Genomic DNA, 118,511 nt, shown 5'->3' on the forward strand with positions numbered 1-118,511 from the left:
GCCTGTTTTTTAATTGAATTAATTATATTTTTCTTGTTGAATTATATACTGTAAGGTTTTAATGTCTCTTGCCAGAACTTTTTTCTATTACTAGAGTATGTTATTTTTACTATATGTTTTTAAATGGCATCTATGACACATACAATTTTGTAACTTGCTTTTTAAATTTAATATATTGTGATCATCTTTACGTGTCTATGTCTAATTACGTCACTTCCAATGACTGCTTTGTGGTTCATTATATGAATGTTCCATAATCTAAAATCTAATGCTATTTTTTTTAACATCTTTATTGGAGTATAAAATCTAATACTTTAAATTAGATTTAAAGTCCATGGGACTTTCCTGGTGGTCCAGTGGCTAAGATTCTGCACTCCCAATGCAGGGGGCTCGGATTCTATCCCTAGTCAGGGAACTAGATCCCACATGCCGCAACTAAGAGTTAGCATGCCACAACTAAAGATCCCACATGCCACAACTAAAGTTCCCACATGCCACAACGAAGATCGCGCACATAGCAACGAAGATCCCACATGCCACAACTAAGACGCGGCACAGCCAAATAAATAAATAAATAAATATTTGAAAAAAAAAAAGTTTAGGGCTTTCTTGGTGGCACAGTTGTTAAGAATCCACCTGCCAATGCAGGGGACAGGGGTTCGAGTCCTGGTCTGGGAAGATTCCACATGCCGCAGAGCAAAAAAGCCCATGTGCCACAACTACTGAGCCTGTGCTCTAGAGCCCGCAAGCCACAACTACTGAGACCGCGAGCCACAACTACTGAGCCCATGCGCCACAACTACTGAAGCCTACATGCCTAGAGCCCATGCTCTGCAACAAGAGAAGCCACTGCAATGAGAAGCCCACGCACTGCAACGAAGAGTAGCCCCACTCATCGCAACTAGAGAAAGCCCGCACAGCAACAGACCCAGCACAGCCAAAAAAAAAAAAAAAAAAATATTTATTTAAAAGGAAAAGAAAAAAATGCCACACTGCATCTATATCTTTGAACACTTATACAATCACTTCTTTTTTTAATTGAGGTATAATTGACATATAACATTAGTTTCAGGTGTACAACATAATGATTCCATGTTTGTATACATTGAGAAATGATCATCAGGAGTCTAGTTAACATCCATCACCACACAGAGTTACAAAATTTTTTTTTTCTTAGGATGAGAACTTTTAAGATCTACTTACTCAGTAACTGTCAAATCTGCAGTATTGTATTATAAACTATAGTCACCATGCTGTATATTATACCCCCATGACTTATTTACTTTATAACAGGAGGTTTGTACCTTTTGACCCCCTTAACCTGTTTCACCCACCTCACCCCACCCCGCCTCTGGTAGCCACCAATCTGTTCTCTGTACCTATGAGTTTGCTTTGCTTTGGTTTTCTGTTTGTTTGCTTATTTGTTGTTTAGATTCCACATATAATACAGTATTTTTCTCTATCTGACTTTTTTCACTTAGCATAATGCCCTCAAAGTACATCCATTTTGTTACAAATAACAAGATTTCCTTCTTTTATATGGCTGAATAATATTCCTATATCTATATAGAGAGATATAGCAATCACATTTTCTTTTTCTATCCATCCATCAATGGACACAGGTTGTTTCCCTGTCTTGGCTATTGCATACAATGCTGCAATGAACATGGGGTTCATACATCTTTTCAAATTAGGATTTTCATTTTCTTCAGAAAAATATCCAGAAATGGAATTGCTAGAAACATATGTTAGTTCCGTTTTTAAGTTTTTGAGGAATCTCCATACTGTTTTCCATAGTGACTGCACCAATTTACATTCCCATTAACAGTGCATAAGGGTTCCCTTTTCTCCACATCCTCACCAATACTTGTTATTTCTTGTCTTTTTGATAATAGCCATTCTAACACATGTGAGGTGATATCTCATTGAGGTTTTGACTTGCATTTTCCTGATGATCAGTGATGCTGAGCATCTTTTCATGTACCTGGCCATGTATATCTTCTTGGAAAAATGTCTAATCAGATCCTCTGCCCATTTATAATTGGATTGTTTGTTTTATTTGCTATTGAGTTGTATGAATTCTTTATATATTTTGGATATTAACCCCTTATCAAATATATGATTTGAAAATATTTTCTCTCATTTAGTAGGTATCCTTTTCATTTTGTTGTTGGTTTCCTTTGCTGTACAGAGCTTTTTAGTTCAATGTAGTCTCACTCGTTTATCTTTGCTTTTGTTGCCTTTACTTTCAGTGTCGAATTCAAAAAATTACTACCAAGACCAACATTAAGGAGCTTACTGCCTATATTTTCTTCTAGGAGTCTTATGGTTTCAGGAGGTATGCTCAAGTCTAAACCATTCTGAGTTGATTTTTGTGTATGATGTAAGATAATACTCCAGTTTCATTCTTTTGCATGTGGCTGTCCAGTTTTCCCAACACCATTTACTGAAGATTCTGGTTTTTACCATTGTATATCTTCGCTCCTTTGCTGTAAGTTAACTGACCATCTATGCATGAATTTACTTCTGGGTTCTGTATTCTATTCCATTGATCTAGACATTGATGTGCCTGTTCTTATGCTAAGACCATGCTGTTTTGATTACGACAGCTTTGTAACAGTTTGAAATCAGGAAACATGAGGCTTTCAGTTTTGTTCTTCTATCTCAAGATTGCTTTGGCTATTCAGATTTCTTTGTGGTTCCATACAAATTTTAGAATCGTTTGTTCTATTTCTGTGGAAAATGCCATTGGGATTTTGATAGGGATTGCACTGAACCTGTGATTGCTTCGTGTAGTATGGACATTTAAAGAATATTAATCTTTCCAGTCCTGTATTATGAATATTTATGAGTATATTTTACCTCTCCGATTGGTAATCTTGAGAGGGGCATTCGAATCTGATTCATCATCATATCTTCAACAACTCAATGTGGTACCTTAAAATTATGCCCAATAAATATTTAATAGATATAGATACCAGTGATACTAATATAGTAAGTTTTATCATAAAATCAACTTAGACCATTTGGGGGCTCTATCAAGAAGTGTTCCTTCTCTCAACCACTTTCTTACTTCCCACCAAAAAGAGGGAGCATTATCCCAATCAGGCCATTTTAGAAGTGGGTGGGGATACTGGGCATTGAAAAGTCCTACATCTACACAAGGTCCCTCTTCTAGGCCATGAAGCAGTATTAGGAAATGAAGCAGGCTTCCCTCTTTCCCCACAAGCATTCAGGAATTGAGGAGTTTATGGCACTTGGGTTTCATAGCTGGCAGTAAGACGATTAGAACTGGGAGCGTCGTGGCAGCAGCATTGACGTTTATTGAGAATGTAGGGTGTGTCAGGACCTGTGCTAAGTGCTTTATGTATACTTTATCACTTGTTCTTCCCAAGAGCAGCAAGGAGGTATAGAACATGGTGGTGGTGCATAAGCACTGAAGCCGAACTGCATGTGTTTGAATCCCAGCCCTACCACTAAGTAACTGTATATTCTAGGACAAGGTATTGAATTTCCCTCTGCCTCAGTTTCCTAAATTGAAAACAATATTCCCTACCTCACAGAATTATTATGATAATAAATGTGTTGGTAAATAGAAAACACTTAGAAGAGGGTCTGCACATAAATGCGCAACAAATACTGCTTTGAAAAAAAAGAATAATGTAGTTATTGTTATGATCCTCCTTTTACAGATTAGGATACCAAGGCATAAATGCTAAGCCCATTGCCCAAGGACATGCAACAGTAAGTGGTGGAATTGATATTTGAACCCAACCTTCTGGTCTCAGTCAGTGATCTTAATTCTACCATATAGTCTCTTTGAGGCCTTCAGAATCACTGGGCATAACTTGTGAGATTCCTTTCAACCTTGAAATTCTATGATTTACAGATGTTAAAACTTAAAATCAGGTAATGTTCCGAACAATCCAGGGCAGAGGTGACCAGAATGGTCTTTCTGTGATTTAGAACTTCTAGTCTGCAGTTATTCTCTAGGACCTTTCACTAAGACCACATTTTTCTAGGACTCTTTTTTTATACTCCAGAGGTTAAAAATGTATGCTCCAAGGAGAAGATGCAATACTTTAGAGTCAGACAGATGTGAATCTGAATCATTGTTCTACCACTAATTTGCTGCAAGACCTTGGGCAAATTATTCAACCTCCTATCAGACTAACCTCTCCCAGGTTCCTATACCTTGTAACTTTCTGGATACTGTCTCTTCCTCAAGGCTAAGGGCTCCTCCAACAATTTTGTTTATCATTCTGCTATTATCTCCTTTCCCTCAGTGCAACAATTCATTGGTTCAGATGAATTGGCCTAACCCAAACTAGGCCAACCCTAGTAAATGGACTAAGAAATTCTAGGTTTACTGATCTCTTGAATGGAAATAATATAAACTCATGCATTGTGGGGGTAACTTTTTCCCATGGTCTGGGATCAGAAAACACCAACGTATAGCAGAGAAGAGAATAAATGAAGCCGATGTACAGAGAGAAGCAGAGACAAAGGTTAAGAAAAAAAAAATCTCCATGTCCCTGACTGTGCCAGAGGCCTGAGTTCATTTCTGTACCTGGGTTTCATGAGAAATGCCCCTTTTGCTATCATTGGCTTTAGTGGAATTTCTCCTATTTACCATCAAAAGTCCTGTCTAATCCAGCATTCTGAGACCAGATTCCTCATCAGAACAAAAAAATAAATAATATATCCCTATAGGAACATTACTGAAATTAAATGAGATACCACACATAAGTTACTCACTCAGTGACTGACATATTTTAAATCTTAAATAAATAGAAGATGCTGTCCTTTGTTAAATGGTCTTTACTTATCATAATTCGTATTATGCTATTACAAATTATCCAACATCCAAATTATCCAAACAATCCAACATTGTTTCCTTTCATATATTTAAAATATACTTATGATCACATACTATGTGCCAGCACTGTGCTTAGAACTGGCCATACAATGAATAAGACATAATATTTACCATCAACAAGAGAAACCGAGTAGGGAAAAAAGATAATAAACCAGTAATTACAATTGAGAGAAATAAGTGTTAATATTACAAACCAGGTTCATTTTGCGGGATGAACAGCAAGCCAAAATGCTGAGACTCTGAAGTTTGCAGCAAAGAGGGTTTGTTCACAAGGCAGCCAAGCAAGGAGACAGAAAAACAAATCTCAAATCTACCTCCCTCCCAGAAGGCAAGGGGCTTGGGGTATTTATGGGGTAATGAATAATGAAGTGGTAGGCCTGAGGCATGAGGAGCGGAGAAAGGTGATTGGGAAAAGGTGCAACAATGGTTGTTCTGCGCAGGCGTAACTAAGAGCTCTAAGCCTCTGCACGTTCAAAAGATCACTGAGTGGACACTCGCGCATGCCCAGTTGAAGGGTCGGTGGTCTTATCGAGTCTCAAATGGCTCAGCTCAAACTAGACACAGCTGACTCCAAGTCCTAGAAAGCAGCTCAGGCAAACATCTTATTGTTCTGGCTACATGCTGTTTGGAGGACATGCTGCTTGGAGAATCTTAAAATCTTAAAATAACCTTGATTAGTGAAGGCAGGTGAACTGGATTTAACCCATGGGTTCATTTAGACTGCTAGTTTACTGAAGAGAGCAGACCTACCTGCCTAGGGACACTGAGAATAGATAACTTCACAGAATTGGTAACATTCGATCTTATCTTGAAAGAAACAGGGTCATGAGGAAAACATTTCAAGCAAAAACAACAACTTCTGCAAAGGCATGAGGGATAAAACTCCATGGGATGTTTTTAAGGAACTGCAGGCAACTTGGTGCAGCTTCAGTTGGGGAGAAAGAGAGGGAGATGGGATTGGAGAAGTGAGTAACAGCCAAACCAAGGAGGCCATAATAAAGAACATGTGGGACTTCCCTGGTGGCGCAGTGGTTAAGAGTCCACCTGCCAATGCAGGGGACTCGGGTTCGAGCCCTGGTCCAGGAAGATCCCGCATGCCGGGGAGCAACTAAGCCCGTGTGCCACAACTACTGAGCTTGTGCTCTAGAGCCCGCGAGCCACAACTACTGAGCCCATGTGCCACAACTACTGAAGCCTGTGGGCGCCTAGAGCCTGTGCTCCACAGCAAGAGAAGCCACCACAATGAGAAGCCCGTGCACCGCAACGAAGAGTAGCCCCTGCTCTCCACAACTAGAGAAAGCCCACGCGCAGCAACGAAGACCCAACACGGTCAAAAATAAATAATAAATAAATACATTTATAAAGAAAGAAAGAAAGAACATGTATATCATCCTAAGGAGGAAGGCTAAAGACAAACCCTTACCGTATACCAAATACTATCCTAAACGTTTGTTAATTCCTTTCAACCTTACATGATTGTAGGCATTGGTATTACCCATGAAGAAATAAAGTTAAAGAAAGGCAAAGTACCTTGCCTGAAGTAACACCATACTAAGTGCAGAGCCAGATTTTGTATCCAAGCAGTTCGGCCTTCTTATGGATTGAATTATGCCTTAGTTAGTTGAAGTTACTATAACAAAAATACCATAGATTGAGTGGTTTAAACAACAACCATTTACTTCTCAAGTTCTGAAGTCTGGGAAGTCCAAAATCAAGGTGCCAGCCATTTCAGTTCCCGGAAAGAACCCTCTTCCTGGTTTGCAGAGGTACACTTTCCTGCTGTATCCTCACGGGATGAAGACAAAGAGCTCTGGTCCCTTCTTTCCTCATAAGTGCACCAATCCCATGACCTCATCTAAACCTAATTACCTCCCAAAGGCCTCTCCTCAAATACCGTCACATTGGGGGTTAGAGATTCAACATATGGATGGGGGAGAAGCATGAATATTCAGTCAATAGCAAATTGTATGCCCCCCAAATTCACACATTGAAATCCTGACCCCCAATATCTCAGTATATGACCTTATATGGAAATAGAATGACTGCAGAGGTAAGATGAGGTTATACTGGAGTAGAGTGAGCACAAATGTGCACACAGGGAAATGCCATGTGAACATGAAGGCAGAAATTACAAGCCAAGGGAACACCAAATATTGTCAATAAACCACTAGGAGCAAGGACGCAGGCATGGAAGAGATTCTGCCTCACCACCCTCAGAAGCCACCAACTCTGCTGATACCTTCTTGGACTTCTAGCCTCCAGAACTGTGAAACAATAAATTTCTGTTTTTAATCCACCCACTGTGTAGTACTTGTTATGGCAACACTAGTAAACTAATATAGGGCCCAAAGTCAATCCATCTAAGTAGTATGCTACATGACCTTGTTTTTCCAGAGCCATGAGAGCATTTTAAAGAGGAAAGAAACTTGGCCATATTTGCATTCTGTTCTAAAATCAGCCTGCCCTCATTCATCTTTTTACCTGACATCCTCCATTAGTCATAAAGATCATTGGCTTGAGTCCTGTATGTTTCTTTGGCCAAAAAAAAAATAAGTATAATACCCCATATTCTTTGCAACACAGCTCAGTTTACATTCGTATTTGTCCCTTCTCTTTTTGGACAGGGACTACAGTGTAAAATGCCTCAGTTTTACAGATCTTTGAATAAACTGTTCAAAAGACCAGTGTTTTATCATTTCCTATTTATAAACTCATTCTGTTCTGACTTATATGGGCAAAAACAAAACACTGGAGACAATTTTTTCCTCTTCCTTAGTCTGATGGTAAATGTAAAATCATGAAGTTTTAGGCGGGGGCATTCTTTGGTCCCCTTATTACAGCTATTCATCTTTATGGGGGGCGAAGGGGAGAGAGCTGACTCTATTGGATGGAGATGTTTCTCTGGAATCTTTCTCTGGTGACTCGTAATCTAAAGCTGTTGAATTCAAGGAAGGCAGTTTTAACCGCAGTATTTAATCTTATGGAGACGTTTATTGCATAGCTTTTTGTTTTGTCTTGTTTAATATAAACCACTGGAGAGATGTTTCCTGGTTATGTCATTTCATAAAGCAGAGTGTGAAGTAAAAAAAAAAAATCCCAGATAAGAAAAGGCCATTCCTTCTTAAGAATTCTGTCACAGAATCTGCTTCTCTAAGGGACTTAGAGCCTTAAAGCAATGCCAATAAAAACATTAACATTAATAGTAACAATAATAACAACAACAATGGCTAACTAACATCCACAGAGGTGTGGAGTTGTGGTTATAAAGGCTACTTCTAGAGTCAAACACACCTAGATTTTCTTTGCAGCTCTGACTGTAGTTATTGCTTGTCTCTACCTTAAAGATAAAAGAGTTAAATTGTTTGTTCAAGGTCACTTGGTTAGGAAATGGCAAATCAAAGGCTCCGTGGAGTCTGAAAAAATATATCAAATTTCATCTAAATACCTCCAAACTGATAGAACAGCTGCATTATGGAAAGCCTCCCTCCAATGCCATTATGTTTCTAGTTAGCATTTATAAAACCTCTAAGTCAAGATAAGGTCAAAGGATAGTCTTTAGTAGAATATCAGATTTGATCAAGATCAATTTACTCCGTCAAGCTTTATCACAGAATTTATAGTGAAACTTAAAATGTCATTCAATCTTTTAACTGCGTCCCACATATAAACCTTAGCAACATGAAGTTTAAGAGTCTCTGTATTAGTCAGAACTCTCTGGGTAAAGATTAATGAGGCCCATCTCAAAATATCCTAAGTAAAAGGGAAATTTATCTCTCCTCTGTTTGGGAATTCTAGACTCTAGCTTCAGGTATAGCTGGATCTAGGCTCTTTGTCTTGTCACCTTTCACACACTGGCTCTATTTTCGGTTCTGATTTGGCTTCCTCCTCTTCTACTGAAAAAAAGGTAGTATGTGTTGATATCCATCTCTGCCAGCAGCCTCAACACCTTATCCTCACAGGTTACTAAACTGTGGGCAGATAGAAGACTTCTTTATCCTCTGGTATCTGTGTACTAGTCATTGATAAGAACTGTTCAGCCTACTTAAGCCATAGAGTATGATCAGTTCTATAAAGAAGTGGATCCTTCAGTGGCATTGCATTAATTTCTTATGGCTGTTATAATAAATACATTATCAGAAACTTGGTGGTTTGTAACAACACAAACTGGAGGCCAGATGCCCAAAAGCAGTCTCACTAAAGTGAGACTAAAGTCAAGGGATCAGCAGGCTGTGGTCCCTTCTGGAGGCCCTGGAGGAGAATCTGTTTCCTTGCCTTTCCTAGCTTCTGGAGACCACCTGCATTCTTTGGCTCAGGACCTCTTCTTCAAAACACTCTAACCCTTTGCTTTCAAGCTCATATCTCCTACTTCCTCTTCTGTAGTCAAATCTCCTACTGCCTCTCTCTTTTAAGGACATTTGTGATTATATTTGGACCCACTTGGATAATCCAAGATAATCTCCTCATCTCAAGATCCTTAACTTAATCACATCCACAGTCCCTTTTGCCACAGAAGGTAACATTAATAGCTTCCAAGGATTAGGATGTGAACATCTGGGGGGCCATTATTCAGCCTACCACAAGCGTAGTCCTGGAAGGTATGATAACTGATGCAAACAGGCAAAGAAAGACACGTTTTATAAAAGAGAAACCAAATTATACAGAGAATGGAGAAATCCTTTTCAGCTTCTGGGATCTGGTTTGGCTTCTTGACAGATAATTATAATAATGATGAGAGCCAACATTTATATTGCTCCTTGTATGTCAGGCATTGTTCTAAATGCCTTATTTATATAACTCAATTAATCTTTACAAAACATCACCCTCATTTTATAGAAGATGAAACTAAGGTATAAAGAGATTAAGTGACTTGAGTAAGATCACATTGAACTAGTAGAGCCAGGACTTGAACCCAAGGTATCTGATTCTCAGGTACATACTTTTGGCCATTTGAGATGGAACTTAAAGAATGGAGAGCAGGCTGACACAATGAGGAAACAGAAGTGTATTGTAGACAGAGGGAAGAGAGTGAACAAAGGCACAGGGGCAGAGAAATGAAAGGCAGATTCAGGCCAGTGAGTGGACCGGGTTGAATGGAGTTTAGCAAGTCTGGGAGAAGTAGTGGGATAGCGAGTTAGGTCTAGCTTGAGGTCAGGGCATAGAAGACTTTGAAACCATGGACATCCTCCATGGCTGATGGGAGGCCTTTAAGACATTGGACTAGAGGAGGGGGCTTATCAGACTTGTACCTTGGGAGGACTGATACGGTGACAATGTGAAAGCTGGACTGGGGGAGTGAGAAGGGAGCTGCCCCCTCTCCTCTACTCCCCTGGCACTTTGTATATCATAGAATATGCCTGTATGTCTTGCCCACTAGAGAGTGAGCCCTAGAGGGGAGGCCAGTATGTCATCCATCTCTGGCAGCATGTGTCAGTAGATGATACAGTAAAGCACAAAGCACAATACAGCTAGAGGGCAGGAGGCAGGGGGTGTGGATGCTAGGACTGCTGCTGCTGCTGATGGAAATAACACCATTCTGGAGTCAGTTTAAAGTGCCTTTACCCACATTTGCTGAAGACTTTTAGCATAATAAAAAATGCCTAGAAATTTTGGATATATGTAGGTTTATATTCAAATCTTGCCTCTGTCAATTGCCTCTGTATGGTCTTGGGTAATTTCTCAATACCTCAAGCCTTGTATTCTTAATCTTTAAAATCGAAATAAAATCATTTTATTGGCAATTGTTAACTTATAAGGTAATATTTATCTGGCTCAAATGAGGGATGTGGCAGGTGGATATCACTCGAAATTATTTTTTTTAATATTCTTATTTAATTGCATCACCAACTTACCTTTATGTCCCTGTTAGTACTTTTCCTCCATTTTGCAGTTGTGACACTGAACCTCAGGGAAAAGAACGGATTTATCCAAAGCCATACAGTGGAAGAGCCTGGATTTGAAGCGACAAGTGTAAGATTCCCAGCTGCGTTCACACTTCATAAAGGAAAATGAAGCTTAAGGGAAAGAGCGGGACAGGCGTGACCACACAAGTGAGAGAGATGGACTTCAAAAAGGACGCTCACAGATCTTCGAGGAAGTTCCAAAGACCAGGTTTGAAAAAAACATCCAGACTATTCGCCTCTCAGCAGCCACACCCTGGGCACCCGCGGAGAAGGCCCCAGCCTCCCGCAGGTAGGCGATCTGGTCCCCGCCCAGCAACAGCCCTCTGCGTCCTTAGCGACCGGGAGCTGTTGCAGCCTCCGCCCAGGAGCGGGGCCCTGTGATTGGCCCGACTCCTGGGCTCCGGTCTCCCGCCCCACGCCGGTCCCCACAGGCTTCCGTAGGTCGGGATCCTGGGGAGAAGCCCTGACCACAAACCCCTGAGCCGCCCGAGCGCTAAGGCCGCCACCTCTGAGCTCTCCAGGGAGAGGACTGACACGCAGCTGCTGGGTAGAGAGGACCCTCATAATCACAAATTCTGGTCCTTGAAGTTTCCAGATAGCTTCAAAGAAGTTGTAAGGATGGGGCTACCCTCGCAGAGCAGGTCCTATTGCTGACCACACACTAAGTGAAGCTAGGGTTTGGGGAAGAACCTTGGTCTACTTATCAGACCAGGGTACTGGAAACAGGTATGCTCTCACTCGCTGTGTGACCTTGGTCAAATAACACCCTCTCGGGGCCTTGGTTTCCCAATCTGTAGAGGGAGCATTTGGATTAGAATGATTTCTAAAAGCCTTCAATCTCTGAGAGCCTCTGATAGGGAATGGTTAGCCTGGGACCAGGTTTATAGAACTTCTAAGTTTCCCCTGGCATCAGACCTGTTTAAACATGCAATGAATATCTAGTGCTGGATCTCAATTTTAGATACACTGCATTGTTGCAGAAACAGATCAGTGATAACGAGAAAAATCCCCTTTTCTATGCACAGTGCTCCTTCAGAGGCATGATCTCATTGGCTTATCCCTAAATCCAGAGAGCAGAACTGGAATTATTCTGGTTTCATAAATGGGGAAACTGAGCTTCAAAACTGAATTTGAATTCTTCACACGTCCCTCTAAAGCCCTGGTTTCCTCTCTGACCTCACAAGAATCCTGTCACTTGACTTGTAGTACAGGAAGGCAGAGTCACCGAATGGCTGTCAACCAGTTTTGCAGCCCTCTTAGGTGGAATTCCCAACTCTGCTAATTACTGTTATGTGATATTGGATAAGTTACTTAGCTACATTATGCCTGTTTCCTCAACTGTAAGACAAGAATGATAATAGTAATTAAGAGTATCTTTCTCATGATTTTATTAGAAATATTGAAATAATAATATAGGTAAAGCACTTGGTCTTGCTATTATTGTTGTTGTTATTATTGACAAGGATGCTACAGTTGCCTAGTGGAAAATCCAGAGAAAGAGTTTTACTTATTTTCCACCCCCAAGGATTTGAAGAGGTTTTGAGAATTATGTCTTCAGTTTGGAAGACTGCCCGTGGATCAAATGCGATGCCTGAGATGATGGTGAAAATCGTTGGAAGTAAACACTTTTGATACCTTGTGGAGAAGCCAAAGATGTAAGTTTACTGTTTGAAAAGTACATGTTTTGCTTGGATGATAATGAAGTTTTTTTTTTAATCCAGAAATTTACATTTTAAAAATGCTGTCCATGGAAAATTAAGTCATTAAGATGCAACAGTAAAAGCAAAATAGTGTTGATAACTTCTATGCACAGTGTTTTCCTAAAGTTTTCATCTTTGTAATTCCCCATACTCCTTAATTACTTGGGCTGATTTTCCAAATAGATGGGAAATATAAGCATTGAGACATTTATAAATATTAATGGAGTATTGCTGCTTCTCCTCATCAGGTTTGTAATCTACGACATGTAGTAATTTTTGCGGGGTGGGGAGGGAGAGGGGAAGGTTGTTAATCAAATTGTTATGAATTAAAGGAGTGGGATTGGTAATGAGTCATAAATTGTAAGAGTTTCACTTACTTTTCTTCATAATCCATACTCCTCCAATAGGGGCTTCTCAGAACATAACTAAGAGGGCTTTCTTCCTCTAAACTCGTCACAGTCACACTTGAAGGGGGACACTCATATATCGCTAAAATTCTCTAGATGTTTGGCACAGAAAAGTATGACCAGTTCTTCCTTCCAGAGTTTTGGTGGTTTGCATAAGAAAAAGAAGATAAGAGCCCTGCCTTTCATCTAATAGACATTCCATAAATAGCAGCCAGTTAATAATGCCTCTCCCTCCTAAAATGATTTCCTTAGTTCTTTCCTCTATTTCAGAAACCCACAGACCAAAAAAATAGAGAAACAAAAAGATCTAACCTCATTGAACATAGGTTCAGAAAGCAGTGGACACCAAACCTGGCTATCATCAGAATCACCTGGAGAGTCCTTAAAAATAAAGATGTGGGGTTCAACCCAAGACCTATTAAATCAGAATCCCTGAAGATGAGGCCATGAGGACTACTGTTACGGAGTATAGGCTTTAGAAGGGCAAATGGACTTTACCTCCCCACCAATCAGTACGGTTGCCGCAAGAGATTCCAAAGTGAGTACTGTAATCAATTAGTAATGTCTGTCATGGCACAGGAAGTGAGCTTTGCAGCACGTGAGTCATACATTTGAGATCCCTACAGACCTGAGAGGTGTGAGTTTGAATCCTGGCTCTGTGCCTTCCTAGACTTTTGACATTGAGAAAGTGAATTAACATCTCTGGCCTCAGATTCTATCAAGTGGGGATAAAATCCATCTATCTAGTAGGGTTGTTGTGAGGATCAAATGAGAAAAAGTATGCAAAACATCTTTCCAGTGCCTAGAAGTATATTCAACGTGCTTAATAAATGGTTCTGCTATTATTATTGAGGCAAATCTTTCCATGGATACAAGACATTAAGTAAAAAATCAAATCTCTTTCTATGAAACACTTGGCATCCCTTTTATCTTCTATGCCAAGTTATCTCTGTTTTGTAGATGAAGAAACTAAGATACTGTGATAAGTGATTATTTCAAGATCTGCTGATCTTGACAAATCCAAGTCGTTGTCCAGAAAAGTAAATAAGATCAGTTGGAATGCCTTGCTCAATTCTCCTTCTACCTGGAAGACATTGCTCTTCTACTAATTTCCATTCCTCTTTGAGGTTGTTTGTTTAACCCCTTCATCCCCAACCCCTTCCTTTTTCAAGGGGTATCAGAGTCTAATACGTTCCTAATGGGGGTGGGAGGTAGGGGAAGCATCCTTGTCCTTTTAAAGTAGAGAAAAATTTCATCTGTCTTATAAGAAGGTACCTGTATTTATTTCTCTTTATTCTTTAAACTTTAGATTCAGGAAATAAGAGTACATTACATCAACTACATTAATTGGAAATAAAAGACACAGTTCTGTTTCTTCTATGACACAGACAATAAAACAATTGTTATTTTTTTAATATTAAGATAAGTTTTCTGTTTCTGTTTCTATGGACTTGATGTTACTGTTGCTGGAATGACATAGGACAGTTAACAAGCTTTCCTAAAATGTTCTTGTATGGTTCAAAAATAAATAACTCTCAAGAGGCTTCTTGTTGCTGAGTTAAAGACAGACCCACCACTACCATGCCTTTACATGTTCCAAAGTCTGACTCTAAAAAACATTTTAGTCATGCTACATCTACACCTTTCAGCCAGGGCCTCAAGAAGGTGTTTTCTTTGGGGTGAATCAGTTGAGCCCATAAGTAAAAAATGTACATAAGAAACATAAGTAAAAGCCAAAAGAGGAAGAAGTCTCTATAAGGAAAATCTGGATTAAAAAAAAATTACAAATTAATAATGGATGGAAAAATAGAACTATTCTCGTGTAACCACATTTAGTTCAGATTTCTTATAGGATGTGTGGAAAAGATGGATAGTATATCAGACAGAGAAGTGATCTTCAAGGTACAAATCAGTCTATTAGTTTGCTAGGGCTGCTGTATGAAAATGCCATAAACTGGGTAGCTTAGACCAACAGAAATGTATTGTCTCACAGTTCTGGAGACTAGTCAGCCGAAACCAAGGTGTCGGCAGAGCCCTGCTCCTTCTGAGGTGCCCAGGAAGGATCCTTCTGTTCCAGGTCTCTCTCCTTGCCTCTCCCTGTATATGTGTCTGTGTACAGATTTCCTCTTTTCATAAGGGCACCAGTCAGTTGGTTTATAACTCTACTACTCTAGCATGGCCTCATCTTAACTAATTACATCTGCAGTCACCCTATTTCCAAATAAGGTCACATTCTGAGATACTGGGGGTTAGGACTTCAACATATGAATTGGTGGGGGGGGACATATAACCCATAACAACCAGTCTCCCATTTTACAGATGAGGTGAGACAACTGAGGCCTCAGTGAACTTAAAGTCAGGCCACTTATTAAGAATTAAGACTGGAATAGCACTCCCTCCATCTTTTTTTAGCTTAGCCTGGACAGCTACTAACAGGAGATGAACGGAAAATACTCAATGCCTACTTAGAATACATATTTTTCACAAAAAAGATCAAAGTACAGGCTTAAAGAGTTAAGCAGGTGTCCCTCAGTTTGTGCCATCATTGTTTTCCTCATATATCCCTACACCAGCCTTCTAACCCTGCTCCCTGCCTCTAATCTCATTCTCTCATTCACTCTCTGAATCCTTGTTCCTCAAAGGGTAGTCTATGGACCATCAACATCAACCTCACCCGGGAGTTTGTTAGAAATGCAGACTCTCAGGCCCCTCTCCAGACATACTGAGTCAGAATCTGCACTGTTGTCAATTCCCAGGTGAGACCTATGCAACATTAGTGTTTGAGAAGCCCAATTCTCAAGTATAGCTAGCACCATCTTTTTAAAATGCAAATTTAATGGAGTGCCACCATCACCAACCTCAGATTTGCCTGCCTCCCTCCCCCTGTGGGCTCCCATAGCATTCGTAGGGATTATTGCACTCTGACAATTTCCTATGCATTTCTGTGTTCCCCCCATTTACCTGTAAATTCTATGTGCACAGCTGTACCCTCAGCACTGAGTGCAAAGTCTTGTACATATTGAAAGCCTAATAAATGAATTAGAGTACAATAGATGCCAGGAAAAGGAAAGATCTAGAAAGACAATTCTTAGTGCTTTAAATCCAAGTCTAAAGGCCCATGCTAAAATAGCATGAAGATATTACTATGGAACCCTGATGAGTCATCTGATAGCTGATCCAGAAGAACATACGCCAGTTGACTTGAGACAAATACCTCATTTTCTAAAAGGAGATAAAAGTTGGTAATGAAATCACAGAATTTGAGACTTGTGGACAATCCCTGGCAAAATTGCAGGCCAAAGAATTAAATATATTAGATGTGAGAACAAAACACAAAGGTGATGGTCACTAAGGGTTGGTGCATGTTGACTAAAAAACAGAGCATGCTAAACTGACCACATTCTCTTTATTGATGAGGTTATTGCAGTGCAGATGAAGGGAATCATAAAGCACAGTATTGGTTAATTTCAGTGAGTCATTAGGCACATTTTTCTCACAAAGCCTTGAAATAAGGCAGAGAATTCTGGACTGAATAGTATTAAGATAGGCGACATACCAACCTGGTAGTGACTGAACAATGGATGTAAACACAATGTGTTGGAGGTGGAGAGGTTGAGAGGATTTATGTGTGACCCTGTTCTTAGTCAACATTTTTTTAAATCCCCAACTGAAGGAAGATAGACAAATCACTTTAGTAAACAGGTAGGTAGTAGAATGCTGGGAAGACTTGGCAGGAAAATGAGCGAAAACCAGCAAGATAAAATCAAGAGAAATATATGTAAAGTATGTCTTTAGATAAGGGTACATGTAAGTGATTATATAGAATAAATGTTTGGGTTTTACTTGCTGTGAAGTAATAGAATACATACTGGTCTCTGGGAATTCCCTGGCAGTCCACTGGTTAGGACTCTGTGCCTTCACTGCCAAGGGCCCGGGTTCGATTCCTGGTTGGGGAACTAAGATCCCGAAAGCTGTGCGGTGCAGCCGAAAAATTTAAAAATGAAAAAATTTTTAAATTTAAAAAAAGAATACATACTGGTCTCTGCTCCCACCCAGTTCCTGGCATGGAGCTCCTAAAACTCTCACAATTTCCTAAGAGATAAGAGCACTAAGAGTATCATTTGTTCTACTATATAATCTTTGACCCTGGTTCCTGACACAAAGCTCCTAAAGCCCTAAGAATTTCCTGAGTGATAAGGTGTCTTTTGTTCTAATGAGGATACTCTTGGTGGGATCCTGGGTGGCTCCAGGATGGAGGTTGGTCACGAGAAAGACCAAGCCATTATTAAAAGCTTGGAACTTTCAGCCCCTGACACCACCCTATCCTCCTAGAGGGAAGCGAAGCTGGAGACTGAGTGAATGATTGATCATAACTACATGATGAAGCCTCCTAAAAATCCCAAAGGTATGGGGTTCAGAGAGCGTCTAGGCTGCTGAACACATCTATGTGCTGGGAGGGTGTTATGTCTGTAGAATGCATGGAAGTTCCATGCCCTTCCTCACATACTTTGCCCTGTGCATCTCTTCCATCTGGCTGTCCCTAAGTTGTATCCTTTTACAGTAAACCAGTCATCTAGCAAGTAAATGGTTTTCCTGAGCTCTGTGAGGCACTCTAACAAATTCATCAAACCTGAGGAGGGAATTGTGGGAATCCTAATTTATAGCCAGCCTGTCAGAAATATAGGTAACAACCTGGACTTGTGACTGATACCTGAAGGGGACAGGGCAGTCTTGTGTGACTGAGCCCTTAACCTGTGGCATCAGTGCTAACTCCAGGTAGATAGTGTCAGAACGGAATTGAAATGTAGGACCCTCAGCTGATGTCAAAGAACTGCTTGGAGTGGGGAAAACCCACACATATTTGATGACCAGTAGTGTGTGGTAGTAGTAGAGAGTAGAGCCGAGGATAAAATGGAGGGTTTTCCCCTGTACACTTGTGTTTAAGCTCAGCATGAGCCAAAGGTGTCCAGATAGACGAATGGGGGGTGGGGCAGGAGGCAGGCATCATACTCAGAACTAGACCTGTCACCTGGAAGTACTATGCTTCATCCTGGATGCCACATTTTAGGAGGGATCCTGGCACACTAAAGGTGCAAGCACTAACGGAGTGGCATTATGGAAGCTCCAGGGTGTGACATGTGGCCTAGGGGAACATTTATAGAATCTGGGAATTGAGTTGTTAAATAAAAGAGGAATTGGGTCCCTTTCAAGAAACCCCTGTGAGTAGAGATGCTTCTGGTGAATAAAGTTGGACTCTATAGTTCCTTCCCATGCCAAGAATCAATAACCCAAATCATTTTATTCCAGTTACATTGCTATTGGTATAGGATTGATAAGCACAGGGGAAGCTGACTCCGAGTTTTTATGGGAAAGAATAGCAAATATTTGTAATAATGTACATTGATGTTTAGAGCCAATAAATATAAAATTCTTTATTTTTCCACATGACTCTCATGGAGCCCATATTCTGTCATTTTTTTAATCCCTCAAAGCCCTTTGCATTAATACAATATTTTTGAGTTTCTTGAACTCTTTTAAAGTGTTAATGTTAACAGTTTTAGAAATTAATGCATATATGGAATTGACATCCTTTCAGTTAACAAACATTAATTGAATACTTGCTGAGTGTCAAGCCTTAGGGACAGAGCAGGTTACCTAAAATTCTAGTGATGGGAGACATACAACAAATAGGTAAACAATGACCATTCGAGTGAGGATAGTGCAATGAGGAAAAATAGAGGAGGGTCGTAAGGGTATATGGAATCACAAGGGATGTTCCCAGAAGGCCTCTCTAAGCAAATGGCATTTAACTGAGACTGTGTAAAGATGAGTCAGAACTACCCAATGAGACTTATCCATGGTTAGCTAGCAGTGAGCTGGTTAAGACTAGCCCAACTCTATCCCAGTGGGTGTGGCTCACCAGGTTCCGACTTTCCATAAAACTAGTAGTTTCTTCTTCCCTCTCCTGCCCCAGAAGAAGAGGCTGCAACTTCCCACAGACCCCAAGTTCTCCAGATATTGGACATTTGGCTTTCCCCAACAACTGCTACAAATAGCACCTAAGTTGAGCATCTGGAATCTAAGCAGATTTTTTTGGTACTAGGTCACCTTATGCCTGCTTTTTACAAAGTGCCAAAGTGTCACTTCCCAGTAGCACAGCACCCAGAGATCAAGGCAGCTGCGTAGCTGCTGATTTTCCACCCATGAGATTCAGTCTGTACCAAGCGACACCACAGGTGTTCATCACCATCCCCGTGCCTCCACAGTTCTACACAGAGAGTAAACTATGCATATAGCTGAGGAAAGAGCATTCTGGGCAGAGGGAACAGCCAATAGGAAGCCTCTTGGTGTGCTTAAGGAGGAGCAAGGAAGCTAGAGTTGGTGGAGCTAGTGAACAAGGGGAGGGGCGTAGGAAATGAGATCAGGGAGGCCCTCGGGGCTCAGATCATGGGCCATGTGGTCCCTGGTAGGAACTCTGGATTTGTTCTATGTAGAATGGGAAGACACTGGAAAATTGAGAGCAGTGGAGGACACAATCGAATTTATGCTTTCTAAAGGATGGTTCTGGCTGCTGAGTGGAGGATAAACTGGAAGAGGCATGAGTAAAATGAGAGAGACCATTTAGGGAGTCATTATGGTAATCCAGGCAGGAGATGGTAGCAGCAATCAATTATAGTCCCTACATAAAGCCTGGATAAACTTTGTGATTTAAAAATTCAAATACCTACTTATTCTTTTTTTTTTAAAGAAATAACTAATTGTAATACTTTATCTTTGTTTATTGTATTTCTTGCTATATAATCTACATATCACCTTACTATCCATGAACTCAATCTCTCCCTAAAACAGAACGATATCAGAGCACAAACAATTGTTTATGTTTTCACAAGTTCAAAGAAATGAAGTAATATGCTAAAAATCATACTTCTCCTATGCCCTTTCCACTGTTTTTTTTTTTTTTATTAACCTCCTACAATAGGTTTTAAGTTATTATTATTATTCTAGACACTGTGAGAAGTAAAAAGGAGCATGAGATACTGTTTGGGACATATGCCTCCAGCCCAAGACATAAGCGTAGAGCTTTAAATTAGAGTATAGGGCTTTATGTGAGTAAATGTCAAATCAATGGTGTAAAAAATAGGTGGCCATTGATCTTAAATCTTGAGACTGTGAGGCAAAAGTTGTTACTTTACCATTTGAAATCCTACACTTCCAAAAATATAATAAATAGTAAAAGGCAAAAACAAAACACTATTTACAACATATATGACAGGAAAAAATTAATCCTCTTAATGTATAAAGAGCACTTACAAATCAATAGGAAAAAGATGATCAGCCCAGTTTCAAAAACTGGCAAAAGATCTAGACAGGCAATTCACAAAAGAAGAAATAAAAATGAACACTAGATATATATGTATGGTTGGGGGAGTGGGGTGGGGAATTAACCTGAGTGGTAATGAAAGAAGTTTAAACAACAGTGAGATATTATTTTCTACCAATCAAATTGGAAATGTTTTTATGATGGAAATACCCAGGTTGACAAGGGTTTAGGAAAAAGAGTACTCATATGCTATTGGTTTTTAGGTATACTTATAAAAAGCCTTAAAAGTGTATGTGCTTTGGCATCAAATCACCACCTATGAATCAATTCTGTGGAAATAATTATGGGTGGATGTAATGGTTTGGTTTCAAAAATGTACACAAGCATATACAAGTCTGGGTCCAGTAGGAAACAGATTACATAACTCAAATTAGGATGATTCAAGGAGGATTTGTTTACAAGAGTAAAAGAATTGCAAGATATAGTACAGGAATCATGGGCTAGCAGCTGCAAGGTCTGCAGAGATAGGAAAAGGGGAATGTTATTGAGGTGGAAGCATTCTGTAACTCAGGCCACCTGGAGAAAAGTAGTGACCTTTGGGCAAAAGACACAAGTAGCTTGAGGCACTCTTGCAGGGAGAACCAATCTCCTGCCAGGGCCAGAATCAGAAGACATGGGAGCGGACCAGCTGATCAGTCCACAAAGGTCAGCTTCTCAGAGTGGATAAGGACGGAAGGAAGTTGGAGAAAAGGAAAATGTCCAGCAGAGAAGCAATATTTAAACTAGTAAAAATTTGAGAACAGTAAATGTTCCCAAATAATAGAGGACTAGTTAAATAAACTCTTGTATATCTATACAATGAAATACTATCTAGACACTTTAAATGTTCTTGTGGATACATAAACATTGATGCATAAGGTATCCACATTATATTGTCAACTGGAAAAATTTTTAAAGATCACAGAACTGTATAATCCTAGTTTGGTTTAAGAGCAAAACAAAACATAAGTTCTTGTATACGTACAGGGAAACTTTCTATAAAGAGATAACATAATACCTTGCCACATATAGTTTAACCACTTATAATTTTGAGAAAGCACAGATTTATTTTTATGCAGTACACTTTTTTTAGGACTTTATTTTTTACAGCAGTTTTAAGTTCACAGCAAAATTGAAAGGAAGGTATAGAGACATCCCATATACCTCCTGCCTCCACACATGCGTAGTTTTCCCCATTATCAACATCCCTCACCAGAGTGGTGCATTGGTTATAATTGATGAACCTACACTGACACATAATAATCACAGAAAGTCCATGGTTTACCTTAAAGTTCACTCTTGGTGTTGTACATTCTATGGGTTTGGACAAATGTATAATGACATGCATTCATATCATTATAGTATCATACAGAGTATTATTGCCCTAAAAATCCTGTGCTCTGCCTATTCATTCCTCCCCTCCTTTCCTATAGTACACTTTTCAAATCCATGGTCTCTTTACATACCACTGATTTAGTTCAATCTAATTAAACAAAACCCCTATAGCAATCATTATTGTTCCCATAGACCCTGCGGATGTATCCAGAACATGTTACAGAGAGAGAACTGTAGGAGCCGTTCGAGAATCTCAGAGCATGGATGGAAAACCTGGCTCAGAGCTGTGCCTTAAAGCATGGAGATAATTGGTGAAGAGGCCAGGCAGTTGCACAATCATCTTGCTTAGAAACAGGGGAGAATGCAAGTGCAAAGAACATTCAATTTCAAGCCTATAGTTGAAATTGTTGGCTCAAAGATTTAAAAACAGCACAGTCTGCACAGCTCCTGGGTATAATTCACCTGAGGACACTTTGATACAACAATGTTTGGGTTTTTTTTTTTTTTCTGTAAAATTAAGGAATGTGATTCCAAAGAATTGTGCTTTATCAGAGCAGATTTTAAATATGAATTAATCTGTTTGTTTTTTTTTAAAGTGGGTGATTTCTATAACTTGTATTTACTATTATTAGTAAATAACAAGGTGGTGGGAGAGATTACATGAACTCTGTCTTTTTATCTGTTTAAATAGATTTTCCTCAGTTCCTATGAACTGTGAAATGTTGATCCTTCGAACTTTAGTTTTACCTATCAACAAAGAAAGTTTGCGGATGCAAAGGAAAGAGCACCCCTTCTGTACCTGGGTGATGAGAAAGGTGTTGATAAAGGAGATAGCACTTTAACTTAGGACTAAAATAAAATTACCATTTGTCACGGGCTGACTGGGAACCCAGGCTCGGTGCTAAATATTTTATACATCTTATCTTGATAAGTATTATTTTTCTAATCTCACAGATGAGAAACTGAAAATTAGAGATGTGAAATAACTTATCAAAATCACACAAGTTATGTTTGGGGTTAGGACTCAAAACCAGGTCTCTTGAACATATAGCTCACATCCTTAGCCACTGCCTGAAATTATTTGTACATTTTGCACAAATATGGAAAAGACCTTCCTTTTTCATTGTCTATGCCATTGTTTCTCAAACTTCAGTGTACATAGGAATCATCTGAGGTGTTTGATAAGAATATAAATTTTCTTGTCCTGCTTTCAGAAATTCTGATTTAATAAGTTCAGAGTGACCCAAGTTTCTATCTTATTATCCAGCACCCTGCACAATTCTGACCCGCCTCAGGTGGTCTGAAGTTCAATCACTGTCTTTTTCTCCAAGAACAATCCCTTCATTCTATCTGGAATATTTTCCCACCTCTTACTTTCTCTTTCAACTGCTATCTTATAAATCAATTCCTTCATGGAGTCATTTCCACTCCTCTTAAGCAGATTTGGTTTGACAACCCTCTGTGATTCTATATCTCTTTTTTACATACTCTATTTTTTCAATTATCACATTGTATTACAATTTTCTGTTTAAATGTCTGCTTTTCCCACTTGACTGTGAGATCTTTGAAGACAACACAACCTGAAGACAGTGAGTGGATTGGATGCTCACTGCAACCCTGACTAAGAAGGTAATAATGCATAGCTAAAAAACAAGTAAAATAGAAGAAAACATCCATGGTGTAAATATGCCTAATGCTGTAGAATTGGATTTACGTGTAAAAAGAAGGTTTCAGAAGAGTAGGTATGTTGGGATATCATCTTCTGTGAGTTAATTTATCTGAAGAAAATGAAAACACTAATTTGAAAAGATATGTGCATCCCAATGTTCATAGCAGCATTATTTACAGTAACCAAGATATGGAAGCAACCTAAGTGTTCATCAACAGATGAATGGATAAAGAACATTATATATGCAATGGAATATTACTTAGCCATAAAAAAGAATGAAATTTTGCCATTTATGACAACACGGATGGACCTGGATGCTTAGTGAAATAAGTCAGACGGAGAAAAACAAATACTGTATGTTTTCACTTATATGTGGAAGCTAAAGAATAAAACAAATGAATATAACAAGACAGAAAGGGACTCACAGTTACAGAGAACAGACGGGTGGTTGCCAGAGGGGAGAGGGGTTGGGGGAGGAGCAAATGGGTGAAGGGGACTAAGAGGTACAAACAACTAGGTATAAAACATGTATAAAATGTACAGCACAGGGAATATAGCCAACATTTTATAATAACTTTATATGGAGTAAAATCTATAATGATAGTGAATTACTGTGCTGTACACCAGAAACTAATATAACATTGTGAGTCAACTATACTTCAATTAAAAAAGAAAAGAAAAGGGGTGGGGGGAGTAAATCATACCAAAGAACAATTGGGATTGAACTGGTTACTAATTTTGCAGCCAAAATGGCCCCAATTTGAGAAACTATTCTTATTCTGTAAAGTAGTATAGTGCAAAATGCCATGAAAAATACACTTTGGTTATTTTCATTGTTGTCAGAATGTGGCTCAATGCTATGAAGAGAGTTGTGGGATACTTTGGAAATAACTTTGAGAATGTTATGAATCCCTTGTCCCTGGGAAGGTACAAACCAAAGCTGAAGGATGGCCACTTGGGTGTTCTGAGAGGGACTTTATAAGCCTAGGTTGGAAGATGGACTAGGTACTTCTATATACATTATTTTTTATTAACATTTTAAAAGAGAATCAAAATCCTGTTGTTTAACAGTAGCCAGTTTGTTTATTACGAGTATGAAGTTGAGGAGAAATGTGGAGGAAGGAGTACACGCTTTGGAGCCATACAGACCTGGGTCTGAGCCCTAGATCTCTACTTATTATCAGTTTATCAATGAGCAATTTACTTAATCTCTCTGACGATTTGTTTTCTCATCTGTACAATGATGATCATAATACCTACTTTTCAGGATTATTAGAATAACATGAAATAATTTATGTGAACTTATACACAGTGGCTGACACATAGAAATAAGCATTTAGGACGTTAGCTAGCATAATTACAATGACGAAGAAATAATTTGGGCATGGGTTTGGGAATTGATGTACTTTAAAAATCTTTCTGAAGACTAAACATCAATGATAATAGTATATGGATGATGGGCTTCCCTGGTGGTGCAGTGGTTGAGAGTCTGCCTGCCAATGCAGGGGACACGGGTTCGAGCCCTGGTCTGGGAGGATCCCACATGCCGTGGAGCGGCAGGGCCTGTGAGCCACAACTACTGAGCCTGCACGTCTGGAGCCCGTGCTCCGCAACGAGAGGCCACGATAGTGAGAGGCCTGCGCACCGCGATGAAGAGTGGCCCCCGCTTGCCACAGCTGGAGAAGGCCCCAACACAGAAACGAAGACCCAACACAGCCAAAAATAAATACAAAAAATAAATTAAAAAAAAAAAAAAGACTTAAAGAAGAAATACATGGCGAATATCTTTAAAAAAAAAAAATAGTATATGGATGGCTCCAGGGAGTAAAAAAAAAAAAAAAAAAGAAGAGGAAAAAACCCTCACATTTCATCACAACAGCATTTGCTATGTTAGCACAGGCTTTACGTTTCAGCTTCCCCATGGAGTTTGGTGAGATTTTCAGCTGCAGTCCCCTCCCCAGTCTCACTTTATTTTTTATTTTGTTGTTGTCTTTTTAAAAGAGAAAAGTCTGGTTGTGCTGATTATCTGTTATTACTTCCAAACAAGAACATGCTTTCATTTACTGAAATTAGATCCCCATTCACTGTGTTGGCACACTCCGGGCTGTCTTCTCCAGAGGGTTTGAGGCCTATTAGATGGTACGCAGTTGGAAATTGGCAGCACTGAGTCTCTGCCAAGGCTGGCAGACCTTTAAGATGGCATCTGGTGACCTTTTTGCTGAGCCCCCTGGGTCCTCCATTTGCGAGTTGATGTTCTCAGGAGGGGTGTAATCCAAATCAAATGTGAGATCTGGTGAGATGGAGTTGCATGGGAGGTGGGGCCAGTGTGGGATCTGTACATTGCTTTGGGCGGAGGATGCTACTAGACACCCTTGCAATGTTTCTTTCTAATCCTGAGACTCTGAGCTCTACAAAAGGGTGGTACTAAATGGCTGATTTGCAGGAAGAGCCTAGTGTGAGAAAGGGAACAATTGGACAGTTTTCTCCTCATTTATTTATCATCCAGCATTACTGTCATCCTTCCTAATTGCCATAGTTCCCAGATGACACTAAACCCTTCACAGCATCCCTGAGAGCAGCAGCTGAGGTTAGCAGTACATATGAGGAAGCTAGCTGTGTCTTGCTTCCAAGACAGTATTGATGACATTTTTTTCCTTCCTTTGAAATGGCAAATTTCTATTTTCAATACTGCAGGTAGATAGCACACAAGCCTAGAAGAAAGAACTGTGGGTTTGTGAACAACATAACAACAAACGCGTGTTGACAAATTGTGCTAATAGCAGACACATGCCATTTCTCAGCTAGAGAGTCTTTCTCATAATTTTAAAGTGCTATGTATGTTGTTTGTTTAAAAAAAAAGAAAAACAGCTTTTACTTTGAACAGAGTTAACAGGTTATTTTTGATTTTACATCTACTGTGGCTGTTTTAACAGACAAGCAGTTACATTTCACATTTCTCAGGCAATTCTGTCCTGAGACTGCCCACAAAAGGATTTTGAAGGTGATTAAAGCAAAGATGATTCATCCCCCTTGCCTTCATCCGGAAGAGTTAACTGTCTGCCGCATGACCATTTTTGCTTTTTAATCCTGCACTTCCTGCATGCCTCATACTCTAATTTCTGTTCCTCACATATTCCCTAACTTCCATGGATCCTTTCCTGACTCAGAACAATCAAGGTGCAATCAAGAAGACTTAGACCCTGTGGATGTATCTATGTAGAATTGGACAAATCGCGTGAACTGTAGGAACCTTAATTTCTTCATCCTAAAATGAAAATAATACGAGGACCTACCTGTAGGGTTGATCTAAAGATTAAATAAAGGAATGTTTGTAAATGGCTATAATGTGGCTGTCATGTAGCTAAATACTCAGTAATACTATTATTTTTGCAACCATTGCAAACCATAGTTACTTATCTTTCTTAGGAACTTCAAATAGCACTGATTCTTTGTAACATTCACTTGACATTTATTTATATACCAATTAGGTAGATTTCATATTATTTATGTAAATTTTATGCCAATTTCTTTTAATACTTTATAGAAATATACCTATGTAATACATAAAAGTGCACATGTTATAAGTATACCACTCACTGAATTTTCACAAACCTGATTTACCCTTGCAACAGACATCCAGATCCAGAAATAGAATGGTACCAAAATCCTAGAAGGCCCCCTGATGTTCCCTTCTGGACTTTATACCTCCCCCCAAAGATAACCACTATCCTGACTTCTAGAAGCAAGTTTATACCAGTTGTTAACCTTATTATTTCTGTTATTTTTGGACAGCGAAATGAAATGAAATTTCTTGAGGTCAGGGACCGTATGTTAATGTCTTCTCTCATTGCAAGAACTATGTGTTATATATACACTCTTCTTCTAGCATTCCCATCTTGCTGTATTGCCATTTGATTGCACCTGTCTGGCAAAGCCCCAGCCCTGGACGAGCCCCGCTGTCTGCCTTCCTTGCATCTCCACGAGAACTACTGGGCGTGTGCCCTCTCCAACTGGTGCTGCAAAATCCGTGGTCTCCAACCTTCAGTGACTGCTCAGTTGTGCCCAGCCAACCTTCCTTATTTTTCTGATCAGCTATCTTCCACTCTTTATAGAAGCTATGTCAGGCCGTATGTCCTTAATTCAGACTTCGTACCCCAGCATTTCCTTTCTTGAGACCCAACAGGTAACCATACCTTGTATGTCAAAGAGAAAATTCAAGCTGTCAGCAATTTGGTCAGTCTCCTGTCACCAAACGTTAAAATTTGCCTACATCCTCACCCATCTTCCTACTTCCCCACCCTGAAGTTTCATTTCTATCTCTGTTCTCTCAGAGATCTTACTTTGTCAGGGTTCACCTTATTTAATCAATGATATCCTCTCCTTTTCTTTGGTCAGTTGGCTCTTCATTTATTTTTTGTTTGTTTATTTATTTTTTTATTTATTTATGGCTACGTTGGGTCTTCGTTGCTGCACGCGGACTTTCTCTAGTTGTGGTGAGCGGGAGCTGCTCTTCATTGCTATGTGCGGGCTTCTCATTGCCGTGGCTTCTCTTGTCGCGGAGCACGGGGTCTAGGCATGCGGGCTTCAGAGGCTTTGGCTCGCGGGCTCTAGAGCACAGGCTCAGTAGTTGTGGTGCACGGGCTTAGTTGCTCCGCGGCATGTGGGATCTTCCCAGACCAGGGATCGAACCTGTGTCCCCTGCATTGGCAGGCGGGTTCCTAACTACTGTGCCACCAGGAAAGTCCTGGCTCTTCACTTAAATATGTTAAAGTCCCTACTGTCTTTAGTTTCTTTTTTATAATTTTGTTTTTTTAATTGAAGTATAGTTGATTTACAGTGTTCAGCCAATCTCTGCTGTGCAGTAAAGTGACTCAGTGATACACATAGAGACATGCTTTTTTTTATATTCCTTTCCCTTATGGTTTAGCACAGGATATTGAATATAGTTCCCTGTGCTATACAGTAGGACCTTGTTGTTTATTCATTCTATATACAATAGCTTACATCTGCTAATCCCAAACTCCTGGTCCTTCCCTCCTTCACCCTTCTCCCCCTTGGCAACCTCAAGTCTATTCTCTATGTCTGTGAGTCTGTTTCTGTTTTGTAGATATGTTCACTTGTGCCATATTTTAGATTCCACATATAAGTGATATCATATGGTATTTGTCTTTCTGTTTCTGACTTACTTCACTTAGTATAATAATCTCTAGTTGCATTCATGTTGCTGCAAATGGCATTATTTCGTTCTTTTTTAAGAATGAGTAGTATTCCATTGTATATATGTACCACATCTTCTTTATCCATTCTTCTATTGATGGACATTTAGGTTGTTTCCATGTTTTGGCTGTTGTGAATAGTGTTTCTATGAACATAGGGGTGCATGTATCTTGTTGAATTATAGTTTTGTCCAGGTATATACCCAGGAGTGGGGTTGCTGGACCATATGGTAATTCTATTTTTAGTTTTCTGAAGAACCTCCACATGGTTTTCCATAGTGGCTGCACCAACTTACATTCCCACCAACAGTGTAGGAGGGTTCCCTTTTCTCCACACCCTCTCCAGTATTTGTTATTTGTAGACTTTTTAATGATAGCCATTCTGACCAGTGTGAGGTGGTATCTCATTGTAGTTTTGATTTGCATTTCTCTAATAATTAGCGATGTTGAGCATCTTTTCATGTGCCTACTGGCCATCTGTATGTCTTCTTTGGAGGAATGTCTATTAAGGTCTTCTGCCCATTTTTTGATTGGGTTGTTTGTTTTTTTGTTGTTGAGTTGTACAAGCTGTTTGTATATTTTGGAGATAAACATAATAATAACAAAGCCCTATCTGAAATCAACATTGCACTCCAGTCACCACCCCATTGCTCTCCTCTCTTGCAGTCAAAATTCTTCACAGAGTTCTTTATACTTCCTACCTTTAGCTTTTTGTCTCCCCTCTTTCCTCAACCCACTTCACTCTAGTGTCCACCTCTGTTACCTCAGGAAGCTCCCCTTATCAAGATTCCTGATGACGTACTTATGGCTTAACTCAACGGACACTTTTCAGGACTCATCTTTCTCAGCAGCACATGACACTGTTGACTATGCCCTCTCTCTAGAAACATTCTCTTCACTTTGCTGCCAGACCACACTCTCCTGGTTTCCCTTCCACCTTACTTAGAATTTCTTCTAAATCTCCTATTAGGGCTCTTCCCTCTGTAAATGTAGGTGTTCCTCAGAGTTCTTTCTTAAGCCTTCTTTGCTTCTCATGCTGCCATGACTAAGAGAATTAATGTAAAAAATATACATACATCAAATCTTGGCCTTATTCAAATAAACAAGTACTGTAGCAATTGTTTTATGCTCAGATAACATAACATGCTTTAAAATGGGTCCTTTCCACTGTGTCAATAACAATAGCTAAAATTTATACAACCTTCTAGGCATAAGGCATAGCTATGTTTTTTTAATTTTATTTATTTTTTTAACATCTTTATTGGAGTATAATTGCTTTACAATGGTGTGTTAGTTTCTGCTATATAACAAAGTGAATCAGCTATACGTATACATATATCCCCATATCCCCTCCCTCTTGTGTCTCCCTCCCACCTTCCCTATTCCGCCCCTCTAGGTGGACACAAAGCACCGAGCTGATCTCTGTGCTATGCGGCTGCTTCCCACTAGCTATCTATTTTACATTTGGTAGGGTATATATGTCCATGCCACTCTCTCACTTCATCCCAGCTTGCCCTTCCCCCTCCCTGTGTTCTCAAGTCCATTCTCTATGTCTGCGTCTTTATTCCTGTCCTGCCCCTAGGTTCTTCAGAACCTTTTTTTTTTCTTTTTAAGATTCCATATATATGTGTTAGCATAAGGTATTTGTTTTTCTCTTTCTGACTTACTTCACTCTGTATGACAGACTCTATGTCCATCCACCTCACTACAAATAACTCAATTTCGTTTCTTTTTATGGCTGAGTAATATTGCATTGTATATATGTGCCACATCTTCTTAATTCATTCATCTGTCGATGGACACTTAGGTTGCTTCCATGTCCTGGCTATTGTAAATAGAGCTGCAATGAACATTATGGTACATGACTCTTTCTGAATTATGGTTTTCTCAGGGTATATGCCCAGTAGTGGGATTGCTGGGTCGTATGGTAGTTCTATTTTTAGTTTTTTAAGGAACCTCCATACTGTTCTCCATAGTGGCTGTATCAATTTACATTCCCACCAACAGTGCAAGAGGGTTCCCTTTTCTCCACACCCTCTCCAGCATTTATTGTTTGTACATTTTTTGATGCTGGCCTTTCTGACCGGTGTGAGGTGATACCTCATTGTAGTTTTGATTTGCATTTCTCTAATGATTAGTGATGTTGAGCATCCTATCATGTGTTTGTTGGCAATCTGTATATCTTCTTTGGAGTAATGTCTATTTAGGTCTTCTGCCCATTTTTGGATTGGGTTGTTTGTTTTTTTGATATTGAGCTGCATGAGCTGCTTGTAAATTTTGGAGATTAATCCTTTGTCAGTTGCTTCATTTGCAAATATTTTCTCCCATTCTGAGGGTTGTCTTTTTGTCTTGTTTATGGTTTCCTTTGCTGTGCAAAAGCTTTTAAGTTTCATTAGGTCCCATTTGTTTATTTTTGTTTTTATTTCCATTACTCTAGGAGGTGGGTCAAAAAGGATCTTGCTGTGATTTATGTCATAGAGTGTTCTGCCTAAGGCATAGCTATTTTTAAATTTATTTTTCCTGATAATAAAATAACATTTCCTCATGTAGGAAATTTAGAATAATAGTTTTATAAGATATAATATGATATAATATAGCATAATGCAATATCCTAACTTCTATTAGGAGATACTTACTGTTTACTTCTGACATATTTCCTTCTAGATATATTATGTACTCTAACACATGAACACATATATATCTATACATGAATTTATAGTTAAGATAATTATATTTTTTCATTTATTTGTATAACTAGACATTTTCTTTTGTCAGTAAAATTATTCATAACTATTTTAATGGCTCCATACATTCTCTCATATGAACATAGAATGAAATACTCAACACATCCGTCTATTAAAAAATACTTAGAGTTTAAAATTTTTCTTTTTCTGCATTTTTTCCTTAATATACATTCTTAAAAACTGATTTGCTAGGTTAAAAATTTCAAGTTCCTGACTCTTAACATGTTTAGTCTGGTCATCCACTATAAGAATTATATCTATTTATGTGACCATAAACATTTGTTTTTCTTATTTCCAAAGAAGTTTTCTATATTTGAAACAATGCCTTGGGCTTCCCTGGTGGCACAGTGGTTAAGAATCCACCTGCTAATGCAAGGGTCAGGGGACACAGGTTCAAGCCCTGGTCTGGGAAGATCCCACATGCCGCAGAACAACTATGCCCATGTGCCACAACTACTGATCCTGTGCTCTAGAGCCCACAAGCCACAAGTACTGAGCCCGCATGCCACAACTACTGAAGCCTGCGTGCCTAGAGCCCGTGCTCCACAACAAGAGAAGCCACCACAATGAGAAGCCTGTGCACCACAACAAAGAGTAGCCCCCACTCGCTGCAACCAGAAAAAAACCCACGCACAGCAACAAAGACCCAATGCAGCCAAAAATTTAAAAAATAAATAACAATAAAAAAATAGATTAAATTTAAAAAATAAAACAATACCTTGTAATTGTTTTGACTTATGTCTTTAGTTATTAAACAAAGTTGAATAATTTTTAGAGTTTTGTTTTTTATTTAAATTTCTTTGAGTCATTCCTACAGGTTTTTTCCTTTTTTTCCCCCTCTATATTTAATATTAAAATTAAATGGAAGACTACTGAGAGAAAAAGAAGCCTCACAGTGAGGCAATTAAGGAGAGACATAGAGCAGAACTGGAGCTGGCAAACTGCCTTGACTTTCTTCCTTTTCTAGTTGCAAACACTGAAAATACCTGTTAGACTTGTAAGTAAAAAAGATATGTGATAACTTTTAGGGTTCATCTTTGACGCTGCCATTTCTTACAGTAAGGGTTTTGGAGCAGATGGACAGATTATGAGTATATGGAAGATAAAGCCTGAGAAGAGAATAACATGGTCTCTCTATGGTAAATGATCCCTAGACAAATAACCAACGTTTACTTCTTCATTACGCCAGGCTAAGTTACCAATGTTCCCAGCACCATGCTAATACCTTCCTTTTCTTATGCCAGCCTAGTGCAGATGGAGTCTGCCCTGAGTAACAAAGTGCAAAGCTGTTTCTTCCCAGCAAGGAGAATGAGAACTTGAAGGCAGAAACTCAAACAGTACTCCAGAAATCAGTGACTGGTACTGCAAAGCAGATTAGCAGAGACCCCCCCAGCTTCTACTAATCCCACAGATCATCAAATCAATCATGACCCAGATGATGTGGAAAAGAGCAAGCACCCAGAGAAAAACCAGAAACCAGAGGACAACCAGAAACTCCTAATGGGAACACTCAGTTGCAGATTTCTGGATGGCAAAGTGAGTAACAAATACCTGAACTTTTCTTGGTAATTGGCTAGGAAAATTCAGAGTTAGGTCAGAAACATAGACTCACACCAACACACACTTATACTAATGGTAATTAACACATTTTGCATCCGATAGAATTAGAATCATTTTTTTCCATCTGAAAATGAATTTTAAGGTTTTTGTATATTGTATCTTTGCTGACCACTAACTGAATTGGTCAACCTATTCTATCTGTGACTAACTCAGCGATAGTTATACAGTGATGTCACCGTTCATGCAAATTTGGGATGTGCTGGAGGGGGAGGGTTCATCTGCTTTAACATTACAGGAGAAGATCATTTATATTCAAAATCCAATGAAATATGTCTAGATATCAAAAAATTATCAGCCCTAAACTATCTTGATATAAATATATTATCACTGCACTCTGTTAAGGATCAACCAATCCACAACAAACTAACCTGGTAATGATGAATCTAAATGATTATTAATTTGTGATTAAAAAGCAAGAGTAGCAGCAATTGAAAACTAGACCCAAATCAAGACAAACTAATGATTCATTGGTAACAAGTACCATTTCCAAAAATTGCTGAAGTTGCAATTAAACAGACATATAGAGTTTTGCAGTACTGCCAAGCATGAAGTAACAGCCAGATATTTTAGTAGAATACTGAATTAGAGTCTGCAGTAAACGCTAACATAACTATTTTTAGTTTATAATTTTAATAGCCCTTACTAAATCACTCAGATGCTCGCTACTTTCCAGTCATGAGAATATAAAATCCTGCAGATTTGGGATCTTTTGCTCATGAGAACTCTGCAAAGATTAAACTTTGGAATGGTTACCAGTCCACCAATGGACCTCAGACCATGTTCTGCAAGGTCTCAAACACTGAGGACTTCTCTTTTTCCTTCCTAAAATTTTTATTGATCCTTCTAATTATAAAATATTATATACTCATGTAGAAATTTTGTAAAATGGAAGAATATAAATAAGAAGAAATTAAAACTCAATCAAATAGTGGTATATTTCTTTCTCTTTTTCCTTCCATGCATGGACACTGAATATGAACCATTATGTATATACTCTTTGTTATCCTGGTCTATTCACTTCATATCAAGAATTCTCCCCCAGCTTCAAAAAATTCATCCTAAGCATCATGTTTAGTGTCTCTATGAGAGTCATAATCAGAACTAACACTTATATAGCATTTACTATGTGCCAGGCACTATTCTAAGCTCTTTACATATATTAACTAACTTACTACTCCCCAAGCATCCAATGAGGTAGGAACTCTTATTATCTTCAGATCATAGATGAAGGAACTGAAAAACAAAGAGGTCAAGTGCCTTGCCCAGGTCATAAGGCTGAGAAGTGGCAGAGCCACAGTTGAGGCCCAGGTTCTAGGTCCTTAATCCCCAAACTGTATTCATTCTTTTATATGGATATAACATGGCTCATTTAACTAATCCCTTATTGATGGGCATTTAAGTGACTTCTAGTTTTTCTCTTATAAATGAAATTTTGTTTCTTGGCACTCTCCCTATTACATCAAGCTACCCATTTGGGGTAGAGTTTCTGGATTAGCCATTGTAAAAGGCAGAATGTTCATTGGGTAGGCTGTTCTTGGACCTTCACAATCTGGATTCTTTGCTAGCTCTGTAGTGCCAGAGGGAGATGATTTGTCCCTCCTCTCCCAGGATTCAAGGAGGTTTCTGATGGGAGGCTCCGCAGGGCTAACACCCAGCGACCAAACACAGCAATACCTCATAGGAAGTGGGGGCCTAATTGGTTCTGTCTGCCAAGTGTATGGTCCTGGGTGGCCAGGTGGCAGCCACAGTTGCCTGGTACAGAGACCCTCATTACCACCTTGACTAAGTGGTAAAGGGAATCCTGCCACGGTGAAAGAAGTAAACCAATCAGAACTCCTTCTAGATCCTTATTCCTCATACACAGATGAAAATAAGCCTTCCTGCCTGGGATGTAACAGGCAATCTGGACCAGCTGAATTTGCTCTAAAAGAAAAGTAGCTGATAGAGACTTGAGCCAACATGCATGAGGACAGGCAAGTATGAAACTCTGTTCTAAATTACAGATAAATTTGAAGAGTATAGTTAGTAGGAGGTAAGTAAAGCTGAAAATGTTAAGAGAATCCATAGTTTCATGTATCCAAGAACAGTAAGATAGCTTAGAAATCAACAAATACAAACTTTCATTTCACAAATGAAGAATAAGAGGCCCAGAGAGCTTAAATGATGGTTCAAGGTCTCACAGTTAGAGCCTGGCTCTTCTCACTGCCAGCCCTAGGACCTTTTGTCTCTAAATTCTCTCCTTCCATGTCTTTGAAAATACATATATGCTGTTTACACTGTTTCTCAGAAGCATCAGCTCTGCCTTCTCTCAAAAAATAAAAAAAGAATGTATGACTAGAAACAGACTCAGTAGCACAGTTTCAAAAATAAAATTAAAGTGTGCTTTTTGCATCTGGCAGCATGAAAATGAAAGTGTTAGTGCTTTAATTTTAATAATTATCACAGTTAATTGGTAGTATGTTCTTTTCAAAGTCCTTTTGCATGTTTTATCTTGTTTGTTCTCCACAATAGCCGTTGAGGTAGGTAGAGACACATGATGTTATCCTCATTTTATAGATGAATAGACAGATGTCAGGGACATTTCCACTTGACTGTGCATTGGCAGCTGAGATTCAACAAGTTCAAAGCCAAACCTTTGATCCTGCTCTTCTTCCTGTGGTCTGTGTCTCACAGAAAGGTCCCACAACTCTCCCAGTTGCATAAGCAAGAAATCCGGGCATGCTTTCCTCCTCTCCATCCCTAACTCTGATATCCAACTAATCACTGAGCCCTTTAAATTCCATCTTTTTTATGTCTCTCAAAGTGTCCTCTTACTTCTGTTTCCTCTGCCATCATCCTAGTCAGACCACCATTACACATCAGTAGGAAGATTTTAATTATCTTAAAACAGGACTTATTTTTCTATGCTTTCTTCTCTTTATTGGTCAGCTGTGGTAATAATAATGCTGTGGGACAAGCAAGCCCAATACTCAGTGGTTTATAACAATAATCGTTTTTGTTCACATCACATATGTGAGTAAGACAGCTTTTACTTATTCCAGTAGGACTTTCGAGGCTTGGCTCCAGACTGCAGATTTGGTTCAGGTCTGCTCTGTTTTTCTTATTGTTCTGAATCCAATGGACTCCTCAAGGCAAGCCCTTCTCATGGTAATGGAAACATTTCAAGAGGACAAACACAACTGCATTACTCAACCACAAGTATATTTTAAGTCTTTGCTTATGTCATATCCACTAACATCCCACTGGCCAAAGCAAGCCACATGGCAAAGTACAACACCAATGGGGCAGGGATATATATATCCTACCTCTTTTAGGAGGAATTTCAAAACCACTGATCAAGTGTAGCCCCTACTTAAAACACTTGAACACCATTGTTTAATCGTCACTGCCCTAGTAGAAAATTCAAACTCCTTGACTTACTGCACCAACTCAACTCTGTTCACTGCCTACTTCCCTTCTATCCCCACCTTTCACTAAACTGAACTTCTATGTCCCAAATAGAGTTCTGCTTCTTTTTATCTCCTATCCTTTGACCATGCAATTACTTTTATGCGAAATTCTCTTCCCTCCTTCTTTATTTAACTCCTAATTACATTGGGGTCTCAACACAGATATCAGGTCTATCAAGAAACATCATTGTCTCACCACCAAAACTGCCTTTTCTAAGGTACATCTACATCAATCTGTGCATACTCTTATGGCAGATGTTGTTATACTGTTAAAATAGTTTGTTTCCTTGTCTCTCTCCTTCCATGAGTCTGTAAATTCCTTGAGAATATTCATTTTTGTTTCTAAAATGCGTCTCTCTATATATTAACCCAAAGTCAACATATTATTTAATGGAGAAACACTAGAGGCTTTCACATTAGAGTCAGGAGAAGTCAAAGTACCCAATATCCCTGCTTGTTTTTAATATTATGTTGGAGGTAATAGCTAATATAATTAAACAAGAGAAAGCAATCACAGGCATGATAATTAAAAAGGAGGAAAATCTCTTTTCAGATGGTAAGATTATATATATAAACTCTCACAATTTCTAATGAAGAAACTATTAAAACAGTAAGAGGGACTTCCCTGATGGCCCAATAGTTAAGAATCTGCCCGCCAATGCAGGGGACACGGGTTTGATTCCCGGTCCAGGAAGATCCCACATGCCATGGAGCAACTAAGCCTGTGCACCACAACTACTGAGCCTGCGCTCTAGAGCCTGCGAGCCACAACTGCTGAAGCCCACGTGCCTAGAGCTCATGCTCTGCAACAAGAGAAGCCACCGCGATGAGAAGCCCTTGCACCGCAACGAAGAGTAACCCCTGCTCGCTGCAACTAGAGAAAGCCCACACGCAGCAACAAAGACCCAACGCAGCCAAAAATAAATAAATAAATAAATAAATAAATAAATAAATAAATAAATAAATAAATTTATTTTAAAAAAGGACAGTAAGAGAATTTGGCAAAATAGAGTTATAGCGTCAATATCCACAAATCAATGGCTTTTATATATATATATACACACACACACACACACACACGTACGTACAAAAACTAGTTAGAAAATAAAATGGAAAACACCATTTACAATAGCAAATAGATACTTAACTAAATTAACTAATAAATAAATCAAATACATAGGCATAAACTGAACAAGAAATAATGTCCAAACATTTATGAGGAAAAATATAAAATACTCCTGAAAAACATGAGTATATTTGAATGATGGAAAGGCATGCTATTATATTCTTGTACAGAAAAAATTAACATCATCAATTTCTATCAAAATCCCAATGACTGTTTTTGTATAAATATAAAAACTCATCCTAAAATTCATATGGAATCTCAAGGGAGCTTGAATATCCAAAACAATCCTGAAAAAGAACAAAGCTGGAGGACTTATACTTTCTGATTTCAAAACTAACTGCAAAGATACAATAATCAAAATGGTATAGTACTGGCATAAAGACAGACATATGGACCAATGGAATAGAATAGGGAGTCCAAAAATACACCTTCATATATATGCTGAAATGATTTTTTTTTTTTTAGATTTATTTATTTATTTATTTATTTTTGGCTGCGTTGGGTCTTCGTTGCTGTGCGTGGGCTTTCTCTAGCTGCAGGGAGTGGGGGCTACTCTTCATTGTGGTGCACGGGCTTCTCATTGTGGTGGCTTCTCTTGTTGCAGAGCATGGGCCCTAGGGTGTGCGGGCTTTAGTAGTTGCGGCGCACGGATTCAGTAGTTGTGGCTCGCAGGCTCTAGAGCGCAGGCTCAGTAGTTGTGGCTCACGGGCTTAGTTGCTCCGTGGCATGTGGGATCTTCCCGGACCAGGGCTCGAACCCGTGTCTCCTGCATTGGCAGGTGGATTCTTAACCACTGTGCCACCAGGGAAGCCTGAAATGATTTTTTGACAAGGATGCCAAGATGATTCAATTGGAAAAAGACGGTTTTTTCAACAAATGGTACTGGGAAAACTGGATATCTGCATACAAAAGTATGATCACCATATACAAAAATTAACTCAAAATGAATCTATGACTTAAATATAAGATCTAAGCCTATAAAACTCTTAAAAGGAAAAATAGGGAAAAACCTTCACATTAGATCTGGCAATGATTTCTTGGATCTGACCCCAAAGGCACAGGCACCAGAATAAAAAATTGACAAACTGGATTTCATGAAAATTTTTAAATGTTGTGCATCAAAAGACACTTATCAAGAGAGTAGAAAGGCAACCCACAGAATGGGAGAAAATATGTGCAAAACATATATCTGATAAGGGGATTAATGTCCAGAATATATAGAGAACTCCTAAAGCTCAACAACAACAAAAAAAACAATCTGATTCAAAAATGGGTAAAGGCCTTGCATAGACATTTCTCCAAAGAAGATACACAATGACCAATAAGCACATGAAAAGATATTCAACATCACTATCACATTAGCGAAATGCAAATCAAAACTATAATGAGGTACCACCTCATACGCATTAGGATAGCTACTAGTAAAAAAAAAAAGAAAGGAAAAAAAAACAGAAAATAACAAATGTTGGCAAGGATGTAGAGAAATTGGAACCCTTGTGCACTGTTGGTGAGAATGTAATATGGTACAGCCGCTGTACAGCAGCTTCTCAAAAAGTTAAAAATAGAATTACCATTAGGTCCAGCTAGTCCACTTCTGGTAATACACAAAAGAGTTGAAAGGAAGGTCTCAAGGAGATATTTGTACAGCCATGTTCATAGCAGCATTATTCATAATAGCTAAAATGGAGAAGAAACCCAAATGTCCATCAACAGATGAATGGATAAGCAAAATGTGTTGTATGCCTACAATGGAATATTATTCAGCCTTAAAAATGTAGGAAAGTCTGATACAGGCTACAACACTGATAATTTTCACATTTGCTAAGTGAAATAAGCCTGTTACAAAAAGACAAATACTGTATGGTTCTACTTATACAAGATACTCAGAGTAGTCAAATCATAGAGACAGAAAGTAGAATGGTGGTGCCAGGGCCTGAGTGGAGGAGGGAATAGGCAGTTGTTTAATAGGTATAGAGTTTCAGTTTTGTATGATAAAAAGAGTTCTGTGGATGCATGGTGGTGATGGTTGCACAATAATATGAGTAAACTTAATACTACTGAACTGTGCACTTAAAAATGGTGAAGATAATGAATTTTATGTCATGTGTATTTTACCACAATTCTGAAGAATGGGAAAAAACATGAACAAAATCAAGATGTCAATCCTCCCTGAGGTAATTTATAAACTTAATGTGATTCCAGTAAAAATAGTATCAGATTTTTGTTTTGTAAATAGTCAAATTGGTTATAAAGTTAATTTGAAATAATAAACAAGCAAGAATAGTCAGTAAAACCCTGAATAGAAAAGCAGTGGGTACATGGCTAGCATTACCAGATATAAAATGTAAAATCTGTCTCTAAAATAATGTTATTTTGGTACATAAATAGATGAGACTAATAGAATTGAAAAAAAAAGTGAAGAAATAGACCCAATGGCATATTGCAATTTTGTGTATAATAAAGATGACATCACAAATTAGTAGGGAAAAATATACTCTTTAATAAGCAATATAGGATTATCTAGCCACAGAGAAAATTTAAAATCATGTATATTCTTCACATATTATACATGTAACGATGTATACCAGGATGAATTCCAAATGGATCAGGGAATTAATATACAAAATAACTGCAGGGGCTTCCCTGGTGGTGCAGTGGTTGAGAATCTGCCTGCCAATGCAGGGGACACGGGTTTGAGCCCTGGTCTGGGAAGATCCCACATGCCATGGAGCAACTAGGCCCGTGAGCCACAATTACTGAGCCTGCGCGTCTGGAGCCTGTGCTCCACAACGGGAGAGGCCGCGATAGTGAGAGGCCCGCGCACCGTGATGAAGAGTGGCCCCCGCTCGCCGCAACTAGAGAGAAAGCCCTCACACAGAAACGAAGACCCAGCACAGCCATAAATAAATAAATAAATAAATAAATAAATAAATAAAATTTTAAAAAATAATAATAACTGCACAATAGTACAAGAAAATGGGCAATTTCCTCTATAATCTGAGATAAGGGAAAATTTTCTCAACTGTGACTCAACATGCAGATACAATAAGAAAAAACGTGATAATTTTGATTACACATATGTGGACTGAACCACCATCAGCAAAGCACATAGATACTTAACAAACTGGGGAAAATATCTGCAACTTATATCATAGATAAATATATCCCTAACAGATAGAATCGTCTATCTAAAAATTAAGAAGTAAAAAGACAGTAAACTATTAGAAAAATGAACAAAATATAGGAACAGACAGGTCACAGAATGATAAATATAAATGACCCTTAAACATATCAAAAGATATAGCCTTGCTCTTAATAAAAGGAATGTAAGTTAAAACCACCTTGAGAGGGCTTCCCTGGTGGCGCAGTGGTTGAGAATCTGCCTGCCAATGCAGGGGACATGGGTTCAAGCCCTGGTCTGGGAAGATCCCACATGCCATGGAGCAGCTAGGCCCATGAGCCACAACTACTGAGCCTGCGCGTCTGGAGCTTGTGCTCCGCAACAAGAGAGCCCGCGATAGTGAGAGGCCCGCGCACCGCGATGAAAAGTGACCCCCACTTGCCGTAACTAGAGAAAGCCCTCGCACAGAAACGAAGACCCAACACAGCCATAAATAAATAAATAAATAAATAAATAAATAAATAAATAAATAAATGGATCATCACGTTTAAAAAAAAAAAAAACCACCTTGAGATATAATTTCTCACCTATTACACTGGCAAAAGTCCAGAAAATTGACAACATACTTTGTTAGAAGGTAGAGGAAATTTAAAATGGAACAACCACTTTGGAAGGAAATTAGGCAATAATCAGCAAAACTACTTATGTATGAATATTTTGACATGAAAATCTCACTTTCAGAAATCCATCCCAAAGGTATACTGGAAATATGTTTAACAATTTATGTAGAAGGTATTCATTGCAGTATTACTTATTATATCAAAAACTGTAAACAACCTAAATTTCCATCAACAAGGGACAGGTTGAAAATACTAAGGTACATCCATACATGGAGTATTATAAAAACTTTAATAAAATTGTAGAAAGTAATGAAGAATATCACTATATATATGAATCATATATATACACACATATACATATATATAATTGTATGGATATATCCATACTATATATCATTGTATGGAATAATATAGCTAGATATACTATTAATTAAACAAAAGCAAAGTGAAGAAAAGTATGTAGATTATGCGTCTAAATATCTATTATTGCTTATGTTTTTAAAAATGAAGGAATTAATAAAAACTTTTTTTTTTTTAAATGGTTACCTATTGGGACTAGAGAGAATATAATGGAGGGATCGAGACTAGAAACCACAAATGTCTGACTAAATCTTGTTCTGTAGATTTGGCTTTGGAAGTATTTAAATATTTCACATAAATATAAAACTAACTTAAATGTTTAAAAAACTCAAACCCTAAAAATTGAAAACAAAATAAAGTCTGTTTTAGTTATCTATTGCTGCATAACAAATTGTCTGAAAAGGTGACCAGTTAAACCAATAACCATATATTATCTCTCACTGTTTCTGAGGGACAAGAATACAAGAATGGCTTAGATGAGTAGTTCTCGCTCAAGGTCTCCCATGAAATTTCATGCCAAATGTCAGCAGGAATGCAGTCACCTGAAGGCTTACCCAGGGCTAGAAGAGCCACTTCTAGGCCCCTTTGAGTGGCTATTGACAGAGGCCTCAGTTACTTGCTGTCTGTAGCCAGAGATATTGTCTCTTTTCAATTTGGGCCTCTCCATAGGGCTGCTTGTGACATGGTATCTGGCTTCCCCAACATAAGTTATCCCAGAAAGAGAGAGAGAGAGAGAGAGAGAGTATGTGTGCACAACCAAAACTGAAGCCCCAATGTCTTTTTAATAACCTAATCTCAGAAGTGGCATACCATCACTTGTACAGTGTTCTTCCATTGGTTATCCAGACTAATTCTAATTAAGTGTGGAGGGGAAGGCCTGCACAAGAACATGAGTACTAGGAGGCAGGGATCACTGGGGCCGCCTTGGAGACTAGCTACCACGTGAACCTATGTATTAATTGACAGCAAAACCAAAGAGCGTGGAACTATTGTAAATAACTTTAAAACATAATGACTTCACTGTATGTCTCTAGTGGGGTATATACTCTAAGGATAATTTTTTTGAAAAAATACCTTTAAAGGTTTTCAGTAACCATTATGTTGATATTGTTCTTCTGTATGTGTATTGGGGGATAAAGCAAATGAGTCGCTCTCTTGGTGGTTTTGGGACTTGGAATTTCTAGTGTAGGAGAAATGAAATATAGCTATAATATTGATGAGACAATATAAAACTCCTATACTCCTACATCTGATTTGGAAATATCAGTATGAACTCTTTTTTAAAAAAAAATACATTTCCTAGCCTTGTCCATTGGAAAATGTAGAAACAATCCCATATAAATGAGCACCCTACCACCTGCATTGTGTTCAGTAAATTCTAAAGGCTGATTCCAGCTTTGAGCCTGTAACATCTGCTTACACCAAAAACAATGAAGATACCAAAGACCTTCCAAGACTTGTCAAGAAAAGACTCAGGATCTAACTTAAAATGGCTCCCACTAAAGAAAAAAAAAAATTAAAGGCTCCCACTAGTCAAAGTGGGACATTTTGGATATCAATAAAAATAATAATTATAATAGATTTAAAGGCATTCAATATGTTTAAATCCATAAGTTTACAGTGATTTTTAAAAACAAAAACAATTGGTCACCTCTGAAGAAAGCTAGGAGACAAACAATTTTTAAATTAGTGCATTAAAGAATCAAGCATTTATTCAATGTGCCTTTTCTCTACAAACTGTATCTTAGATAATGGTTGATAAAGGACAGTCTCTCTTTAGAGAAATATTACTACCAATAAATGAGAAGTAATAGTAGAGTGAGAATACCACTATTTTCTAAAATCCTAATGAAAAAAAATGAACTAAAGCAATGATTATCAGTGCCTGTGAATATCACAAAAAGGAAGACAACCTGACAGCATTTGCTTCCATGGGAAAATATACCAGCTATGAAACGATTGAACTTGACTGTGATCAAGATTCTAGATCTAACTGCTGTTTTACAGGAAATATATGGGCCAATTTGTTAAACAGCAACAAAATCCAGACGGTGGAAAACTTTACAGGGCAGACAACTCAGCTTCTTCAACAAATAAATTACAGGGGAAAAAACGTGAAAAGAAAGGTGGGGGTGGGTAGGAAGAACTAGAAATTTTTTTTTTTTTTGGCTGCATTGTATCTTTGCTGCTGCATGCGGGCTTTCTCTAGTTGCAGAGAGCAGAGGCTACTCTTCATTGTGGTGCACGGGCTCTACGCTTCAGTAGTTGTGGTGCATGGGCTTAGTTGCTCCGCGGCATGTGGGATCTTCCCAGACCAGGGCTCTAACCCATGTCCCCTGCATTGCCAGGTAGATTCTTAACCACTGCGCCACCAGGGAAGCCCAGGAAGAACTAGAAATTTTTAAAGATGTAAGTGATATTAGCCAGTTGCAATATGTGGATATTATTTGGCTCCTGATTTGAATAAACAAACTAATAATACTATTTATCAGATAATTGGGGGATTTTGAACACTCACTAGGTAGTTGATGATATTAAGGAATTACTGTTAATAAGGAATTTTTTAGTGTAATAATGTCATTGTGGTTATGTTTAAAAAGAATCTTTATCCTTTGGTCAGTGGTTCACAAATTTTATTGTGCATTAGAATTACTGGAGTACTTGTTAAAACACAGATTTCTAGGCTCCCAACCCTAGAAATTCTCATTCAGTGGGTCTAGGGTGGGTCTTGAGAATTCACATTTCTAACAAGTTTCAAGGTGATGCTGAGGCTTGTGACCCAAGGACCACACTGTAAAAATCACTGCTTTATAAATACATGCTCAAACAATGCAGATGAAATAATACACTGTCTGGGGTTCACGTCATCTCTGGTGGGGGGTGATGTGGATATAAAAAAATAGATCTTTTGGAAGGAGATACACAAAAAATAGCAAACAAATTCATAATATAGTTGTACAATATGCAAAATATTTAAAGTACATTATGGCATTCATTCTTCACAGCATTCCTGGGAGCACAATATATTTTCCCCTTTCCATAGGAAAGGCCATAAAATTTAGTCTGTAATGTCTAGGCCAAAAGATCTATGAGGGGCAGTCAGCAATCATACCTGTCTTGTTCACCTGTATCTCTAGTGCCAAAGATAAAGGCACTCAATAAATTTGATGTATAAATGGGAATAAAGGGACTAAAGAACACCTTGACTCGATGAGAATGATAAGTGTTGATAAATGCGTCTTTAGAATACTATAATATAGAAGTGTATCAATTCTCAGAGGCAGAAAATATTTATATGTACCTGAAAATATAAATATTTTATATTACAAGTAATTTATAAAGAAACGTATTGTTCTGAGAACACTATGTCTGAAATACCTAACTAAATACCCTGCAGAATGAAACTGTTCTGTGGACGGACTGTGGAATCGTTCTCATCCCAGAGGAAAGGTGAAAAGCAGTGTCCAAATCTTTTTTTTTTTTTTTTAAAGTATTTGTTTATTTATTTATTTATGGCTGTGTTGGGTCTTCCTTTCTGTGCGAGGGCTTTCTCCAGTTGTGGCAAGCGGGGACCACTCTTCATCGCGGTGCGCGGGCCTCTCACTATCGCGGACTCTCTTGTTGCGGAGCACAGGCTCCAGACGTGCAGGCTCAGTAACTGTGGCTCACGGGCCCAGTTGCTCCGTGGCATGTGGGATCTTCCCTGACCAGGGCTCGAACCCGTGTCCCCTGCACTGGCAGGCAGATTCTCAACCACTGTGCCACCAGGGAAGCCCAGGGTCCAAATCTTATCTGCACAATTTACTAAGGAGTAAATTTTGGGCAAGTCTAGCCTAGTCCTAGATCTACTAAAAACATTACCATGACTCCCCACTGCCCTCAGGATAAAGCACAGATACTAACAAGAGTTAAGGCTATTCACCTCCTTTCTCCTGCCTCCCTCTCCAGCCCTGCCTTTTGTCTTTCCAAAAACTTAAGTGATGCTCTGAGAGCATCCATTACTCTCTTTTAGGCACGTGTGTGCACCTTTGAGGTTTTCTACATCCAGTTTCCTTTTCCTGTACTCTTCCTTCTTCTCTTCTCCTCTTTATTCCCCTTTATTCCCATTCCGTCTATCACAGAAGTCTCCACTCCTTAGCCTATCCAAATCTAGCTCATCTTTCAAGCCTAGACTTAAATGTCATTGCTTCCAGACCTGGACCACCAAGTCCAGGTTAGATGGACCCATGGGCTGTTCTAATAGTGTCCCTTACCATCCCATGGTGTACTGTCACTGTCGCTTGCCATGCCTCTCATCATCTGCAAGCTCTGTGAGAGCAGAGGCCATATCTGTTTTATTCACTGTAGGGCCTATCACAGTGCCTGGCCTAGCCTAGGCAAGCCATAAATATTTCTTAAATGAAGGAATACAGTTACTTAACTTCTGTAAGCCTCAGCATTCCAAATATAAAAAGGTACAAATACTACCTACCTTATAGGGTTGTTGTACGGATTAAATTGAATGATATAAACAAAGTACTCATATGGTACCTTGTAGAGAGTATGTGCCCAATATATGTCTTGTTATTATTATGCCTATTTTAGAACCCTCTGCCACTCCTGCTCACTCTGCCCACTCTAGAGACCCTCTTGATTTTTCTTTAAAATGTTTCATGACTATACAGCATCTGTAGGTTGCTATTCATACTGATAGGTTATTCAATATAACTATCAACTGAGTACAGACACTCAGTTTTCAGTGAATCCTTCTGATAATGTCTCCTTTCAATTACTTGAAATTAAAAATAGCCATGTTATTCAATTTGTACCCAGGATTTTATTTTAATCAGGTATGGCAAGGTGACACATATAGAGGCAACTACCTTTGAAAGAATGTATTATTTACATTCCCCAGTGAAAAGGGGGCATGCCACACCATGCAGGGCCACATGTGGAAGCACCAAAGTCAATCAGGAGGCAGAGGAGTGAGGGGAGAGCACAGGCCACAGCCTTTACTGGGGTTTCCATGGGAAAGGTAATGCAGGGCAGGGTAAATAGATCAGAACTGGCTGGTTTGAACAATTCCAGTGGGCTTTGGGCCCACTGGAGGCCCAAAGAGAGGCTGTCCCCAGTCTGATATCTGGACCTGGGTAGATTTAGGGCAGGGGAAATATTTGCTTGGTGTGGGAGAGTTAGATAAAGGAGGTGGTTGGAGATATGGACTTAGGATTGGTTGGTTCACATATTAAAGATGTATTAGCAGGCAAGCTGCTTACTATCTCTAGCAATTAGTTAGCCCTTGAAGGGGCAGTCTCCTCCAGCCAGCAAGGCCCCCAAGATGTCAAACCATCATAAAATACAGAAAATAAAAAACATTATTAATACATCATACACCATGGCATGAGGGAATGGGATTTTATCATTGACCCTTGTTCCATCATTTATTCTGTTGTAACCTTTAATAACATTGCTCTTGGGGTGTAATATTCTGGGTGTTTTAATCTCTTCTCTTCCATTCTTGACAAAGCTCACAATTGCCTTTGCTGCCCTTCTTGAATCTGCTAATTGAAACAGCCCAAGGATAGCCCTATCTCTAATAATAGCCCTCCATTTGCCTATAAACACCTTATGGTCTACCTATTTTTTCTTTGTCACAGACACCTTCTTTATTGCACAAATGAAAAAGTGTCTAATTGTCCATTTATTTATCAAATTTGTGTTAATTGCATAATGATGAAGTTAATGTTGAGGTAACCTTTCTCTTCTGTGGGAAATCAATGACTCAGTGACCACATGGGCTGAAGTCATTTGGAACTGTGAATGTGTTTTAAGTATTTGTTGACTCGGACTTCCCTGGTGGTGCAGTGGTTAAGAATCCACCTGCCAGTGCAGGGGATATGGGTTCGAGCCCTGGTCCGGGAAGATTCCACATGCTGCAGAGCAACTAAGCCCGTGCGCCACAACTATTGAGCCTGCGCTCTAGAGCCCACGAGCCACAACTACTGAGCCCACGTGCCACAACTACTGAAGCCCGCGCGCCTAGAGCCTGTGATCCACAACAAGAGGAGCCACCGCAATGAGAAGCCCAAGCACTGCAACGAAGAGTAGCCCCCGCTCGACACAACTAGAGAAAAGCCCGCATGCAGCAACAAAGACCCAATGCAGCCAAAAATAAATAAATAAATAAATAAATTTATTTATTTTAAAAAAAAAAGAATTTGTTGACTCACTCATATTCTCCCTTTTTTTCTCTTTCTCTTCACCCACCCCTTCTGATCCTTATTACCATTTGTCTTTGTTTCTTTAAGATTCCCAACCAGGAAAATGTCTACTGCAGCTCTGTACCAACTGGAGACCAGTCCCTGTCCTATATCCATGGCCTCCCCAGGAGAAACCTTAGAGACTGGTCCTTAGAACAGATGGCAAGGGGCAGCTCTGACCAACCCAATGTGTGTATCCTAAGAGTTGTTGGGCTGTTTTCTATTGTGGTTGAAGGGGTATTATTTGTCGACTGTATAGTTTGATGTGAAACAGATAATAAGAAGGTCTGAGCATGGACTGGTGGACATCACACTCCATATGTCCCATCAGCTTTCAAGGAAGCTTCCCTGAGGAGTTCACAGGCAAACCTCAAATGATTCCCCTGAACATTGCATCTTACTTCCCCCTTCCTCCTCCCAGATCCAATGGGTCTCTAAGATTTGTTATTCTAAATTCTCATATAATCAAAAAATTATTTTGTAAAAGACAGATGATACACGTTAAGGAGCCTTCTCACAGAGCACGTACTCTGAAATGATTTGCTTCTTTTCTTCTCCTAAAGAAAAAGGTCCTGAGACATTGTAAACTAATGAATATACCCAGACTGAATACTTACTTTCAAGTGTAAGTGTTCTTTCCTGTTCCTTTTAGGACAAGGCCTAAAAGTGGATGCTTTGATACCAGCCCAACTAGACTTCTTCCTTGCATTAGCGTTTAGTCATTTTGTCTTAGAGCCCTGTTAATTTGTTATTACTGTTGTTGTTTCAGGATATTGGCCAAAGGCCAAGTGGAACAACAAAAGAAGACACTTTTCTTCTTGCTGGTCAGAAGAGAACTCAAGTCATGCTTTTTGAGTTCTGGCTTATTAGACAAGCTTCAGAAAGAGCTGAAGATCCTGTCTCTTCAGGATTTCTTCTCCAATCTCAGCTGAGCCGCCTCTTCTTGAGGCTTGAGGTCCCTCTGCAGTTACCAACAGTCAAGATCCTTTGCCAGAGATTTTCTGGGAGGGGATCTCCTGAAATGGTATGACCATCTTGTTATTTTAAGTGTGGGTTCCTTTTGTTTACTTGACTTGTACCCACCAGAGTAATAGAATTAAAAGGTAAGTTTCTTTCTTGAAAATCACCTTTACTATTGATCCATAAGATACAAAGCATATTTATATTCATATGTGGAAGTATCTAGTCAGATAAGACCCAAATAGAAAACAGATTTAGGTCTCAGCCTTGTTTAATTTCTCTTTAAAGGGTTTCCTGTCCAAACTTTCATTGTCTGCTCTTAACACCACTGGGATACTTACAGAATCAAGATAATGGGCCCACCTGGGTCTATTTACAAGCTGATCAGTCTATAGGCTCTGAGGTTAGAATGGAGAACTTAACAAAGATGTATCATGACAGTTCCTAGAGAGTTAAGAGGTGGCAGGTATCTTTGAAATATAACTCACCACCATCATTTCACTGATTAGGAAACTGAAACCCAGAGGGGTTAAGGAAGTTGCTCAGGGCACCCAGAGAATTAACAGTAGACCCAGGACAGAGATAAAGGCTCCCCAAAGATGAGGCCAGGGTTCTTTCTCTGAGCACTGCACTTCCCAAGCTCACATTGTGAGTGAATACAAAGCATAGTCCAAGTGCAACCAAATTCTGGGAGCTAAAGGAAAATATCCTAAAATAGGAAGAAATAATACCAATGGATAAATCATTTGTGAGCATATGTTGATGGAAAATCAGGCCAAAACCAATCTCATAGGGCTAATCTGAGGATTTAGTAGTATAATAAACGCAAATTACCTGGTCTCATGTTTAGCATTTAGTAGGTACTCAAATAAATGTTAGTTCTATCTCCTGCCCATCCCTAATCTGTGAAAATAGAATCAGTTGTATATTTATGAGAAGTATTTAGCAATACAATATCAACCTATTAGTACAAACTCTCTGAATCTTCAGTTCAAGCCAATTCTCCAGCCTGAGATCTAGTTTCTATCAGGACCTTATCTGGCTTCCCGTCCCCACTGCTACGCCCTCTACTGCCCTGGAGTTGTCTGCCCACCAGACCAGAGTCCCTAGCATGTCATCCAGCCCAGCAATGGAAATGATGACATTCTTTTAGTCCTTTCCTATGTAAAAAAAAAAAAAAGTCTTGAGTTTTTCACCTAGGTAAATAAGGCCTTGCCCCTAAGTAATCTGACTATATCTGTTGAATATATCTATGTAAGAGATGTGTGTGAGAGAGAGAAGCTAGAGGCTAGGTTATGCTGTTGTAACAAATTGCCCCAAAGTTTCAGTGGCTTAAAACAATAAAAGTTTATTTTTCATAATGAGTCCACCCCAGGCTCTTCTCAGTACCATCATCATCTTAGCTCCAAACCCATGCTGATGAAGCATCCACTCTGTAGGATTTTTGGATGTGATGGCAGAGGGGGAAAAGAGACACCTGGAGGGTGTCATGTCAGCAGTTTAATCCTCAGCCCAGAAGTAGTACATGTCACTTCTGTTCACAACTCACTGGCCAGAACTGGTCATCACCCTACTCAACCACAAGACAACCAGGAAGTATCATTTTACCATATGTCCAGAAGGGAAAATAATAGGAATAGTTGGTAAAAAGCACTAATAATTATTATATTTTAAAACCTGTTTTTAACACTTTTAATGCTAAAACTTTTCCAAATACATTTTATCTCAGCAGGCATCTTCTTTCCCCTACATGTAAATTAAATGAGGTTGTTCTGTTTGATGTTTAATTTTTAGGTGAGTTATGAAAAGCTCCTCTGGTTTTTAAAAGTTGCAGCTTCAGATGATCCACAGCAAAACAAAAGAGTTGAGGACAGCAAGGTGAAAGAAACTCAGGGTGGTAGCCATCAGAGGTACTTTTCTCCCTTTTTGTGGGCATAGTGTTTGTAGACTTCAAGAGCTGGCAGGGATTGTGGAGGTCGTACACTCGAAAACTTCACCTAATGCAGAATCACTTTGCTCTTCACCAACAGTTGGCTTCTGCTTATAGTTTTTTTTTCTCTCTTGTACGCAGGCCAGCATAGAAAGTTATTTGCAACAATTACCAGCTTCTTAACGTCAAGCATGTGTCTTTTTTATGAAGTTGCCATGTGAAAATGAAAAACCTCATTATGAAATAAGAAATGAGTGTATACCGGGGGAGAGCTCCAGTTCATACAGTATGATTCCAGAAATATGTTCGGTCAGTGAACTCCTGGGTTACAGACACTGGCAGAGAAAGGTTTGAGGTACAGAAATAAAAAATTCCTTCACATAATCTCAAAGGAAAGAAATGACTCAACGTAAAAATAGGATGTGAGGAATAGCGTTAGAAATGAGGCACAGTAAAGCATGATAGTCTCTGTGTTCTCCACGAAAAATGACAAAGTGCAGTGGTTAGGAGCATAACTTCCATTGACAGCAGCCTGGGCTCAATTCCTGTTTCTGCCCATTAGTGGCTCTGCAACATTTGGCTGGTCACTTACCCTCTCTGTGCTTCCATTCTCCAACTGTAAAATGGGAACAATGATAGATTTCCCTTCACTTCATAGATTTGTAAGAGGAACTGAGTTAGTCAGTGCAAAGTTCTTAAAAATAGTACCTGATAGATAGTAAGTGCTATATAAGTGTTTTTTACTATTTTAAACTATCCTACCAGAAGACACTCTTTCCCATTACAAATAATGTGACATAGTGGTTAAGAGCCATGGCATTGAAGTATATCACTTCACTCTAGGAAAAAGGCACAGTGTCCTATAAAAATATCCCTGGGCCAAGTGATAGACTTGATTCCTTTCTATGATGTGCCCTTTTTGACTGCAGTACTTCATTCAACACACATTCATTGAATGCCAGCTGCTTGCCAGGCACACTTTGCTGAGCACAGTGAATTCAGAGATTGGCAAGGCCCAGTCTCTCCCTCAGGGGCTCACAGTCCAAAGAAAGTGATGCTGCCATGTGGGTACACCAGTCAACTATCACTTGGCGCAATTGCCCTGCTGAGAGCTGTAAAGCCCTGGCAATATTTAATAATCAGCAACCACACTTCATATAGAACAGATAGTGAGATTTGCTCCCTGAAGGTTAGTAGACGATGCACCAGAACATATTGCCACTTATTGGCAGATATGGGTCTTACGAATCCTAGACAGAAAACTTTTCCTGAGCCCTAGACTAGGTTATATCTTTTTGCTATATGACCCCATAGCCCTTTCCCTTTATAACAGTCATTGTGCTTGTAATTACTTCTTTGACATTTGAGGTTAGGAATGGTGTCTTTCCTGGCCAACTCAGTGTCCAGCATACTTCTAGCATAGTTCCTGGCACATGGGAGATGCTCAATAAATATCTGTGGAATGTCATTGGCACTCCAGTTATCCAGAGAGCTTGCATCACTTCACTCGCAGGGACATTCGGATATCTACTGTGTAGAAAAGGTGCATAAAGACATCATTTTGAATTCATCAGAGAAGGTGATGCTCTATATAAACCAGACAGTGTGTTTATGGAAGTGCAGGACTGATGACCTGTAATTAATCCAGGCTCTTTGTTAATTAATGTACAGCTCAGAAAAAGGCCCTCCCCGCTTCCGTCAGGTAGAGCCTTATATGGGGCACTCTGTGATGTTTAAAAAGCCTCCAGCATCACCAGTGGCAGCAGGAGTGGCAACGGCTCTCATCACCTAAGTTGGACCAGATGAAGTAAACTCCTGCAGCAGGTTTTTCTACGAAATCCACCAGCTGCAGTAAATGGGTTCCATATAACACCTGCCCATTCAGTACTCCATGTGCTGAGCCGAAGGCCAAAACCTTACGAATTCCTACCCACAGGAACTGGTGTTGCAAGAAAAGGAAAGAGGAAGGAAAACTTCTGATTCAAATCTGGGACAGATACATCAGATTGGTAAGGCCAATCTGTACAAGATCCACAGGATATAGGAGCAAAACAGACTAAGCCCACGTCTTATGGAGCAGTCTACTAGGGAGGAGGTCAGACAGGAAACAACAGCTAAAAGAATAAGGAAGCAATTGCAACTTGAGGGAGACTTATTAAGGAAAAGAACAAAGAACTATGAAAGAGTCTCTCAAGCAGGGGGTTCTGGAGCAACAGGAGGGCTGCCGGTGAGCCTCAATTTCCAGTTCCTCATTCAGGGACATCGTATTGGCAGCTTGAAATCAGCCATGGTGGGAGTATTGGCACCATGAAAATTAGTAATGCTACAGATTAAGGCTTTATCTTGGAGAGCTAGTCGTTAAAGATTTACCGGCACACCACTGAAAGGAAACTGATTTACATGAGTGGAGGTTGGGGGATGTCATGGAATGTCCCTCTAGGGAAGTGGCACTTAAGTTGAGGGAGTGGAAATAAGGAAAAGCTTCACTGTGGAGAAGATAGTGCAGCTTGGATCTGGGAGGACACATACATTTGAATGTTAAATGATTAAACATCTCAAACTAGTTTCACAAAATAAATGACTATAACATTTCATCACCCTGTTGTTTTTTGCCAATTATTTAAAGTAACAATAGTCAGTAAGATACACTATTTTAATAACTACTTACATTTGCATGCCAGACGGTAAGTAAATAATTGTTCCCAAACATTTTCTGGGTTTTCCAGATACAAAGAGCAGAGTCGAGGATCATGCAGGAAGTTCACCTGGTTCAAGACTTCCTTCTATATACATTCCCTGGTTACAGGGATCTGGTAGGATCTGTTTTGCTTTGCTTTGCTTTGCTTGTGGCGATGGACAGTTTGGAAATTTGATTTGTTATCAATAATTATCTGGGCTTAAGAAAAGTAAGATCAAGCAGGAAAAGTAAACTACTATGGTCACTTCTAAGTTTTTCTAACCTGGATAAAAAGAGTTAGTGGATTACAAGTTTTGGTCTATGTTCTAGTTCAATTGGTTGGTACCTCTGGGAGAACAGACTGTGGGACTCACTAGAGTGGAACAGACTTTAGTTAATCTATGCAATCTCCACATGTAGTCCCATGATGAGGTTTCCCAGATTTAGAAGGCCTTACTAGGTGGGTCCTCTCATTCCACAGTATATATTGGGGTGAGAGGTGTGGTGTGAAAGCACACAGCAGCTTTTTTTTTTTTTATCATCTTTATTGGAGTATAATTGCTTTACAGTGGTGTGTTAGTTTCTGCTGTAGAACAAAGTGAATCAGCTATACATATACATATATCCCCATATCCCCTCCCTCTTGCGTCTCCCTCCCACCCTCCCTATCCCATCCCTCTAGGTGGTCACAAAGCACCGAGCTGATCTCCCTGTGCTATGCGGCTGCTTCCCACTAGCTATCTATTTTACATTTGGTAGTGTATATAATAAGTCCATGCCACTCTCTCACTTCGTCCCAGCTTACCCGTCCCCCCACTCCCTGTGTCCTCAAGTCCATTCTCTACGTCTGCATCTTTATTCCTGTCCTGCCCCTAGGTTCTTCAGAACCATTTTTTTTTCACATCTTTATTGGAGTATAATTGCTTTACAGTGCTGTGTTTGTTGCTGCTGTAGAGCAAAGTGAATCAACCATACAGCTTTGAGTGGATCATCTTTTCACAGCCTTTCTCCTGCCTCTCCAAGCAGTACTGCCCCTTAAGACTCCAACTCCCAGTCAGAAGTGAACCACCACCTGTTGGAGATCTTGAAGATGGCACTAAGGGCAACCAAGGGCAAACTCAACATGGAGAATCTCAACCGGAGTTTTTGAAAAGAAGATCGCTCATTCTCTGGCTACCTGCCCCCACCCAAGGTAACCAAAATTAGATTTCAGATTCAGTCATCTCTAGAAGGCTACCTCGGGGCACTAGGTTTATAGTAAGAAGACACAGTTATATTATTCACTAAGAATAATACATACTGAGATACATAACTGGCTAGCTTTGAAAGTAGGAATGCATATATACTATGTAGGTTCTAGGAGCATTTATATAATGTAAGTTCAATATTTATTGTGTAAGTCTAATAATCATTTCCCAAATTTCAATCAACCAGGAGGAAAGTGATGTGCTAAAGAAAACAAAATGTTTACAGTAAAAGATTTCCTCTTCCTGTTTTTATATCTAATCCCTTATATGATAAATTGGCCATCCCTTTGGAAATCAAGCAATATCTTGTTTAATAGAAATTTAAAAGTGATTAGAAGACACTAAAATAAAAATTCAAATTAAAAAAAAAGAAGGCACAGTTATGATCTGTGTTCTGCCTGTGGATTACATTTCACAATTCTTTGTTTTCTGCGCCCAAGAGGAGAAAAACAAGAGAGAAAAGGAATTGTGAAATGTGCAGAATTGGTCCAGGCATTACGTACACTGGGCTATGTTTTATGCTAACAATAGACAATATGACAATACCAAATAATCTTTCACAATGGAAAACAAATATTTTTCTAAGGCCAAGTGTTCATTTCTCACACCCTCTACCAGCTTCCAGTGAGGTTAGCAGGTGGTACTCTGTTCCTTAGGGACACCAAATTGTAGGGACTGATGTGATTTATTGCTGACAGAGATTAGCATGCTGTTTGGGAGCATTAATTAACAGTGCAGATATGTTTCATGAAAGAGGATCCAGAACCATATTAACTCATGTGTTGTCTTTAGCCAGACAAACTCCAGTCATGAGGTTACCTTGGATAATGACCACTGTTACTGCAATTCCATTCACAACAACTTTCACTGCCAAGCTTTACTGAGTTCTTCCTACAGTGCCAAACACTGCACTAAATGCTCTACTTACATTAACTCATTTAATACTTACAAATAAGTACAAGATCTAGGTAGATGTTATAAAGCCCATTTAATAAATGAAAAACAACAGCAACAACAACGGAGTCTCGGAGAAGCCAACTGAATCTCTCAAGGACCACAGCCAACAAGAGGCAGAGCCAGGATTCAAAATACAGAAGAATACTGGAAATTGAGACACAGAATTGGAACTCCAATAAGCAGAATATATCTGGAAGGATATATTTGGAAGGAGTCCAGGATACAGGAGTTAGAATTCCAGAGGAGTAGAAGGAATTGGAATTTACAGACCCCCCAAAGAAAAAAAATCCTATAGGAAAGATTGGAAAATGCCTTTCATCCAGGTAAACAGGGGTTAAGAATTGAGAGAGTCAGAGAATTCAGAAGAACAAGTGATGTTTACTAAGGAAGCAAGGACACAACATGCTGAAAGTGGATTCTTGTTCTAGGACAGAAGTAGCTTTCTCTGTGCTTTCATTTATACAGTCAACTAACCATGCAAAGGCAAAGCACATGATAGTGTGTACACGTGTGTGTGCATGTATATTGTATACATGAATATTAAACATGCAAGCCTGTTTCACTAGAAGAGGGAGACAACACTACAGGAGATTCCACACATCATAAATGGCCTTTATTATGTTATTGAGAAGATCAGTGGAAATTGACTAAAAAGGAACCATTTCTTGTTAGATTGGAAAATACATAACAGCATCAGTGAAGCTTGAATGTTCTCAGATGCCCTGGTAGAATGGTACATAAATGACTTGAAAATAAAAATAAATTTACTGAAACTCTTTGAGACTCAGATTTTCCATCTGGAAAAACTGGGTTCCAAATATCTTACCTTCTGTGTCTATTGTGAGGATTAAGCAAGATAAGTATGTAAAGGTACTTAGTATACGGTCTGATATATGAGGTACTCAGTAAATAGGTCTCCCTTCCTTATATTAAAAAAAAAAAAAAAAAATCTGTGTTTGGTGAAATTATCACTGCAAAATAGCCTAAGGAAGGAGGACCTTTCCCAGGGTCAAGTGATAGCCACATTGAACGCTGGCCATCAGAGCGGGCCCTGAATGTCCTCCACCCTGAGCTGGCCCTGAAAGTTTAAATTTGTGGTTCATATCCAAGGAAATAGGGCACATTTTCCTTGAAGCTGGTCTGCCTCTCATGAGCCATCTGGCATCTCTTAAGACATCTGGAACTCACTCAAAATATATTACAGTTCTGGGAGGCATGGCAAATAGAATTCTGTTTCCCCAGAACGTGAGACAAATTGAGGCCCAACAGACACTGGACACGGCAAGCAGCAGCGATTGCACCCCAACATACTTGTTCCTGGACACAAGACTTCAGAGGAGACTGGGAAAGGCCATCTGAGTTGGAAGGGTTTCACAGACCTCCTTAAGTTTCTCACGAAATCTATGCACCCCATGCCCAGAGGGGAAAAAGAGCACATCCTCACAGCCAATATTTCAGACAGTTCAGAGATCATCTTCCTCTTCTCAGATAAATAAATGCAGTTTTGAAGGGTGATCTATGGGTCTTGTCACTGGAATCAATGGCATTGTCGCCATTCTCAAAGAAGAGTATAAAAACGTACCTAATATCTGTCATCCTCATTCTGTGGACTCACTCATTCTGTTCCTCTATCACATTTTTGACACAATGATGGCTCAGGAAGAATTCCTGAGGCAACATGGATCCACAGACATTTATTTATTAACTTCCCTGACCATTATTCAAATCAGGTGTAGATTGAATAGTCTGTAGAACCTAAGAAGTTTCCAAGCATGCAGGCTCAGTTTAACACTTTTATACATAATCCATATTCTTTCATCCTCTTTCTGCTCTACATCACAAAGACCTCCCAAACTACTCGCAGACCTTCTTGCCAGGAGGAGCTGCTAGAACACAGGTTGCTCCACCTCTAATTACTCTTGCTTCATTTTCATGCAACTCCCTCATTATCATCAAGAGGGAGTCCCTTTACTTAGGGAACTGGGGCTTGTGAATGTGAGGTTCACTCCCATGGCAAGACTACAGCTATGACACTAGTTTACCAAGTGACCAGAACTGTAAGACATTCTTCTGCAGTTTGCCAGGCTCCTTTTTTGTACTTAGTTGTTTCTATATCAGTACACTCTGCCCTAAAACGATAACTGGTTTCTACTAGCTTCAAATCATTCCCTTCTTCCAAAGCAATAGCCAGATTTCTGAACAATATGGCATGTTTATTCTTACATTCAACATATTAATCACTCAATGTGTTCTGTGTGATAAGACACTAAGGACAACAAACTATTATGATTTCAGTTCCAGAGTTCTCCAGGAGCTCAGGGAAAAGGTAATGTTTTAAACATGATACAATTCTATATGTAAAATGCAGTGATGGCAGTAAATTTGAACATAGAGAAGGAACACCAACCTAGCCTCACCCAAAAACTCCAGAGGAGATGATGCAAATACTGAATCTTAGAGGACGTGTGAATTTGGCAAAGAACTGAGGGAGAGCAGAGGAAGGGACAGGAAAGGTATTCTAGGTAAAAGGTGCAATGTGAAATGTCACTGAAGTAAGAGAGAACATGGCTAATTCAGGGAACTGTAAGCCATTTCATATAGGCAGAACACAGTAAATATATGGTGGCTGGGGACGGTGGGAGATGCTAAGTTGATGTTAGAATGGAAAGGAGGAACCTGTTTTTGAAGGGTCTTTCTAAGAAGTATGAACTTTATCCTAAAGCCCCAGTGGGATCATCGAAGGATATTAAACAAGTGAATGATATGATCAAATGTGAAATTTGAAAAGAGCACTCTAATAGAATGTGGAGAATTAGAGGCAGAGAGAACCTTTAAAAGGCTGTTCCAGTAATTCAAGCAAGAAATTATGAGGGTTTAGACCAGGGTAGTAGCAGGAGGGATGGCGATATTAAGGAGATAGAAAAGTAGGTCTTGGTGACTTAATTAGACGGTCCTGAATTCAGAGGAATCAAAAATGACTCCCAAAGTTCTGGCTTTGGCAACTTGGTAGGTGGTGGTACCGTTCTCTGAGATAGGAAACAGAAAATCAGTAGTGGAGGAGGTAAAGGAAAGGATGATGAGTTCAGTTTTGAACATGTTGATGTAGGTTGAGAGCTTAAAGCTAAATGATTTAAGGGTCTTCAGTATGGAGTTGAAGCCTTGGGAGTAATCAGGATTACTCAAGGACATAATGGAAAGTGAGAAGGGAAGGTTGAGGGGGACACCCATTGTTAAGGAGTAGGTAGATGAAGACAAGCCAAGAAAGGAGACTAAAAATAATCAAAAGAAATATGGCAGTGGTCAAGAAAGCCAAGAGAATAGATTTATGGAAGTATGGCATGATCAGCCATGTCACATGCTGCAAAGAGAGCATCTGTAATCAGGACTGAAAAGTATTCATTAAATTTGAAACTGCGGAGGTTACTAATGACTTGGTAAACACAATTTAAGTAGAGTGATGGGGTAAAATGCAAATGGAACCATAAATGGGAAAGGAGGAAGTTGAGAGAGCATCTGTGCATCACTCTCTCAAGGAGCATTTTGAGGAAATGAATATTTATTTTACATGTCATTTCCTAAATAACATAAATATTTTATTTACATTTGATTTTTAAAATGTCGTTATTGAACAGAAGAAATTATACATAGCCAAACATTTTCTTATTGAACAAGGGACATCCTAATGAATATGGATTTTTTAAATAATCCTAGATAACACTAAATTGCCAGGATTTTCTGGTAGATGTTTCTATTGCTCTTCCACAACTGTCAGCAGTCAGTTCTTAGCAGCTATCAATCAATCTGCTTCTAGGAACCCTGATGTACTATTTCTAATCTGCTGTTCATTTAGCCTGGAGCAAAACTCAATGTTGCCAGAAGTAAATAAACTGTTTTTAGAATACCCTCTTAATATTGATGCTTAAAAATACACTAATATGCTCTAATCATGAGGATGAGTCGATTTTTATTTATTGAGTAAAATGGCATAATGTGACTAATTTCTACCTCTCTCAATTTATTTTTTTCCAAAAAAATGTGTATGCCCATACACATTCCACTCTTCAGGACCTTCAACTCATTCATTCATTCCTAATTCATCCATGTATTCATTTATTCAATAACTATTTTTCAACACTGTGCTAGGAATGGTGATAGGAAAATGAAGGAGACGCAATTCCAGCCCTCAGTAAACCACTGTCTTTTAGAGAAGCTCTCATGAACAGATATTTACTGCCCAGTGAAAAGGGGTATAAAACTATAGTAGGGTGAATTATGCCAAAATACATGCAGTTTATAAAAAGCACCATGCTCTTTCTCACCCATCATTTACACGTGCTTTTCTTCTGCCTGGAATTATACTCAACCCCTTTTCTTCTGGCAAACTATTATTCATTTTTTTCATGTTTTAAATAGATCTTTTTCCTTCCCTGACATGCTCTTCTACAGCTAGTAAGTAACATGTGCAAGTTTCTAACCCAGATTGGCTGTTTTCTTGCATAAAGACAAATGAAGATTAGCTTTTTGTCACTGTATTAAAATCTAGGTTATATTATTCAAGTACGGTCAGACCAACAGATCAGGAGGTGATTGCCATTGCAAAGACAGTTTGTTACTCAGTTCCCAAGAGGAGGGGAATGGCACACTGCACAGGCCACATGGGGAAGCACCAGGAGGTTAGGAGGCAGAGAGGATGAGGGAAAATGTGGGCAAGAGCCTTTATTGTGGGATGGGTGAGACAAGAGTAAGAAGGCTTAGGATTGGCTAGTTTGAATAATTTCAGTGGGCTCTGGGACATAAGGGCCATTCCTAGTTGCCTAGCACTTGGCCCTTGAGTAATTAGGACATGGAAATAGTGGCCCAAGTGTGAGAGCCTCAATAAAAGAAGTAGTTGGTTTGCAGATGAAAGACACACTTGCAAGCCAGTCCTTCACTATCTCTAGGAATTGGCTAGCCCTGGGAGAGAGGCAGTCTCTCCAGGGTCAGCAAGGCCCCATGATGTCAAAGCATCAGAATAAAAAGACATGCTTAATACAGTCAGTGTATGGAAATTCCTCTAAAAATAATAATAGTAGCTACAATTTTTCCAAACCCTGAATTAGACATTTCTTTTCTTTTCTTTGCCCCTTTCTTCCTTCCTTTACTCCTCCCTTCCTTCTTTTTTCTCTCTCTTCCTCTCTCTCTCTTTCTTGTTCTCTTGCTCCCCTTTCTCTCCTTTCCTTCCCTCTCTTCTCTTCTCTCTTTCCTCTATATCCCTTCTTCTTCCTTTCCTTTCCTTTCCTTTTCTTCATTTCAACAAATATTAATCAAATGCCTACTAAAATCCAAGCATTATTCTAACTGCTTATTTTCTCTTGAGGAGTAGAAAATACTGGTCTTACTTAGTAGATGAAGTAATTGGGAATAAAAAGGTTCAGTAAATTCCTGAGATCACACAAATCACAGGCAGCATATCCGGTATTCAAAATTAGTCACGTTTTATTCTTAAGTCTCTATGTTTAAACATTATGCTAAACACAGAACACATACTATCACAACCCTAAAAGTTTGACGTGTTTGAATCTAAGTATCACCCACCCACCAACTTGAGAACTGAACTGGTTTGTCAGCTGGACTCAGAAAATATTAAGTACTTGGGAAACTGCAGTGACCCTTCATTCATCCATCCCACAAACATTAATTGAGCACCTGGTTTCTAGACTAAGTTTCATCATTTATTAACTATGTGACATTGAGAAGGTCACTTAATCTCTCTAAGCCTTGGTTTCCTCATATATGAAATACAGATAGTGATAGTAACCTTACTAATACAACAAGCTTCTTCGGTAAATCAAAGTAGTTGTACAAAAATACTTTGTAATTTACTTATATAATAAGTGTGTATAATTTCTAGGTCTGGACCGCCCATTCCATGGCTGACAAAAATGTAAGATCAGCATTTCAAAGTTCAGTGACTTCTGAGTAATGAACTATACCTTTGTGTCAAGCAACTAAAAATTTGCTGGTGATGCACATTCAGTTGGACATTCTTGTCCTAAATGGTGTCTTAATGGTATAATGCACTCCTGGTTATTAATTCTTTGTCCAAATTATATAAGTTCTAATTATAGGAGGGAAATTCAAATCTTAATTTCATTATATTGAAATTTCAAATCTTTTCTTATTTGCAGGTCAGGGCTATATGTGGGAAACATGGATTATATTTGACTTTGAGCCTTCTGGAAACATTGCTTAACCATCAAGATTTGGGTTACCAGGATGAAATAAAGTAAGTTGATTTTTTATTCACACGGTCCTTTATTAGAATACCAAACACATAGATCTGTCTTTAGGCTAGAAGTTTTATGTATGAAGCAATCAGTTTTATCACCTAAAGAAAGAGTTAAGGAATGTTTGCTTATATTAAGAACAGAGGATCTTCTTGGTCATAGAAAAACAAAAGCAGTAAACTTCCACTTCCAGTTTACTGGTAAATGGTAAATCAGATTTACCATTTCACCCTAAACAACCAAAAAATAGGACAAAATATATGAAGCAATATTTTTCAGACTTTGGACATCAGGCAGCATAGAACAGTGATTCCTGAGAGAAGGAAATGAGGTAAGCTCAGTTTACTGAACAAGAAGAGGGATTCCAAACTGAGCCCAGCATTCTCCTTGAGCTAAAGGGACAGAGTATGAAGTTCAGGAAGGCCAAGAAGGCTAGAATGCCCAGTACAAAGTAGCAGTGAGGAGAGATCCCCTAGGAGTACTTTCTGGAGATTTCCAAAGAGTTGCCCTCATGTCTTCATGTGAAGGCTTGGCTAATGTATGCATTTGAGGAAACTACCCAAGGCCAGAGAAAGAAACACCAAAAGAAAAAGGTGGGGAAATTTTTAGATCTCACACAGAGTTGGGAATAGTTCATTTTTCCACCCATCAGAGAGAAACACATGTGGCATTGATTAGAGTCCCCAGAAGGGTATTGTGCTGTAGTGGAGGCTAATACATGAGAAATTGGAGTCTCAGAAGGAGAGAAGACAAATAGGGGGAAAGAAAAGAATGTTGAAAAAACAATGGCTGTAAGTTTTCCGAATTTGAAGAAAACTATAAAGACATGGACCTAAGAAGTTTAATGAACTTCAAATATTAGAAATTTGAAGTAAGCCATACCAAGGCTCATCATAATCAGATTGCTTAAACTAGCAATAAATTAAAAACCTAAAATGCACAAGAGAAAATGACAAATTACATATAGAGCAGCAAAGATAAGAATTACAACAGATTTATCATTAGAAAAGATGTAAGCAATAAGACAGTGGAAAAACAACCTTAAAGTATTGAAGGAAGAAACTATCAATCTGGAATGCTACATCCAGCAAAACTATCTTTCAAAAACTAATGGGAATTAAGACTTTTTTCATACATATAAAGTTGAGAAAATTCATAACTGTCAGAGCAGCACTACAAGAAATATTAAAAGAAGCCCTCAGGCAGAAGGGAAATAATCATTTTTAATCTACACAAAGAAATGAAAAGTACAGGAAATAATAAATGTCAATGAATAAAAATTCATTTTCCTTATTAAAAAAAACCTCTTTAAATAATAATTGACTGTTTAAGGCAAAAATAATAACAATGTACTGTGGAGTTTATAACATAATAAAGTACAACATTTGACAATAGCATACAAGACTGGGAGGTGGAAATAAAATTTTACTGTAAAAAGCTCCTTATACTATTAGCTATGTAGTATAATTTTGTTTGAAGGAAGAATGTATTGAATTAAAAATACTAATAGAGAAGATTAAATGGAATAATCACATGTAAATACTAAGAATAGATAAAAAAAAAAAGAGGGAAAAGAAAACTAACAGGACAAATAGAAAATAAATACAAATAAAAATAATAGATTTAAATCCAACCATATCAATAATTACAATAAGTATTAATGATTCAAATGCACCAATTAAAAGGAGGCAATTTTCAGGGACTTCCCTGGTGGTACAGTGGTTAAGACTCTGTGCTCCCAATGCAGGGGGCCCGGGTTCGATGCCTGGTCAGGGAACTAGATCCCATATGTATGCCACAACTAAGAGTGTGCATGCCACAACTAAGGAGCCGTCGAGCTGCAACTAAGAAGCCCCCCTGCCGCAACTCAGGAACTCACCTGCTGCAACTAAGACCTGGTGCAACCAAATAAATAAATTAAATTAAATTAAAAGGCAGCAATTTTCAGATTTCATTTAAAAATCAAGACACAACTAAATGCTATCTGAAATGAACCCCTTTAGAATATAAAGACAGACACACTGAAAGTAAAAGGATGGAAAGTGATATACCTTATTAATTCTAATGAAAAGAAAGCTGGGATGGTTACACTAAAGTCAGACAAAGTAGCTTCTAAATCAAGAGGTATTTCCAGAAATTCAATTCATCAAGAGGACATACAAACCTAAATGATCATGCCCTTAATAATATAGCTTCAATTTACATGAAGTAAAAACACAAAACTGGAAGAAGGAATAGATTCACAATTATAGTTGGAGAACTGAACATCTTTCTGTCAGTAATTGATAAAACAAGTAGACATAAAATCAGTAAGAATATAGAAGACTTGGACCATATTATCAACTAACTTGATGTAAGTGGCAATTACTCCACACAACAGCAGAATACGGATTCCTTTTAAGTGTTCATGAAATATTTAAGAGAAAAACCCTATCTACCCTGATCCATAAAACAAGTCTCAGTAAATTTAGAAGTATTAAATCATATAAAATATGTGTTCTGACCCCAAAAAATTAAATTAGAAATCAAAAAACAAAAACAAAATAAAATCCTGGAATTCTCCAAACATTATGAAACTAAACAATACACTTATAAATAACCACTGATCAAAGAAGAAATCACAAGGGAAATTAGACAATATTTTGAACTGAATTAAAATGAAAACACAACACACCAGTAATCTTTGTCTTTTTTTCTTTTTCTATTTTTTTTTTTTTCCCCAAGCCCACTAGATAATACTTTAAAGGGAAGGGCTAAAAAGTGGTATACTTAACAAGAGCCTCAGGTCATTCTTTTTTTTTTTTGAATTTTTGAATTTTATTTTATTTTTTTTTTATACAGCAGATCCTTATTAGTCATCAATTTTATACACATCAGTGTATATAAGTCAATCCCAATCGCCAAATTCATCACACCCCCACCCCCACCCCCCAGCCGCTTTCCCCCTTGGTGTCCATACATTTGTTCTCTACATCTGTGTCTCAATTTCTCCCCTGCAAACCGGTTCCTCTGTACCATTTTTCTAGGTTCCACATATATGTGTTACTATACGATATTTGTTTTTCTCTTTCTGACTTACTTCACTCTGTATGACACTCTCTACATCCATCCAGGTCTCAACAAATGACCCAATTTCGTTCTTTATATGGCTGAGTAATATTCCATTGTATATATGTACCACATCTTCTTTACCAATTCATCTCTTGATGGGCATTTAGGTTGCTTCCATGAACTGGGTATTGTAAATAGTGCTGCAATGAACATTGGGGTGCATGTATCTTTTTGAATTATGGTTTTCTCTGGGTATAGGCCCAGTAGTGGGATTGATGGATCATATGGTAATTCTATTTTTTAGTTTTTTAAGGAACTTCCATACTGTTCTCCATAGTGGCTGTATCAAGTTACATTCCCACCAACAGTGCAAGATGGTTCCCTTTTCTCCACACCCTCTCCAGCATTTGTTGTTTGTAGATTTTCTGATGATGCCCATTCTAACTGGTGTGAGGTGATACCTCATCGTACTTTTGATTTGCATTTATCTAATAATTAGAGATGTTGAGCAGCTTTTCATGTGCTTCTTGGCCATCTCTATGTCTTCTTTGGAGAAATGTCTATTTAGGTCTTCTGCCCATTTTTGGATTGGGTTGTTTGTTTTTTTAATATTGAGCTGCATGAGCTGTTTATATATTTTGGACATTAATCCTTTGTCCGTTGATTCGTTTGCAAATATTTTCTCCCATTCTGAGGGTTGGTTTTTCATCTTGTTTATAGTTTCCTTTGCTGTGCAAAAGCTTTTGAGTTTCATTAGGTCCCATTTGTTTATTTTTGTTTTTATTTCCATTACTCTAGGAGGTGGGTCAAAAAGGATCTTGCTGTGACTTATGTCATAGAGTGTTCTTCCTATGTTTTCCTCTAAGAGTTTTATAGTGTCCGTCTTACATTTAGGTCTCGAATCCATTTTGAGTTTATTTTTGTGTATGGTGTTAGGGAGTGTTCTAATTTCATTCTTTTACATGTAGCTATCCAGTTTTCCCAGCACCACTTATTGAAGAGACTGTCTTTTCTGCATTGTATATCCTTGCCTTCTTTGTCATAGATTAGTTGACCATAGGTGTGTGGGTTTGTCTCTGGGGTTTCTATCCTGTTCCATTGATCTATGTGTCTGTTTTTGTGCCAGTACCATATTGTCTTGATTACTGTAGCTTTGTAGTATAGTCTGAAGTCAGGGAGTCTCATTCCTCCAGCTCCGTATTTTTTCCCTCAAGACTGCTTTGGCTATTCAGGGTCTTTTGTGTCTCCATACAAATTTTAAGATTTTTTTGTTCTAGTTCCGTAAAAAATGCCATTGGTAATTTGATAGGGTTTGCATTGAATCTGTAGATTGCTTTGGGTAGTATAGTCATTTTCACAATGTTGATTCTTCCAATCCAAGAACATGGTATATCTCTCCATCTGTTGGTATCATCTTTAATTTCTTTCATCAGTGTCTTATAGTTTTCTGCATACAGGTCTTTTGTCTCCCTAGGTTGGTTTATTCCTAGGTATTTTATTCTTTTTGTTGCAATGGTAAATGGGAGTGTTTCCTTAATTTCTCTTTCACATTTTTCATCATTAATGTATAGGAATGCAAGAGATTTTTGTGCATTAATTTTGTATCCTGCAACTTTACCAAATTCATTGATTAGCTCTAGTAGTTTTCTGGTGGCATCTTTAGGATTCTCTATGTATAATATCATGTCATCTGCAAACAGTGACAGTTTTACTTCTTTTCCAATTTGTATTCTTTTTATTTATTTTTCTTCTCTGATTGCCGTGGCTAGGACTTCCAAAACTATGTTGAATAATAGTGGTGAGAGTGGAAATCCTTGTCTTGTTCCTGATCTTAGAGGAAATGCTTTCAGTTTTTCACCATTGAGAATGATGTTTGCTGTGGGTTTGTCATATATGGGCTTTATTATGTTGAGGTAGGTTCCCTCTATGCCCACTTTCTGGAGAGTTTTTATCATAAATGGGTGTTGAATTTTGTCAAAAGCTTTTTCTGCATCTATTGAGATGATCATATGGTTTTTATTCTTCAATTTGTTAATATGGTGTATCACATTGATTGATTTGCGTATATTGAAGAATCCTTGCATCCCTGGGATAAATCCCACTTGATCGTGGTGTATGATCCTTTTAATGTGTTGTTGGATTCTGTTTGCTAGTATTTTGTTGAGGATTTTTGCATCTATATTCATCAGTGATATTGGTCTGTAATTTTCTTTTTTTGTGACATCTTTGTCTGGTTTTGGTATCAGGGTGATGGTGGACTCATAGAATGAGTTTGGGAGTGTTCCTCCCTCTGCAATTTTTTGGAAGAGTTTGAGAAGGATGGGTTTTAGCTCTTCTCTAAATGTTTGGTAGAATTCACCTGTGAAGCCATCCGGTCCTGGACTTTTGTTTGTTGGAAGATTTTTAATCACAGTTTCGATTTCGTTACTTGTGATTGGTCTGTTCATATTTACTATTTCTTCCTGGTTCAGTCTTGGAAGGTTATACCTTTCTAAGAATTTGTTAGTTTCTTCCACGTTGTCCATTTTATTGGCACAGAGTTGCTTGTAGTAGTCTCGTAGGATGCTTTGTATTTCTGCAGTGTCTGTTGTAACGTCTCCTTTTTCATTTCTAATTTTATAGATTTGAGTCCTCTCCCTCTTTTTCTTGATGAGTCTGGCTAATGGTTTATCAATTTTGTTTATCTTCTCAAAGAACCAGCTTTTAGTTTTATTGATCTTTGCTATTGTTTTCTTTGCTTCTATTTCATTTATTTCTGCTCTGATCTTTATGATTTCTTTCCTTCTGCTAACTTTGGGTTTTGTTTTTTCTTCTTTCTCTAGTTCCTTTAGGTGTAGGGTTAGATTGTTTATTTGAGATTTTTTTGTTTCTTAAGGTAGGCTTGTATAGCTATAAACTTCCCTCTGAGAACTGCTTTTGCTGCATCCCATAGGTTTTGAATCGTCGTGTTTTCATTGTCATTTGTCTCCAGGCATTTTTTGATTTCCTCTTTGATTTCTTCAGTGATCTCTTGGTTATTTAGTAACGTATTGTTTAGCCTCTATGTTTTTGTGTTTTTTACATTTTTTCCCCTGTAATTCATTTCTAATCTCATAGCGTTGTGGTGAGAAAAGATGCTTGATATGATTTCAATTTTCTTAAATTTACTGTGGCTTGATTTGTGACCCAAGATGTGATCTATCCTGGAGAATGTTCCATGCACACTTGAGAAGAAAGTGTAATCTGCTGTTTTTGGATGGAATGCCCTATAAATATCAATTAAATCTATCTGGTCTATTGTGTCATTTAAAGCTTCTGTTTCCTTATTTATTTTTATTTTGGATGATCTGTCCATTGGTGTAAGTGAGGTGTTAAAGTCCCCACTATTATTGTATTACTGTCAATTTCCTCTTTTATAGCTGTTAGCAGTTGCCTCATGTATTGAGGTGCTCCTATGTTGGGTGCATATATATTTATAATTGTTATATCTTTTTCTTGGATTGATCCCTTGATCATTATGTAGTGTCCTTCCTTGTCTCTTCTAACATTCTTTATTTTAAAGTCTATTTTATCTGATACGAGTATTGCTACCCCAGCTTTCTTTTGATTTCCATTTGCATGGAATATCTTTTTCCATCCCCTCACTTTCAGTCTGGATGTGTCCCTAGATCTGAAGTGGTCTCTTGTACACAGCATATAGATGGGTGTTGTTTTTGTATCCATTCAGCAAGCCTATGTCTTTTGGTTGGAGCATTTAATCCATTCACGTTTAAGGTAATTATCGATATGTATGTTCCTATGACCATTTTCTTAATTGTTTTGGGTTTGTTTTTGTAGGTCCTTTTCTTCTCTTGTGTTTCCCACTTTTAGAGAAGTTCCTGTAGCATTTGTTGTAGAGCTGGTTTGGTGGTGCTGAATTCTCTTAGCTTTTGCTTGTCTGTAAAGCTTTTGATTTCTCCATCAAATCTGAATGAGATCCTTGCTGGGTAGAGTAATCTTGGTTGTAGGTTCTTCCCTTTCATCACTTTAAATATATCATGCCACTCCCTTCTGGCTTGTAGAGTTTCTGCTGAGAAATCCGCTGTTAACCTTATGGGAGTTCCCTTGTATACTATTTGTCGTTTTTCCCTTGCTGCTTTCAATAATTTTTCTTTGTCTTTAATTTTTGCCAATTTTATTACTATGTGTCTTGACATTTTTCTCCTCGGGTTTATCCTGTATGGGACTCTCTGCGCTTCCTGGACTTGGGTGGCTACTTCCTTTCCCATGTTCGGGAGGTTTTCGACTATAATCTCTTCAAATATTTTCTCAGTCCTTTCTCTCTCTCTTCTCCTTCTGGGACCCCTATAATGCGAATAGTGTTGCATTTAATGTTGTCCCAGAGGTCTCTTAGGCTGTCTTCATTTGTTTTCATTCTTTTTTCTTTATTCTGTTCCGCAGCAGTGAATTCCACCATTCTGTCTTCCAGGTCACTTATCCGTTCTTCTGCCTCAGTTATTCTGCTATTGATTCCTTCTAGTGTAGTTTTCATTTTAGTTATTGTATTGTTCATCTCTGTTTGTTTTTTCTTTAATTCTTCTAGGTCTTTGTTAAACATTTCTTGCATCTTCTCGATCTTTGCCTCCATTCTTCTTCCGAGGTCCTGGATCATCTTCACTATCTTATTCTGAATTCTTTTTCTGGAAGGTTGCCTATCTCCACTTCATTTAGTTGTTTTTCTGGGGTTTTATCTTGTTCCTTCATCTGGTACATCTTTTCATCTTGTCTATCTTTCTGTGAAGGTGGTTTTTGTTCCACAGGCTGCAGGATTGTAGTTCTTCTTGCTTCTGCTGTCGGCCCTCTCCTTTTTTTCTTTTTCTTGCATTTCATATTGAATCCATCAGTAATCCATTAGTAAGTCAACCCTATCTTGAGAATATGTCAAGATTCTGGTCCTTTCTCACCACCTCTATTTTTACTTAACTACACCCCATCCAAGCTACCATTATCTTTCTCCTGGATTACTATAATGCCTCCTAACTGAATTCTGCTTCTCCCTTGTCCCTAGTTTATCCTCAATACAGCAGCTACAGTGATCTATTAAAACCTAAAACAGTTAATATCATTGCTCTGCTCATAACACTGCAAGAGCACCTTATTTCACTCAAAGGGAAAAAAAATCAAAGTCCTCATAAAGGGTTCTATGTGACCTGCCCTCCGCCACTTCTCTGACTCCATCTACAACTTCCTTTTCTCATTCTGTTCCAGTCACGCTGTGCTCCTCCTTCCTCAAATATACCAGGCACAGATCCACCTTAACACCTATCTTCTGAATGATTACTCAACCTAGAATGCTTTTCCCCCAAATATCTTCCTGCTAACTCCTTCACCTTAAGTTTTTCCCCAGTTGTCACCTTGTCCACGAAGCCTACACTAAACACTCTATTTAAAGTTGTAGTGGACTTCCCTCATGGTGCAGTGGTTAGGAATCCACCTGCCAACACAGGGGACATGGGTTCGAGCTCTGGTCCAGGAAGATCCTACATGCCCCAGAGCAACTACATGCCCCAGTTGCACCACAACTACTGAGCCTGCACTCTAGAGCCCGTGAGCCACAACTACTGAGCCCTTGTGCCACAACTACTGAAGCCCATGCGCCTAGAGCCCATGCTCCACAACAAGAGAAGCCCCTGCAGTGAGAAGCCCACGCACCGCAGCCAAGAGTAGCCACCCTCACCGCAACTAGAGAAAGCCTGCATGCAGCAATGAAGACCCAACACAGCCAAAAATTAATTAATTAAAAAAATTGTAGTCACCTGATCCTTTCTTCCCCTTAACCTGCTCTCCTTTTGCTTCCCTCAGTACACTTATAAACTTTTAATGTATAAACTTTTAATCAAATTGATGTATGTTGTTTATTGTTGTTATCTGTCAGTCTCTGATAAACTATAGACTATAGTGCCATAGGGTAGCAGAATCTTTGTTTTATTTATTGATGCATCCCATGTGTATAGAGCGCTACCTGGCACATAGTAGGTATTTGATAAATATTTGTGGAATTGAACTGAACTAGAGGAAGAATAAAGTCTCAAAATACTCTGAGGGATACAGATACATGAGTTTTCCCTAATCCTTAGCTTCAAATTGAAGAAGGCCTTCCCTAACCATCTCATCAAAATCATGTTCCTTGTGCTATACACTTTCTTAGCATTCAGTAATGTTCTTTCCTATCACTTATCACTATTTGTAATTGTGTATTTATTTGTGTGATTTGTTAATTTAATGTCTAGGTGGTGATCTCCATGCTGGCAAGGATCGTGACACATTATATTCCAACATCTTGTAGGCCAGTGCTTGGCACATGATAGGTACAGAGTAAATATTTGATTAATCCATTCATTCATTTAACAAATATTTATTGAGTGCCTACGGTATACCAATCACTATTGTAGTCATTGGGAATATAGATATGGATGAAACAAAGTCCCTTCCCTCATGAAGCTTATATTCTAATGGGGAAGAGAAATTATAAATAAAGTAGAATATGTGATATATCACATGGTGATAAAAGGTTATGGGGACATCAAGTGGTGAATAACTGATGAGAGGAGGTTGAGCATAGCCAATGAATTTCCACTAGACCAGGTTTGGACATGGCTGTTTTCTTTCTCTAAAATATTAGAGGTGGTTGGGTGAAGGTGAGGGAGGCGGTTAAGCAGGAAAAGCAAAAAAGTGGGCTTAGAGCCAAGTAGAAAGTCAATAAGCCAAAATTGGGAGTCCCAAAAAGGCACCAGTATAAAAGGAGAAAATGCAAGTGTCAAAGCTCACATTATCCTGAGTATACTTGATTAGAAGTTGGGGTCCAGAACCAAGATTCCAGGAATCAGGGATATGAGAATAAGAGTGAATGGGGAACAAATGAGGTTAGGCTACTTACAATTTTATCAAAATTCTCAATTTCCCACTATTTTATGTGTATATCAGAGAAGCACACCGATTTTTTTTATTCACCTGTCTTTGACCTTTGAATGTTCAAGGACATCAAAACTATGAGACCAATGAAGAATTGCATTTATAAGTGATAAACCTGTTTCATCCTTAGACAGTCATTGGTTAAAGCTTCTTCTGTTGAATTAAATCCATTCAGTTAAGGGCTTTGTATGCAAACCTATATTCTTAAGAGATTAAAGATGCAATTTAGACACGCATTTTAGAAGCTGAATGCATGAATCATTATTTTAGTACATATTGTCCATTAATCTGCTGGTCTATTGGGAACCCATTTGGAATGTGGCTGCTTACTAATTAGCAGGATTCTAGTGCTGAGCTGCTTCCTGATTAAATGTCCTTTGGAATCAATAAAACATCAGGAGGGATTATGGTGATGTGGGATTAGCCCCATCTAACCAAATAAAATGAGTTGTGTTGTTTTCTTAAACTATCACGTTGCAAGAGCTGATGAGAGGAGCAATTTCGAGAATGCTGCTACAAAGTTGTTTTGTGTGTGTGTGTGTGTGTGTGTGTGTTTGTGTGTGTTTTAACATTGAGATTTTGTTTTTTGCCATTTCCCTACCAAGCAGAGACATTAGTGAATGACTGCCAGTATAAGGCGATTTTGAGAAAGACTTGATTACGATTTCAAATCTCTACTCTGAATCACCCTTATGAGTGAGTGAGTTCAGGTTGTGTTGAATGGAAATTATTATCCCGGTTCTTGGCCAGGAACATGTAAGTCAGAATTAGTATTTAATGTTTCTGTGTGACTTTGCAGTAAATGGTAATTAATGAGGGCAGAGAGAGAACAGGAGGCAAACTAATACTCTAAAACTCTATTGGCAAAATTAAATGTTTCAAACCCAGTTTAAAACATAGGCACATGAGCCAAATTGTGTCAGGGGAGGGGATAAATAATGAAGCTGCTATGGAGGCTTCGTAAATAGAGTGGCGCAATTGACATAGCCCCAAGTAGAACTTATCATACACATCTGGTCCATTGTTGGGAGTGCAATTAGGTTGAAAAGGACTGGTTTGATAATCCTAGGAACAACCAGAGGATTTTAGGAGATAAAGGAAACATGAGGTGTCTGATTCAGCAATTACTTTTTAATGGGAATAGTAAAACTGTTAGGCAGTGAGCTATTAGAGACTTGGTATGAATCTGCCCATTGGTTGGGTCCTGGAAACCAGATCTGGCTTTTATGATTCATTAATTCCAATCTTCTCTTCCAGCGCCCATAATTCATATGGGGGTAAGAATTCTAATAATAATATTGCTAATAAAGTTATTATTAATAATAGCCAACATTAATATAGTGTTTACTATATTCCATGCAATGTTCTAAGTGCTTTATAAATATTAACTCTTTTAATCCTTACACATACCTCATGAGATAGGTACTATTATTTTTCAAATGAGGAAGCTGAGGAACAGAAAGGCTTAAACTAGTATGTAACTGATAAATGAATTCATCAGTAAGGCTAAGTCAAACACAGGCTCTCTAGCTTCGGAGTCTTGGCTTTTAATACACTATACCAACTCTCCTACAAGTCCTATGCAACTTAAAGGCTTATAGGATAGTGGCTAGGCACAGGGGCTTTAGGCAAACTGCCTGCATTTCATAGCCAGCTCTACCCTTGGGCTTGGTGCTGAACACAGTTCTGGATTTGAGGAGCTCAGTATCTTATTGCCCTAGGACCCAGGAGAGGTGTAGGATATGAATACAAAGTGAGGAAACTTTTAAGTTCCAGGGGCATGTATAATCCAAGGAAGCCCACGGCTTGCAGGTAGCATCTCCTCACTGGCTTAGCGCCTCCACTACCCCTTCAGCCCCCATCCATGCAGAAAGGCATCATGAGCTCCTGAATCACATAGGCCTAGATGGAAATCCCAACACTGATGTGCACTGGCTTTGAGAACTTGGACAAGTCACTAATTTCTCTGAACCTTAATTTTCCACCTGTCAAATGGAAAAAGAATCCTTTTGTCTGGATTTGAGAGTTTATTGACTATGTATCAAGGAAGGGCTATGCTTCTCACAGGTAACTGGAAGGTGAGAAGAATACAGTTTAGGCTACATGATTAAGAAGGTGAAAGCAAAGAAAGATGGTGCAGTTGGATGAGCTTTCCAGCAGCTGAGTAAAATAACAACCAAAATAACCTCCTGAATCAGAAGGATTGATGCATGTACACCTCACGTGTCCAGGCATGGAGCTACATGCTCTACATGGCTTATCTCGTTTCATACTCCCAACAGCCCCATGAGTTAATGTATTTTTATACCCACTTCACAGATGAATAAAATGCGGTTCAGAGTCCTTAAGTGAATTGTCCCAAAAGTTGGGATTCTTTAAATCTTTGTTCCTATTATGGGTTGAATTTTATCCCCCCTAAACTCATTTGTTGAATCCCTAACCCCCAGCCCTTAGACCATGTATTTGAAGGTAAGGTCTTTAAAGAGGTGATTAAATTAAGATGGGGCCATTAGAGTGAGCCCACATCTGATCTGACTGGTGTCCTTATAAAAAGAGGAAGTTTGGACACACATAGAGACACTAAGGATAGGCTCACCCAGAGAAAAGACCCTGTGAAGACACAGTGAAAAGATGGCCATCTGTAGGGAAGGAGGAGCCTCAGAAGAAGCCAAATCTACAGATGTCTTGATTTTGGACTTCTAGCCTCCAGAACTGTGAGAAAATAAATTTCTGTTGTTTAAGCCACTCAGTCTGTGGTGTTCTGTTATAGAGCCCTAGCAAACTATACAGCCCCTGCAGGCTAACAGCCCCTTGCATAGTCTTTTTTCTATCTGCCTCCTTTTCCTAGCATATTTTGTGCCCCTCAGCTGGAATAGTAGATTACAGGATTCTCAAGGGAATGGCTCTAATGATTTAACTTTTCAAATCATGGGACTTAACTATGATTCTAGCAGTCTGAACAGAGCTGGCTCTTCAGTACTACTTAATACTCAGCTGAGCTTGGTAGGACTTGTAGGAGCTCACCAGATGAGGGACGAGGAAGAGTAACTCAGAGATAAAGGGAGCAGTGTGTGCCAAGACAAAAAAGCAACAAGAACATAGGTTTGGAGAACCAAACTGTCCATTGTGGCCAGAGCATACATTTCACAAGGTGGAGAAAGGCAATGAGCTTGGGAAGGAAGTACTGGCACACCTTTGATTGAAGCCTGTATAAAACTCAGAGAGAAACATGTCACCTGTAAGTAACATCATCAAGATTACAAGGATGTTTCTATGAAATAGCCCCCATTTTGTGTTTTTGGCATCTGCATGACAGATGACATTTTAATTTTATTAAAATTCCAATGAACAAATGAAGAGGCAAAAAAAAAAAAAACCAACAAAAAAGAACAAAAAACACACACCAGAAGCAAAAACTTACAGGCACTCTAGTCTCCGAATCTAGAAGGAAGCTCCACTGACTATAAACACATGGAATCTGGGAAAATCATTGAGTTGGTGCCCCAAGCTTTGTCCTGCCTACCTATAAAAAGTGCAGAAGACAGAAGATATTTCATCCCTTCACCACAGTCTTCCCCTTGATTTGGAGGCCCCAAGTCTTAACCAACCAGAAAATGACATAGATGCTACTTTCTGTATCCACCTGAGTACTGTTCCTTCATCTCCTTCCTTCATCCAAGGTTACACACCAGTACACTTACCCACACACTGCTTTTTTGTGCCTATGCAGAGACCACAACTTCTAGGAATGATAGAGCAGAAAGTTGGGGTGAAGAAGGCAGGAATAGCTAGACCCGGCTGTGGTATTTGCATATGGAAATGTAAAGTCACGTGGGTTGAAGAAGAAAGAGGGGATCCCTGGTAGTTGTATATGTTGAGGAGTGTATAAAAAATTAATATACAGAAACCTCAGTTAAATAGAGTTGGGATACCAGAAGGGAAAGCTCTCATGCCCTGCGACATTAGAGCCCAACAGTAAGGAAAGACTTTCCTGGCAAGGACTTAGCCAATGAGAAGCCATGCACACTCTGTTTATTATAGCCCTCCCAACTCCCTTTTCCTTTCTATAAAAGCATTCTCTTTCCCTTGCTGTCTGGGGGACTTGAGCATGGCTCACCATGATTGCAGACCACAAACTGCAATTCTCTATTGATCCTGAATAAACCCATCTTTGCTGGAGAAATATCTGGCAATCTGTTTGTTTCAGGTCAACAAGTGTACCCATTATGACATACTACACCAATTTAGTGTCTGATATCCAGCAGGTGTGGTGAGAAGATCCCACCTCTGAGGTGGTCCCAACAGAGGGGCACAAGACAAATGCCTGAGAAGCACCAAATATTGGTGGGAGTCTTCACTCACCCCTTGACTGAGGGGCTGAATGAGCAGTGAGTAGGACCAAGGGAAACTTATGAAACTCATCTATTGGGTTGTACAGAATGTGAACAGTTCCTCACTGACACTGAATAAAGAGAAAACCCTAACATATGAGGCCTAATTTTCAAAAATACTGCAGAACAAGGAGGTGTAATTATGATCCCACAGACTCCAAATAACAGCAAATTTTTGGAAATGATTTACTCTAGAAATTAGAAAACATTTAGAAAGCCACTGGTGTTCTCTATAGGATATAAGGAGCCATGTCTCTGTTGAAATGATCTGTAAAGTAGTAAGCATAATGAGATTAAAAATGAAATGTAAAAAGCACTAAAGTGAACAGAAGAAATTAAAATGAACTTGGTGAAATGTGGATAGTTTCAAGGAAACTGAAACTTCTACAGCATAATGAAGAGGTAACCAGGATTGTGACTATGTTTGGTGATGGATGTTAACTAGACTTATTGTGATCATTTTGCAATATATACATATATCGAATCATTATGCTGTACACTTGAAGCTAATATGTTATATGTCAATTATATCTCAATTTAAAAATTATAAGACAATCAAGGAAATCTGAATATTGTTAGATATTTAATGATATTAAGACATTTATGTTAAATGTTTAGGTCAACAAGCCTTTTCTTTGAAGGGTCACATAATAAATGTTAAAGGCTTTGTGGGTCTATAATCTGTTGCAACTATTCAACTATGTCATTGTGGCCTGAAAGCAGCCAAAAACAACACATAACGAATGGCCAGGGTGGTGTTTCAATAAAATATTATTTACAAAAGAAAAAGGGATAACTAGAAATCAATGAACAGCAAAATTAATGCTAGAGAAAATCTAGTGCATAATGTCAAACTTGAGAGGTTTCCACAAAATCTAGAGAAAAAGAACAGAAAAAAATGAAAACAGATAGTAGAGATAGAAGAATAAAAATATAAATTGAACCTAAGATGCCCTGAAATTGTGGAATAAGAAACTAGAAGAATTGGACAAGATATAAAACCAAAAGTCACAGCTGAAGAAATTTTGCAGAGATGGGAAAAAGAAAAACCCTCTGTGTACAGACTGAATGGATTCATTATGATCTAAACTAAATTAAGAAAAAAAGTATCCATGTCCCTCCTGACAAAACTTTTGTGCTACAGAGACAAAGAAAATTATTTAAGGATGCAGCCAAAACAAAATAAAACTAAACCAAAGCAAATCAATGAAAAAAATAATTATAAATGAATCCAAATCATACTGACCTCAAACTTTAGCAATGTGGACAAGTGGAAAGGAGGAATCACTAATATGCAGGACCAACTATAAATTATACATGAATTTCTGACTGGGCAGAGGGTCAGTGCCCCTAACACACCCCAACCTCCAGTGCACTGTTCAAGGGTCAACTGTAGTATGTTTCTTTCAATCTGGCATTTAAACACCATAATAAAGATGTTTAACTTACAGTAAAAAAAAAAAAAAAAAAAAAACAACTTCTGCAATAGTAGATATCAGAAGACACTGAAACCATGTTCATGGAATTCCAAAGGGGGGGGGAAATGTAACTGAAACCAAGTTATATTACATTCATGTGTAAGGCCATAGAGTACAGTGGTTAAGGGTGCAGGATTTGGAGTCAGACATTCAGGGTTTAAATCGTGGCTCCTCCATTGATCAGCGTGTCCATAGGCAAGTCATTTACATGTCTAATAAGATGGTTGTCTCAATTAAATGAGAGAATGCACACAAAGTACTCAGAACGCTAATTAAAGGCTATTTTAAGTTAAGTTTGGATGAAGTTAGAATTAGAACGCAGATCTGCCTGAATCTACAATCAGGCTCACAGAGCTAGTCCTTCAATCCTGACCTCTCTGACTCAACATGAAGAGTTTGGCACCTGGTACTGTGATTAGAATTACACTGCCTTTTATGGCAACAAGAACCCATTCTCACACTTAAATTGTCAATGGCTCTTTGAAGGTCCTAGAGTAATATAAAGAGTATGGAATAAAGAAGGTATTTTATTAGAGGATCTAAAGGATTTCATTGGTCACTTAAGTCCTATATACCACTTAAATCAGGCAGTGTCCCAGTTCAATACTTAGAAACATTTCCTGCAATTTCCCTCCCCTGCTATCAGCAAAAATTCAAGAAGGGGCAGGAGAGTTTCTGGTGCCATCTTCTCCAGAGCCCTTACTGAATATTTGCTAACTCCTAACAGTTCTGAAAAATAAATGTTATGCAATGTGGAAATATAAATGGATTTAGGTTTTTGTTGTGTTGTTGTTCAATGGGTCAGAAGATGCTGTAGGCATAAACCTGGCCCTCCTAAGAGGAGGGAATTGCAGGAAGTGTAGAAGACAGGAGATGCTTCTACTGCAGTTCATTTCCAGATCTGTGCTAATATCAGATCTTTATATGTTTATTAATATTCCTTAAGAGTGCTACTTCTCCAACTTTCTTTTCCCTGCCTAGCCTTTCAGCAGCTGATATAGTCATCAGCTTATCTGGCTTGTGGTTCTGTATACCTATGCCTTACCTATTCTTGTGCCTAAAGTGACATGAAGCTCTGGAGGTCATATTTTCTATACTGACAAAGAACTTTTCTGATTTGTGATACCATGTATAGAAAAAGTTTTATAAGGTATAAGCAAAACAAACTAGTTATGTATCTAATGAATTTAGGGAGGTTCCTTAAAAAACTAAAAATAGAGCTACCATATGATTCAGCAATCCCACTCCTGGGCGTATATCCAGAGAAAACCAGAATTTGAAAAAGGTACATACACCACAATGTTCATTGCAGCATTATTTACAATAGCCAGAAGGCAGAAGCAACCTAAATATCCATCGACAGATGAATGGATAAAGAAGATGTCATGTATATATATATATATACAATGGAATATTACTCAACCATAAAAAAGAATGAAATAATGCCATTTGCAGCAACATGGATAGACATGGAGATTATCATACTAAGTGAAGTAAACCAGACAGAGAAAGAGAAATGTCATATGATATTGCTTATATGTGGAATCTTTAAAAAAATGACACAATTGAACTTACATACAAAACAGAAATAGACCCACAGACATAGAAAAAAAACTTATGGTTACCAAAGAGGAAGAGGTTGGGAGCAATAAATTAGGAGTTTGGGATTAACATGTGCACACTACTATGTATGAAATAGATAACAAACAAGGACCTACTGTATAGCACAGGGAACTATACTTAATATTTTGTAATAACCTATAAGGAAAAAGAATCTGAAAAAGAAAACTGAATAAAATAAAACTGAATAACTTTGCTATACACCTGAAACTAACACAACACTGTAAATCAACTATACTTCTGTTAAAAAATAAATAAAAATAAAAAGAATAAAATCACATGGCATTAAAACTCTCCTAGAAAACACAGGACATATTCTCACAATTGGCTCTTTATATTTGCTTGACTTCTGATGGGCAAAGAGGTGATAAAAATTCTTATCAGTTGTAGTTTGGTTGCTAGAAGCAGAAACTGTTTTTTGCTAACATAAGCAAAAAGAAATATTTTTGAAAGGATATGGAGTTACACACAAAATCAGGGGAAATGAAACTTCAGGAAGCACCAGAAACAAAAATTAATAAGAGACACAGAGACAGAGAGTGGGAGAGAGGGAAGAAGGGAGGGAGGGAGGGATAGGGAAAGTGAAGTGATAGATTGAGATTAATTAGACTGAGTGGGTCACAACATTGTCTAGGGAAGGTTATGGGACATTGATTGTAGCCCATTACCCCAAAGAAACATATTTTTATATAAATGGAGAATGGATGTTGGGCAAGCAAATATAAGTGATTCTCACTACCAAAGTGTTCCTAAAGTACTTGTAAGTTTTAAATGACTCCCTGATTGTCAAATGCTCACACATTCTTCAATGCAATTTCTGCTTGGGGACTTCACTAAATATTATCTATTTACACTTAGCACCCATTTCTATCCCCTTCTATGTTCTTTCCTATGTTGTAATACTTCCCACACTTAGGAAGGCTAAAAAGAACATTTCCAAAGCTCCCTTGACATTGAGGTTCTGGAATTGATTTAAATTCCATCACTGAGATGCAATTGCATGAGATTTGAAAGGCAGGAAGACTGGGGAGAGGGGCAGGGACATTGTACATATTTATTGTTTTTCTGCAGTAGTAGCAACTCCAATAACCCTGGCAGACATCAGTTTTTCTGGTGGCCAGAATGCCCTATATACTGCCTAATCACCAAACTCATGGCCAAGGGCACCTGAGACATCAGCCAGAATTTCCTGCAGTTCTCTGGACTCTGGACTACATCTTCTGAGACCTAACCCTTAGCCCAGCAGCAGACACCAGCCTCCATTCTACTAGCCCCTGCAATAATTTTGTGGATGCCTAATTTCCATTTCTAGTAGAGACACCTAAAGTAGCTTGTGTTTCCTTCACTGCACCCCAAATGATACAGACATCAGAAAACTCCTTTAATATCACTGTCTGTATAAACTTTAAGCTTTATTGCACATTCTTCCAGAGCTTCCCACATTGATCACAGGTATTATGTTTCCTTTTCTTCACAGATGGCAGAATTTTGTTGAGTTGTTGAGCAGAGCTTCATCTTATTTGTCATCTGATTTACTTCCCGGTGAGTTTGGTTATTTTGTTCCTCGAGAGACCTCCTGTTCCCAGAGCTCTAGTTGATGCTGTGACTTAGCCCCAATGGTTTGTTTGTTGGGTTTCATCTCATTGCTCCCAGAAATATAAATGGCTTACCAGTGAAGAAAAAATAAGAGAGAAGTTTGCCTTGATGGCTATCCTTTAGGTCAGTTGGGTTGTAAAAGGCATAATTCTCCAAGCTGTATTATATCATGAAGCAGTCTCTAGTGATAGCCCTTTAAGAAGAATGTAGTACATTTATAAAAGAAGTCGATATTACTTATTAGAATTTCAGTTGTACAGTCCCTTAGATCTGAGAATCCTGTAGCTAGGTACTTATTCTACTAATATCTCACCAAAGAACTCCCCAAGATTTATAAATATATGTTTAGTGAAACAACTTTTTGTACACGTTTTAAAAGAGACTACTACAAGCAACTCTATGCCAATAAAATGGACAACCTGGAAGAAATGGACAAATTCTTAGAAAGGTATAACCTTCCAAGACTGAACCAGGAAGAAATAGAAAATATGAACAGACCAATCACAAGTAATGAAATTGAAAATGTGATTTAAAATCTTCCAACAAACAAAAGTCCAGGACCAGATGGCTTCACAGGTGAATTCTATCAAACATTTAGAGAAGAGCTAAAACCCATCCTTCTCAAACTCTTCCAAAAATTGAAGAGGAAGGAACACTCACAAACTCATTCTATGAGGCCACCATCACCCTGATACCAAAACCAGACAAAGATACTACAAAAAAAGAAAATTACAGACCAATATCACTGATGAATATAGATGCAAAAATCCTCAACAAAATACTGGCAAACAGAATCCAGCAACACATTAAAAGGATCATACACCACGATCAAGTGGGATTTATCCCAGGGATGCAAGGATTCTTCAATATATGCAAATCAATCAATGTGATACACCATATTAACAAATTGAAGAATAAAAACCATATGATCATCTCAATAGATGCAGAAAAAGCTTTTGACAAAATTCAACACCCATTTATGATAAAAACTCTCCAGAAAGTGGGCATAGAGGGAACTTTCCTCAACATAATAAAGGCCATATACAACAAACCCACAGCAAATATCATTCTCAATGGTGAAAAACTGAAAGCATTTCCTCTCAGATAAGGAACAAGACAAAGATGTACACTCTTGCCACTATTATGCAACATAGTTTTGGAAGTCCTAGCCATGGCAATCACAGAAGAAAAAGAAATAAAAGGAATCCAAATTGGAAAAGAAGAAGTAAAATGGCCATTGTTTGCAGATGACATGATACTATACATAGAAAATCCTAAAGATGCCACCAGAAGACTACTAGAGCTAATCAATGAATTTGGTAAAGCTGCAGGATACAAAATTAATGGACAGAAATCTCTTGCATTCCTATCTACTAACAATGAAAGATCAGAAAGAGAAATTAAGGAAACGATCCCATTCACCATTGCAACAAAAAGAATAAAATACCTAGGAATAAACCTACCTAAGGAGGTAAAAGACCTATACTCAGAAAACTATAAGACACTGATGAAAGAAATCAAAGATGACACAAACAGATGGAGAGATATACCATATTCTTGGATTGAAAGAATCAATATTGTGAAAATGACTATGCTACCCAAAGCAATCTACAAATTCAATGCAATCTCTATCAAATTACCAATGGCATTTTTTATAGAACTAGGACAAAAAAATCTTAAAATTTGTATGGAGACACAAAAGACCATGAAAAGCCAGAGCAATCTTGGGGGAAAAAAAACGGAGCTAGAGGAACCAGACTCCCTGACTTCAGACTATACTACAAAGCTACAGTAATCAAGACAATATGGTACTGGCACAAAAACAGAAATACAGATCAATGCAACAGGATAGAAAGCCCAAAGATAAACCCATGCACCTATGGTCAACTAATCTATGACAAAGGACCAAGGATATACAATGGAGGAAAGACAGTCTCTTCAATAAGCGGTGCTTGGAAAACTGGACAGCTACATGTAAAAGAATGAAATTAGAACACTCCCTAGCACTATACACAAAAATAAACTCAAAATGGATTAAAGACCTAAATGTAAGACCAGACACTATAAAACTCTTAGAGGAAAACATAGGAAGAACACTCTTTGACATAAATCACAGCAAGATCCTTTTTGACCCACCTCCTAGAGTAATGGAAATAAAAACAAAAATAAACAAATGGGACCTAATGAATCTTAAAATTATTAATTATTACAGAAATGCAAATCAAAACTACAATGAGGTATCACCTCACACCAGTTAGAATGAGCATCATCAGAAAATCTACAAACAACAAATGCTGGAGAGGGTGTGGAGAAAAGGGAACCGTCTTGCACTGTTGGTGGGAATGTAAATTGATACAGCCAGTGTGGAGAACAGTATGGAGGGTCCTTAAAAAACTAAAAATAGAATTACCATATCACCCAACAATCCCACCACTGGGCATATACCAAGAGAAAAACATAATTCAAAAAGACACATGCACCCCAATGTTCATTGCAGCACTATTTACAATAGCCAGGTCATGGAAGCAACCTAAATGCCCATTGACAGATGAATGGATAAAGAAGATGTGGTACATATATACAATGGAATATTACTCAGCCATAAAAAGGAACGAAATTGGGTCATTTGTAGAGATGTGGATGGACCTAGAGACTGTCATACAGAGTGAAGTAAGTCAGGAAGAGAAAAACAAATACTGTATATTAACGCATATATGTGGAATCTAGAAAACTGGTACAGATGAACCAGTTTGCAAGGCAGAAATAAACACACAGATGTAAGAACAAACATATAGACACCAAGGCAGGAAAGCGGGGTCGGGAGGCGGGGGGTTGAATTGGGAGACTGGGCTTATATACACTAATATGTATAAAATAGATAACTGATAAGAACCTAAAAGAAAAAAACAAGATGGAAACAATGAAAGGATCCTTCAGGCACCATTTAATTAAATTACAGTATATCCAATTGATAAAACTACGCAGCTGTAAAATAACATGGCTGGTCTGATACAGGAAGATTTCCAAGACATATTATTAAGTGAAATGATAAAGATGAATTGGGCAAAATATTTAGCAATTAGCAAGTGTTAAATATGACAAGTGAAAAAATATGCATTGATATTAATCTGTTGTTGCAATTCTCTATTTACTACATCCATCAACTGTTTGCTGATTACCCTTTGGATCAAGATACAAGGTACTGAGAATCTGGGGGGAAGCATAGTATATCAGTTTACATTCCAGTGGAAAAACCAGATACCTCACTAGGTATTTCAAACAGAGGGAATTTATAGCAGGGGATTGAGGGATTGGTTATTATCAATATTATTGATAGAAGACTGAAAGAGCAAAAAGAGGATGGTGAGTGTATTCATTTCCCTAGGGCATTTGTCATTAACAAAATACCACAAACTGGGTGGCTTAAAATAACAGAAATTTCTTCTCTCATGGTTCTGAGACTAGAAGTCTGAAATCAAGGTGTCAGGAGGGCCATGCTACCTCTCAAGGCTCTAGGAAAGAGTCTTTCCTTGCCTCTTCCAGCTTCTGCTGGCCCCAAGCCTTCCTTGGCTTATGGCTGCATAACTGCAATCTCTGCCTCTGTCTTCACATGGCCTTCTTTCCTCTCTGCCTCTTTTTTGTCTCTGCATCTAATCCCCCTCTCTTTCTTTGTACAAAGACACTACTGTTCATTCAACTTCAGGCCCACCCAAATCCATAATGACATCACCTTAACCTGATTACATATAGAAGATGTTGTTTTCAAACAAGGTCATATTAATAGGTTTCAGTGGTACCTACGTTAGGGGACACAATACAACCCATGACCATGAGGTAACCCAGAGATTAGTAACTGTAGGAAGCAGCTGCCATCCTTAGGGCTGAAGAAACATAGAAAAAGACATACTATTAGCAGAACCTAGAATCTCATAGGTGATTATGGGTCTGACAAACAAAAAGTTTAGGCAATATTACACTCTATAGAGTAACAGGAGCATCGTGGTACTGTTGTGGCATTGTTGTGATAGCCTGTTGCTTACTGAGAAACTTAATGTCTTGATCTCTTCCCATTTCAGTATTGCTGGAGCTATGATTATTAAATGCTGTTAGGCACTGAGTGGGCCATTTTGTTTGCATGTTCTCTAGCCCCATATGTAAGTGTCATGAAAGGAAAGAAGTGGCGTTATAAGAAAATAAAGACAGCTACTCATTTAGGGTGTGTAGAATTGTAAGTTTTCTCGTTCCCATTTTCACTCAAAGATTCTATCATAACCTGATTAAACTGACTAATTTTATATATACTGCCTCATATTATAAAATTTATCACATTTGGAATCACAAAAATCCTGTGAACTTGTTTTTACTGTCTGTATGATTATCACATAAAAACTTAATATTGATAAGTTAGACTTAGGAATAGAATGGACCTGTTGGCAGGATCAACTGGAAGACTAGATAAAATACAAAATACCATATGATCATCTCAATAGATGCAGAAAAATCTTTTGACAAAATTCAACACCGATTTATGATAAAAATTCTCCAGAAAGGGGACATAGAGGGAACCTAAGTCAACATAATAAAGCCCATATATGACAAACACACAGCAAACATCATTCTCAATGGTGAAAAACTGAAAGTGTTTCCTCTAAGATCAGGAACAAAACAAGGATGTCCACTCTCGCCACTATTATTCAACATAGTTTTGGAAGTCCTAGCCATGGCAATCAGAGAAGAAAAAGAAATACAAGGAATCCAAATTGGAAAAGAAGAAGTAAAACTGTCACTGTTTGTAGATTACATGATACTATACATAGAAAATCCTAAAGATGCTACAGGAAAACTATTAGATCTCATTAATAAATTTGGTAAAGTTGCAGGATACAAAATTAATACACAGAAATCTCTTGCATTCGTATACACTAACAACAAAAGATCAGAAAGAGAAATTAAGGAAACAATCCCATTCACCATTGCAACAAAAAGAATAAAATACCTAGGAATCAACCTACCTAAGGAGGCAAAAGACCTGTACTCAGAAAACTATCAGATAAGTTTTGATAAGATACTGATGAAAGAAATCAAAGACAACACAAACAGATGGAAAGATATACCATGTTCTCAGATTGGAAGAATCAATATTGTGAAAATGACTATATTACCCAAAGCAATCTACACATTCAATGTAATCCCTATCAAATTACCAATGACATTTTTCACAGAATTAGAACAAAAACTTTTACAACTTATATGGAATCACAAAAGACCTCGAATAGCCAAAGCAATCTTGAGAAAGAAAAATGGAGCTGGAGGAATCAGGCTCGCTGACTTCAGGCTATACTACAAAGCTACAGTCATCAAAACAGTAGGGTACTGGCACAAAAACAAATACATATCAATGGAACAGGACACAAAGCCCAGAGATAAACCCACCCAACTTTGGTCACCTAATCTGTGACAAAGGAGGCAAGAATGTACAATGGAGGAAAGACAGTCTCTTCAATAAGTGGTGCTAGGAAAACTGGACAGCTACATGTAAAAGAATAAAATTAGAACACTCCCTAACATTATAAACAAAAATAAACTCAAGAGAAGCTTCAAGATGGTGGAAGAGTAAGACGTGGCAATCACCTTCCTCCCCACAAATACATCAGAAATACATCTACATGTGGAACAACCCCTACAGAACACCTACTGAACACTGGCAGAAGACCTCAGACCTCCCAAAAGACAAGAAACTCCCCATGTACCTGGGTAGCGCAAAAGAAAAAAGAAACAGAGACAAAAGAATAGGGACAGGACCTGCACCAGTGGGAGGGAGCTGTGAAGGAGGAAAGGTTTCCACACACTAGGAAGCCCCTTCGCGGGCAGAGACTGTGGGTGGCAGAGGGAGGAAGCTTCGGAGCCATGGAGCAGAATGCAAAAACAGGGATGAAGAGGGCAAAATGGAGAGATTCCCACACAGAGGATCGGTGCCGACCAGCAGTCACCAGCCCGTGAGGCTTTTCTGCTCACCTGCCGGGATGGGTGGGGGCTGGGAGCTGAGCTGGCTTCAGTTGGATCCCAGGGAGAGGACTGGGGTTGGCTGCATGAACACAGCCTGAAGGGGCCTAGTGCACCACAGCTAGCTGGGAGGGAGTCCGGGAAAAAGTCTGGAGTTGCCAAAGAGGCAAGAGACTTTTTCTTGCCTCTTTGTTTTCTGGTGCGCGAGGAGAGGTGATTAAGAGCGCCACTTAAAGGAGCTCCAGAGACAGGCGTGAGCCACGGCTATCAGCACGGACCCCAGAGACAGGCATGAGATGCTAAGGCTGCTGCTGCCACCACCAAGAAGCCTGTGTGCAAGCACAGGTCACTATCCACACCTCCCCTCCTGGGAGCCTGTGCAGCCCACCACTGCCAGGGCCCCGTGATCCAGGGACAACTTCCCCGGGAGAATGCACGGCACACCTCAGGCTGTTGCAACGTCATGTTGGCCTCTGCTGCCACAGGCTCGCCCCGCATCTGTACCCCTCCTTCCCCCCGGCCTGAGTGAGCCAGAGCCCCCGAATCAGCTGCTCCTTTAAACCTGTCCTCTCTGAGCGAAGAACAGACACCCTCAGGTGACCTACATGCAGAGGCGGGGCCAAATCCAAAGCTGAACCCCTGGAGCTGTGTGAACAAAGAAGAGAAAGGGAAATCTCTCCCAGCAGCCTCAGGAGCAGCGGATTAAATCTCCACAATCAACTTGATGTACCCTGCATTTGTGGAATACCTGAATAGACAACGAATCATCCCAAATTGGGGAGCTGGACTTTGGGAGCAATGATATATATTTTTTTTTCCCTTTTTCTCTTTTTTTGAGTGTGCATGTTTATGCTTCTGTGTGTGATTTTGTCTGTATAGCTTTGCTTTTACCATTTATCCTAGGGTTCTGTCTGTCCGTTTTTTGTTTTTTTTTCTTTTCTTTTCTTTTTTAGTATAGTTTTTAACACTTGTTATCATTGGTGGATTTGTTTTTCGGTTTGGCTCTCTTCTTTTTCTTTTTTTTACTACTTTTAAATTTTTTTAATAATTTTTTTTATTTTAATAACTTTATTTTATTTCATTTTATTTTATTTTATCTTAATTTATATTTTCCTTTCTTTCTTTCTTTTTTACTCCCTTTTATTCTGAGCCGTGTGGATGACAGGCTCTTGGTGCTCCAGCCAGGGGTCAGGGCTGTGCCTCTGAGGAGGGAGAGCCAAGTTCAGGACATTGGTCCACCAGAGACCTCCCAGCTCCACATAATATCAAACGGCGAAAATCTCCCACAGAACTCCATCTCAATGCCAAGACCCAGCTCCACTCAACAAACAACAAGCTACAGTGCTGGACACCCTATGCCAAACAACTAGCAAGACAGGAACACAACCCCACACAACAACAGAGAGGCTGCGTAAAATCATAATAAGGTCACAGACACCCCGAAACACATCACCAGACGTGGACCTGCCCACAAGAAAGAGAAGATCCAGCCTCATCCACCAGAACACAGGCACTAGTCCCCTCCACCAGGAAGCCTACACAACCCACTGAACCAACCTTAGCCACTGGGGGCAGACACCAAAAACAACAGGAACTATGAACCTGCAGCCTGTGAAAAGGAGAACTCAAACACAGTAAGTTAAGCAAAATGAGAAGACAGAGACACACACAGCAGATGAAGGAGCAAGGTAAAATCCCACCAGACCTAATAAATGAAGAGGAAATAGGCAGTCTACCTGAAAAAGAATTCAGAAAGTGATAGGAAAGATGATCCAAAATCTTAGAAATAGTATGGAAAAAATACAAGAAACGTTTAACAGGGACCTAGAAGAACTAAAGATCAAACAAACAATGATGAACAACACAATAAATGAAATTAAAAATACTCTGGAAGGGCTCAATAGCAGAATAACTGAGGCAGAAGAACGGATAAGTGACCTGGAAGATAAAATAGTGGAAATAACTACTGCAGAGCAGAATAAAGAAAAAAGAATGAAAAGAATTGAGGACAGTCTCAGAGACATCTGGGACAACATTAAACGCACCAATATTCGAATTATAGGGGTCCCAGAAGAAGAAGAGAAAAAGAAAGGGACTGAGAAAATATTTGAAGAGATTATAGTTGAAAACTTCCCTAATATGGGAAAGGAAATAGTTAATCAAGTCCAGGAAAAACAGAGAGTCCCAGGACTTCCCTGGTGGCGCAGTGGTTAAGAATCCACCTGCCACCTGCCAATGCAGGGGACACGGGTTCGAGCCCTGGTCCAGGAAGATCCCACATGCCGTGGAGCAACAAAGCCCGTGTGCCACAGCTACTGAGCCTGCACTCTGGAGCCTGCGAGCCATGACTACTGAGCCCGTGTGCTACAACTACCGAAGCCCACGCGCCTAGAGCCCATACTCCGCAACAAGAGAAGCCCCCGCAACGAGAAGCCCGCACACCGCAATGAAGACCTGATGCAGCCAATGAATAAATAAGTAAATAAAATTTATGAAAAAAAAAAAAAACAGAGAGTCCCATACAGGATAAATCCAAGGAGAAACACGCCAAGACACATATTAATCAAACTATCAAAAATTAAATACAAAGAAAAAATATTAAAAGCAGCAAGGGAAAAACAACAAATAACATACAAGGGAATCCCCATAAGGTTAACAGCTGATTTTCAGCAGAAACTCTGCAAGCCAGAGGGAGTGGCAGGACATATTTGAAGTGATGAAAGGGAAAAACCTACAACCAAGATTACTGTACCCAGCAAGGATCTCACTCAGATTTGATGGAGAAATTAAAACTTTACAGACAACAAAAGCTAAGAGAATTGAGCACCACCAAACCAGCTTTACAACAAATGCTAAAGGAACTTCTCTAGGCAAGAAACACAAGACAAGGAAAACACCTACAATAACAAACCCAAGCAATTAAGAAAATGGTAATAGGAACATACATATCGATAATTACCTTAAATGTAAATGGATTAAATGCTCCAACCAAAATACATAGACTGGCTGAATGGATACAAAAACAAGACCCGTATATATGCTGTCTACAAGAGACCCACTTCAGACATAGGGACACATACAGACTGAAAGTGAGGGGATGGAAAAAGATATTCCATGCAAATGGAAATCAAAAGAAAGCTGGAGTAGCAATTCTCATATAAGACAAAATAGACTTTAAAACAAAGACTATTACAAAAGACAAAGAAGGACACTACATAACGATCAACGGATCAATCCAAGAAGAAGATATAGCCATTGTAAATATTTATGCACCCAACATAGGAGCACCACAATACATAAGGCAAATAGTAACAGCCATAAAAGGGGAAATTGACAGTAACACAATCATAGTGGGGGACTTTAACACCCCACTTTCACCAATGGACAGATCGTCCAAAATGAAAATAAATAAGAAAACACAAGCTTTAAATGATACATTAAACAAGAAGGACTTAATTGATATTTATAGGACATTCCATACAAAAAACAACATTCCATGCAAAAACAACAACTTTCTTCTCAAGTGCTCATGGAACATTCTCCAGGATAGATCATGTCCCAGGTCACAAATCAAGCCTTGGTAAATATAAGAAAATTGAAATCGTATCAAGCATCTTCTCTGACCATAACGCTATGAGACTAGATATCAATTACAGGAAAAGGTCTGTAAAAAGTACAAACACATGGAGGCTAAACAATACACTACTTAATAACCAAGAGATCACTGAAGAAATCAAAGAGGAAATCAAAAAACACCTAGAAACAAATGACAATGAAAACACAACGACCCAAAACCTATGGGATGCAGCAAAAGCAGTTCTAAGATGGAAGTTTATAGCAATAAAATCCTACCTTAAGAAACAAGAAACATCTCAAATAAACAACATAACCTTACACCTAAAGCAATTAGAGAAAGCACAAAAAGAACCCAAAGTTAGCAGAAGGAAAGAAATCAGAAAGATCAGATCAGAAATAAATGAAAGAGAAATGAAGGAATCAATAGCAAAGCTCAATAAACCTAAAAGCTGGTTCTTTGAGAAGATAAAAAAATTGATAAACCATTAGCCAGATTCATCAAGAAATAAAGGGAGAAGACTCAAGTCAATAGAATTAGAAATGAAAAAGGAGAAGTAACAACTGACACTGCAGAAATACAAAGGATCATGAGAGATGACTACAAGCAACTATATGCCAATAAAATGGACAAATTCTTAGAAATGTACAACCTTCTGAGACTGAACCAGCAAGAAATAGAAAATATGAACAGACCAATCACAAGCACTGAAATTGAAACTGTGATTAAAAATCTTCCAACAAACAAAAGCCCAGGACCAGATGGCTTCACAGGCAAATTCTATCAAACATTTAGAGAAGAGCTAACACCTATTCTTCTCAAACTCTTCCAAAATATAGCAGAGGGAGGAACACTCTCAAACTCATTCTACAAGGCCACCATCACCCTGATACCAAAACCAGACAAAGATGTCACAAAGAAAGAAAACTATAGGCCAATAACACTGATGAACATAGATGCAAAATCCTCAACAAAATACTAGCAAACAGAATCCAACAACACATTAAAAGGATCATACACCATGATCAAGTGGGGTTTAACCCAGGAATGCAAGGATTCTTCAATATACGCAAATCAATCAATGTGATACACCATATTAACAAATTGAAGGAGAAAAACCATATGATCATCTCAATAGATGCCGAGAAAGCTTTCGACAAAATTCAACGTCCATTTATGATAAAAACCCTCCAGAAAGTAGGCATAGAGGGAACTTTCCTCAACGTATTAAAGGCTATATGTGACAAACCCACAGCCAGCATCGTCCTCAATGGTGAAAAACTGAAACCAATTCCACTAAGATCAGGAACAAGACAACGTTGGCCACTCTCACCACTATTATTCAACATAATTTTAGAAGTTTTAGCCACAGCAATCAGAGAAGAAAAAGAAATAAAAGGAATCTAAATTGGAAAAGAAGAAGTAAAGCTGTCACTGTTTGCAGATGACATGATACTCTACATAGAGAATCCTAAAGATGCTACCAGAAAACTACTAGAGCTAATCAATGAATTTGGTAAAGTAGCAGGATACAAAATTAATGCACAGAAATCTCTTGCATTCCTATACACTAATGATGAAAAATCTGAAAGTGAAATTAAGAAAACACTCCCATTTACCATTGCAACCAAAAGAATAAAATATCTAGGAATAGACCAACCTAAGGAGACAAAAGACCTTTATGCAGAAAATTATAAGACACTGATGAAAGAAATTAAAGATAATACAAATAGATAGAGAGATATACCATGTTCTTGGATTGGAAGAATCAAAATTGTGAAAATGACTATACTACCCAAAGCAATCTACAGATCAATGCAATCCCTATCAAACTACCAATGGCATTTTTCACAGAACTAGAACAAAACATTTCACAATTTGTATGGAAACACAAAAGACCCCGAATAGCCAAAGCAATCTTGAGAAAGAAAAATGGAGCTGGAGGAATCAGGCTCCCTGACTTCAGACTATACTACAAAGCTACAGTAATCAAGACAGTATGGTACTGGCACACAAAAAGAAATATAGCTCAACGGAACAGGATAGAAAGCCCAGAGATAAACCCATGCACATATGGTCACCTTATCTTTGATAAAGGAGGCAAGAATATACAGTGGAGAAAAGACAGCCTCTTCAATAAGTGGTGCTGGGAAAACTGGACAGCTACATGTAAAAGAATGAAATTAGAACACTCCCTAACACCATACACAAAAATAAACTCAAAATGGATTATAGAGCTAAATGTAAGGCCAGACACTATCAAACTCTTAGAGGAAAACATATGCAGAACACTCTATGATGACCTAAATCACAGCAAGATCCTTTTTGACCCACCTCCTAGAGAAATGGAAATAAAACCAAAAATAAACAAATGGGACCTAATGAAACTTAAAAGCTTTTGCACAGCAAAGGAAACCATAAACAAGACGAAAAGACAACCCTCAGAATGGGAGAATATATTTGCAAATGAAGCAACTGACAAAGGATTAATCTCCAAAATTTACAAGCAGCTCATGCAGCTCAATATCAAAAAAACAAACAACCCCATCCAAAAATGGGCAGAAGACCTAAATAGACATTTCTCCAAAGAAGATATACAGATCGCCAACAAACACATGATAGGATGTTCAACATCACTAATCATTAGAGAAATGCAAATCAAAACTACAATGAGATATCATCTCACATCGCTCAGAAAGGCCAGCATCAAAAAATGTACAAACAAAAATGCTGGAGAGGGTGTGGAGAAAAGGGAACCCTCTTGCACTGTTGGTGGGAATGTAAATTGATACAGCCACTATGGAGAACAGAATGGAGGTTCCTTAAAAAACTAAAAATAGAACTACCATACGACCCAGCAATCCCACTACTGGGCATATACCCTGAGAAAACCATAATTCAAAAACAGTCATGTACCACAATTTTCATTGCAGCTCTACTTACAATAGCCAGGACATGGAAGCAACCTAAGTGTCCATCGACAGATGAATGGATAAAGAAGATGTGGCACATATATACAATGGAATATTACTCAGCCATAAAAAGAAACGAAATTGAGTTATTTGTAGTGAGGTGGATGGACCTAGAGTCTGTCATACAGAGTGAAGTAAGTCAGAAGGAGAAAAACAAATACTGTATGCTAACACATATATATGGAATCTAAAAAAAAAAAAAAATCATCATGAAGGACCTAGGGGCAAGACAGGAATAAAGACGCAGATATACTAGAGAATGGACTTGAGGACACGGGGAGGGGGAAGGGTAAGCTGGGACAAGGTGAGAGAGTGGCATGGACATATGTACACTACCAAATGTAAAATAGATAGCTGGTGGGAAGCAGCTAGCACAGGGAGATCAGCTCAATGCTTTGTGACCACCTAGAGGGGTGGGATAGAGAGGGTGGGAGGGAGGGAGACTCAAGAGGAAAGAGATATGGGGATGTGTATATGTATAGCTGATTCACTTTGTTATAAAGCAGAAACTAACACACCATTCTAAAGCAATTATACTCCAATAAAGATGTTAAAATAAATAAATTAATTAATTAAATAAAATAAAAAATAAAAAAAATAAGCTCAAAATTAATTAAAGACCTAAATATGGGGCCAGACAGTATAAAACTTTTAGAGGAAAACAAAGGCAGAACACTCTTTGACATAAATCCCAGCAAGATCTTTTTTGACCCACCTCCTAGAGTAATGAAAATAAAAACAAAAATAAACAAATGGGATCTAAGTAAACTTAAAAGCTTTTGCACAGCAAGGAAACCATAAACAGCATGAAAAGACTACCCTCAGAATGGGAGAAAATATTTGCAAACGAAGCAACCAACAAGGGATCCATATCCAAAATATACAAACAGCTCATGCAGCTCAATATCAAAATAAATAAATAAAATAACAAATAACAATCAAAAAATGGGCGGAATATCTAAATTGACATTTCTCCAAAGAAGATGTATGGGTGGCCAAAAAGCACATGAAAAGATGCTCAACGTCACTCATTATTAGAGAAATGCAAATCAAAACTACAGTGAGGTATCATCTCACACCAGTCAGAATGGGCATCATCAAAAAATCTACCAAAAATAAATGCTGGAGAGGGTGTGGAGAAAAGGGAACGCTCTTACAGTGTTGATGGGAATGTAAATGGATACAGCCACTATGGAGAACAGTACAGAGGTTCCTTAAAAAACTAAAAAGAGAATTAACATATGACCCAGCTATCCCACTACTGGATATACCCCCAGAAAACCATAATTCAAAAGGATACATGTGGGAGTTCCCTGGTGGCAAGGTGGTTAAGAATCTGCCTGCCAGTGCAGGGGACACGGGTTCGAGCCCTGGTCTGGGAAGATCCCACATGCCATGGAGCAACTAGGCGTATGCACCACAACTACTGAGCCTGTGCTCTACAGCCCACGAGCTACAACTACTGAGCCTGCATGCCACAACTACTGAAGCCTGCATACCTAGAGCCCATGCTCCATGACAAGAGAAGCCACCACAATGAGAAACCCACACACCGCAACAAAGAGTAGCCCCCTCTCACTGCAACTAGAGCAAACCTGCATGCAGCAATGAAGACCCAATGCCGCCAAAAAATAATTAATTAATTAATTAATTAATTTTAAAAAGATACATGCACCCCCAATGTTCATTGCAACACTATTTACAATAGCCAGGATATGGAAGCAACCTAAATGTCTATCAACAGAGGAATGGGGCTTCCCTGGTGGCACAGTGGTTGAGAGTCCGCCTGCCAATGCAGGGGACCTAGGTTCGAGCCCTTGTCTGGGAGGATCCCGCATGCCGCGGAGCGGCTGGGCCCGTGAGCCGCAATTACTGAGCCTGCGCATCTGGAGCCTGTGCTCCGCAGCAGGAGAGGCCGCGATAGTGAGGGGCCCATGCACCACGATGAAGAGTGGCCCCGCTTGCCACAACTGGAGAAAGCCCTCGCACAGAAACGAAGACCCAACACGGCCATAAATAAATAAATTAAATAAATAAATTAATTTTAAAAAAAAACAGAAGAATGGATAAAGGAGATGTGGTACATATACACAATGGAATATTACTCAGCCATAAAAAAATGCAAACTAATGCCATTTGCAACAACATGGACGGACCTAGAGATTGTCATACTGAGTGAAGTAAGTCAGACACAGAAGGACAAATATCATATGATACTGCTTATATGTGGGATCTAAAAAAGGGGTACAAATGAATTTATTTACAAAACAGAAGTAGAGTCATAAATGTGGAAAACAAACTTATGGGGACTTCCCTGGTGGTGCAGCGGTTAAAAATCCGCCTGCCAATGGAGGGGACATGGGTTCAATCCCTGGTCTGGGAAGATCCCACATGCCGCAGAGCAACTAAGCCCATGTGCCTCAACTACTGAGCCTGTGCTCTAGAGCCTGTGAGCCACAACTACTGAGCCTGTGCATCACAACTACAGAAGCCTGCATGCCCTAGGGCCCACACGCCACAACTACTGAGCCCATGTACCACAAATACTGAAGTCTGTGCACCTAGAGCCCTGTGCTCCACAACAAGAGAAGCCATCACAATGAGAAACTCGCACACCACAATGAAGAGTAAGCCCTGCTCACCCCAACTAGAGAAAGCCCATGTGCAGCAACGAAGACCCAAGGCAGCCAAAAAAAAGAAAGAAAGAAAACAAACTTATGGTCATCAGGGGATAAGTGGGGTGAAGGATAAATTGGGAGATTGGGATTGACATATACATACTACTATATATAAAATAGATAACTAATAAGAACCTGCTGTATAGCATAGGGAAGTCTACTCAGTACTCTGCAATGGCCTATACGGGAAAAGAATCTAAAAAAAAAGAGTGGATATATCTATATGTATAACTGATTCACTTTGCTGTACACCTGAAACTAACACAACATTGTAAATCAACTATACTCCAATAAAAATTTTTAAAAATACAAAGCAATATTTCTTTGAAAGCTATTGTTTGAAATTCAAATTGAACAACCAACAGAAAGAAGGAAAAACCCCTCTGTGGAAGACGTTAACATCTCATAAAATCTCTAGAATTATCCATACAAAATGTTCAGTTAGAAATGGTCATGAATGATACAAAACAGGACATGAATTTTCAAATAACTGTAATTAATATGTTTAAGAAAATGAATAAGATGGAGAATTTTCAGCCATTAATTTGAATCTATAAAAGGAATCAAATGGAATATCTAGAACTAAAAAATACAAAAACTAAATTTAAAAACTCAACAGATGGGTTTAATAGAAGATAGCTGAAGAGAGGATTAGTGAACTGGAATATCATTTAATAGGAAATATCCAGATTGAAGCATGAATGAGAAAAGATGATGGGATATACAAAAAAGAATGTATAAGAGACATATAGGAAATGGTGACACTATCCAACATATGTGTAATTAAGTCGCAGAAGGAGAGGAGGAAGAGAATATAGATGAAGCAATATCTGAAGAAATTATGACTGAAAAATTTCCAAAAGTGATAAAAATATCTCAAGCCACAGATCCAAGAAATGATACAAACTCCCATGAAGACAAACACAAAAGAGCTTAGACTCCTCCAAACATGCTATGTTCTAAGATCTAAAGCAGTATTTTACAAAAATGAAATATGACCCCAACTTTGAATCTCTTCACAGTGGAGCCTGTGAAGTGAGGGAAAGAAAGAAGGAGAGCAGAAAGCATGAAGCAGGGCTATAGCATGACTACTGATGGGGGAAAATTAGGAGGGAATGCTGGTAGCCTCAGAGGTTCATTGATCCCCTCAAACATTTTCTGACAGCCCATCACTCAAGATAGCATAGAAAAATGGCTAAGAGCTTAACCTCCCTTTTATTAAGGAAAAAAAAAATCCATAGTAATTCCTAGTTAGAACTACTTATACTGAAGGGACAGAAAAGCCAACTCTGTTTGTTTGGACAATAAAGAGATTTGGTTTATGTAACTCAAAAGTCTTGCAGCAGCAAGAGCTATAGACATGGTTTTATCTAGCCATTCAAGTGTCAGATCAAGGATCTGCTCTCTTTCTGGCTCCCTGCTTGCTTTACCTGGTGTTGGCATCATCTTCAGCCTCTAAATGTTGGTGTCCCAACTGCTCTGGGCACTCCTGTAATAGCAAAATAGCTCTGGCAGCTATGTTCTTCATGTATTCACAGCACTCTCTTTTGGGAGGTCCTGCCAAGAAGGAGAGAACTTTACTAGCTAAGAAACTGTAACAGATATCTCCTCTCATGTCAGAGACTCAGACTGAGTTTCATGTCCGTCTTTGAACCGAGACTGTGATTCAGATACCAAAATAGTCTTCAACGAATCAGAAACCAAGATTGGAGTTGGAACTAAGGATCATTCCCACCAAACCACAGCACTGGGATGAGGGAGGTGTGGCCCCTACAAAGCAAGATATCACTAGAAGGGCATAATGAAGGGTCACATGCATGGCCCATAAGGCCCTTTAGTTCTGCAAATATCTAACCCACTTCTCTTCTCTTTTCATCCCGTGTCAGCTACGCTCTTCTCTCAGCTATTGCTTGAATGCACCAAATACTCCCTCCCTTGAGGCCTTTGCCCTTGTGATAGCTTCTTCCTGGAATGATCTTTCCCCAGACATTTGCATGGCTTTCTCCCTTGTTTCTCCACTCAGGACTCTATTTAAATGTCACTTCATAGAGGCCTTTTGTGAATTCTCTATCTAAAATAGCAACTGCAATTACTTGCTACCCCCATCATTGGCTTTAGTTGTGTTTCTAGCACTTATCACTACTTGACGTTATTTTTCGTACCTATTTATTTGCCCTCACCACTGGAATGTACACTCCATGAGAAGATTCTGCCTTGTTCATTGTTGTATCATAATAAGCATTTAACAAATGTTTGTTGAGTGAGTGAATGGGTTAGAATCCCAACCTAACCCTACCTCTGTCATCTCAAGCAGATAACTGAAACTTTCATTGTTCAGTCTCCTCACCTGTCAAATGGAGATATTTCTACCTCACAGGGTTATTCTTCAGATTAAGTAAGAAAACATGTGGGAAATGTCTGACATTTATAGATATTCAACATATATATGTTTTCTTCTGACAAAAGCTTCATCCAGTAGGTCCAATGAGGCCATATTCTTTCTTTCTTTCTTTCTTTCTTTCTTCCTTCCTTCCTTCCTTCCTTTCTCTTTCTTTCTTCCTTCCTTCTTTCTTTCTTTCTTTTTCTTTCTTCCTCCCTTCCTTTCTTTCTTTCTTTCTTTCTTTCTTTCTTTCTTTCTTCCTTCCTTCCTTCTTTCCTTCTTTCTTTCTTTCTTTCTTAGAAAGTATAGTTGATTTACAATGTTTCAGGTATACAACAAAGTAATTCAGTTATTCATATATATATATAATGTTTTTCAAATTCCTTTACACTATAGGTTGTTACAAGATACTGAATATAGTTCCCTGTGCTATACAGTAGATCCTTGTTTATCTATTTTATATATAGTAGTGTATATCTGTTAATCCCAAATTACCAATTTATTCCTCCCTTTCCCCTTGCCCCTTTCCCCTTTGGTAGCCATAAGTTTGTTTTCTATGTCTGTGAGTCTATTTCTGTTTTATAACTAAGTTCATTTGTATCATTTTTTTAGATTCCACATATAAGTGATATCATATTATATTTGTCTTTCTCTACCTGACTTACTTCGCTTAGTATGATCATCTCTGGGTCCATCCATGTTGCTGCAAATGGCATTATTTCATTTTTTTAAGTCAGTTGTTATCTATTATGGCTTTACTTAATACAACCTGGGAATTTTTTAGAAGTCCCAAAGGGTTCTCACCCATAGAAATTCTGATATAATTGGTCTGGTGTGACACCTAGGCATTGGTAATTTTTAAAGCTCCCCAGGTGGGAGCATTTTAGCAGCCAGTGCTGAAGACCACTGATTTCAAGTCATTAGTTGGGGTGGGGGAGAGATGGTAGGGCTGGCTGTGTAACTCTCAGAATCCACTGGAAGCCCTGTAAAACCTGGTCCTTCCAATACCTGGAAATCTCTAGAAGCCAGCTTGGCCTATTTCCTCCAGCACAAGTCTTCAACTGGCAGTCTAGACAGATGGTTATTATTTATCCTTCCTGCTGTGTTAGAAAGAAAAAAAAATCAGCTCTGCCTCAGGTTTCTCAATTTTCACATGTGCAAACCATTACCTTTTAAAATATGCTTATAGGCATTAGGAGGGAGAAAGGGAAGCTTAAAAGAGACCAGGGAGACGAGCATGCATCTTCTTCTAACAGAACTTTTAGAAGTGCAGACAGTAGAGAAACTGGACCAGGACAAACTCTAGGGTCTAGATCTTATACTAAAAGGGATAATGCATGTGAACAGTGCCCACAAAAATGCCTGGCACATCATAATTAATGTAAAGTCCTCTTTTCTGGAGAAACTAGATTGCTTAAGATCACATAAAATAACACAATAACAAATAATACTACCTTGTATTGGGCATCTTCCCTGTGTTAAGCATTTTATTAGGTAATTTTTTTAAATCTCCACAATATTATTGCAGAAAGCTATTATCATTCCCTTTTCACAACTGACAAAATTAGGATCTGAAAGCTTGCAGCTGGTAAAGGGAAGCAGCCAGATTATAACATTCAGATCTGACACCAAAGTTCATCTATAGCATCTGGGTTAGGTATGGAAGGATAAAGAGAGAAATCCTTCCTCCCATAGGGCCTGAAAAGGAATGGGAGACATAGAACTATATATTCAGTGACTTTATTTTCCAAACCTCAGATTAGGGCACATGATCATCCATTTAGTCAACCAACATGCAATGAGTATTTATTCTAATGCTGGGTGCTGGGACTTCAGAGAAGATTATGAAATCACATTGCCTTCTCCATCAAGAAACTGCGGGAGAAGATTCATAATGAGTTGTAGGTGCAATGTTAAAAGTCTAACAAAAGGCTTTTTAATCCAATATGTGAACTTATTTATATAAACATCCTTACATAGATAACATTATTAGTTAACATTTATTGAGTACTTGCCATGCTCCAAGTATTTGCTTTACATTTTCTAGTTCATTTAATCCTCACAATAACCTATAGATGGCATTATCCCCATTTTACAGAAATGGAAACTGAGACACAAAGAGGACAAGTCCCTTGCCCTAGGTCATGCAGCTAAGAGAGAAATGAGCCAGGACTCAAACCCAAGGCATCTGACTTCAGAGCCTCTATTCTCCACCACTGTGTTATACTGTCACCCTCTACCTTTCGTTTAAACTTCATTGATTGAACCATTTTATTTAAAATAGCAACACCCAACTCAGAAACAATATATATTTGTTAATGGCATATTTGAATTACACATTAAATATTGAAGCTGAAGCTCCCAGAAGTCTATGCTGTGTAGTCGTCATACTGATTTATACAGTAAATGAATGTTGCCAAGTCTGATGGCAGGTGCTGAGTGATGAATGAATGATGCCCACAATAAGCCTTAGAGGATTTAAACTGAAGGTCTTTATGTCTCTTTCCTGCATCCTAAGGAAATTTCTTCTATTCATGAAGGCAGCAGCCTGAGCAGCTAGCACCTGGACAGTAAAATCTCCTGGGTTAGGGATGCCATTCAAACCTCTTCCCATATAGGACTTCTGACCATTGAAAGGAACAAGGAAGGGAGAAGACAAAGGTTTTACCTGATCCTTCAAGTGCAAACTTGGGTGGAAAGGGAGGCAGAAGTGCCTGCTTCTCTAAGAGGCAGGACCACAGGAAGAGGTCCCTTGCCACTTCCCAAACTGTAAAAGCCCTCCTGATTCAGGACAATTCTACAGGCTGATGTCTCTGCTTATCTGGAGCTCTCTGCTCTATGCACACGCCCACCATCACCTTTGCCTGGAAACTCCTTTTCATCCTTCAGGTCCCCACTTTAAGTGTCACTTCCTCCAAGAAACCTTCTCTGATCCTTCACCACTGCTACCCCTAGCCCAAAAGAAATTTATTTTCACATATTCCTGTGTTGGGTTTATGGTAGTTTGTAATTAAATAATAATCTCGAGTGATTATTTAGCATTTACCTCCCCTTTGTGAGCTTCATCAGGGCAGGAACTAGATATTTCTTATCCACCCGTGTAACCCCATCACCATTTACAATGCCAATCGCATAGCAGAGCCTCAACATTTTCTTTGCCTGGGTGTATATGTGTATGTGTTAAAATGAAGAGACCAAACTGAAACCATTTTTTCTTTCTCATCCAGGAAAGAAAGGAAAGGAAACCTCTGCTACTTCAGTGCATCCTGAAATTAATGAGATATCTCAAGGAAAAACTGAACATATGGTATGCAGCTGGGTATACAGACCTCAGGGAAGGGCTTCACCAATCCTTCGCCTTCTATTCACTGATGCTGGGTGAGGCCCTCCCTTCTGAATTTTTGATTTCCACCCAGTGCCTTGATATCAGACTATCTTTGACTTCAAGACTCTACTCCAGCAGAGAAGGAATACAGACAAACTCCTAGAGTGTGGTTGGTTTCTCTCCTAGCTGGTATGCATGCAGAAACCACTTATCACCACTCAGTGATGGGCTTGCCATTGGCCCCTGAAAGTTGAACTTGTAGCATGTGGACAGGTGTCCTTCCAGAGCCTGTGACCAGTCCACCAACTGCCAAAAGGATGGTTGCGAGACCTATTTTAACATCTTAAGTCCAGCTTCCAGAAATTTAGGGTGACCTTTTCCCCAGACATCACATTTTAAAATGTAATGGGCTCTTTGATTTAAAAAAAAGAAAATCTGGCAAGCAGTTAAAATTCATTTTAATATTCCCAGCACTTAACCAGGAGAAGATGCAGACAGAATTGAAAAACAGCCTGAGTTTCTCTGTTGTTGTTGTTTTTAAATGCCCGGATTAGAACATAATTCATCTTCAGATGACGGGAGGCCTCTTCATGCACTTCACACTTTGAAATATTTTAGAAAATAGTATCCATTTTGGCAAGCCTCTTATCATGCAAGAAACAACAGCAAATGCTTTTCTCCTTGAGTGTTAAGTCTGCTGTGAATAAGATTATAAAAAATATATACTTTGCTCTTTTATTTTGCCTCTTGTTTGAGGATTTTACTGCCTCTCTGCAATAACCGATTCTTCTCATATTCCTGTATAAGCAGCATTCGTTGTCCCACTTTTTAGAAAGGGGACTTGAAGCAGAAGTTTGGTAAAGCAACTTTCCTATTGTTCCAGGAAAATCACTCATTTATTCATTCACTTATTCATGCCGTAAACATATCTTGAGAACCAACTATGTGACAGTCACTAACCAGAACTTGAAGATACATAAATGATTATCGCACAGGCACAGGCTCAAGATTTTTAGGGGATGGGAGAGATACTCTAACAGACAATTACGCTATCCCATAATAAGTGCTATGATGGATAAAGGGGCTACAAAGAATTGCCCCTCACCTAGGCTGGCGCTGTCAGGGAAGGCTTCCCCCAAGAAGTGAAATATGAGTTGGGCCTTGGAGGATGAGTAGGAGCCTAACGCATCAAGGCATAGGTAGCAAGAAGGACTTTTACAACAGAGGAAACAGCATATATAAGGCATAAGGGCATCAAACAGCTGTATTTTTTTTTTTCTGGTTTTATGTGGCTGGAGAAAAAGATGTATACATTGAAAGAAGAGAAGCAAGAACAAGAACTTGAATGGTCTTATGGGCCAAGCAAGGAATCTGGACTTCATCCTGACACAGTGGGACCAAAACAGTATAGGGTGTGTTAGTTAGTTATCTACTTACATACTTACTTCCTAGGTTTAGCTTAATTCAGGCCCATACAAATTCCCCCATTCCCTGTCTTTAGTGGTCAAAGAGAGTGTTGAACTATCTGAAGAAATATATAATTATTTAAAGTCAGTTTCTCAGCTCTAAGCACCTCTTTGAACTTTCTAAAATCATCCACCAAACTGTATGCAAATGTGTATTTATCTGGGTAGATTATCTAAAGTTTTCATTGTATTTCTAAAGTGGTCCAAAGCTCTAAAAAGTATAAGAATCACTATTCTATTTACTTTATAAAAACTTTCAGCTTCTCCCAAAATAGACTTTATCAAAGTAGAATTCTTATATATTAATCTCTCAAAATGTACTGGTCACTAGTCATCCGTATGGGTACAGTTTTGTATAGCATTATATTATTTTAAACAAGACAATTCTTCACATTCCCCAGTAGCAGCTGAATCCATGTTTGTTAACTTGGCCTCTTATTGAAATTACTATTCTTTAGAGCAATGGGATCTCCACAGCTTATATGTGAGAGGTTTGAGACAAGGTACAAAATTGGAGAAATTCAGGTATTTGAAATTTGGGAGAAGCACAGATGGTATACAAATTGGAAAGCCTAATTCTATGACAAATTAGTTAAGAATATTTGAATTACAATTAACATAAACAACTCTACCAACTTAATTTATTAGAAGGATAAGGAAGGAGCATACTATATATATATACATATATATATACATACATATATCTCCCCAAGGATAGAAACATAACAATAAAATCAAAGACTTGAACCTTGACCACCATCATGACTTCTTACATCTTCTCTCTTCTCTGCTGTCAGTTTCATATCCTCTCTATCTCTCTCTTCTTACCTCTCATCCAGAATGATCTCTGTTTTCCTGTCTCTGGCTTTAACTCTCACAAATGGTTCCAAAATCACTGGACAATGTGTTTATTGAACATTTTGCATTAGATGCCCAGTCCTGCACTATGTGCTTAGACACATGATGGTTCTCTCTACAGCCATATGGATTGAAAGGAGGGGCAATTCCTGGAAAACTGGGGTTGGGCAGATCAAACAATAGATGCTCACTCTCTCTACGTGACAGGTGACAGAATGTCTTACATGGCTCTACTGACACTCATTTGTCTCTTTATTCTAAAAAGGTCTCTATTTTGTACTGGACATGGGGTTAGGATACAAAGATGAGCTAGATATAACCTCTATACCCTCAATCTAGTTTTGTGTCTACCATTCACTATATGATCTTAGTAAGTCACTTCCCCACTCTGGACTTCAGCTTCCTTTGTTAAATGAATAGGACAGACAGAACTAGAGGTGCCTTATGCTTCATTACAGTGAGCCCACAAGCCAAAGATAACACCACTATTGTTTCAATCACTTTTTGTCAAGAATCTCACACTCATGATCCAGAGGTTTTCCCACCAAGAAATTATAAGCATTGCCTATGGATCCCACTAGTATAAAACAGAGTAGAACATCATGAAAATCTCAGTCAGTTACAAAAACCTCTGTTTGTGTAAATCAGAAATGCAAACTGAATAAAAGTCACAATTTTATCCTTCTCTTAAAGAAAAAAGAAAATATTCAACATAGTAGTCTATATCCAGCAAGACTTGGCAGATATGGTCCTATGGTACAGAGGACTTGAAACTCATCCTCCAGCTTTACAAAGCCAGACCTACAGTAAATCTTGCTAGTTGTGTAGCCTCATGTTGGCCAAGATACTGGGGGAGCTCTGGGTTATGAATATGTTGCCAGTGAAATGTTTGTGTTGTTTTGGTAGAAAACTCCAGAAAAGGATTTGCAGCCAGAAAACCCTCCTGCTGAGACTTCAGCCCCCAAAGATCTCCTGAGCGCTTTGAAGATCAGGCCAGTCTCACAGCCTTTTGTCAGTCCAGTGATGAAAAACACATCTGAAGAATGTGAGACATGGATTGACAGGTTCAGGAAGCTAGAAAATGCCCTCTACCTGCGTGATCTGAGTAATACAGGTGAAGTGTGCACCTTACAGCTCATATGTCTTATTTTTTTTTCATTTTGCACTAGGCTCCACAAATTTTTTTAAATTAATTTTTATTGGAGTATAGTTGCTTTACAATGTTGTATTCGTTTCTGCTGTACAGCAAAGTGAATTAGCCATATATATATATATATATATATATATATACTCTATTTTAGATTCCCTTCCCATTTAGGTCACCACAGAGCACCAAGTAGAATTCCCTGTGCTATACAGCAGGTTCTCATTAGTTATCTATTTTATATATAGTAGTGTATATATGTCAATCCCAATCTCCCAATTCATCCCACCTCCTCTTCCCCCCTTAGTAACCATAAGTTTGTTTTCTATATCTGTTACTCTATTTCTGCCTTGCAAATAAGTTCATCTGTGCCATTTTTCTAGATTCCATATATAAGCAATATTATATTATATTTGTCTTTCTCTTTCTGACTTACTTCACTCTGCATGACAATCTCTAGGTCCATCCATGTCACTGCAAATGGCATTATTTCATCCCTTTTTATGGTTGAGTAATATTCCATTGTATATATGTACCACATCTTCTTTGTCCATTCAGGATGACCCTCAGAATGGGAGAAAATATTTGCAAACAAAGCAATCGACTAGGGATTAATCTCCAAAATATACAAACAGCTCATGCAGCTTAATATCAAAAAAAAAAACTCAATCAAAAATGGGCAGAAGATCTAAATAGACCTTTCTCCAAAGAAGACATACAGATGGCCAAAAACATGAAAAGGTGCTCAACATCACTAATTATTAGAGAAACGCAAATCAAAACTACAATGAGGTTCCACCTCACAGCAGTCAGAATGGCCATCATCAAAAAATCTACAAACAATAAATGCTGTAGAGGGTGTGGAGAAAAGGGAACCCTCTTACACTGTTGGTGGGAATGTAAATTGGTACAGCCACTATGGAAAACTGTATGGATGTTCCCTAAAAAACTAAAAATAGAGCTACCATATGATCCTGCAATCCCACTCCTGGACATATATCCAAAGAAAACCATATTTTGAAAGGGTGCATACACCTCGATGTTCATTGCAGCACTATTTACAATAGCCAGGACATGGAAGCAGTCATACACCTTTCCATTTGTGTTGCAGTCTAAGAGTGGACACCTCCCTTTCTTTCACTTCTTAACAAATACAATCTGTACATAAACCATGTGCCTGGCCCTATGCTGAGCACAATCAGGAAACACAAAGATGAATCAGACATGAATCCCCCACCAGGTTGCTTACAGTTTCTCTGACTCTAACCTACAATCCAACCTTGTAATTCCCCTGATTGAAATCATCATCATGCCTGCTAACAGGCTGAACTCTAAACTGTTTAGCAAGGCAAAAGCTGGTCCCTATCCACCTGACCAGTATCTTCTGCTTCTATTGTAATTCTCTCAGCATATCCTACCCCATCATAATGAATAACTTGCCTTCCTCAAATGTGCCTTGCTTTCTCCTGTGGCTGTGCCTTTTCTTTTTTGAAAAAATTTATTTATTTATTTATTTATTTATTTATTTTTGGCTGCATTGGGTCTTCGTTGCTGCCATGGGTTTTCTCTAGTCGTGGCGAGCGGGGGATACTCTTCGTTGCGGTGCGCAGGCTTCTCATTACGGTGGCTTCTCTTGTTGTAGAGCACGGGCTCTAGGTGTGTGGGCTTCAGTAGTTGTGGCACACAGGCTCAGTAGTTGTGGCTCGTGGGCTCTAGAGCACAGGCTCATTAGTTGTAGCGCATGGGCTTAGCTGCTCCGCGGCATGTGGGATCTTCCCAGACCAGGGCTCGAACCCGTGTCCCCTGCATTGGCAGGTGGATTCTTAACCACTGCACCACCAGAGAAGCCCATGGCTGTGCCTTTTCTAACCCTACGCCCTCTACCTGAGCTGTCTGCCTCTCCTCTCTTCCTGCCAACTCCCCACACTGTCCACCTGGCTAATTAATGCCTAAACACCTTTTATGTTGGAACTCAAGCTCTACTCCTCTGAGACTCCCATGATTTCCCCAGACAGATTTAGGCCAACCTTTATCTGGCCTCTTAGAGTTCTTTAACACCCATTATCATATTTGATATACTGTATTTTTCTATTTGGGACTTAGTACTATCTAAGTACTAAGATACTTTTTTATCCTGAGTACCTTGCACAATTCTGTTCAACCTTTTTTTTAGGAAACAAATAAATGAATGTACATAAATAACTAAACCCAAAATAGAAGGTGATAAATGCCATTAGAGGGTGCTATGTGGGCATTCAGAGAAAGGAGAATTCCTTCCTAGTGAGGTGATAAGGTTATGTTAGTGTGAAATTGATCATTAAGGGAAAGTGCAGTTTGTATACAAAAGAATGAAATAGAGGGACCTTCCTGGTAAACATGCAAGTTAGCCAAGCAAAGCATTATGTATGAAGCTCAATACAAGGAGTTTGGTTTGAACAGAATACAAGGGCTATTAAGAAGAATATTAAATGAAAAATGTAAAATATAGGATGGGATCAGATCTAGGAAGGTCTTAGATGATGGACCAAGCAACTTGGATTTAATTCAAAGATAGTGAGCACATTGTGTTTCTAAGCAGGAGAGTGGTATGGTGAGGTTGTGTTTCAGAAAGGTCCTTGATGGCTATGTGCAGAATGAAGGAGAAATTTAAAGCATAAAAAGGATAAAGGATGCTATTGCAATGCCTAAGTGAGATAATGAAATTCAGAACTAGGTCAGAGACCTGTGAAATGGAAAACAGGCAACACATACAAAAACACATGCACTGAAATTGTTGTACTTAACTACATACTGTCATTCGTGAAGACTTAGCATTATATGTGGAGTCTAAAAATATGGAACACATAGAAATGGTGGTTGCCAGGAAATATGTAGAAATGTTGGTCAAAGGGTAGAAACTTTCACTTATAAGATAAATTCCAAGGATTTAACGTACAGCGTGGTGACTCTCGTTAACAATATTGTGTTGTGTACTTGAAAGTTATTATGAGTAGAGCTTTAATGTAATCACCATAACAACAACAACAAAATGGTAATTATGGGAAGTAAAGGATTTGTTAACTAACCTTATTACAGTAAACATTTCATAATATATATGTGTATCAAATCATCACATTGTATACCTTAAACTTACACAATGTGATATATCAATTACATCTCAATTAAAAAAGTTAGTGTACACATTAGTACTTTCTAGAAGTAATCATATAACAGCACTAATGCCTTTTCATTCTCTGTATGTTTTTGTTTCATTTTGCTTTGAATTTCCAATGCAAGTTAATTCTAGACCACATGAAGTATGAATACCGTATAATACCCAAGGACTTCTAATAACTATACCAAAGAGAGGGGGAAATGAAAATTTTAGATAAAATTTCATCTAGATGAATTAGAAACTCACTTATTAAACATTTGTTATGAGCCCAGCCCTGTGCTAGAGGCTGGACCAGGAGGAAAACCAGAAAGGATGAGACATAGTCTCTGGCCTCAAGGAACTTTTAGGTAAGACACAGAGGCTGCCAATAGTTCAAAGCCAGTAAAAGAAAAATTTTAAAGACAGAATAAAGTATTATAATTAAAGACACAAACTAGACTTAAAGAGTCCAAAGAAAAGACAGAAGAGATAAAAAAAGCTCAGTGAGTACTCAGAGTGAGCTTCTTGGAAGAGAGAACTTGAGCTGAACCCAGAGGAGAGGTAGACTTTGAATAGCTGGGTAGGGCATTCTGAGTGTGAAACCATCTTCTGCAAAGGTTAGAAGGTGAGAATGAGTATGATGGGGAAGAGAGTGAGAAAGACAAGACTGACGGTCATGTTGGATTGGATAGTGAAGTTGAGACCCTATTGTGAATCCTGAAGGCTGGAATGAGGCTTAATTCTCTACCCAGTGTCTACCAAAGGTTCAACCAGAGGAGAACACAGGGAAAGCTGAAATGGATCATTTAGGGAAGATACTGGGAAAAAGGAGATCAAAAGTTTACTGAAATAACCTTTATTTCATGAGTCTGTGTATACATATCAAGACTGTGAGAGTGTTGATGGGGTTACAAACAAAAACAAAACAAAACCAAAAATCAGGTAGAGAGAAAAGATGTTTCCAAAGAAACAAATGCTGAGTTTTGATGATGGATGATGGATCATAAACTTAGTTGCTAAGAGACTCCCAAAGACTGGGACCTTTCTCATACTTCTAAACTGCTCTGGGGAAAAATGGAGTTTTGTTGACTTTGGGGCAGATTCTGGCAGATTTGAAATGACTTTCTCATGGCCTTTTCACTATTTATGCCTGTTTTCTCTGTTTCTATGAAATTCATTAGTTCCTCAATAGCCAAGGAATGTGTCAGCCAAATCTGGAAACATCTATAACTATCTTTAATGAGGAAAGAGGATTAACTGAGGTCATCTTGTTGGTTTATTAGCCACAGTATTTAGCAGACCACCATGGCCCTCCTCTAGACACTGAGCAGATCATCCCTACTCTGCCCAATGATGAATCAGTGTTCTTTATTATGTGCAAGGAAATATGTAGGCCAGGGCATTCCTCATCCAGGGTGAAGGCAGAACATCCATCATCAAATTAGCGTTTCTGGGAACCTACTCTGAGCTTATTCTTTAATGGGGGTTGTCAAGAAAATATCCTTGATGAGAAAGAATAAGGAATGACTATGAATAACTGGTCATGCTTTCTAAAGAAAGATGGGTGGTTGGGATAAATATTTGAGTGACTGGTAGATTAGGAATTTTCCCAGTGAACTGAAGGCTAGATAGAAAATATTTTAGAGTTCAAGGAGGCATAGTGCAATGAGAGCCCTCAAGGACATGGGTCTGGACTTAACATACACTGCATCACTAAATCCTCACATCAACCACATGCTGAAGGGATTAATGTCCTTGTTTACAGAGGAGAAAGCCAAACTCAAAGTGATAAAATATCAGCAGGTGGGAAGTTGAGGCATAAGTCTAACCCAGTTCTATTGGACTTCCCGCTACACCAATCTTCCATCACATACCAGAAAGATCATGAGATTTTGTTTGTTGCTTTGTTGGTTTGTTTCTTTGTGTGTTTTTAACCAGATTCAAGTCCAGGCTTCAACAATTGCTGAGTCACTTATATTCGCCAAGCCTGTTTCCTCGTCTATAAAATAGGACTGATAATAATAAAACATACCTCCCAGATTTGAGAAAGGATCCAATGAGATTTAAAAGTTCTTTGTAAACTGAACATGAAGTGGATAGTAAAGAGGTTCTTATTTCTTTCATTCTAGTTCTGGTGGGACAAGGACAAGCTTCCCAGCACTAAGATGGATTGTAAGGTTATTTTATGCAGCTGTCTTGGGCATCCCCTAATGACAGCAAATTAGACAGAGATGAATTTCAGTCAATGGACTTTTGTCTGATGCGCGAATCCTCTACCAATGGTAAAACTTAGAAGATAGAAGAAAAGGCCCCCCCCCACACCAGTGGTAATTCTTATATGCATTTTTTAACATTAATTCTAATTTTTAATTAAAATATAAACTAAATTATATATATAAATAATTTCTTCTAATTAAAATATTTTCTTATGTATTTTAAGTAATGATGATATAACTATTATAACTATCCTATAAAAATACCTACATTAATGAGTGCTTAATAGTTCTGGGCACTGTGCTAAGCACTTACTATTTTATTAATTTTCAAACAATTTAATTATCCCTATTTTAGAGTCAAGGAAACTGAGGCTCGAAAATTAAAGTAACTTCCTCAGTCAGACGCTTACTCCAAAGCCCATGACTTATATTTCCAGAGGTAGAGTATGAGGAAATGTCTTGAGGGATCCAACCTTGACCAGGTCAAGAGCCTCCACCCAATCCAGAAAATTGCAAAGATGCAATTGGCCAACTCAAAGAAAGATATTTCTGCAGAGGAAAGGACCAACATTCTAATAGGAGAAAGAGACAGTAAATAAACCTGAATAGAATAGACAATTTAAAAACAGTGGATTGGATAGGACGGGATGGGGTGAGATGGGATAGGATGATATGGAATGAGATGGGATGGGATGGGATGGGATGGGATGGGATGGGATGGGATGGGATGGGATGGGATGGGAAGGGACAGGGCAGGACTGAACTGAATAGAACTGAATGGAATAAATCACATTAGGACCCTAGCTGTCTATAGTCCGCTGTTAAAATCACTCATTAGAGAGCAGTTCAGAGGGGAACATCATGCTCAACTGTCCTTGCACGTTTAAATCCAAACAGAGCTTAAACAGAGATGACAGGTATCCACTATAGCCCCAATCTAATAGACTGGTCATAGCTTTCTGCAAAATGACCAGGGGACCACTCTTTCTGGATTCTTTGAGAAAGAATTTCACAACCATTATTATAGTCTGCACAAGTACAGGAGACTAGAAGAGCCATATACAAGGGATGTATCTCACCCCTATAAAAGATATTTAAAAGCTTGACACCTGTAGCGTAGATCTTCACAATTCATGGAAAATATTTAGAAAACAATCTGAGCCCTGCTTGAAACAATCTCTTTCCCCTCATTCTATAATACAGTATGGTGGTTAAATGCATGGACTAGAACAACCTTGGGCAAGTGACTGCCCATCTCTATGCCTCAGTTTCTCTCCCTGTAAAATGGGTTGTTGTGTTAAGTGAGTTAATATTGGTAAATTGTTTGGAGTGGTGCTTGAAACATGGTAAATGTTATATATGAGTATCAGTCATTATTGTTATTGTTGTTGCACTCTAGTTAATTTTCTGCATCTCTTATCACCCCAAGGTTGGTGATCTTCCTAAGGTAACAGACTACTTCTCAAAATCCTCTCTATTCCCAAGCACAGTATCTGACATATATAAGCTCACAATTAAGGGCTTATGAATGAGTCATTGACCTTTGCTGTTGTTGTGTTCTACACTTAAACTTGTCTCTGCAACTATCAAAATCTACTTACCCTTAGCATGGACAACACATTGGCATTGGTACATATAACACGTGGGTACCAGAGTATGTCCTGTGATAAGCACCACCATCTCTATTATACAGATCTAGACTCTAAGCCACAAGAAGTTAGGTGATTTACCTGTGATCACACAGCAAGCTGGAGGGAGTCACAGTAAATATATTTCCAGAAATGCATAAAAATGAGCTGTTTAAATCCTGCATGTCTAGGAACATGTTTGGATATTTCAGTAAGATAAACATAAACTAGAGCAATTAGGAATTGTTTTTAGCCAGCACCCCACCATTTTCAAAACTTGGTCTTTTAAAGTTTTATGGCTACGTAGAACAAGCTAAAATCGCTTTAGAGTCTACCTATGGATTATATTGGACCCCATCTCCTCCCCAAAATCACCCTCAGATTCCTCTCAACATCTATGATGCATAGCCAGGATTGTAAATATCTTTTTAGGGTGTCACTTGGTTTTTAAGAAACTTAAAATTTCAAAATATTAACATTTAATTCTTGCCCAGAAATCATTCAAGCTAATGCATTTTCCTCTTTCTTGTTTTTTCCATACTCTTTTAAAAATCTCCCACCCACCCAACCCAATGGCAGGAGTTCTGGAGAAGGAACGAGCCAGATGCCTCATTCACAACTACAATCTCATTTACAACCTGTCCCTGAGCCCTCGCAAAGTTTACCAAGCCTTGCGGAGATTCCATGCTGGAGAAAATATGCTCTTGGAGCCAGCGCTTCAGTACTTAAAGGAGCTATGATAACAAGCCCATATTGTGAGAACAGATGTTCCCTTTGTCTCCCTTTTTACCCGGACACATGTTTCTCCTCAGCCCGAGTGCAGTGGTGGAGGCGCTGTCAGAGTTGAGGCCGATGCGGCTATTGTCGACACTTTGAACTTGGACTTGGTTTCTGGCTATGATGCTCGCTCATAAGCAGCTCAAAGTGATCCGAGGAAACCAGGTTTTCTCTTCTGAGGTGGCAAAAACCCAATTTCTTAAAATCCCCTTCTATTCTTATAAAGCTGATGATGAATATTCAATGATTTTTTTTTCTGTATTGCTGATCAAACTGTTTTTTTGTAAACCCTGCAATTCCATACAGTAAAAAACATGCTACATGTTGTCAACTCCCAAAAATGCCTGTGAAATAATAGACCTAAATACATCTTTTTTGGATGAGTAAGTCAGCCTTTCTTCTAGTCACTATTCTAGGATTTCCACATTGTAAGAAAAATAAAAGTATTAACAATATATTATCTTAATACTAAGCAGCAGAAGCAGAATTTCAAGTGAATTTTTCTGAACAAATCCAATATTTTCTCTAGTACAAAACTAGATGATGTTACAATGTCTCCAAGGATATTCTCCCATAGTACTGAATACAAGTTTTGAGGAGGGACTCCTGGAACAAAGGATTGTGGAAATAGGTAACATCTTCTTTGCTTCCTCTGGCAGGAAAACCAAGCAAAACTTTCCACCAGTTCCCACAGTTCTTCTAGTCTTAACATCCACACCCCTGCAATTTGCACCACCCTGGCCACAACATACACACTTACATTCACATCACACCACTCAGGCAGTATGAGCTCATTGAAGGAAGCCCAGGACTTCAGAGACAGAAGTATTCCCAGTACCATCATTAATGCTGAATGACCTGGATCCTGATTTTCCAATCTCTGTGCGTGGAAGACAGGATGAAGGAGTTAGGTCAAGGGAAAAAGCAAACAGAAAGGTCTCTGAGCATCCCCTTTAATACATTTTATGTAGTGAGGTATCTCCTAAAATCTTATAAATTAAACCTTAAGAACAAAATAATTTGGATCCACTAACATAAATGATCTCTGAGGGCCTTCTAGTCTGGCCTGCTCTAGTTTCTATAATCCTTGAGTTGCCCAGAAAAATGCCCCTCTAACACTCTAGAGCCCTTGGGCTTCCTAGCTGCCTTTTAGAGCAGAGAAGTAAGCAGAAAAACATGGCTTTCTCATGCTACCAAAGTACCAAATGAGGGAAATTAGAATATTAGATCAGACAATTTAATAAGCATTGGGCAACTACTGTGTGTCGGGAACTTGACATACTCTGTTTCATCCAACTCTGACAACTCGATGTGGCAGCTTTCACAGCTCCTTACAGATGAGGAAACAGAGGCTCTGAGAAGTGAAGCAGAAGAAAGCTGCTGGGTTGTGCCTATGGATAATTCGCTGGAGGGATACACTGCAGCTCTATTTACAATAGCCAGGACATGGAAGCAACCTAAGTGTCCATCGACAGATGAATTGATAAAGAAGATGTGGCACATATATACAATGGAATATTACTCAGCCATAAAAAGAAACAAAATTGAGTTATTTGTAGTGAGGTGGATGGACCTAGAGACTGTCATACAGAGTGAAGTAAGTCAGAAAGAGAAAAGCATATATCGTATGCTAACGCATATATATGGAATCTAAAAAAAAAAGGTTCTGAAGGACTTAGGAGCAGGATAGGAATAAAGACGCAGACATAGAGAATGGACTTGAGGACACGAGGAGGGGGAAGGGCAAGCTGGGATGAAGTGAGAGAGTGGCATGGACATATATACACTACCAAATGTAAAATAGATAGCTAGTGGGTAGCAGCTGCATAGCACAGGGAGATCAGCTCCATGCTTTGTGTCCACCTAGAGGGGTGGGATAGGGAGGGTGAAAGGGAGACGCAAGAGGGAGGAGATACGCAAGAGGGGATGTATGTATATGTATAGCTGATTCACTTTGTTATACAGCAGAAACTAACACACCATTGTAAAGCAATTATACTCCAATAAAGATGTTATAAAAAATAAAATAAAATAGATTAATTAATTAATTTTAAAAACCAGCCAAAATCCAGTTCAGGCACTTAGTAGGTGGCAGCCTTGGCGAATGTTAAATCTCCCTGAGCTTCAGTTCCTTCATCTGTAAAACGGGAGTAATTGTACTTTTCAGGGGAGCTTTATAAATGCTGAAAGCCATGTCATGCGGACACATAGTAGAGCTGGTCCTTTCTTATGTCCCTTCTCTTAGCTGCTGAGCCTCAGGAAGTTTGAACAATGGTCTGTGTGAAATGGCAGCGAGCAATAACGCTACTGCTACAGCACAAACAAATTTTGAGATATATCTGCTTTCTAGAACCAAGTGCCAGTTGCTCTTAGATCATCTCCGGTCTGGAATTCTCCACTGCTTTACCCCAGGATGTGTGTGGTATGTATGTGTGAGGGTGTGTATTCATAAGACTTGCCCTTGTAAAAGTAAATACTCATTAGATTTTCTCTGAGTAAGCATTCAAAAAAACAAAAATTCAACTTAAGTCATAGAGAACAGCTTAGATATCTAGGTGACAAAGTGACAGCAGAGGTTAAATGAGGCCGGGCTGTGAAGCAAACCACTGGACACAAACAGCAAAATGTTATGAGGTCATTATGCTTCAGAATATTTTTTAGTGACCACTATGCTAAGACTTTTCCATGGTTTGCTTATGGAAAATCTGTTACCCTTCTCTCTTTTTTTTTCTCAGATCAGAGTTGTTTCGTATACTCCCTGTGACTGTGTCACTGTGAACTTCTAATAAACACTGGGTAGACGGAGTCTTGCGTCTGTGATCTTGACCAGCTTTCTCTAGCAGAATCTTTCTAAATGGGTGTCTGTGTGCAGTGGACTGGTTAACCTCCAGGATGCCCTGGAGGGACTTGGTGTCAACTGCATTTGCCCCAACTCTCCAAAAACCTCAGTCTCTAAAGATGGAAAGAGCACTGAAGACATAGCAGAGGCTGGATCTCACCACCTGGGCAGACTCTTTCCCAGATGTGTGACCCTGAGCAATCCACTACCTCCCCATAGAGTCATTCACATTGAAGGGGATAATGTGTACAAATCGCCTGACACTGGCACACAGATGTGCTCCACAAGGGGGAACTGGCTTTCTATTTTATTCTTATACAGTGTTTCCTTTTACGCCATTCAATGGGCCAAATCATTATGCGCCCTTTCCAGATACAGACACCTAATAAGCCAACGGTTGGCTCACTGATAGTGTGGTCCTAGAGTGCAGAGACCATGTCCTCCACATTTCTATTCTTCATTCTCTCTCCTGTCCTTACTCCTCACCATAACCCAACCAGGTGGGCATGCCTATGCCCATTGTACAGATGAGACACTGAGGCTCGGATGGTAAATGGACTTGCCAAAGAAGTAACAGCTAGTGAGTGACGAAGCCAGGAGCAGAACCCAGTGCACAACTTCCAGCCCAGCGGTGCCCTGCAGGTCACAGTTAGAGCAAATAACCCACAGAATTCCCATTAGTGTCTGTGGCCTGACTCCTCAGCAAGTCTAGTGGACACGCCAAGCCAGGACCAAGGTCTTCCTGGTCTTTGTCCCCAGCACAGAGCCCAGATTCACCACCCAATGGGAACCTGGAACACGTTTGTGGAATGGCACCTCCACATGAACATTTGGAAAAGCCAGCAGCGTTTTGCCCTCTTCCAGTACCCCCAGCTCATCACCACCTTCTGGAGACAGGAATAAAGGGTGTTTTCAGGACTCTGGACGTGATCGCTTCACACAAGCGGAAGCACAACTGTACAGATGGCGCCATCCAAACAGTTTGCTAAGTGCCCACTAACTCTTCAGAGGAATTTCCCGAGATCATTAAGAGAAACAATAACGGGATTTGATATTCTAATTGGGATCAGACACTGGACAGCTTTGGAGCTGGCTGGAGAACTGTGTGGCTCTGAAAATAAACACTCGCCCTTCTGCTCCCCCCTCCTCGCCCCCCACCCCTTGTGAGAGCCTTTCAGCTCTGCTTCCAAGGCTCCTTAGCAACAAAGGTAGGGGTTCCCAGAGCTGGTGCCTCTGGAATGCCAGCCATTCCCCTCATTAGCATTCAGGGCCGCTCATCTGCCTGCACATTTGGCCATGGGGCTGTGCAAAAGGCAAAGTGGCTTGGGGGAGGCCCAGCATTTAGCGTGATTGGTTGGGACATGGGAAGCCTCCACAAAGAGTTTCCAAACAAAAGGCATCAATATTACTTGTGGAGCCATCAGTCTGCCTGGGGTACAATATGGCTCTGGCTCAGCCACATGCTCCCTCCCCAGGTCCTGTGTGAAGGCGTGGTGGGCTCTCCCCAGACATATCTTGGCCCTGAACACCAGTGTGTTGGATGGTCTCCCTCCTCCTCCCTCTCTGGGCTACCAGGTCTCTCCTCAGACTCAGTTGATCCAGGTTGGACAATGGGTGGCCTCTAAATGGTGGTGGGAGTGCCCACGGGAGGGGGGTTGACAGAGGGTAAACAGTCAGATGGTGCTGCTGGGAATGGATTCCAGACAAATTCACGGGCAGATTGAGCTCTGACAAAGACTTATCTGGTGGAGAGCAGTTGGCGCCTTATACTAAGCCCTCGCTCAAAACACACATCCTGCTCTCCCACACAATCTCTGACAGTTCCATGAGGTTCCATATCACCAGAATTCCAAAATATTGATCAATAGGCCAATCCCTGGGAGATTCCAACCAGCAAAGCTATTTCTCAGCATTCTCATAGAACCAGTCCTTAGCAGAGTTTCCTTCAGCCTCCCTGTGTTTGAACACCTTCAGAGATGTGGATCTCACTGCTTGTCATCTTTTCCTCTCCACACAGCTCCAATTTGTTCTTCTAAAATGTGTTATCCTTTTAATCCCTTTTCTACCCTCCCTTGGAGCAAAGGAGGAGGAGGAGGAGGAGGGAGAAGAGGAAGGGGATGAGGAGGAGAAGGGGGGAGGGGAGGCGAGGGAAAAGGAGGAGGGGGGAGGGAAGGGGAGCAGGGGAGGAAGAGAGGAAGAGGAAGAAGAAGAAAGAAAGCTTTGTTTCTTTCCTCCAGAATGGACTCAAGTTGGGGAGGGTCTCAAGACTGGGAGGAAATTGGGGGAACAGATGTGTAAGCAAGTATATCAGCTTGCTAGAACTGCTGTGTCCAAACACTACCAACTGGGTAGCTTAAACAACAGAAATGTGCTGCCTCACAGTTCTGGAGGCTAGAAGTCCAAAATCAAGGTGTCTGCAGGGTTGGTTCCTTGGACTGTGAGGGAGAATCTGTTTTGTGCTTCTTTCCTAGCTTCATGTGGTTTGCTGGCAATCTTTGGTGTCCCTCAGCTTATAGATGTAAATATAACCCAGATCTCTGCCTTTATCTTCACATGGTGTTCTCCTTGTAAGCATGTCAGTCTCTGTGCCCAAATTTCCCCCTTTTATAAGGACACATCATATTAAATTAGAGCCCACCATAATGACCTTATTTTAAGGCCATTACCTTA

At 38.9% G+C, this 118,511-nt stretch overlaps 1 protein-coding gene across 1 annotated transcript; it reads left to right on the forward strand.

The window, feature by feature from the left end:
- The first annotated feature begins 12,327 nt into the window (after positions 1–12,327).
- C3H1orf87 (chromosome 3 C1orf87 homolog) lies at positions 12,328–112,965 on the forward strand. The gene is given in 14 exon segments (XM_061186502.1): positions 12,328–12,434; positions 32,511–32,595; positions 32,597–32,746; positions 47,794–47,934; positions 48,515–48,564; positions 48,566–48,633; positions 48,636–48,769; positions 50,500–50,615; positions 54,339–54,504; positions 61,684–61,781; positions 80,730–80,794; positions 101,683–101,762; positions 105,011–105,218; positions 112,805–112,965. Coding segments are annotated over 14 exon segments (1,629 nt in total).
- Positions 112,966–118,511: the final 5,546 nt, after the last annotated feature.

This window comes from Eubalaena glacialis, chromosome 3 (assembly GCF_028564815.1).
Source record: "Eubalaena glacialis isolate mEubGla1 chromosome 3, mEubGla1.1.hap2.+ XY, whole genome shotgun sequence".
Taxonomy (NCBI): domain Eukaryota; kingdom Metazoa; phylum Chordata; class Mammalia; order Artiodactyla; family Balaenidae; genus Eubalaena; species Eubalaena glacialis.